This window comes from Cuculus canorus, chromosome 3 (assembly GCF_017976375.1).
Source record: "Cuculus canorus isolate bCucCan1 chromosome 3, bCucCan1.pri, whole genome shotgun sequence".
NCBI classification, from domain to species: Eukaryota; Metazoa; Chordata; class Aves; order Cuculiformes; family Cuculidae; genus Cuculus; species Cuculus canorus.
Genome location: NC_071403.1, coordinates 63109264 through 63253442, shown reverse-complemented (window position 1 = coordinate 63253442; position 144179 = coordinate 63109264). Strand labels below are relative to the sequence as shown.

General features: G+C 40.6%; 3 protein-coding genes across 6 annotated transcripts in view; 2 read left to right on the top strand and 1 right to left on the bottom strand.

The window, feature by feature from the left end:
* The window catches only part of ERO1B (endoplasmic reticulum oxidoreductase 1 beta), a 32515-nt gene extending 21660 nt beyond the window's left edge, over window positions 1-10855 (top strand). The window contains exons 9-16 of one of the 2 annotated variants that reach the window (XM_054062731.1): window positions 215-226; window positions 1048-1074; window positions 2512-2604; window positions 2763-3009; window positions 3436-3505; window positions 4372-4458; window positions 5976-6109; window positions 7002-10855. In XM_054062731.1, the coding sequence (XP_053918706.1) occupies window positions 215-226; window positions 1048-1074; window positions 2512-2604; window positions 2763-3009; window positions 3436-3505; window positions 4372-4458; window positions 5976-6109; window positions 7002-7062 (731 nt within the window). In that variant the 3' untranslated portion in view covers window positions 7063-10855. The remainder of the gene's footprint in view (window positions 1-214; window positions 227-1047; window positions 1075-2511; window positions 2605-2762; window positions 3010-3435; window positions 3506-4371; window positions 4459-5975; window positions 6110-7001) is intronic. The other variant, XM_054062732.1, reaches the window with a different exon arrangement.
* A 2940-nt stretch (window positions 10856-13795) lies between these two features.
* On the bottom strand, window positions 13796-40840 carry GPR137B (G protein-coupled receptor 137B). Of its 2 annotated transcripts, XM_054063431.1 has the most exons (7): window positions 40326-40837; window positions 30717-30766; window positions 24929-25151; window positions 21299-21452; window positions 19135-19259; window positions 16177-16301; window positions 13800-14653 (listed from the first exon to the last, which is right to left on the bottom strand). In XM_054063431.1, the coding sequence occupies exons 1-7, from the start codon at window positions 40692-40694 to the stop codon at window positions 14542-14544; spliced, it is 1158 nt and encodes a 385-aa protein (XP_053919406.1). In that variant the 5' UTR covers window positions 40695-40837; the 3' UTR covers window positions 13800-14541. The 2 variants fall into 2 exon arrangements, with proteins under 2 accessions (XP_053919407.1, XP_053919406.1); XM_054063432.1 differs by lacking the exon at window positions 16177-16301 and having other exon boundaries at window positions 13796-14653; window positions 40326-40840.
* A 24114-nt stretch (window positions 40841-64954) lies between these two features.
* Window positions 64955-143628, top strand: NID1 (nidogen 1). Of its 2 annotated transcripts, XR_008448973.1 has the most exons (22): window positions 64955-65187; window positions 72677-72976; window positions 73780-74009; window positions 74638-75065; window positions 76181-76330; window positions 77649-77900; window positions 79017-79217; window positions 81075-81320; window positions 82255-82398; window positions 83259-83387; window positions 86207-86350; window positions 87073-87195; window positions 94493-94708; window positions 95334-95506; window positions 97482-97614; window positions 102329-102500; window positions 104416-104573; window positions 105908-106031; window positions 107190-107302; window positions 108726-111207; window positions 131373-139803; window positions 143486-143628. XR_008448973.1 is itself a non-coding variant. In XM_009562162.2 (20 exons), the coding sequence occupies exons 1-20, from the start codon at window positions 64984-64986 to the stop codon at window positions 108845-108847; spliced, it is 3756 nt and encodes a 1251-aa protein (XP_009560457.2). In that variant the 5' UTR covers window positions 64955-64983; the 3' UTR covers window positions 108848-110517. The 2 variants fall into 2 exon arrangements, 1 of the variants encoding a protein (XP_009560457.2); XM_009562162.2 differs by lacking the exons at window positions 131373-139803; window positions 143486-143628 and having other exon boundaries at window positions 97488-97614; window positions 108726-110517.
* Window positions 143629-144179: the final 551 nt, after the last annotated feature.

Below are 144179 nucleotides of genomic sequence, written 5' to 3'. Positions count from 1 at the left end.
CTACTGACATTTCAAATTCTTAGTGACTCTCATTATAACAATGTGGTTAGTCTTGAGGAGGAAGAGGAAGATGGAAAGTAAACTTTTTTTGTAGATTAAATAAGGTTTGTTCCGCTTTTTCAGTGTTAGTAGTAAAGCCTGTGTTTGATTACTGCTTTGCTGTGGAAATGGTCTTCTTAATGCTTATGGACTTTTTTTTTTTTCCCCACCTAAGGAGGAGATGATGGTAAGTCATCTTATTTGCTTGACCTGCAGAAATGAAGTAAGCATTAAAGTTTTGGATATTGGGTTTATTCACGTCATTGCTGTTGCATTAGGGCAGGAAATTTTTGTTTTCATGCAGAGGGTTGATCAGAAAATGTTTTTATTTGGATAATACTTTCATTTGGGGTAAGGAGAAGGCGTAGATAAGAGGAAAATGCGGTTCTGTTTTTGGTTCTTGTCTTAGTAACAGAATATGTATTGTGATAATGCTATTGGTGAGATAACTAGAGATGCATAAATTTAAGGATTAGTGATCTTCCAGAGCCCCACTGATACTGATGTCAAATCCCTTAAAAGAAGAGAGGCAGATTTTTTGTGTACTTTCTTGAATGGACTCCTTGATTTTAGGAAGGTGGAGGGAAAGAGTGTTTGGTCTGTCTACAGTGAGAAAGAGTTTTAGATCTTTCAGTCAACTGAAAGCTCTTAGGCAAAAGACCTAAGCCTATAGGAAACCATACAGCAGTCAAGGTAAAGGCCATCGGATCCAATGACACTCTTCAGTCACATCTTTCACCACTGGTGCATATAATCAGGCTCATTTTCATATGCTTCTGAATGCTCTGACCTGTAGCTTAGTCATGCTTATTCTTGTATTTCTTCTATTCTGACCCAAACAGATTTAAACTAACCTCAAGATTCAGCCACTCCAGTGCCATGTCCTCACCAAATTATTTAGCTTTATGTACAGATAACAGCTAGTGTTAGTATGTATAGGAATATGATGATATCTTAATGTTGAAAATGAATACTCTTCATTTAATTAGATATACTTTGTATTTACAGGAGAATCTTTCTACACGTGGCTAGAAGGTAAAATCTCTTGGATGGATTAATATAGTGCTAAATTCACTAGAGGAAATACTTCAGTATTTTCTTTCTCTCCTTAAATATTTTTCATAGTGTAGGTATTTTTTAATAAATTGTGCGGAGTGCTGCTCAATGAATATTTTTTTTTTCTTTGGAAAAGGGTCTTTGGAAATCTGTTCATTTGTTTAGATGGTATAGTCCTCAAACCTTTCAGTGTTTCCTCTTTTATCAAGGGGGAGTTCACTTCAATACCAGTTACTTTGAATTTTCTGCACATCTTAGACATTTAAGCAGGGACGTGGTTACTAGTAATATTAAGGTTTTTATTTGAAAACAGGTTTCAAAAACATTTAAAAAGTTTTACTGGTTCTGTTCCCAGTATATAGACTAACATTAAGTGTAGTGTGTGTTCAGAAGGTGAAGCAATTTTCTGTTTGTTCACATTTAAATGGAAATTATTATTACAGTAAGAATCAAAATCACTTTTTGGAGGTGTGCAAAAAAGTAAATGAGTTAAATGTACTAAATTTTAAACTTAGTTTATTCTGCCTTTCATAAGCCTTTACATATCTAATTGGAAATCTCAAACTGGTGCTACTGTAGGGAAGCATACAAATTTACATGCTTTTAAAAACATTTTTAGAGACATTAAATGAGGCCATATCTCAACCTCACTGTTAGGCTTCACCATCAGCTCTTCCTGCTTCCATCTGGGGAGACTGGAGTGACAGGCAAGTCACCCAAACATAGCTTTGAGAAGGGAACAAACTCCTAGACTCCAAGTGTAGTCTCTGTCTCTGGACGTAAGTGGTATTATAAATAATTTTTGCATTGAAATGGTGTTTTGGCCACCCAGTGCCATTATGTTTCTGTATATGCTGTAAGAGTCTGTATCCATCAAAATAATATTTGTCAAGGTTTCACTCTGCATTTAAATCTTCAGTGAATGTAGAGTAGGGCTGGGAAGAAATATTCCTACTCTTTTCCAGTGCCATAAGTTTTTTCTGTGTTTTTCTGATGTTCTTCTGTAAGGTCACTACTCTAATCCAGTGACAGCTTTAGTTCTAATTAGGATAGGTGGTGGTACATTTCTGTTTCCGAGACTGTCAAAATTCAAGACTGTTTTGACTTAATTGCTCAGGCAACGTAAGCGTTTTATTTTTGTATGGCAGTTTATCTGTACTAATTGACCAGATACTTATTTGGCTGTATTTATTAGAACACTAACATACGAAGCAAGAAATTCTTTGTAGTTCTTTATATAAAAAATAAGGGGTAAACTTCTCCTATGATGGCTATAAGGGCATATTAACAACGCAGAAGTACTTGTAACTCTTGAAGGTTAAATGATAGACTTGCATCACTGCAGTGTCAAGTTATATTCATTTTAATACATTATTTCCAGTATTTAGTTCAGTGTTTGTCTTTTTTTCTGGACAGGTCTTTGCCTTGAGAAAAGAGTGTTCTATAAACTCATTTCTGGACTTCATGCTAGCATCAACTTGCATCTGTGTGCAAATTATCTTCTTGAAGGTAATTTGAGTCTCAGTAAAATTGCTGAACGAAATGCTACAATTTCTGTAGCATACGTTTGGTTTTTTTTCTGAAAACTTTTTATATATACTTAGTTGCTTTCTTTTTCTAAATATCCATGTTTTACTCCCCCTACCCTTTTTTTCCCCTCTATGTAGAAACCTGGGGGAAGCCTCGCTGGGGACCAAATGTGAAAGAGTTCACTCGACGCTTTGACCCTATTGAAACAAAAGGAGAAGGACCAAGGAGGCTCAAAAACTTGTATTTCTTGTATTTGATAGAGCTGCGTGCTTTGTCAAAGGTTGCACCGTACTTTGAACGTTCAGTTGTTGACCTTTACACTGGAAACGGCCATGAGGATGCTGAATCTAAAGCTCTCTTACTGGATATCTTCAGGGATACAAAGTAAGGCATAAGGGATTTCTTTTTAATCAGTCGTTTGAAATTCTCAGTTCTGTTTGCAAGTGAGCATAGATGACTCCTTGATAGGATAGGACACAGAGGAGAGTGGAATGAGGCAAGAGATGTGGTTAGACAGCTATCAACTGAAAGGCAAGCATCAGGACAAGTTCACTGTATATTAGAAAGGAGTCTTGATCATTGGAAATGGAGTGAAGAAAACCCTCAGCAAAACTGTAAATAACAAGTTTCAGGTTACAGTGATTGAATACTAAAACTGATACCATTCAGTAAATTTTTAAAGAGCTATTCTCCAAAGACTGGTAACTCTGAAAAGTGTTTTACACCGATGGCATCAGCTGCTTGCCAAGCTTGATGGAACACTGTAGTTTACGCCAGCATTTGGTTTTTTTTGCATTTTGTCTTTATTAGGTCCTTCCATATGCACTTTGATGAAAAGTCCATGTTTGCTGGAGATAAAAAAGGAGCCAAATCATTAAAGGTAAAGCTAGTTTTCTGAATGACATCCAAAATATCCATTTGTAAATTAAGTTGTGTTATTTTAGAGAACCTCTCTACCTACCAGAAGCACACTGCTGAGAATAGGAAAGGCAGGGAGAAAAAAATTACAGAATTATAACTGATGCCTCGTAATCTGCTTTGTAATAAATAAATGCAAAGCGTTGTCCTGAGCCAAGCAGACTGTTTTAGTCCTTTGGGTCTGCCATCAGGACTGTGGTGCGGCAAAGGAGTTGAAATGGTATTACCAGTAGATGCAATGCTGTTTTTCAAATAGAGTATTTGTTTCACATAAGCATTCAAAAACCCACAATGATGTTTGCTTAAAAAGAAAAAAATCTTATATAGTGTAACATGATATAATACTAAACAAGTAAAGCTATGCTTGGTTCTGCTCTGACTGAAGCAGCAAAGCAACAATCTACCCATAGCCTTGGACTGGAAAATATCTTGTGAATTTTAATTTGTTTGCCTGTTTATCAGAAATGTAAGTGGATTTGAAAAGGTTTGAATAATGGAAGAAAAATTGGGCAGGGACACAGATACAGTGCTTGGAGCTCAGAAAATTGTGAGCAAGTTGTTGGAAACTCAGTGTACAGAATACAAGTGTTATCCTGCATGGTCCTGTATTTTTTTTTTTTTTTTTCAAGGCACTATCTACTAGCAGTGGCTTGCATCAAGATGCTGGGTTTACATGGCCTTCCTTATGGCCTGACTGCATTATGATAGTGGTTTTGTTCAGTTTTAGTAGCAGAGAATTGATATGCTAGTGGTACTAAGTCAGTTAACCTTCTGTTTTTGTGAAGTTAAGAGGTACTTTAACTTGACTTTTTTGTTTTTAACTGATAGGAAGAATTCAGATTGCATTTCAAGAACATATCCCGCATAATGGATTGTGTTGGATGTGATAAATGCAGGCTATGGGGCAAACTGCAGGTATAGTTTCTTGCATGTGTGTGTGTGTTCGGGGGTGGGTTAGGAAATGAGCATCTGTTTCAGTTTGGCAGGATGCCTGTTACCTTAGTATTTAGACTTTCTACACATGGTTGGTCTATGCCCTTACCTATATATTAAAACCAGACATATTTAGTTCACTGTGAAGCTTTTTTAAAAATAATTTTGTTAAAAGTGATTTATTTAGCTTAGTCAACAGCTGCCTCATTTACTAAGAGGTACAGTTTGTATCATCTGAAAAGAATTTCTTTAGAACAGATGCTTCAGGACAGATTCGCTGGTAGTCATTATCTTATCTGTAGTCAGCGATCATATGAGCTTTGTAGGATTCTCCTGTGGGATACTTTCTGGGAAATACAGCCCTTGTTTAATTGTTAGAAATTTCAGCATGAGATTTAGCTCCATAAATTGTGGCATAAGAAAAAAGTAATTCAGATGGCAGGCCACAAATAAATAACGTATTTTCTTTAGATTTAGAAACTTCACTGGAACCTGAAGGATTGGGAACCCTTTTTGTTAAAAGGAAGTAAAGATGTTACTGCCTAGAAATGTGATCTTAAGATAACTATAGAATACTGCAAGACACCCGATAAAGCTGAGAACTGAAAAACAGAATGTCGGTTTCTGGAGATCTGTTATTTTGTGGAGAAAAAGAGTTTAACCCTCAAGGCTAATGTTAAGTCCAGGCTGAGTATAGTTGTTACTTTGAGGTGCCCTGTGGGGTGCTGAACTGCTCTGTAGCATTAAGCTCGTCAGAGTTCAGTTTTCAAAGAAATTCGTAACATGAAATTTTGGTGGTCTCTGCTGAATATTTCTAGAGTTCTGCCTGCATTCTGATCTGTTATCATTTTTCCTTCTTGTGCAAAAGGAAATAGGGGCAGATTTCCTGACCTAAAATTGTCTTGCAGCCAGCTTCAACCACTTTGTGTCAAAATCTAGTGGTTTCTGCTGCCCAATTAAAAGGGGAAATAAGAATAGCTTCTTCTGTTATATTTCTGTATAGGAAATAGTGGTTGAAACTTAAAGTGCAATGTCTGTCACTGGGACTGGGGGTCAAAAAAGCAAAAGCATTGTGATATCTCAGAATAAAAACCTAGTTCAACTTGGAAGGGGGGAGAAAAGGAGAGATCTGATCCAATAGCTTCTCCAGTGGGGAGGCATCTCTACTGTAAGGGGGGAGAAGAAGCTGGAAGTGTTATAACAGGCTTGTTTTCATATGCATCCAGTGTGCCTGAGAAGAAAGATTAAAAACCTGAGGGTGAAGAGCAGGTGTACCTGAGGAAACAAGTATTCTTAAGTGACTTAACGTGGTACACAACTGATGGCATCCGTTTGCATTAGTGTTCTGGTTTGTTTCTGCAATTTTTTGAGTTGGAGGAGTCTCAATATATAAGAATTGGTACCACAGTTTGTGTGGAATAGTAATTTTTTAACTTTTCTGCTGTTTTCTGAAAATTCAAAGGGAGTGATCGTATCAATGTTAAAATATTTTCTAATAGACCCAAGGCTTAGGAACTGCTTTGAAGATCTTATTTTCTGAGAAAGAAATAAAGAGCCTTCCTGAGAATAGCCCGTCAAAAGGTTTTCAACTCACACGTCAAGAAATAGTTGCTCTTGTAAATGCCTTCGGAAGGTAAGTTTACATAATTTGTATAGTAGAAAAAGAGTAAAACTTTGATGTCAGCACGCAGGGTCTGTGGAAAGGTTGTATTGTACACATAACTGTAGCTTTTAAAGGCTGAATTACTTGTAGTGATATCGATGAACACTGACATCAAACTGAGTATGTGGAGTGCTGTTTACTTATTAGCCCTGGCCATCACTGTGTGTTGGGATGCAATTAATCTCTGTGTCAGACCTCAAAGTCCATCTTGTGAAAGCTGGATTTAAGTCTTAAACAGTCTTAAGCATTAGACTTCGAGTTTGTCTCCTCAGTTTTGGACACTGAGTAGAGATGTTCTTTTTTTTTAATAATTTTTGTTTCAAATGTGTGTGTTGAAAGTAGTGAAAAGGAAGAAAAATACTTGGAGATTTTTTAACGCTGTCATTTAGTCCTTACACTTTTCTCTTTTTGTGTATGATGGGATTATTTTTGTTAAACTTTAGTTTTTATTAGTTTTTTGAAAACAGCAAATTATTTACCCCATTCAAGTCATGAAATAAAATGTTTTAACAGCTTTAAAAGATGCGTAGAACTTGCTTTATTTGTTTATCATGCTGGTTCCTCAGATCTTGAATATAACAATTTGGTCTGTTTAAAGAATGTAATTTATGTTTATTACCTCTGATAATAGATTTTGAGGTTTAATGACGATGGAAAACATAAAATATCACTAAACTCTAATCCCTGTAACAGATTATGTAAATATCACAGAGAGTCAGATCTTTTTAGGGAAAGTAGTATTTTGGTTAATCTTCCAAATTATATTCAAAAAAACCAAACAAGCAGGCCCTGTGGAAAGTGATGATTTGTACTTCTCTTTCACAGTTGACCTACTAACACTTCAGGAGTTTTTGTTTTACAGGCTTTCCACAAGTATAAGGGAATTGCAGAATTTTAAAGTTTTATTACGACAAACTAGGTAATGAAGGCCTTTGTACAACCTGTTAGTGAAGACCATTTATGTGACTGCATTGAGCAGAAGGAACTGATCCTTACAGGACTCACATGAACTGATAAAACGTAAAATTGAATACCAACATGAATATTTATGTTTTAACTAGGAATGGCTATTAATGAGAAGATATTTATGAATGAAATATATAGTTTTTAAATGTGTAAATTATGCTGATCTGTTTATTTTTTAAGTTTTCTGCTCACAGTTCTGTTGTACTGAAACTTCATAAATTTTCTTTATTTCGTTGTCTTTTTGAGACATCTCTTTTAGATGAAAACATGTGTACCTGCACCTTGACTTGGCCTGTCCTGAGAGAGGTGGTTCACCTCTCCCCAGTACTGAGCTTCAGCATATTCTGAGGGTTGTGTGTGCTGGTTCTGGCTTTCTACAAGAAAAAAACAAAAACCAAACCCAAACAAACAGAAAAAAGAAATAAGGCTCTTGTCGAGTCCTTGCTTCTTACTGTAATAATGAAACTTACTTAAAAGTGGGGAATTTACTGAGCAGAAAATTTTATTTCATACTGAGCTCCTTTGCCAATATCAACATTTTTTTTTTTCCTTGTGTGCTGCTTTTCAGAATTCCCTTTTTTTTCTTTAAAATAACTACCATCTCTCTGATGCAGCATAGTTGGAAGTGACTTTTCTGCTGCCCCTTGGCTACCTGCATTTGCCTGGGGGTGGGAGGAATGTCTAGGGGGGATAGCTAGCAGAGTGCTGCTGGCTGAAAAGCCTCAGTCAGTTGAATCTGCATCTACCCTGTTTATTTTCTGGATTGTAATCACAAGTTCCATTTCCAGAAGTTGTCTTTTTAATGTCTGAAATGTTGAAATGGCGCACTCAAATCTTTGAGCCGTGGAAACAGATTTGCTCTTTGTGGGCTATGTTTTAGTGCTACGTGAAAAGGTCAGTGCAAAAAGTAAGAACTTGTTTTTGTAGTCACTTTTAAAAAAAATGCTTTTTAAAATTCATAATCATACTGACATTTAATACTGCGAACTCTTATCTATGCAATCCATGACTATCTTCTTCAAAAGAATATTCAGCGTAATAAAACGGGTATGTTAATAACATCACTTTCATAAAATAAGAAATTACTCATGTATCATTGTCCACAAGTGTCAATGATAACTTGCCATTGTCCAAAACAGAATTCAGAGATGGCACGACTGATTAGTAGCAACCAAATATGGGTTTAAATTTAAAATGAAGTAATTTTTTTGTTTTTTAAACCAGCGTGTTTTGAAGTGAAGTTAGGAGTTATGAATGTAGGCAGTGCTGGGACAGTGTAGATAGATCTCTTGTTTATAAAAATAAGTCTTCACAAGATAAAGTGCTCTTAAACATTTTTCACCTTACCAGATATTTAGTGACCTGTTTCTATAATTGATTGTAATTGTATTGGCTTCCATAATGTGGTCTCTTTACAGCCAAGATTTTCTGAAAGCTGGAGTATGTTCTATGTCCTTTGTTTCCAGACTATCCTCAAATTTCTAACTGACTGGAAATGAGACAGACTATCCTGATGCCACTTCCTATTATAAAAAATACTGTTTCTCAAGCAATTGAAGCCCCTTGAATCAAACTGGGATCAGCCAGATGGAAGGGAGGGGGGAAAAAAAAAAGAAACCAAACCACACCACCCCCATGAAGTATTTGTGGTAGTTGCACAAAATGGTGATTGACCAGTATCCAGGTGGAAGTTTCTGTTTAAGCCAGTAGGTAATTCAGTGTGGAGTTGGAGAAAGCCAATGCCAGTCTCGAGTGTTATGTTCTTACCCAGCAGCCTCTCTTGCCTGTGAGCACCCGTGGCTGAGTAAGTCACCGCAGGCTTCCTTGTTCTAGTTAATGGAGAAGAGCAGCTGATTTCTAGGTGGATTTATCTGGCCTGTTCCAACGAGCTCTGATACACCTTAGGAAGCCGTGATTTGCACCCTAGACTTTTTCTCTGTTAAACTGAAGCATGACTCTAACTCACTCAGATGTGAATGGCTGTGTTTGGTAAATCAGTTACATGCTGAGTATCTAACTCTTCTGAGTAATTTATATATTGAAAGTGTGTGGGTTTCGGTGGCTATGAATTCCTTGCCTGCAAGGATTGACCTGCAAAGGCTACAACCTGTAAGCTCACTTGTGTGAAGAATACTCTGTAGCTGGGATTTGTGTATTATTATAGTGCCTAAAGATTTAGGCAGGCTTTTCTAGTTGCAAACAAATGGTGGTGTCTGTGCAGCCCCAGGGAAGTACCTGAGTCTCAGAATTGTTTCTTCCCTTTTTCCCCGAGACAAGGGGAAAGCAAATTGCTTCCAAACTTCTGGGGATGCAACTTGCTATTTTTCGTTTTTTACACCTGTGCCTGGCTAAAATCTATGGCCACTGAAGCGGTATCGCATATTAGCATCATGCACTTGCTTATGGGACAGGTGAGAGATTCACGCACGCAGATCCTGGACACCTGTTCCTTGCAGACTTCATAGGCACAATGCAGGCATAGTTAATACCCTTTGGTAAAGACAAAGAGATGGGAAGCTTTTCTTCTTTTCCTCTGTGTCATGGAAACACAGGAATGCAACAGCAGCAATTGCTTTGTATGAGGAAGTTCTGTTGCATTTCAGGGTGTATCTGGCTTGGTGATCAAATACGGAAGGCTTTTCACTTCACTATTATTGTAGAAATAGGACATAAGATTTTTCCTGCTACAGATCCAGTTGAAACAATTTTCCTGTCATCTTTTTTACTGTATTTGATGTACATTTTGTGAATATGCTGCCTACGAAGTTTTGCCGTGAGTTCTTTATATGCTAAATTACATTTTAGAAATCTACAGATCTGTTTTTATACTAAAAAATAAGGATAGTGACATTGTCTGTGACCTATAAACTATTCTAGCTCATTGTTGGAAATCGGCTTGTCAACATAGTCTGCCATTCATGTCAAAGTAAAAGTACATTTCCCAGTACAAATGACACGATGATTGTATTCCCAGAGGTAGTGAGAAGGCAGAGACCAAAATACTTCATTTTTCCCAAGTCATGAAAAGTTAAGGTGAAATAAGACTTGGTGCAATCTGCATAGGTAAAATGTAAGACACTGTTGCTGAACAACTTGCTCTTCAGTGCCTGAGGAGGAAGGTGAGAATATAGGTTTAAAACAGTGAAGTATAGAGACTTGTGTAAGCTGGAATAACGAAAGTGTTTTCCTCCTTCAGCTGATGATTTGTGCTGTATGTCATTGTATGTGCATGAAATACACTGTGCCACACTTTCTCGGGTTGTATCTTGATGATTGGGTCACCTTTATCTGACCTTGCTTTGTGCTTTCCTGGGAAATAACCTGTAATATGTTGTAAATAATCTAGATGCTTATGTTTATAAAGCAGCAATCGGCAATTCATCACTTCACAATTCCTCCACATGGCCAACCTCTTAAAGTGTAATATTTATTAAAATCAAAATCCATGGTGGAACTGCTTACTGAGGTCTAAACACTTCTGAATCTTTATTATGTTTGAATCTATAAAATGCGAATTAAAGTATTTTCTGCTACAACTTTGTTTTGTGACTGTAATTTTGGGGGTTTCATCTGAATTATTATTTACTTTTCATTTACCTTTCAACTCTACTTGGTAGAAATTACATAACAAATTGTTTACACATCAATTGTGTAGGCTGAGGATGATGAGCAGGCTTTCATTCTCATTTTAATTCTGTTCAAAAGGTGAATGTAACCCAAATTTCTGTTGCTGTTTACAGTGCACTGTAGTGTGTCAGCACATCAGAATTGCATGTGGCAGAATTACAATAGGTTCTGTATGTATATGGCCAAATGTAGTTTCTCCTTAGGTCAGTTGTTTCTTAACGGCACAAAGGCTTATTTTGAAATGAAGTTTGGTCCATTCTGTCCTTTTCTCAGAATAACTTGTAAAATAAATTTTGTAAGTTTTTATGTTGGTTCACCCACTGGGGCTCTTCATGTAAAATTATTCGCCCTTAAGGGTTTCTGCAGCTGTTTCATTCCATGTACATATCTTTGACAAGCAGACTTTTACTAAGGTAATTTGTTAATACACACACATTTCATCCCTGGTTTGGGTGGGTAAGTACCTGTTATTACACAGGTGATGAGATGAGAATTGCTATGGTTTAAATTTAAGATCTTTCTTTTCACAGTATTGTTTAAATCTCCTGTGTTCAGGAGTATTTAATTATTACTAGGCTTGGTTATAGTCACTTGCCGTTCCACTTTTTACATGCGTGCTGTGGTATGGGCATTAAGCACGTTTTAAGCACAGAATTCTCATAATTAATTTTTTTTTGCTGTGCAGCTGTAACTGCTGTGGAAAAAATGCAATTCCTGCAGACTTTTCTTGCAGTTGATCTTCAGGCAGTTTTGTACAAATATGATGGTAGAACTCCTAAGAGTTTAATAAGACTTCTGTTCTTCTCCCAGTCCTGTGGCACCCTTTTTAAGCTGTGGCTGACAATTTAATTGGCTTTTTTTGTCAATGAACATTTCAGAAGAAGTGAAGAAACTACTGGAACCTCTGGAGGGCAGTTGGCAGGGAGCTTCTGGCAGAAGCAGGGCTTGTGCTTTGATTTGACCATAAAGGTCCAAAGATCTGGGGAAGACCTGGGATATGAGTGTGCTGTCACAATGCTTTAGGCTTCCAAGTGGACCTGATCAGATGGAATTACCATTCCTTCTGAAACTGGATATGAGACAAACATCCAGCCTATCCCCCGTTTAGGGATCATAGAATCGACAGTTTGGAAAAGAGCTCTTGGATCATCGAGTCCAACCATTCCTATCTGCCACTAAACCATGTCCCTGAGCACCTCGTCCACCTATCTTTTAAACACCTCCAGGGATGGCGACTCAACCACCTCCCTGGGCAGCCTCTGCCAGTGCCCAGTGACCCTCTCCGTGAAAAATTTCTTCCTGATCTCCAGTCTGAACCTCCTCTGGTGGAGTTTGAGGCCATTCCCCTTGTCCTGTCCCCTGTCACTTGGGAGAAGAGGACAGCACCCTCCTCTCTACAGCCTCCTTTCAGTTAGTTGTAGAGAGCGATAAAGTCTCCCCTCAGCCTCCTCCAGGCTAAACAACCCCAGTTCCCTCAGCCAGTCCTCGTAAGACTTGTTCTCCAGCCACTTCACTAATTTCGTTGTTGTTCTCTGGACACGCTCCAGAGCCTCAACATCCTTCTTGTAGTGAGGGGCCCAGAACTGAACACAATATTCGAGGTGCGGTCTCACCAGTGCCGAGTACAGAGGGAGAATAACCTCCTTGGTCCTGCTGGCCATGCTGTTTCTGATACAAGCCAAGATGCCATTGGCCTTCTTGGCCACCTGGGCACATTGCTGGCTCATGTTCAGTCAGCTGGCAACCATGACGCCCAGGTCCTTCTCCAGGCAGCTTTCTAGCCGGTCTTCCCCTAGTCTGTATTGCTGCACAGGGTTGTTGTGCCGCAAGTGCAGGACCCGGCATTTGGCCTTGTTAAACCTCACACCATTGGTCTCAGCCCATGGTTCCAGCCTGTTCAGATCCCTCTGTAGAGCCTCCCTACCCTCCAGCAGATCAACATTTCCTCCCAGCTTAGTGTCATCCGTAAACTTACTTAGGGTACATTCAATCTCTTCATCCAGGTCATTGATAAAGATATTGAACAGGACTGGACTCAGCACTGAGCCCTGGGGACACCACTTGTGACCTGCTTCCAGCTGCAGTTAACTCCATTTACCACAACTCTTTGGGCATGCTGCAGTACACCTCAACATGAACTACTGGTATAGAAGTAAAGATCACCATAAGAAATATGTTTTTTCTCATAGGGAAAGGTGGATTGAATTACAGTATTTGTTTCCTGTGGGGAAGGAGACCAAAACAGTGGGGATGCAGAGTTCTTTGCAGGGGAGCGTACTGGTCAGCATTGGGCACAATAGAAAGACCTGAAGTAGAGTTAGTGTTCCTGCTTGCCTTACATTTGTATTTTTTCAGGTTTACTATGTGTATGTGTCACATGTTAGGATGTTTTATATCCACCATTTCCACCATAACCAACCACATTTATTTCAGAACTTACAAGGCTCCATCTTTGCTGACCTTCTGTTAGTTATGCAGAGCTTACCCTTTAGGTCCACTTGAGAGTTTTCTACTTTACATGTGCCTGGCTCTTGCTGTATTCCCAGACTGCTCTTCCTAGGTTTTTAATAAATGAGTAAGAACTGTTATATAGAATCATAGAATGCTTTGGGTTGGAAGGGACCTTAAAGATCATCCAGTTCTACCCCCTTTGCCATGGGCAGGGACATCTCACTGGATCAGGCTGCCCAAGGCCCCATCCAAGCTGGCCTTGAACACCTCCAGGGGTGGGGCATCCACAGCTTCCCTGGGCAACCTGGGCCTCACCACCCTCACAGGAAAAAAATTCTTCCTAATAGATAATCTAAATTTCCCATCTTTTAGCTTAACACCATTACCTCTTGTCCTGTCACTGCAGTCCTTTATAATAACCCCCTCCCCAGCTTTCCTGTAGCCCCCTTTAAGTACTGGAAGGCTGCTATAAGGCCTCCCTGGAGCCTTTTCTTCTCTAGGCTGAACACCACCAACTCTCTCAGCCTGTGTATCCATCTTTCTGGCCAGGTATGTGATGTACACTTATACACCTAGAACTGATAGACAGAGATAATCACATAGCTTTAATTTTTCAAACTTACACGTTTTCAGCCTTTTTTGTGGTTCACAATGCTCCAGCCAGAGTGGACTTCTGTCTCTGCTGTTCTGAGACTGTCCCTGTCGCTGCTGAGAAGACGCATTTTTCTTATTTTTAGAAGTATGCAGTGTGTTTTGAGATCATAACTGAGGCATAGATGACTTTTAGCCTCCAACCATCCTTCCATATTGAGTAAGCAGTGATCATCCAAAGAATAAATTGTGCTCTGAGGTTGTAGCAATAACTTGAAAAGACAGTATTTAATTGGGTTGATGTTTTTCCCTTACAGGCTTTTATGCACACATAAGAATCGCTACTGTCATGCACTTGAACAATCCATTTGTGTGTTTACAGTATGTTCTTCATAGTCGTGTATTCCTAATCTAATACACAGTGTAAAAATAAAAATACTTAGAAAATAATTATGCCATTTCACTTCATGAGATTTGCTCTTTTAAAATGAGCATAAAGTGATTAAATTATACCCTCTAACAACTCTATTCAAAGCCAAAAATGCCATGGCTTAGAACAAGGTATTAATTAGAACAGTCTTCAAAGTTTAAATCATTAGCTTACACTTCTTGAACTATGAAAAGCTTGTGGCAAAGGCAAGTTCTTCATTTATCTGTGCATAGGAACACTTCTAAAACCCAAAAGGTGAAGAAAAATTGCTAAGCTTTGTTCTTGAGAACACTTCTTTTAATATTGGAATGTCCTAGAATGCTGTAGTTGACTGAAGTTATATAGGGCTTGGCCGGTCTGTGTCCAGTGTTGGATCTTGTTGGAGGGATCCTATGTAAGCCATGAAGCTGTTGTTCTGATGACCCCAGTCGTAGTAGTCCGGAGAGAAGCTTAAAAACAAAGCAGAAGAATTAGTGACTGGAAGGTTGGTTCTGTAGATACCTGGTTAGCGAATGTGTGCAAAATGCAATCACAGAGATGTTCTCACGCTGAAGTGCAAAAATAAAATAACCTCCCAACCAGTGGTTCAGGCAGCTATTTATTTTTCTGATCTATAAGTTATGTTGGCCCAAGTGTTCTCAACTCACTGATTCTTCCAGTGCACTAAGGACGGTCTCCTTTCTGCTTGGCTAATACAGGTGGTGTTTGAAAAGCCTAGAAGCCACGCCAGGTCCTAGCACTGCAAAGGCCTGTCAGTGGTGGCTCTAAACCTCCTGTGTCTGCGTATAAAAGACCGGCACTTGGTCAGCCGCTCTGGCATACTGCCTTTTTCTTCACAAGTGTTGTCTTTCAGACAACACTTGGCTGGTTTGGTTTCCACAGGGAACTGCCTGTGTTACTGATGTGTCTGGTTCCTTCATGCCTCTGTGTGGAAGGGAGGGTGCCTCTAACCATAGGCTGGATACGAGCTTGGAGCGCATCCCCCTCCAGCATCCTCAATGGGTTTAGTTACTAGGGGAGAAACAAACACAGGGGTAGGATGGCAGATAAGTGTAAATAGGGACTGTCCAACTTTACTGAATCAATCTGAGCTCAGAGACAGTGACTACACAGTCTTAGCTAAATGAGAGATCTGGGTTTGTCAGCTACAGTTAGCAAGTCAGCCTTCCTTTTAAGATGACTGATTGCACTCTGGTACTGCTGGCGTACTGCAGACACAGGAACAGCAAATGAGTAACACATAACAGCCTTCTTTCACGGTAGCACAATGTCCTGGCAGTGCCTTTCCTTCTCCAAACTGCATGCTGTCACGCTTGCTGTGAACTGCTCCTTCCTTCCTGGAGGGAGGGGAATCCTTCCCTAAAGCTCACAGTTACACAGAGAAAACAGGGGTTTTGCGCCAGTTCTGGGTTGTGTGGAATGTCAGCAGTTAGGTGGATTTGCCTTAGCTTTCAGCAAGTGGGAAAGCAAATGCCTACTTCATTTCAAGTAAACCCCAAGACATTTAGCCATCTTACAGGGAGACCTAAGTTGAGAGCCTTCTTGCCACCACCATCGCAAACTGCTGCCTGTGCTGTCCAGCTTTTCCCTGCTCTCCCTGACGGTAAGGAGACAGTTGTTCTGGGTTGCCTTGTTCATGCACCTTAACTAGTAAATGGCACTTCTTAGGCTACTCTTGGAAGAAATGGAGGGTGAAACACCCAAAGATCTGACTGAGTTTGTTAAGGAGCAGCAAACTGATAGAATTCTTAAATTATGTAACCTTTTTCATTCTGCTGTCCTCTTCTCTGTGGGGCCCTTGTTTCTCTTAGTGCTGCCTTTCCACTTCAGCTTACATCTTTGCTTCCCCTCACCTTCTGGAATTTATGCAACAATTCAAGCTGGACAATTTATATTCATCTTCTGCAGCATGTGAGTTCTTCCTCCTCCAATTTCTGTTACAGGAAACAACGGGTTCCCTCTTTTATCTCACCTGCCCTGTGTCCCCTGTGGTGCAATATTCCATGCCAGATCGTCATCGCTGTCATATCTGCGAGGGTTGTCAAAGAAATAAGATCTGGGGCTGAAGCCATGGCTTGGGACCATGCCTGCGTTGGCCTGAGGGAAGGGAAACCTCAGTCAGCATTTGCAAGAGATGAACTGCTTGATGCCTGACTTGCTTCCTGCCTTCCAATATAAAACACTCTACGCTTTATTGTGGACAATAGAAAGCTTTTTTGCATTTTCTGTTCTTCTCACACAGTGTAGTAACAGTTTAAAGATGTTAATAGTTTTTCCTTTTCTTCCCTTCTAGCTAACAGGTAAGACCCATTTCTGAAGCCACTCTCCTACATTCATTTAACCTGTCTGCTGAATTTCTGTCCATCCTGGGCATATGGTACTTTAAGCCAGATGACTTGAAGTGAGCAGTTGGGAAGCAGCTGAGGAGCTGAAGGATATGAAACACCTAAAAATTTGGGGGTTTTCCTCCCACATTTGTAACTCTCCCTCCAGGTGCATTACCTCCCTTGCCCCAGGAACTGATCGTGCTGAACCCTGGCATTCTGCTTAATGAAACCACAGCTGAAAAGCACCGTAGGACCTTTCTGAGCAGTTTTAGTATCTATCCTACAGTGTTGTAAGGGTCAAATCTGAAGGAAAGGTCCTTTGATAAAACAGGGAAAGGGGTGTACGTGGAACTCCTTCACTTTCAAAGCATTTTGCTTTTATTTACCTGTGAATCAAAACAGAAAATGTACAGGATTCGAAAGGTTGGTTTGATTCTGGAAAGAGTACAGAGGGATATCTAGGACCCTGCTGAGCCTCTTCCACTGATCCACTGCTTCCAGCCCCAGGAAACTGGGTTCCCTGCTCCCGTGGATAAGCCAGCATGACATCTTCTTGGCCTTAAGCAGGAGAGCAGTTGAGACTTTCTCTCTTTTTTAGGTCTTAAATAACTTTGACAAAGATAAACAAAAAATAGCTCCATATCTTTTGTCTCCCCATTTCCAACATTTGTCTGGCTAGTAGTAAGGCAAGGCAAAGGGCCATGCACTGCAGCCACCCTGTGGAAGCACCAAAGCAGGCAGAAAGCTTGTTCAAGGCTACCATCATCTGCGGAATGGAGCTTTACGTTTGAACAGTGCTGAACACAGGCTGCCTCTACTCCTCTACTCAAACTTTTTGTTTCTGGAGTCCTAAAGGAAATGTAAAACAGAAGAATGACTATTTCCTGCAACTGCTCCTTATTACAAATAAAGAACATATGGGATTTTCACTGGTTCCGAGTTTCTAAGACTTTTTTTAACCAAAAGGTGTTTTGTTTTCATTCTAACCCCATGCTTCCTGACCAACTTTCTGGCTAAATTTCTACCATTGGACCATTCGATACTCAACTGCCCTAAGCCTACTTAACGCATTAGACTGAAGTCCTGTGGCCCTTGGTCTCCCTCTTGTGGCATGCTTGCACTGCAGTTCAGTTTTGCCTTGCTTCAGTGTCTTCATTTTTTTGTTTCTTTCTAACGTTGTTTCCAGTTTTCCTCTTACCATGATATTGTTTAGCATAGATATTCATCTTGTGTAGAAAAAATCCATATATGACCTATTCGGTATGACAGATATAGTCTGGCCTAAAAAAGGTACCCATAAAAGAAGTAATACCACTGGTTAGCTCTTCTGAACTGTAACGTTATGAAACTGGAGATTTAAGGCTTCCTGCAAATCACAGTGCAAAAATATAACTTTAAATATGTTACCATAGTGCTCTTTGACTTGTGAGCAAATACTGCCAGTTTGATTCCATTTGAATAGCATTCCAAGTCTTTAGGTGATAAGCTTTTTGAAAGGAGAGATTAGACCTCATCCTTTAATTCCATTTTCTTGTGAAGCTCTCCCACACTATCCAAACTTGACCACCCTACTAAACTGACATTAAATAAAGTGAGATTGCTCTGTGTTCACTTTTTAGAAGAGCAGCACCAGTGGACTGTACTTTATAACTTTTATAACTGTCCTTCTCTTTGCTGTTGTCCTGGCTAACACCTAAGCAGGACTGAGGCTGAGACTTTTTAATATATTTCTTAATGCAATGTCAAGTATCACAGTAAGAACAATTTTATAGAGGTGAGGATTTGTTACTTCCTTGTTAAGCTTGGCTTTATTATTATCTCTGAAATCTGCATATGAGAATAAAAAACATTGCCTTCTCCAAAAAGTTATTCTGTTAATTGTTTCTCTCATTTGTGAATTTACCATTCACATTCTTCTTGGGAAACACTGGCTTACAGAAACAGAGACCTTACCTCAGTAATCCTAGTGCAGAGCTGATATTCCTCATGTGCCTGTCAACCAGCATATCCTATATTAACCTGGAGATGTTGCCTACAGCTATAAAAAAATGCTTGTCTTAACTACCTAGATACTAAGGATACTTGTAGGGAATTATCCTCACACCTCACACCTTAATCTCTGGTCTGCTGGAACAAAAATATCAGCAAGAGCTTATTATGGCTATTGGTTTTTGACGTGGAAACAAGTCAATGGGTATAAGACTGAAAAAATTCAATTTATTGTTGAACAGTTCGCACACAACCATTTTCACTGCTATATGATGAAAGATCCCAGTTTTGGGTGACGAACTCTTTTTCCACTGACTTTGGTAAAGTACTGTATTAACCCAAAGGGAAGATGTCCCTAAATTTAAGAAGGTTCCTCATTTTTAAAGTAAACTGCCTGAGCAACACCTTGTCTTCCTTCTGGGTAAATATAATAAGTTTCTCTTACAAGGCCTCAGTATAAAGAAGTGGGAAGTTTGCATTGCTTTTATTCTGCCAAGGACATATTGAAAAAGAGAAGTCAAAACCTAAAGGAACAAACCTCCCTCAGAAGCTGAGCCCTCTAGACTTGCCTGAACATTACACTAACAAATCATACACTAATACATTCCACTTACTAGATCTTTTGTAGGATTTCGGACACGGAAGAAATACACAACCAAGGAAGTAGGCAAGAGTTCCCAGACAAAAAGGATCACACCGAACACTATGTAACCTGCGTCTCCCAGCTGACATTTCAGATCTGCCTGTTGAAAAGTCAAAGAGAAAAGTGTTCAAAATAAAGTTGACAGCTCATTTACACGTTCTTATGAAGACTTATATTTAAGTGGCCGAAATGCTTGGCAACATGTCCAGAAATTCCATCCAGTAAAGCTAGATTAACCTAGCTAATGATTAAAGGCATACTAAGAAAACAATCAATATTCTGTCTTGTTGGGTAAATGTCTTTGTTTTTACTTTTCTTCCTCCTTCTCCTCCTATCTTTCCTTCAGCAAAATCAAAGTTTAATGCAGAGATCTTCCCAGTCTAAGAGCCTGGCAAGCAACCATGTGATCAAGTGATCAGGTTGAGGTAAAGAGAAATTAATTTTCTAGTCCTTTTCCAGCTGGGAATAATATGTGAACAAAAAATCAATGCCCAGGTCTTCAAGAGCATTGCTGGCAATCTGCCTTCTAAAACTAAGGCTTGGATCCTTTCAAATTGGTGCAAGTCATTAGCTTGAATAACGATGCTGCTACTCTAGCATTAGCTTTGAGCTCCTCTTTAGATTTCCCTCTACCAATTACCAGAGTTGCAGAGGGCAAATTCTGTCCCTTTGCATGTTTTGTACAGAAGAGAAATGGGCAATGTTTCTGACAGGTGACCTGAGGCAGTACCACAGCACAAACATTGGGCTGTAGATTTAGAAGTGACTCTTGATTCTGGTACATCCTGCCTAGTTCCAAGGCCTTTTACCTATGGCTCAAATAATTTAACCCCGAAACGCAGGCAACTGTAATGTCACAAGTTAGATCAGATGTTCAAAAATCAGTAGTAGTGGTCTAACCCTAAAGCATTCCAATGAGCTCCGTATGAACAGCCTCTGTCTCCTGGGGAAACGGGGCCAAATATAGTGGCCATAAAATCCCAGCACCTGTTACTCCAGACTGTAGTTAGGAGTCAGTGCAAGAAGTGCTCCCTGCAAGAGGGCAGCAGCAGCAACACTCCAAGCTCCAACAACAGGAGGGAAAATATTTGATTCAGGAGATGAAACACAACCTAGAGCCCTGCTGCCTAAACCTGTGTGTTCCAATTGCATGGAGTGGCACTGCCTAGCTGTGCTCCTTCACACTGCAGCAAGGTTGATTAGTGGTCCCCTGACAGATCCTACCCAACTAACTCTTAATGAGGTCCTCTGGGCAATCCTGCCCTACAGTTTACCTACTTATTTACAGTTTTATCTACGCCTCAGCAGAAAATTGTTAAAGGCTCCAGGTTTGCTTGGCCACTCTGGCACTACAAGGCCTTCGTGTCGCTGGGAACACTGCTTTGGTTCTGCAGGTGCTTGCTGAGAGGGTGGGGAGATGTCACATGTCTGGGATTTTGAGGCCAAACAAAATGTATTCATGGTCCAACCCCCAGCCTGATGTTTTGTCTCGCCTTGACACAGCTGGAAAAATACCGGGACTTAAATAGAGCAGAGAAAGGAGTGGGGTGCCCAAATTTCGTAAAATTCAACAACAAATCCCCAGCTATTGCCTTTATCACTGTTAGCTTCCAATTTGAATTGTCACTTGCCATAAAAAGTTGGCAAAATCATAGTCTTATTCTCAAACTACAGAAGTTATTACTCTAAAGACAGAATTAAGGCAAATAACTCCACATCCCAGAATGGCAATTGGAGATTTGATGATGACTTCAGAACTGAGCATTCCAGTAGAATCAAGTACTGTTATTCTGCTTCTTTTTTTCTATTCAGTACCTTCTTTCTAATGAAAAAAAATCTGCCTTTTTTAATTAAAGGACTTTTTATAACAATAAAATAAAGGTAAGTAAAAGATTGATAATTTTTTTAATTATTTGGCCAGTGGTTACTTCTTTCTTTTAGCACTGGGTTGGTTTTTTTCCTCCTTATGCTAAAATTAACAGTAATTTGTATTCCTGGAGGAAAACAATCCTAGTGTATTTAGTAAAAGAAAAAAATCCCATCATTTTAACATACTAATTCCTCTTATGACAACATGTAAGAAATCAGCCATCACATACAGAATAAGTTCTATTCATTAGAAAATATTTTCATACTTGCCTGATCTGAAACGTTGTACCAATCATAATCAAAAGAATTGACTTTCTTGGTTTGGGAAAATGATAAGATGAACAAGTTGTAACAGGCTCGAGACGTATAAAGTAGTATAACAGTCACTCCTATACTTGTCACCTGACAGACAGATGAGCCCTGGAAGAGATTTAAACACAGGTTATTATTCGTGAGGGAAGTTGACAATAACTTTGCTTTGCATGGGATTCAGGGGTTGTCACGCTACTCTGTCTAATGTGATTGACTTTTTCTCTTTCCTTCTTTGGCCAGGATATCCTATACTGTGTATATTCCTGTATTTTATCAGTAGAGTGGTTTCCAGGCAAACATACCAGTTCCAGCCCTTACCAAAATGGGCTACACCTAATTTCTACAACTTATTGTACAAGTTCTATTTTCAGAGCAATGAAAACAGATAAGAACTACACTTGGTATGAGCTGGAGCAAGAAAACAGCCTTCAGCCGTGCCATTAGCTATACAGCATCCCGTATCAGATGCTGGCTAGACACTCATCATGCTGGCATGATGCAACCTTGCATCTTTTTACAACTGCTTGCTGTGCAGCTATTTCCTAAGTATAGAGCAGAACATAACAGTCAGCACTTAAACTCAGCACAATCAGGAACAGAACATCTTGCCTTACCTAATGTCAACACAGAGGAGACAAAGTGGAAGCCCAGCCTATGGGCAGAGCAACCACAGCAGTGCAGTCCATAAGTGTGAGTGTGGGCACAAGGGCAGGAAGGAGACTGCCAAGTGTGAAATCACAACAGCTCCTAGGCCCTAGAAAGAAAAATGGACAGAACAGGGGAAAGAGCCTAATCCAGCATAAGGAATAAGTAAGGCGCCTAACTACTGTGTCAGGTGGTGAGGGGGTCACTGTGGCTGGCTGAGACATCAACATGGGAGGTGTAGCAGCAAGAAAGGAAGTAATCCGGGAGCCATGGCTACAGGGTTCAGCATGAGCCTGATCACAGGGGCTGGCAGATGTACAAAAATGAGGCTGGCTTTGAAGGAAGCTCAAAGTAAATTCTATGTAGTTGGCTCTGGAATAGTGCTTTGCACAGCCAAAAGAGGAAAGATGGCTTAAAGCTCTGTGTGCTTTGAGAGGAGTAAGATACCTTGCAGTCATTTACTTCACTAGCCGTGCCCTTTCCCTCTCCTGGCAGAGAACCACACCACAAGGATGTGCTCCTTTCATCCATGTGAGAAGGGAGAGAGGCCAAGGGGGAAGTTGCTTCTCCACTCACATGACCTTCTATACCAGTGCAAGAGAAAGGAAGGTCTGCACCTTATTCCTTCCACTCACACGCTCTGCTTCCAGGTTTGCAGCCAAGGAGCAGAGGTCCAAAGTGCGGTGGCATTTAGGGCACAGACATAACAAGACGGCTACTGAAGTCTGCAGTGCTATAACCTGCAGCCACATCAGCAGTGAGCCAAGAGCCTGCTCCTACATGGAAGCCGAAGGCAGGTAAGTATCAGACAGTGGTGAAAGCTGTGGCAAGACCAGCAAGCAGGAAATGCCACAAAGAGGAAATGTTTGCTAGTCACTTCTTCAATACTAGCAAGTCGGTGACACTGTCATGGAAACCAAGGATGAGAGAGTGCAACCATATACCAGTTCAGTGGCATTTACAGACTGGGGCCAGCAGAAGTGAAGAACAGAACGGGGTCAGCTTTTCCCTATACAACTTTCCCTATATAGCTGTCATTCTTTAATAGTTAAATACGCTTGAGATCTAATAAACTTCAATCCCACCAAATACAAAAAAAGGAGGTAAATGTCTCCTGGTTTTGCTGCCAGTCAAATACAGTTAGTGGCTTGGGGAAGGGAGAGCACAGCAGTAAAAGTAAAGCTAGAGGAATCATATTTTTAGTCACAGGTCTCTACAGAAAAGAGGGGGAGCCCCAAGTTTGTAGCATGACCCATCTCGTGATGCTTCTGGCCATCACAGGATTGGCCCAAGTTGGCACCTAAGGGCAGCGCTGTGCACTTCCTTGGTGCTGTCGTAGCCCTGGCACAGAGAACCAGGCCAGACCGCTATGCTAGTTCTTGGAGGTGAATGCATTTTCACATGGGCTCAGAAGATACACACCAGTAGACAGGAAATGCAAATAAAAGGCTGCCAGTACTGATGCCTATCTACATGCACTGCAGAGCATGCATTATTTCCAACGCTACTTCTATCATATCACTGTAGAGAATGGATTTTTCTTCTCTAGCTAACTCTTTCGGCACAATACTAGCAGATTAAACCAGGATGTTTTTTCACTGCCAGCTCTAAACATCTGTACCCCTAAGTATGGGCAGTCAAATCCTAGTGAAAGTCCCCAGAGGAACTCCCATTTCAGGTCAGCAGAAAGGAGAAAAGCACTCTTTAATTCTCATTTCCAGATTCAAACTTTCACCAGCTGAGTGTCTTTCCCTTCCTGTCTGCAATAATGTTAGACTTTGTTTGGGTTTTGTGAAACAACTTGAAGTAAAGATGGTCAGGTTTCCTGCAGGAGGCGAAAATGGAAGAAAATAATCTACAAAAGCCTCCCTTAGGTTAACACTGCTTTGTTATGGAGGTTTATGCTTCCGCAACTCGCAGCAGAAGAAAAACTTTTCTTACTAGTAAAAATAATCCCATGCCCATGCCCTTTGGTCAGCAGTGACAGGCTTGAAAGAAACAAAACAAAGTAAGTTGTGTTTTTAATCTTCTATTCAGCTCTGAACTTTCAGTTGTTGTGCAGTAGGACCAGATTTGATTAAACAGGAAAAGTACTCCCTCCATCTGATTAAGTAAATGGAGAGAGGAATTCTGTTAAAAGATTTTCCAGATATTAACTGAAACTTACTTACATTTTGGAAAGGTTTTTTGTGGTGATATAGGTTAAACTAATAATTTATTTTAAGATTTAACTATCTACTGCAAACACAAGGACCTTTGAAAGCCCTGTTTCATTATTTATAAACTCAAAACACCTTCACAGATTTTATAATAAACACTGCAGGCTATGTGATGCCATCCAGCACCTTGACTGCCAAATGTATCCAAAGCGGTAAACCTAACAATATTTCTTTAAAGAACATTTTGTAAAGTAACACAAGAGACTTTTTTCCCCCTTCTCCCCATTTGGCTGAATTTATAATGCATGAAGTCTTTTAAAACACATTCGCATTATCTATAGGGCAGTATGCAAATGTATAAAGATTCATATTCCTCGTCTGACTTATCTTCAGCATGCTGCTACCGTAAACACTTAATTTATCAATAATTTGACAAGCTGAAGGATCCCAAAGTACAGACCACTTCCAGGTAGCAGTACTGAAATGAAGTGATCTTCAGATGGGGGATTTGGAGAAATCAGTAACCACTTGAAAAATGTCAGCCAGTAAGTTCTGCAAACTGCCTCAAAAAGATATTTTAGGGTCACTGGTGTCAGCCAAAAGCACCCATGCTGGCACTTAGTATTTAATTCATATATTGAGCAGGATGGCCAGCTAAGCACAGGCTGTGACGTTTAAGGTCTCCAGCTGTCAGGGTAAAACTGTAACACTGTGTGGCTCTGCTTCGCACTGCCCTTGTCTCTCAGAAGGTACTTGAAAAGAACTGAAAATGTACCTTACCTTGGACTCCAAGTAAATGTTGGCTAAAGACATCTTGGAAATCTTATACAGGCAGATGGAGAGTGAAACAGCGCACAGCACAAACAACGTGTCATTAATTGCCACCCGGACAGAGACAATGACTTTTCTCTCTGAATTCTGTGTCCTCACCAATACTGCACATGTTAAATTCACCAAGAGGAAGAGGAGACTTATGAAAAGAGAAGCCAGGTAGAGGGGCAACCTGGGAGAGTGAGGAGAAAACAGGTTTAGCGACATTGTTCAGCAAGTGTCAGTCATGAGATGGAAGTTGCACTCCGAGCAATGAAACCTGTATGTTTCTGCTGCCACGGCTGACAGCATGACCAGCTGCCCAAACCCAATCAAAGTGCTCCAGATTGCTGGAGAGATTAACTTAGCTTATTTCAAACCTGTTTTTACAGCTACACAATAAGCTGTAAGTAAAGAAACTAATGCCAAGCAGCAAACTGTGGAAGACTGTTTGCAGCAGAAATACAACTGCGCAATTCTTAAAAATGTCTTAAAATACACATATACTTTCTCAGAATATGCACTTTACAAACAGCACCAACCCTCTAACTACTCATAGACAGGAGAAACCTTGCAAAAGGTTGCCTGCAATGGATTGGTTTTCATCCTGGTTTTATTACATCGCCACTGTCATGAGAAGCATCACTGTCTGCAGATGTCTACCATTAGATTTTATATTCAATTGGAGAAGTATCTAAAAGCAGGAAAAATCTCAGAGTTATTGGTTCCCCAGCATCTTTCTCTGTCCCTCTCCCTAAGTAGCTTCATCATGGGCAACCTCTTGAAAGAATGCATACTGATTCTGGGTTGGCATTTTGCCATCTCTGCCAGGCTAAAGGTTCATTGGCAAAACCACAGGATCAGAGCTGGAACAGAAATGTGACAGACAGAATCCCAGAAGCTGGACTGTTTTTCTTCATCTGTTTTTTTCCCCACTTAGCACTGATACCTGCAATACAAGTATACCACATACTCAAGGAAAACTGTGGAGACTTTTTTTTTTTTTGTACCAAGGCACGTTTCCATTTCAGGTGTTTGCTTACTTCATTACCATTGCTGACCAAGGCAATTACTGATAAAGGTCATAATCTGCAGTCACTGACAAAGAGGTTTTTGCCACAGCTTTTCATGTATGCTGGGAATTTAGAATCTGGCTTGCAACAAACATCCAGACTGTCCCTGAGGAATCAAATTACAATTGTTTAAAAACACTTTACCTAATGGTGATCTTCTTGTTTCACACAGTCTTATCCTTTTGGGATAGCATCAACCCAGCTACAAAGCTGAAGCATAGCTGGCTTCTTTTCAGAGGGCAAGAAGGAAGGGGTATTCCTTTGAGACTTCTAAAATGTGTAACAAGGAGAACTGAAAGCTTAAATGTCCTTGCTTGTGAGTCACAGAATCACGGGCTGGTAGGGGTTGGAAGGGACCTCTGGAGATCATCCAGTCCAGCCGCCCTGGGTAAAGCAGGTTCCCCTAGAGCTGGCTGCACAGGAACATGCCCAGATGGGTTTTGAATATCTCCAGAGGAGGAGACTCCTCTATTGACTGGTCAAGCATGATTCTCTCTTGGTGAATCCATGTTGACTACTCCCAATAGCCTTCTTTTCTTCCAGATGCTTAGAGATGACATCCAGGATGAGCTCTTCCATCACCTTTCTGGGGATGGACTTGAGCCTGACTGGCCTGTAGTTTCCTGGGTCCTTCTCCTTGCCTTTATGAAAACTGGGTTTTTTTCAGTCCCCGGGCACCTCTCCTGTTTTCCATAATCTTTCAAAGATGGAGGAGAGTGGCTTAGCAATAATGTCTGCCAGCTCCCTCAGCACTTGTGGATGCATCCCATAAGGGCCCATGGATTTGTGTGTGTCCGTTTTGCCTAAATGATCTCTAACGCAATCCTCCTCAACCAAAGGGAAGTCTTCCTTTCTCCAGACTTTCTGTCTTACCTCCGGGGCTAGCCTTAGCAGTAAAGACCGAAGCAGTGTCCTTCTTTCCAGTTATATCTGGCATTGAGCAATGATGCTGCCTTTTCCTTGCCAGTGGTGGAAATTCCCTCTTAGGAGGAAGATTGTGCTCATTCTTAACCTTCCAGGGCAGGGCTCTGATTTCAGGATAAGCAGCTAGCAGTAGTTCCTTTAAACCTCATAGTCATATGCTGGAAGCACTGCAGTCCTGAAACTCCTCTTTCACATATCTTCCTCTGGAGAATGCAGTTCCCAGTTGCAGTGCTGGGACATTTACAGCTTTTATTAGTATCTCTAAAGTGGTTAAGTGACAGCCATGGTCTTCCTTTCCTTCCCCTGTCAAAGCCTACTTAATAAGTTCATCTCTGATCCTTCACTGCAGAGCAGGTAAAATATTTTTATGCAGTTCGGGCTTACAAGGAAATGTATGCTCCTACATGCTGCCTGTTGGCAGGACAGTAAATACATGCTCTCCTTTTGCTCAGCTTAGTCAGAGGGACCTTCTGCTTCAGCACAGCCTGCGTGCCCTTAATGCTGGCTTGCAACCAGCAAGGCTCAGAGAGGCTTCCAGGTCAGGCTCCTCCTTGACAACTGTTTAGCAAAAAAAAACCAACAAAAAAAAGCACTATCACGCTCCCATGCCCCCACACTCCTGTACGTGCCAGGGTGAGTTGTCATGTGTAGCTCTTCACATAATGATCTTCCATACCCCTTATTAACACGATGTGACTGAGGAAACGGCTGTGTGCTTTGACAATAGAAGCATTGTTGCTGAATTTCTGAATAAGCACTGATGGAGACGCAGGCTGTGTCTCTCAGGGCAGTTTTAGAGTCTCTGCAGCTGCAGAAAGCATTCCTAACTCACTTGAAGGCTGAAAGTAACCTAACAGCTCAACTACAAGGGCACCTATAAAGCATGAATAAGCATATAGGGTTTTTTAGAAAGCAGAGAGGCAGGGCAGGAGAGGTGCTTCCAGATCGCACCAGTGACTGTTCAAAATCCTGTTGTGCCTAATCCCCAGTTTGGGGCTAGTTGCTTAAAATGAGCTGTGCATAATCTGGCTTGACTAGGGAACGCACATGCCAGGCAGGGTGTTCTGTTCTTTCTTTGTAAGGCTGTATGCATCCCTAAGTTTTCCTTTGAGTTTAAAATCAAATTTCAGATGAATGCAGTGAGTTTTGCCTTGTTTAACAGGAAAATCTGTTTGAAACTACTGCATTTCATCTGTGGCTTCCTCAGAAACCAAACTGCATCTGAGGCTTGCGTGTAACAAGGGATGCACACACAGTACAGCAAGACTCATCCAAACCCAGTGACTATAAGAAATCCCCAAGCCCAGAGAGACGTGCAGAAGGACTGTTTAAATATGAAGCCAGGCTGGCACAGCCTTTGCCATGAGATTTTTTGCCACAGTGACTAATATGGAGGCTGTGTTGTGTAAAGTTTGCTTAAGATTCTGGATCTCTCATTGGATTTTATAATTTTTTCTGTATCTTAAATTATATACACATCACAGTCCTACTTTTCTATTGCCCTGTTTATGTTGCCCTTATCTATTGCAGAAATGCCGATACCAGGCGATAAGGTCCGACACTTATTAAAGAAAATGGGGGGAAAAAGATCAAAAAGTGAACATTCAGCAATGAAGAAAAATCAAATTCAGTAAGTGCAGACTCCACCCCCTGTCTGTAGACCATCCATCTTTCTATCATCCATCATCATCTTTCCACCAGGATTTGAACAACCTGATTACAAGAAAGATGTCTCTGCCCAGGCTACAGGTGTTGGACTAGATGATCTTTAGAGGTTCCTTCCAACCCAAACTATTCTGTGATTCTATGACTTTTTGCTAGCCTGTTACAATTAAGATTCAGGACCTCAGCTGTGGGAATGCACACATTTGCACCACTTCGATTATCCTGTATAAGAAAGGAAACTAGGTGAGCTTTTTCTTATATGGCTCTTTTACGCAGGCTAACCACATTCATACTAAGGGTTCTAGGTATTAAAACAAAATACTACTGAAGTCCTTTGCCAATAGAGCTGAATAAATGAGACAAGGCTAGACCAGGTCCAAGAGCAGTCTGCGCTAGAAACACTAAGCAAGACTCGGGGTGGACATGCAGCTCTTGAGGAGAGGGTAGTCTGTGCATGAGTAATTCCAGTCACAATATATAAGTGTTTGATAACAGAAAGACTGTAAGACCTACATCAGCAGGATACTGATGTAGTCATGTCATAGGCATTGACTAAATATCACAAGCTCCCTTTACTTGAGGAAAGACAGTTATGAGGAATAAAGCCTTGCCACAAATATCAGTAACAGATGAGGTTCAAAGATTCTATCTCTCACTTCTAAAGGCAGCCAGGAACATGTTCACAAGCCTGCCCTACACCACTCTGACCTGCAGCCCAGGCTTTGTGCAAAGCCATCCTGTTTGTTCCTCTTGCTTATGCTTACCATCAGGGGCAGGCATGCTTGTATTTGGGGCTGGCTGGGGACCTGGCTGGTGTCTGCTGTGCCCGTCTGCCAGCCCATACTCCTGGATTTCCTTCCCACAAAAACCAGAGTGCAAAGGGGGATGAATTTATTTGTATGCCACAGTGTTTATGAGGGAGCATCCAGCTCTTGCCCCTTGTGGTTTGGGCTGCGGCCAAGGTATGCACACAGACCCACTAACTTGAAAGCATTCCTGAGGCCACCAAAATAGATGCAGATTCTCTGTTCCCATCCTGACAATTTCTGCATCAGCTGTGGTTCAGAATCGAGTCCACATCCCCCAGTCAGCCTCCATACCATCTGTCCCCCACACCCTCCCCAGCCCAAGCCCAGCTCACCCCAACCTTGCTCTCATTGTACTGCGTTTCTGCCAGACATGGTTTCTGAAGCACTTGCTCCAGATGATTACCTCTCTAGATGTGTCAAAATCTAATTGGATAACAAAGTTCCCAGGGTAAAGATGATGTTAATATATGACCCGTTGATACAGTACTGTAACAGTCAGCAAATAAAAGATTTCAGTTTCAAATTACTCTGATTTCAGATCATAGTTTTTTTCTTTGTAATGGAGACAACCTCTGCCTCTTCCCCTGTCTAAACAATATTGCCCTTGATTAAGGGTTTTAGGCATTACCACAATAAATATTAATTTATTAAGCTCTTTCTCAGTTTTCTGGACATCACTGGCATCTGGGGAGCTTTTAAGTAGTTCCTGAGAATTCCTTCTCCTCAACAAGATTCCAAACAGATCTCTCTACCTAAATGCAAAGCTACCTTAAACTCAACTCTGTGGAGTCAGGGGCGGTTATCTGTGAGCTCCCAAACACATCACAAAACTGAAAGCGTTCTTTCTACCTCTTTATTTTCACAACTGTCCTCTCTTCACAAAACTTTTGAGTCTGACCTCATGGATTAACACATAACCAGTCCCACTCATTCCTGTCGTAATAAATACATCTTTTTTGCTACTATTACCAAAGCACTAGATCAGAATTCACCAAGCAATACAACTGTTAAGAACCTGTAAACAAATCACTGGGGTGAGTGTTTTCTGCTTGCATTTTAAATATTTACCTTTGAAATACACCATGTCTAAAAACAGTGTTTCTGTTGGGAAATAACACAGACTTCTAAATTTCATAGGAAGAAGCTGGCCCCAGAACCATCACAAAGAAACAGTGGTATATAAATATGAATAGCTGAGCTATAAGCACCATATTATCAAATGTGTAGTGTTTCTCAAAGAATATGGCTACTCTTCTTTATCACATTAAATGTTTGCTTAGTTCTTACCTGTATTTCAATAGCTCTGGGGAATATTTTGACTTAGCTTTGAAAATCACCTGCAAAACAGAAAAATATTGCATCAAATATAGGATATATGTAAGTAAAGAAAGGTGCTGTGATCCGCAAGAATCCTGTCTCACAGGTCACAAGAAATGTGATGATGGGTTTCATTACATAACAGATTTGCATTTATTGCCTAACAAAGTCAGGCAGGCCCTAAGCAAAATATTAAAAACACTCAGCGGGTGATCACAAGGTACTTGTATACAAATTGTCTATACCATTATTTTCACTTACTCAGCTTGTGAATAAGGTCCTTGGTTCCAGTATTCACAAGAGGATCAACACTAGTATAATCATAATTATTAGGCTCTTACATGACCTAACAGTACATGTCTCTCACATAGGCCAGGTTATACTGGCATATTGGGTCAGAGGCTCTGTTCATGTGAAGAGGCTGTCATAGTACCCTCGCCTGAAATTGAACATATATGTTTATATCCATGCCACATTGCGAAAAGGATGCCACTGAAAACCAAGCTCACTGTTTTACTCTCAGGTATATTTGGCTTCTGCTGACTGGCTGCTCACTATGCAACAATATTTTACAGAGAGAGGGCTCGTGCCCGTTAGTAACCCTGCCGCAACAGAAAAGACAAAATACTGACCTATTTTCTGCAATGTAGCTAGGTAATATCAGTCACAGGTGTTTAACCACCACCAGAAGTTATACAGAAATATATTAGCACATTTTTTAACTTATTTATTAAAAAAATTACAGGGAACCTGTTTCATAAGCTAACAGTTACCAAACACACTAAGTTTACAGATGTTCATTTAAACCAGCACCAAAACACAGCGATTGTTAGTACTGCAAAATAACCCCATGCTGTATGACTTATTCTGTGTTGTTTCCTAATTGATTTCTCCTCCGATTATCCTGCCTTATCTATTTCACTTGGTTTTGCATGCCCTCTAGTATAGCTTGCATAATATTTACTATGTTCATCATGCTTTCCCAAGGAAACAGGACTTACATGATCGCTAAATATGTGCAGGCGTGTGCCTGTTTATCAACGAGTCCTCTCACTAGTCTCAAAATACTCCATCAGAGAACTGATGAAAAATCTTTGAAGCATCAAAGACATGATTCTTTATCACCCTCTTAAAAATTAGTGACCCAAGAGAAGTAAGGAACCCTATGAATGCATCTGACACATGACCTCTGTGAGGAGAATCCTGCATAATAACCTTACACATCACCCAATGTGCATAGCAAAGTATCACAAGAAATGCCTCAGTTATGGAAACAGCTTAAAGTCAAGCATGAGATCTTGAGAAAATCAGACTTCGCTTGTTCCAGAGCTCCTGGAACAACTTGTCATTTAGCTCCTATTCACCAGAAATAGCTGCCGTGACATGGAAATTATTTTTGTGACACATCAGCCTGTTTAGCACTAGCTGAACCAGCAGAGAACATGGAGCTTTTCAGCAGGCCCTAGAGAAATAATAGCTGAGAATAAATCTGAAAAGTTGGAGGAAAAAGAAATCTCTAAAAATATTCTGCAATCATTGATACTGTTTTCAAATAGTTAACAGCTCTGTTGGTATCCCTTACAGAAGATTTTTGTAATTCATTCTCCAAATCCCTGGATCACAAATTCTCACAGGAGTTCAGGAAGAAGCTGATTGTTGCTTTACTTGCTACTGAAAGAAGAGGTACAAGAGGCTTGTGAATGTTCTGCATTTCCGTAGTGCAAAAAAGAAGCGCTGCCAGCTTATAGAGAAGAGACTGTGTTCAAAATACTTCCCTTATGCTTTTTGTACCAGACTTGTTGCCTACCCTGCTTATTCTGGAAGATACTGGGGCAAGCAGGAGGGAACAGATTCCTGATCTCAATGAAACTGAACAAGTAAAACTCGTCTCTGAGGCCATTCCACAATCCTCACCTGTTCTGAGTAGCACTTACTCACCCCTATTGTACCGCTAATTTTGACAGCTTTCAGGACTAGCGCTGAACAGAAGTGTTCAGAGTCTGTAAAGAACTGCACAAGACAAACAATTTGTGGTGAGCGATGAGTTGTGCTGGGTCTACAAAACCTAGACAATTCACACGTTCCTGAATTCTCCTGTGGTCCCCCAGAAATTATTCACTCATCCCTATAATGTCATAGAGCAGTCCTGACAAATGTATCAGTCCAAGGCTGCCCTACCTAGCAAAAGCTCTATGGATATCTTAACTAAAGCCAAACATGATGTTCCTGCTGCAGATCCAGCAGGATCTCCAGATAAAAAAAAATCAGTAAACCAGCTGTTACTGTGATTGTACATTTAGTGGACCTGTCCCAGCCGGTAAATGCTTCTCAGCATTTTGCTATCAGAGCAAAATGACTGTTCCGAAACAAAATGAACACTGCACAGAAAATGGTTGCTACGCAGCATAAAAGTTACAGTGCAAGTCATGGACACTCTTACAAATTCACTGCTAGACAGAAACACAGGTGGCCAAGTTCTGCCACCTTTGCTTAAACACTGGTGAGGCTTTATTTCACGAGTAACCTCGCTGGAAGCAAGGTGATTGTCACAGAATAAAGGGCCATTCAATGGGAATAAGGATGTCAGAAGCAGATCTCAATATACCTTTACATGTGTGGGTGCAGCTTTTTGCTTTTAGCAGTCATTTAGCTCAAGAGATGTTGCTCAATGGCCCCTCCCGCAACAGTGTTGAGAAAGCTTCCAGTCAATATCTGAGTCATCTAAGCAAGTCTTCCAGCAAATCAGAGCAAATCAGGCTATTCCTAAGAATAGACTAAACAGCAAGCAGAAGGCAGACTTTTAAAAAAAGACCTTTCAGAGAGTCCCAAGGTGAAAAGCAACACAGAAAAATCAGTGAAATTCCTCACGAATTTCCTAATGTCTAAGGTTTACGTTTTCTTCTTAAAAGTGTTTCCTTTTTCGCTTGCTCTTTAAAGGAGAAATATCCTGTTTTGACCTCTTGTTTTTGCCAAAGGACTGGAAGTCTCAAATGAGATTCTCACACTCCCTCCTCCACTCCTCCAAGGTATATGTCTGGCTTAGAAAACTGCAGCCGTACAAATGGAGTCCAAAAGCCCTTCATAGAGCCAGGGAAAATTTCTGTTGCAGGAACTGATCTCAACGACCTTAAAGACGTTTCACCAGGCCCCAGCAGAGGAGCTGTGAGGATGGCATAGCAGTCTGTTGGCAGCTCAGCTGCAGAGAGCTCTGCAGAGCTGCTGGGCAGCAAAGAAGGCAGAGAGGACCAGGCTGTAGTAGCTTAGGGGGGTTCCAGCTATGGTTATCAAAGTTAAATCAGGAGCCAGTCTGGCCTTGTAAGGATCAATGAAACAGGTGTCAAAGCCAAGTCACACATTCCCAGGGAAAAAAAAAAAAAAACAAAACCTCAGAAAATCTCACCAGAACAATTTTCAGCCCATTTCCTAGGTTAGCCAAACTGACATGACAGATGGCACAAGCCTACACTGTACCTCTAGTACAGTGATCAATTCACTTTTACAGGAGTCACAGCTCAGCTTACCAAAATGTCTCAGGCGTGTGTTGAGTACTTGCTCAATCTGGCCCTTTGCACAGGAATGAAGTTCGGCTTTATTCACCAGTTCTCATCTCAAAAACTCTATAAGGACTATAGAGTGTACTCTTCCCTCCTAGCTGGTTTCAACACGGCCTCTCTCTTCCTCTGTCACTCTCCATGCAAACCCCTTTCCGCACCCTGAAAGCATGCCACAATTTCATGTAGGCCCAGAGACCCTCACTATCAGCACATAGTCCTTTCTTCTTCTGTGTATCTTCCAGTCCAAGGCCCAACTTCCTCTTTTTCTCCATCTCCTATGCTCATTCTTTAATTTGGATGAGATTCCCCAAAATATACAAGTTTTCCCTTTGGTTTTAAGGCTTAAAGACATGGGCAACATGACTCACTACCATACTCAGCCTTGTGTAAAATGGTAAAATTAGTCCTGACAGAACAGGGACTATTGTGAGGTTGGCAATCACGGTAAACTTGCATGCATAGCTTTCCCATCAAATTAATTTCTAAGTCAAATGACCTCATTCTTCATGTCAGATGCTGACAGCCAGCCAGTCTGCAGTTGCAATTTGTCTCCTATAGATCCAATTCCGAGGGCAACATTTTATGCCAAACATATTAATATGTTCATCAATGGCATAGACAGTGGGATCAAGTGCACCATCAGCAAGTCTGGAGATCACACCAAGCTAAGTGCTGCGGCTGACACGTCCAAGAGACATGATGCTATCCAGAGGGACCTGAAAAGTTCAAGAAGTTCAACAAGACCAAGTCCAAGGTCCTGCATCTGGGCCAGGGCAACCCCTGGTATCAATGGAGGCTGGTAGAAGAAGGGATTGAGAGCAGCCCTGCAGGGAAGGACTTGGGGGTACTGGCGAATGAAAAGCTGGACACAAGCCAGCAATGTGCAGCCCAGAAGACCAACCATATCCCGTACAGCATCAAAAGAAAGGTGGCCAGCAGGTCAACAGAGATGATTCTGCCCCTCTACTGTGCTCTGGTGAGGCCTCCCCTGGGTACTGCATCCAGGTCTGGAGCTCTCAGCACAAGAAGGACATGGACCTTTACGAGCAGACCATGAAAACAATCAGAAGGCTGGAGCACCTCTTCTGTGAAGAAAGGTCAAGAGAGCTGGGGTTGTTCAGCCTGGAGAAGCAAAGACTCTGGGGAGACCTTGTTACAGCTTTTCAGTATGTAAAGGAGGCCTATAAGAAAGATGGGGACAAACTTTTTAGCAGGGCCTGTTGCGATAGGACAAGGAGTAATGATATTAAACTACAAGAGGGTAGATTTAGACTAGGTATAAGGTAGAAATTTCTTACAATGAGGATGGTGAAACACTGGAACAGGTTGCCCAGAGAGGTAGATGCCTCATCCCTGGAAACATTCAGGGTCAGGTTGGACGTGGCTCTGAGGAATCTAAAATAGTTGAAGATGTCCCTGCTCACTGCAGGGGAGTTGGACTAGATGACCTTTAAGGTCCCTTCCAACCCAAACTATGACTGTCTATTTTCTGATGCTTTACCATCCGCAGTTAGAGTCCTGTGTAGTTCTATATACATCTAAGGCATGTTTTAAATTAATAATAAGATTTATAACATATAGTGTGTTCATTTCTACTAAAAATATATTTATTCTAAATAAAAAGCCCTCTCTGTTCTGTCACTGGTGGTGTTACTTTTGAAATGCTATCCCCAGTAATTAGGGGATGAGAAGTTCTCTCAATTTTTTTCCCAGAGCTAACACATACCCTAGTTCCACTGAGACACATGTAACCTGTCCGAAAACCTTGTGTTGGTTTTACCCCGCCCTGCCAGGCACTTCCAGCATGGCCAGTTCCCCTCTAAACTGTCTTAGTCTGCAAAATTTTTCTTCATTTGAAAGTCCTTGATTTTATCAGCCCTGCCTGGGAGGCAGGGTAAGCTTCTCAATCTGTATGCCAGAGAAAAGGGAAGATGGTTACGGAGGAGGAAGGAGCGGTAAATCTGCCTAGCAGTCCTCCTCCACCCATACAGCCTCACGGTTCTTCAGCTCAGCACCATGTTCCCTAGGTCCTGGAGAAGTTCCCAACCTGATGATTTAACCTACAGCACACCAAATGTTTTTCTGTGCCTGGCCACAGGGGATGCCTGGGATTTCCAGCATCCCCTACAGCTCACGGTCTTTGGCCCTGACCTTGTTTTTTGAGTGTGTAACCCTGCATCCTAGCCTCCCTCCTGCTTCATTTGTATCCTGTTTCCCAGGGAAATGTAAAGTCTGAAGCAAACAGGGCAAAGCGAAGCAAGGTCTTCTCTGCCCACTCCTCACACACACACTAAAAAAGGCAACTTCTTGTATTTCCCAGAGCCTCTTTACACTTTTGCCCACTGCATTAACTGTTAAAACTGAGGACTTGCTCATCTCAGTTTCTCTTTGTCAGGGGCAAGGAAAATTTGGCTAGACAGGACACAAATAAAAGAGTGCATGAGTCCTGGGATCCTCCCTGGCTGAAGTCACTTAAAGTGGAAAATATGCTATTTGCCAATTTGCAGTCTTTGCTTTATCAAGCAGCAAAATAAAAGGAGCTGCAGGAGAGAGGCAACAAAGTTATAGGCTTTTTGGTCTCTGTAGGTGGAAATGCATAGTTGAAGTCCCTGTCTGTTGGATCAGGCTGAGCTGATCTGGTTTGGTACAATGCAGTTACTGGCTGGTGTTGGGCTACTCTTTTATGAAAGTGCCAATGGATCTCATCTTTACTCAAGATGTATTTTAATAATTTCTAAATAGGTAAAGATTTATCCTGAGAGAGTTAGGTCACTTTTTTTCCCCCTTAGAAAATAATTAATACAGATATAATATTAATACATTCTAATAAATTCAGGGCTCTCACTATAAATCATATGCATTTTCTGCAGTGCAATTTCTGAGAGGAGTTACTATTACAGAAGCTTATCTTCAGCAACCTTACCTTCCATTCTGCCATAAGTAGGGCATCAAGAGCATAGCAAAGAACCCTGAATTTGACTCTTAACCCAAAGATCCCTCAGGAATTGCCCTGAGTCAAAACTATTTTGATGGTAACTTCTCTTTCACCCACAGGTCTCCCACTACAGCAACCTGCCCCTAAGCATTACAGCTCCTTCTGCTGCATCTGCTGATGGTAATGCTCAGGTCTGGGAACAACCCTTCCTGTTCTGATGCCATCATGGCTTATTTCTCTTGCCACACATAAAATACAGTCTAAGTTTGCATCTCCATTGCTTTGGGATACTTATTAAAAAGAGAATAGTTGTGGCTAACTTTCTGCCAAGTTCAAAGGTGCTTATTATAAGGGAAAAATGCCCTCAGACACTTGCCAAATAAGTTTTGTTTGACCAGGAGGATTTGCAATATTTTTTTAAATTACTTTTTCATCTCAAACCTATGCCTTAAAAGTTTTCCTCGCAGTGATACATGTCTGGGTGCTGTGCAGCAGATAAAAACCTGCAAATTCCAGGGACCCATAATGCTTCTTCCATTCCTCTGTCCCTATACTATACATAGATCCCTTCTTTCCCTCTAGCTAAGGACCAGTTAAATAGTATGGTTTCATGCAACGAGACACAGCTGTAGACCCTTCTTGCCTGCTTTCTAGAGAAAGAAAGGATAAAAGCTGTTACTGAACAAGTCTGTGAAGTTGTAAGACATTACTGAAAACAAAATTCTCTCTCCCCACCCCTTTCACACTAGTTCTTGCTTGCCTACTGTGGAAAGTTAGATGCACATTAAATATACAGTCTCAAGAAGATGCTGAATTTCAAGACAAACCACCTTTTAATGGTTAGAAGTAAAAAATTAATAACAGTGAATTAAAAATATGTGCACTTATTCTGTGTCTTACGTTATATTCATACAATGGCTGTGCTTGTATTTCTTAAGGCTTTGTCTTGGCTGGGGAGATATTTGAAATGAGATTTCACTGGGAGCAACCAGCTCTAAAGCAAACAAAAGTACTAATAATATGCCTGTCTACAGTGGCCCAAGATCTTTAAAGATTATGACGCACATCACAAACTGAGAGTCCCTTGCAAATATTGTTGCCAACAGCTCTTGAAGACAGGTAACTATGGCAGGCTTTTACAGAGGGGCTCAGAGGAAGATCGTGAGGAGCCATGGTGACAAAGCAGAAATCATGTCAAAGGCAGAACCAATAGCCTTAGCACTTTTTTTTCTGTTTCCAATGACTGACTTCTACTTCCTGAATGATATCAGACAGAGATGCCAAAAGGGCATATGTGTGCATTCTGTTTGCTCTCTTTTTAGATCTTCCTTAGATGAGAGGAATCAGTTACCCACAACGCTAAGCCCCTGAGTGCTGGCACTCTGATGCACAGAGTGCAGGCTGCTGTGCCCCCTCTGTGCCCATGCCAGCCCCAGATTCTCTTGGCAAAGAGCCAGGATGGTGCATTCTGCCTCCAGAATTCCACAGCATCTGTATCTGAGAGAAGACTCTGACCTAGGGCTATGACTTAGTCCCAGCCGTTGTGATGGGGATGGACTGTGTGATGATAGACGTTTGCCCCTGGGGAACTGCAACATTATCAAATGATTCTCACAATAGCTCTGGGATAAAGCATAGGTCGCCACATGCCTGAGCTGGATTTGAGTAGCATGGAGATGAAAGCTTCCTGTAATCTCTTAATATATCTAAAGTCTCAGGGAGTGCAGTGGGGTGAGTTAGCAGGTGTTTCAGACACTAAATACAGAAAAATAAACCTAAGCACAAAACTCTGTATGTGGTTCTAAGTATTTAATACCCTCTACAACTCAAGTGATCCTCTTATAGCTGTCATGCTTACCATTGTTGCTTTTTCAGCTTTAGGATGGCAGCTCTCACAAGCAGCCTGATATCTTCAGCCAGCCTATTCACAATTGACTGGCCTGTAATCATTACAGAGAACTGTCAAACAGCGTAGGCACTACCAAAGCACCTAGACCCCCACAGGGACATGGTTCCAAGTGGGGCACACAGCAACACCCAAAGCATCCTGAATACTGCTGGGGTGCTCCAGAGGTGGCTGGTGCTCTGCTGCCCAGCTACTCCTGCACTGGGAAAGCAGTCTTTGACAAGGGTCATCCGAGTGCAGGCTCGGTGTTCTGCCTCAGGCAACACAGTGGGATTGAAGAAACTGAGAATCCAGCCTCTGCCTTCCCACAAGCTTCCTGTGAGATCTTAGGAAAGCCCAGCACCCTTTCTTTGCCTCAGCATGCCATTATCCCAGGATATCTAGGCTCACCGTAAATACTTCCAAGCAAGTCTAACTGCAGCAATGTGGAACACTGTGCAGCATAACTCCTCTGGCTTCTTATCTGTCCGTAACACAGATACTCTCTCAAGACCTTTTTATGAAATGCAGGTACCTTCACCTTACTATACAGCTGATTTACCTTTACATCAGACCATCCTTGGTATAGAGAGTGTATCTCTGTACAGCACTTAGCACTTACTGGGGTCTGGAATTACTGCCATTTGTAACACAGATCATTAGAGTAATTTGGGTCTGCAGCAGGACTTGATCAACAGTTTTGATTGTGATACACAGAATAGAAATCTCACTCAGAAACGTGTCGGCCAGCTTATGGAAAACTTGGGGGGGGTGTTTGCTAGCAAAATTAGATATGTGACAGTTCTGACTGTACACAGAGATAAGGTCTGCTAAATTAGGGGGTATATGAAGCCTAGTAACAAAAACAACAACAATGACAAATAATAATAATAGAACAACATTTCTGATGTGTAACTTTCAAGCTCTCCGATACATTTCCCCCCAACATTTAAATTAAACTAAACCCATTTAATAGACATTACAAATATTATTTGCCGTTCCTGAAATAATCACTTCAGGCTCCGGTTTCATTGTAACATTGATGACTTGCATGTACATCAAAAGTTAAAGCTCCCAACTAAATAACTGAAATTTGCTTTTTGCACTGCAAAAGTACATTAGGAAATTACATTTTTCTCATGATTCTTACAAAACAATACTTTACCATTCTATCAGATTTAATCAACCAAATATCTGTTGCTTACCTGTGTGAAGTAAAGATTCATCAGGGTCAGGGTGAAAAACTGGAGGCAGACTGGGAAGCAATAGAGAAGCCAGAAGATGAAGGGGCTGAAAGAATTCGCTGTGACAAAGTCTTTGAAGTAAAATGAAAAGAGCACAGTCCTAAGAGAGGCCCAAAACAAGCACAGAAACAGAAAGACAGTCTGGTAACTGAACCTCTTGTGCCTGTAGTGAAGGACCAGCCAGAGCTGTATGTAGATGAACACAAAAAGCAGTGAATAAAAAACAGTATATACAATGGTCAGGCCCAACTTCACATACGGAGGGACAGCTGGCGTCAGGGTCGGTGGCAAGGTGTCATTTTTCAGTGAGTCCCACTCAGGAGCCTCCATTTGATATCAGGAATCGTCAGAATTATTTATTAAGTTTGGCTGCCGCTGTTGCCTCCTCCTCCGTCTCCTTTCATCTTCCTACAGCATAGGAATCAAGAAAATGAAAGAAAACAAGCTGCACTTCCTCTTTGGCAGCTCACTGTGGGCTGGTAGCACATGATCACAATTCAGAATGATTCATTAGGACTGCCTTTGTCAGCAACTGGCAGGGAACAGCTCAGAAAGCTGCCCTCAGCTGATGTTTGTGCATGAATCTTTACCATCCTTAAGAAACAAAGAAATCCACCATGCCCTTAGTGGTTTACTGCTGATTTTTTTTCCTGAGGAAAATTATCTGGGTTTTAAATTAGTTAGGTAATGTTCTATTTTCTACAAGAAGCAGGTACCTGACATTTTCCCAGCAGCAGCTACATCGTATCTTTGTAGGATTTTTTTTGTCCTGTTTCCCATTTAGCAAGTACTTTATTTAGCTGTATTTCATTAGCAATAATTTTAAGCACCTTAAAGTACTCATGAAATTCAAACCACTGAAATAAGCTGTAACAGTTGTGCTCTGCATTGCAGAAATCTTTGTGTTTATAAGGAAATACACAATTTGCACTGCAAATCTAACACATTCTGTATCTTCTTTTGCTTCTAACATAACACATTTCATTAGAATGGGAGAAAAGGCACACCAAGGCTTCCAAATGTGGTGTATATAGGGACAAATATACCCTCCCTAAATACCCAAATTCACCAAAGCATACATGCAGGTACAGGTTCGTTACTTCTTGGTTGTTGTCTATTTGTACCATCACTGTAGCAACAGCTGACCAGACACGCCTTCTCACAAGTGTGCAGATGTGCCCTTGGGATTAAATCTATAATTTAATAGGTGCTATGGCAGGCGGCTGGGTTTGACTCATGGGGGTGAGAAGTGAGGACTGAAACCGAGTGGTTCAAACGTTCGTAGCACAGAGGTAGTGCTTCATATATTTCTAGGTCATGTATAGCGTCATGTACCATCAAATAACAAAATGTTTTAAAGATAACTTGGTTATGGCTGGAGCACTGCCATGTTTTGTTCTATTGCTTTTAGTAAGCTGATTATGAGAAGCGTTTTTTACCTGGAATAATCCCCAAGGAGGACCCCCCCATGTCTGGTGAACAGCGAAAAAAGATTCCTTTAGTGAAAGAGTTCATGTAGTTGACTAACACAGCATTCCATGAATGCAGATACGGACACTGACACTGCGCACCAACTAAGATAACTATTTCCATTATTAATGTCTCATCCCAAGAGAAGTTAAGAACTATTATTTTGTTAAAGAAGATAATAAGCACAATTACAGTTAATATAAATACAGCATAAGTAACTTTGGATGCTTCTTTAAAAGATCTCTAAGTGAGGCCCATTCAGCCTCACTGAAAAGTATCCACACTGAATACTTAAAATTATGTTCCAAAATCCATGTTTAGGTACTGAAACACAAGATGTTTGATTTTAAATGTGCTAAGCAAACTCAGCTTACAATGATCAGAAAGGGATCTGTGGGTTCTCAATGCTTCTGTAAGTCAAGTCACTTGTATTAAGGTGTTTAGATGTGATTTAAAGACTCTTACCAGAAGCAACCAGCTTTGGAAATCCTGGACAAACAGCTCACAGAAGCAGAGTGGCTGGATTGATTTGACTAGATATAGAAATACAGGGAACACACAGTGAATGATGGGAAAGAGGACAGATGATAAGAAATGTCCAAGCACTAAAAATCATGTACACGATCACAGCTTCAACATAAATAAACTTGGACTTAGTTTTAAATTAGCACCCGCTCCTAGACTGTGCGTATAGAAAAGTAAAATTCACCAGATAGCAGGGTAGAAGAGGGAAAACTGAGAAGTTAACTGAAGCAAGTTTGTCAGAGAACCTGTCTATACTCAGGCCATCAGGTTCATTGAGTAAAGATGGGGAAGTTAAAGGGTCTGGACAAGAGTTTAGACAACAGGTACAGCAAATAAAAAAATACAAGATACATTTCAACACATACTACAGAAATCTCCACCTCCCAGATCAGGAGAACATCTCCCCTAAATTGATACATACTTCTTTCTAGCAGACAAGGAAATCCTCTTCCTAGCCTCTCTCAGTTCCATTAACAGGCTCGCTTTACACATCCCTCAGTCTCCACAAGCCCGGTGCAGACAGGCACTATCTAGAGGCCAGAGTGCAGTGATAATAAATGCAGTGGGTCACACACCACCTCTCTTCTCTCAGCACAAACTTTATGATTATGCTTGAGGCTCACATTAACCCATGGTGGCCACAAGCACTTTATTGCTTTTTATCAGCCACCTATAACAACTCTTCACAGCTTGTGTTATAAGACTTCAACCCACTAAATTAGTGTATGGGGTTCCATGATATGCCTTCAGCAAAACCATTAGAATTTTAAGACTGCTACATGCCTGAAGTACACTATAAAATGTATAGAGAAGCATGAATCCATTTCCACATAACAAAGTGCTGGCTTGCCTTAATGCCCCTGTGTACGCAATTGCCAACTCCAGTTTCGTGAGCAGCATGTTGCAAACAGCCAAAGAAAGCTGCTGCTCCCTTGGTCGAGTGTTGCCAACAGACAGTAAAAAACAGTGGTCGCACAGACTGCGTCAGAGAAGTGTATCCTTGCCAGTAGGTGAGCCACGGCTGGCTGGGAAACTCTGCATTGCAGCATTGTAAGAAACTTCTTAATAGACTAAATTTCCCATGCAGCTCTCCAGCACTTAAGAAGTTCAGCTACTGCTTCGTCTTTAGCACACTCCTACTGCTGTCTAGGGATGTTAGGCAGTCCCAGGAGATCTGTTTGTGTTACTGCTTTCTAAAGGTCATTGTCCAAAGAAATAAACTTGAGTGGAGCTTGAGGGTTCAAAAAGTTAGCTAGGCTGTCCCACTGTTATTTAACTGGAAATGAACTAAAGTAGATAACATAAAGTGTCTGGATTCTGCAAGTTGAACTGCTGCCCTGCTCCTGAGCAGAGAGGTCCAGAGTTCTCATCTTTGATGTCACTCACAGTTAATGAATTTGCTGGCAAGACTTCTAGTGAATCACTGTGCGTTAAAACACTCTGCACCTAATGACCCTCACTATCTAGTGTGTAGTTCAAAAAGTCTTTTAGGAAAGGTTTTGCAGAAAGGAACACTTATAGGGAGTGAAGAAAATGTATTTAAAGATTTTGTTAGATACTGAGCCACCTTTATATTTGATTTTATACTACGGTAGTCCAGAGAGTCTGTCCCCAGTTACACTAGCACATTTTTCATTCTTTTGAGGTTTAATGATTTCTCAGATTGTGTTTCTTAAGAATACCTGGCTCTCATGGTTTAAACCTTGAGTACTGAGTAAGGTATCATAGCTGGACCTTAAAGCCTGTCCTTCAAAAGCTGCTTTTCCCTAGAGTTGTCTGAGAAATTGTGAGAGGTTGTTCCATCCAGTACCACCCCAAGTGAGACATACCAGGAGAGGCTGCCAGGCAGGCCTCTTGCCAAACCAAAGCAAAACAAAATGGTATTCTGGTTCAACATTTTCTTTTGGTCTGTACTCCATGAGGCCTACAATTACAAAACTCAACAACATTTTGAAGGAAACAATTCTTGCTATTTCTACCAAAAACCCAAGCGAGACAGAAATCTGCTGTTGAACAAAATCCGTCAACCAGCTTGTGGAGAGTGGGAGTACTAAGACTCTTTGAATTAGAAAAAGGTAGAGATGCTGTAGAATTCATGGTGATTTAATTCGCCCAAATCTGTCACAACACTTACACCTCCTCTTTCTTCATTTTGTGTCCTGCAGAAGTACCAGCTCACATCCTTGCAATCCATTTATTTCAATTTAAATAATTTTTTTTGAAAGGCAAATTCCTCTGAAGTCTTTAGTAATATGGCTGTTAGAGCAGAGAAATTTAGCTACATGATGTCAGCACACACCTTCTGTATCTAATATGTAGGCCACTGCAATGTGAAGTCTTAGATGACAAGATGTCAGGTTTCTTGACGAGAGATGGTGCCTGAGAAGCTGAAAAAAAAATGGATATTTCCTTGCAACAAGTTCAGAAATCTTCTTTAACTGAAGGGCAGATACTAGTTAAACTAAACCTAAACTACTGCCTGCTCATTATGATGGATGAATCAGCCAGTAAATCCTGAAAGTGTAATGTCTCTTTTGTCTTTGGATTCTGAAATCCTTATATATGAATCTTTTTCAATGCAGCTGCATTGCATGGCATGAGTACTTAGGCTTGGAAGATACTGCTCATGGGATACTTCTGTACTTCACTTGGTGTGGGTTCACCTCCAAGTCATGGACTACGTCACCACCTTTGGGATCCAGCGTCTCTGTGCCATACAACGTTAAGCAATCTGGCAAAAGCCAAACAGAGGGCTGGGAACCAGTTTTCTCAAGGGAAAAAGTGTCCTTTCATTGCTGGGCTTTCTCTTTGCCTGGGCATGTTAGATTTCACTATTAATCCTGACACAGACCTCATACTCAAAACGTGTCTAAATAAAGCCTTCATAATAAATCAGGATTTATTATTCTAATCTCATTTAGGTCATAGAGTGGCATACAACAGTACAAACGTAAGGCCTTAACCCATAATCCTTAAAGCAGCCAAAGCTTCCATTGGCTTCAAATAAAGTAAGGCCTGTGCATCAAAGGCAGAAACTCACCCACACAAACTAATCAGAGTAATGCAAGTAGCTTTAAAGCAAGAAAACAGTGGTTTCATAATTTCAGCCAATGTTTGACCAGAAGAAATTTTTCCAGAAGAATTTAATATGTTACTCAGTGAATAGAAGATGGAGATTCAGTGAAACAGAAGCATCAGAACATCAGTGCCTTTGTTTCATTTTGGAGTTTCATCATTATTAGGGTGGTTATACATAGATTTCATGATCTCCTGCAGACTTCCTCAATATGTAACAAGAGCAGACTCAAGCTTGGAGATGCAGTCTGCATTCCAGACTGGTAAGAAAGTCTTGAACACCTTGAAATTTCCATCCATGCTCCATGTTCCTTGGGGTTTAAACAAGACTTAGCAATCTGCAGATCTAAGATTAAAAAGCACTGAAAAGGATTTGTTGCTTTTTTTTACTGTTTACATAATTCTTTGCAGCCTTCAGTTTCCCAGATGCCTTCATAACCTCTTATGTGGTACTTTAAATCCACATTAGCTCAAGTAGAATATATTCTCTCCTTTGCTGGCCTCCTCTGCTTTCTATTATGTAAGGTTTACCTCTTTCTTTGCACCCTTCCCCCCTCTGCTGGAAAAAAAAACATAAAAAAAGGAACTAAAACAGTGAGGTATTCCCCTTCAGTGGGGATTCCCTTAGATATATCAGTCAGCTGGTCATGAGCTGACCAGAAAAGGGAGGTGAACTAGATGGAGACTGACAATACAGGGATTTGAGTGCTAATCACTTCACCCAGTGTCTGGGGTTTCATATCATCTGAGACACATCCTGGCACGGAACATGTATTCTCTTCACAAGAACCTTGATGAGTAAATAAAATAAATGTAATAAATAAAGTAATAGTAAAAAGAAATAATAAATAATTTTTAAAGCCCATTTAAATAGGGATAATTTCAGCCCCATCCAGTAAAGAGAGTTAATTTATTTTCTTCCATTGGCTTGTGATAGTTAGATGATACAAAGCATCTGGGTCTCAACAAAGGCCCATACGAGAAATCATCTGCTTCAGCCCAAATTAGCTGCTCATTCAAGTAGCTGAGAACTCAGCTGTGGAAGCAAGAAGTCATGAACGTTGATGAAACCTTCTCAGGTTAAGGCCTGGAGAGGGTTTTTAACTCTAGTATCCTAAATCTGCTCCAGCTGGTGCTGATACCTTACTAGCTGACAGGACTGTGCAACATTGGGAAGTGGGCTCAAAGGCAGCCTGAGCAGCTTCGTGTTTCCCCAGTTTCTTGAATATGCATTTGCAAGCCTGCTTTCAGAATGGTTGCAACTTTTCAGGTGTAGGGATGTCCTTGGAGTAGTGATGAAGGCTTATTTTATTGGTGAGTAACCTACAGAACTCCAGTCTAGCCTTTCAGGGTTATAAAAACAGGGTGGAAAGCTGTAACATGTGTAGTTGGAAGCAAGGGATTGTGTCTAGGACTGCGAGGTGGTGTAGCTGTGCAGAGGGAGAGAGAATTCCTGAGCTACATGTCAAACCTACAGCTCAGAGATTATTTCCTACAGGATGAGGTTTCTTTGATCATTCGTGAATCTGTACTTAAGATGTCTGCAAAGACCCGAGAGACAAATGTAACCCCTGGGCTAAAAACAAACACTAAAGATGTCTTTACAGCAAATTCGTGTTCAACAATTGACATGCAAGATTCAGCCGACAGCACCCTTCCTTGCCCTACACATGTGGATTATTTGTAGACTGGATCCTATGTTTGTACATATGTATTTTCTCTATTATGTGTATTTTTGCTGTTACTGTGGCTTTTACAAGCTGTTTGCCTCTACCTGAGAGCAGAGGATTCTGAGAGCTCCTCCAGGTTCAAGCAGAGGAACAGGAGAGAGCTGGCACCTTACCTGGCCGGGCAAGAGGGTGTCATGCACAGCTTCCCCGAAACCAACCTCCAAGCTCACTGCCTCCAAGGTGCATGTCTGTCAGCAGAAAGGAGATGAAGACAGTCTGGGACCTCTCGCTTCAAGCCATAGTCCCTCCAGTTAGGGGCAGGAAAGGCTCACTCACAGCCTCCCCTCCTCCAAGACCCCACTCTCCTCTCGCCCTGAGGCACAGGGCCATGGGGACAGAGCTGAGCCTTGAGAAAGACTGGAGGGGTGAGAGAGGGAGCGGTGAGAGGGGCTCTGCGTGGCCGTGGCCATAACCCTCACCCAATGTGTGCGGAGCCACCTGCGCCCATCCCTGTCCCCTCATGCCTTCCCGCGCCTGCAGGGATGGGCTGGAGGGCACAGCTCTGCGACAAAAAAAAATGAGAAATGGGAAAGGTTTTACCAGCTGCTTGTTGACCGGTTTCAATTCCGATTGCCTGTGCAATCCCAAGCACCAAAACAAGCTGGATTGAGAGCAGCCCTGTGGAGAAGGACTTGGGGGCGCTGGTTGATGAGAAGCTTGACATGAGCCGGCAATGTGCGCTTGCAGCCCAGAAGCCAACCGTATACTGGGCTGCATCAAAAGAAGTGTGGCCAGCAGGGCGAGGGAAGTGATTCTGACCCTCTGTTTTGCTCTCCTCTGGAGTATTGTGTCCAGTTCCGGAATCCTCAGCACAGGAAGGACATGCAGCTGCTAGACCAAGTCCAGAAGAGGGCCACGAAGATGATCAGAGACACCTCCCATATGAGGACAGGCTAAGAGAGTTGGGGCTGTTCAGCCTAGAGAAGAGAAGGCTCCTCTATCATTATAGAGGCCTTCCAAGTACTTAAAAGAGGCCTGTGGGAAGATTGGGGTGGGGCTCGTTATCAGGGGGTGCAGTAAGAAGACAAAAGGTAATATTTTTAAGCTGAAAGAGGGGAGATTCAGGTTAGAAATTATGAAGATTCTTTTTCCTGTGAGGGTGGTGAGGCACTGGCACAGGTCGCCTAGAGAAGTTGTGGATGCCCCATCCCTGGAGGTGTTCAAGGCCAGGATGGATGTGGCTTTGAGTTATTTGATTTAATGGAAGGCATCCCTACCCATAGCAAGGGGGGTGGCACTGGATGATATTTACAGACCCTTCCAAGCCAAGCTGTTCTATGATTCTGTCCTACTATTATTATTATGACTTGCAGAGCTCACACAACCTCTACTTGCAAACCTTAGGGCAGAAGTGGAGCTGGTCTGGGTACAGGAGTTTACGCAGCGTACAGTGAGGTCCAGTAGGTTCCCAAGCATGTGGGGTCAGTGCCAGTGCCACGCCATAACCCCAGCGTGTGCTACCTCTGGAGGGTCCAAGGGAACCCAGCGTGCTGGGTGTCATTTATTTTGTTTTTTGTTCAGGCCGCCATGTGTGTATGTATAGCGCTCAGAGATGTGTAGGATCTGGGGGGGCAGGCAGGCATTGCCTCCTTTCTTTTCATCATCTGGGAATCATAGAATGGTTTGGGTCAGAAGGGTCATTAAACATCATCCAGTGCCACCCCCTTTGCCATGGGCAGGGACACCTTCCGCTAGATCAAGTTGCTCAAAGCCTCATCCAACCTGGCCTTGAACACCTCCAGGGATGGGGCATCCACAGCTTCTCCAGGCAACCTGTGCCAGTGCCTCACCATCCTCATGGTCAAAAATTTCTTCCTAATACCTAATCTAAATCTCCCCTCTTTCAGCTTAAAACTATTACCCCTCCAGCTACCACGGCATTTCCTGGTAAAGAGCCCCTCTCTGGTCTTCCTGTAGCTCCCCTTTAAGTATTGGAAGGCTACTATAAGGCTGTAAGAGCCTTCTTTTCTCTAGGCTGAACAGCCCCAACTCTCTCAGCCTGTGCTTGCAGGAGAGGTTTCCCAGCCCTCTGGTCATCTTCATGGCCCTCCTCTGGACTCAGTGTAACAGATGCATATCCTTCCTGTGCTCAGGCCTCCAGAAATGGACACAGGACTCCAGATGGGATTTCATGGGAGCAGAGTAGAGGGACAGAATCGCCTCCCTCCACCTGCTGCTCACACTTTTTTTTGATGTGGCCCATGATAAGAGACTGCAGCTACTTTCTTTCCCCTCCAGCTCTGTGTGTTCTGAGCGCATCCGCTTTTCTGCAATGCCTGCCTGTGAAGATGCCCATTTTCTTCATAGAATTCCCCTGGAAGAGAAACAAACATTGTTGCATATGTTCCTGTCCCTTATCCAGCTGCATTTGGCCAGGCAGTTTCCTGTCCCAGCCAGCAGCTCTTCCGGATTTATCCCTGCTGCGAAGCAGTAGCCAGCATCCTCCCGCTCTTTGTTCTGATTGCTTCTGCAGGATTTCATTTGTTTGTGAACTGTAGCTCAGTGGCAGAAATCAACCGAGCTTTATCTCCTCCTCCTTAATGTCATTAAAATACATTTATGTAAAACATAAACTTACCGGTAGCTGGCTTAACAAAATGTTGGGTTTACTGGGGGAAGAATGCCAAGAATATATTGCATGTTTGTAAATGGAACTGCTTTTGCTTCTAACACAGTAAAATAAAAGATGACAATTTAATGATCCTGCCAACTATTTATGTTTGTTTATACCATGACAGAACATTAAATGCATTAGACTTCAAATGGCCCAGCTGAATAAATTGCCCTAGCGGAGGGGAGCCGAGAACTGTAAAAGTATGAAAAAAGAAAACAGTGAAAAAAGAAGAAATTTGGAAGAAGCAGAGCTGCAGTTGTTATTACAGGAACTACATTAAAGAGAAACTGCTTGGAGTAAGGAAGTAAGTACTATGCAGATCTCTTAACCTTTGGGGGATTTTTGTAAAGTTCTCACAAGCAAGTTGTTTGATGATATCATTGTCTCCATAGCAAAAACTTTGTCTTTCTTATTTCTTTTCATAAACTTGTACCTATGTAAGTTTATTATATTAAATGTGCATCTTGGCTATAATTCCTTAACAATCTTATTTCATAATATGTTTGTAATAAATAATAATAGAAATAAATGGAAATATTATGTGGCTACACTGATATTATACATCAATATATTATTAAATATAGAATCATAGAATGGTTTGGAGTTGAAAGGGACTTTAAAGATCATCTAATTCCAAGCCCCCTGGAATGGGCAGGGTCACCTTCCACTATACTAGGCTGCCCAAGGCCCCATCCAACCTTGCCTTGAACACCTCCAGGTATGGGGCAGCCACAGCTTTCCTGGGCAACCTGTTCCAGTGCCTCACCACCCTCATCGTGAAGAAATTCCTCATGTCTAGTCTAAATCTGTACCACTCCAATTTATAACCATTCCCCCTAGTCCTATCACTACACGCCTTTGTAAAAAGTCCCTTCTCAGCTTTCTTGTAGCCCCTTTCAGGTACTGGAAGGTTGCTATAAAGTCTCCTCAGAGCCTTCTCTGAAACAACCCCAACTGTCTTGGCCTGTCCTTGTTTGGGAGGTGCTGCAGCCCTCTGATTGTCCTTGTAGCACTCCTCTAGACCGGTTCCAACAATATAAATATATTTAAAATAATAGCTAGATAATAAATTAGAATGTATACTTATTAAGTAACAAGTTATTAAGTATTTAAAGATTAGGAAGTGGTGGAATTAAGGTCATCAGTGCAAGTTTTTTTTAACCCCTTTGCAAGTGCTTTTTTGTGTTACATTTTGTGATCTCTTTTCCTCCAGGATCCTTGATTCATTCAGAGGACAGAGTGGTAGTGCAATAAGTGTTCTAAGAGGAACCAGAGTTGTTAGAAAGTGACACAGTGGTTTGTAGGATGTAAGACGTACGTGAATTGGGGTTTGGTAAAATAAGGGCTTGTGTAAGGGCATATCAGGTCTTTGTAACTACAGGATAAGGACAGCTGACGAGCTTTGTGGAGAGAAGAGGGTAGAAACTATCCAGTGTTACATGCTGTGAAAGGAAAAGGGACAGAGTAATTTCACAGCTGGGATGGAGGGCAGGGAGTAGATATTTGTCCTGGAAATACTTCTATCACTTCCAGCTGTGCTGGCTGTAGTTTATTTTGGAGCAAAGTCTAGTATAATACAATGGCAAATTTCCAATCCTCTTGTAGTACAGACAACATTCAGTACAAGGACTTCAATCATTTTTGCTATTGAAATGTTTTAAGAGGTGTGTTCCTGTGTGCAGCTGTACTTGCTTTGTCTTAACTATGCCACTGCAGAGACTGTTTCATCAGAAACTGCCATCTTTGGTTTGGTTTTCTCCACATTTTGTTGGCCCAGATTTTTTAGAAAAGTAATGAATATCTAAATCTCAGCTAGGCAGATGTGGTACCACCATTTGATTAATGAATAGAAAAAATATACAGAATTTCAAACTATCTTGTTGAAAGAAACTGAGCAGGTGAATTTGAGTCTGATTAATCAGTGTGAAACATTTTGAGATATGCAAAACCTAAATTGTCAGCTTAAATGTGATAGGTGTGCTGAAGAGACCTCAGTCAGTGGCACCAATGACAAAACTGAAATTGAAAGTGATTTTAACTAATTGACAATGCTTTTTGGGACCATCATGTGCTGGGACTGCTTGTCCAAATTATTTCTCAGGGTGGTGACCTCAGGTGTCCATTACATATGTCATGCTAAGTATTGGGGTTTTTGAGAACGCAAATTGTAGAGAACCACTGTATAAAATTGTAGTCCTACAAGGCTTACAGTGATAGACCATTTATTGCACCTTGCTAAAAGTGTGTCCTGTGTTCAAACATATGGCAAAAGAGTGTAAAGATATTAAAAGATAAGAAAAAGAATTTCCAGAACTATCTTCAAAGGTAGGAGGATGTGTAAGCCTCTGTCTGCATCTTCAGACAGCTTTGTTTATAATTTAGTTAGGATCTTATCAAATCAAGTGGATCACCTTGTCATAGTAAGAGAACAGGTCAGTCAGGCAGGACCTGCTGTTCCTAGACCTGTGCTGACTGAGCCTGATCACCTGGTTATCCTGTAACTGCCTGTTGCATGATGGCACTCAAGATGATCTGCTCCATACCCTTCCCCAGCACCAGGTCAGGCTGACAGACCTGTAGTTCTCTGCATCCTCCTTTCAGCCCACCGTGTTTCAGTAATGGCAACTCCATCATAGATTTCCTGCTGCACAATGGCTTCCGGCTCCTGCTGTTTGGTGCCCATGCTGCGTGTGTTGGTGTCGAGGCACTTCAATTGGGCTGTCAGTCGTGTCACCTGCTTAGAAGAATACCCTTTAATACTTTGAGGTGTTCCACTGGTGTTTCCTTCTTGGCTCTTGTTACCTGAGTAGCCTCTGACTCATCTCTGTACAGCTTCAACTGTGCTCCGGTGTACCTAGCACATCTCTGAGACGCAGACTGAGGGCTTTCACTTGCATCCTGTCCCTCTAACCTTATTATGTCATCCCTCCACTTGTCTTGGGCAAGCCTGATATTATCCTTCCCCTTCAAGTCTAGTTTAAGGCCCTGTCAATGAGCCCTGCAAGCTCCTGACCAAAGCTCCTCTTTTCCCTTTGAAAAGGCTCTTGGAATCACTGCTACTCTGCAGAAGCAGACACCAGAATAAAAATAAACTATGTAACCTGCATGAATGCACATATGCTAAAAAGAAAGATAATATCCCCCCCCAAAATAAATACGTCATCAGATCATGAACTGATTTAGGTAGACCATTATTTTCAGTATGAACCTTTGTGGTTTTGTTATTGGATACATCAATACGGCCAAAGAGTTTCTATAACTAAACAAAATAAAGATTTGCAGCTCAATAATTTACAGATGATCTTCAAAGAAAAAAACAAGTTAAAATATACCAAATGTAATTAATCACAGTGAGTCACTCCACGTCTTCTGGATCAAACGAAAGATATTTTTTGCAAGCTCTCGTGCACACAGACACTCCATCTTCCTCTTGTGCAGTGGCTTAGGTTGTCTTTTTTTTTGTTTGAATTTTACATATATCCAATGGCCAGTAATCTTGGAGGAAAAGATGTGATGATCATAGAATGGTTTGATTCGGAAGGGACTTTAAAGATCAAGATTCTATTTCCAACCCCTGTGCCATAGGCAGGGACACCTGCCACTAGATCAGGCTGCCCAGGGCCCCATCCAACCTGGCCTTGAACACCTCCAGGTATGGGGCAACCTGTTCCAGTGTCTCACCACTCTCATGGTGAAGAAATTCCTCCTTATGTCTAGTCTAAATCTGCCCCTCTCCAGTTTATAACCACCCCCCCTAACCTTATCACTACGTACCTTTTAAATAAAAGTCCCTCCCCAGCTGTCTTGTACACCCAATGATGATAATGCCCAGTTTAACTTTTCATTACAGGCTCCCACGTAAGGTTGATACCGTAACTAAAGGTCTAAATAATATGGATCTGTCGGGGAAATATATATTTTCATATATGGCAACATCATTTATGAATCTTGTTATTAACACTAAAATTAAGTGCTCTTTCAGTGCATGAGCTTTGTAGTCACTGCCTCTGCTTTTAAGATATATGTGTGTGTAGTGACTGGAGGCAGCTAGACGCCACTTACAGAGAACACGACCCATTAGTATGTTTGGTAGAAAGAAGTATCTCTTTAGATTTAAGGTAACAGATCTAGCAGCAGCTCCAGTCAGTCCCTCAGCGCAGGTGTCTTCATGGCAGAGGCCAGCAGAGGATGCTGTTGTCACTTTTCTGTAGCGGAGCATATGGCAGTTGAGCTTTGAGGAGTGCAATTGCCATCGTGGGGTCCTGTGGTTCCCCTCTCAGCGTCGACTGTGCAAACTCCCACCCCCCGCAGCCTCGAAAATTTGCAATTTAGTTATAAACGGTTGACAGGGAGCACCATCTCCAGCCTGAAAGACCTCCTTTAGCAGAAGCTTTGACTGCACAGATACATCCCTGGCCGTGAGCTTTTGCTTCCCTTGTGATACTATAGCTTCTCGGCTGTTTTCAAGTGATTGTGATGTCAACTTAGAAAAGTCACCTTTCAGAGGCTGCAAAAAGTGTTGTGTATTGCAGACCATGCATGTTGAATAGCATTGTCTTGGATCTTTCACAGGTATGGAACCTCTGACAAGGGAAAACCTGCTGGACCCCTCAGCTACTGCTTTGTTACAGCTGTAGTTTGCCAGATATCCTAAAAAGAAAGCCTGCAGCCCTAAGAATTCTTTAATATTCACCGAACTGAGTCTGAAGGCAGAAATAAACTATTAGATATACGAAGCAGGAATCAGTCTCAACAACAAATAACTTCTATATACACAGTTTAAGCCCCTTTGTGCCTCCCTGTGCTGCTCTGTCTTTTTTGTTGGCAGTAACTTCACCCAGTTTCTGCTTTTTGGACTGGTACCAGTGCCTTTCTTGTTCCTAATGAGTCAGGTGTGCTTATTCCTTTCCTTTCTCTAAACATCCTTCCTTATTACTGAGTGGCAGCATTTCTCCTTTACTCAAACATGGCAGGCGCTTCTCTAGAGGTTTCACTCGTCTTAGCTGAGTATTACTTAAGATAAGAGAGATCTTCCGTTCAAAGAAGAGATCAATTTTTTTCATGCAGAGTGCCAGGACTAGCAGAATCAGCAGACCTTGGGTTTCACTTGGTAGGGCACAAGGAAAGCAGCAATCCACCTCTTGCTTCTTTGCCTGCAGGGTTGGATAGCCCAAGTTGTTCTCTTCTAGCTGCCATTGCTATGTGATCAGCCCCTTAAAGTCAATGGGACAATTCGCCTGCACAAATGATGGCAATGTCAGGGCATATATTTATAATCTCTGATATAAAAGACTCAGGTTCTCTTTTCCACCATCCTTCTCTCATCTGACTCCTTTTTGAAATCTACTTTTCCCCTCCGTGATTTATTCCTCTTCAACTGAAAAAGGCATTCTCAGAGTAAGGAATGAGGTTATGGAGGCCAGTGGAAGTCCAGCAGGCTTCCTCTTCTTAGTTCTGGGTCTGGATCTGCCACAGCCAGGAGCAGCTGAACCCAGCTGCTCCAGCTACTGGAACAGTAACTGGCTCGTTACTCTGCTGAAGCTACACATGCAACAAATGTTTATATCTGCTACCAAGAGAGATAAAGCATGTTTGGTGAATATGGGCTCTTCAGCAGTTACAGAAGTGTTGTCCTGAGGCAAGGCTGAGCAATTTGAGGGGATTTCTTTCTAAGTCACTCTGAAAAGCCTGCAAAAACTGAGGTCCACTGTACGGAATGTTCAGACATTGTATAAACTAGAAAAAATTATCAGAGTTAGTAGCAGAGAAATTATAAAGGTAAAGTACTTTATAAGTTCTTCTGTATGTATAATATATGTGATACTAAATGTAAGCCCCAAGGTTGCAAATGCTCAGGCAAGTTTTGGAGAACACTTAGATGCATGAAACATGCAGGGCATGCTGATGAATATGTGGAAATGTGCATTGGCAAACAAGAAAATGAAGTTAGTCCTGGTGTGTAAAATGGATGCGATGCTGTGCAAACTTTAAGGTATTTAAGGTATTAAGGCAAGAATCATTGCAAGCAGAAGTTGCTCTTGAATTTTTCTTTGTACTTTGCTGTCTTTGGATAGAGGTTTATTTGAAAAATACTGCACTGTCAGGGGTGATTTGCTGCTGCTGCTCTTGTGTTAAATGAATCTGTTTGTTTTACTTTACTCTGAAGCATACATCCTGTATTCAAAGTGACGGCACAATTTATGGAGATCAGAAACAGCTTGCAGGTATTTAAGACCAACTTTTCAATTCCTCCACCACAGAGAATGGAAATTTTTGCAAAAGTTTTTTTATCTTTTTCTGCTTACTGAATTGGAATTTGTCAGTCATATGCACCCCATGACCCCCAACAAGGCTGAATTTGGCAGTGAGCCACAGAATTCTTTGTTACGTACTCACCTTAAAAAAAAGCCCAACTCTTAATTTTCCCTTGTGATTTTCTTTTTATTAATCTCTGCCATGTGGTAGCCCCCTGAATATCTGAAGTTGGTGAGCTTTCCTGAGGCTTGTGAGCATTAACAAAAACCACACGGCTTCACACTCTGGATACCCCCAGTGACAGCTGTTAATTGAAACTGGCATTTGTCTCGGGAAGAAACATGATACGCTCCACACCAGAAAGCTACTTCTGGTTGTCAGGGAATCTCTGCTGAGTTTCCTATGTTTCTTCTGACTTGCCAGGCAGACTAGCTGCATTGCTTTGGTGCTTTAATTTTTCCATTTGTGAAGTGGAATAATAATAAATGTTTCTTAAATCAGCAGGAAAGGTTTTGAGATTTAACAAGGTAGCAACAGAAAGTACTGTTGAGACTATCATACCATGATTGCTATTTGAAAATCTGCTTTATGCTTTAGCACTGCTGCAGGGCACAAGCTGCAGAAATAATTACATTTATTACATTTTTGATGAGGCAAAGTCCTGTGCTAGGAACTTAAATAACTGAATTTTATTTACTAATATGGAAGAAGCAGAGGGTGGTAGATTTCCCTCAAGAAGAACACAGTGCTCTCATTTGTCCGAAGGCTGTGGCTCATGATTCAGAAGTGAGATTCCCTCCTCAGATGATAAAAATGCAAATATCAGTACATCCAAAAAACTAATCATTTTGTAAAATTAGTTCAAATTTAATACACATTTTTCCCCATTGTTTGTTTTCAATAATTGCATCTCCAAATATTTTCAGACTCTGTAAGCTGATTGGTGAATAGCGGTCTCTAAGTGGCAATTTTGTATTGTATTTAATAGCTCTATATATGGGCGAGATATTGAAGCGGATCATTGTTTTAAGGGACAAATGCATTAAAAACATAAAATACTTAAATAAGAATTATTATATAATATTTAAAAAACACATAATTGTAGACCACGTTTAGGTGGTATTATTTTGGATAACACTTTTCCTTTCTTAAGCCATTTCCTTAAGTTTAGTGGCCTTATTTGTAAATAAGAATAACCCATGCTGGCAGAACTGTGCCTTGAAAGATCTGTGCTGCTGGAAAACATTCAAACGTTTTTTCATGCAGGAAGTTTGAGAGAATCATAAAAGATCTGCTGTTAAAGGAAAACAGACATGAGTTTCTCTGAGAAAGAACTCAAGGAATGAGAACTGGTCAATGAACCATAAAGTGGGTCAGCCTTAAGTTCCCAAAAGGTTAATAAAGAGCCTCCTCTGGAAAAAGACACGGAAGGAAACTAGGAAGAACACAGCCACATAGCATGGACACAGCCAGTGAGATGTAGGGGTTAGCAGTTTGGATGCAATCCAGTCCTTGCTACTTGGCCTAAGGGATCACACCCTGTCCCTCTTTTAATTGGGAGCATAGACACACAGAGCTTGTTCTCAGCAACCTCTTTCAGAAAAAAAGAGAGTACCTGCTTTTCTTGCTCCCACCCTGTCACTTCTCTAATGAATAAGTTACTGCATCAGTCCTAGTGGTTGCAAAGAGTGCCCCTTTTCCCCAGGGACAACGATTGCTTCTGTGCAGAGTTGCTTTAGTGCAGATCCTCAGGTTTTATTGTTGCTCTATGACAAAACTGCAGTGTTACATCCTAGGCTAAAACACTAAGCTGTGTTTGGGGAGAAATGAGTGGGCCACTGTTTAGATTAGTCTGCAGATTCCAAGTGAAGTGAACAGCAATGTAACTACTTGGGTCAGGAAAAATAAATAGTTGTAATTCATGGAATTACTCCTGGTTTTTTGGATCTGGACTGTTTCAGGGCAGGGGAAAGTTCACAGTCTTTACACAGTTATTAAAAAAAAACAGGAGGAAAAAATCTTCCTTCAGCATTATAGATGCAGAGTGTGTTACAGCCAACTATATGCATTATGTCTAACTAATTTTAAACATAATTTATCTCCAAGCATACAAATTAGGCCTTCATATTAGAAATGTACAACAGATTTTTGAACTTAGCATGTACAATCTAAGAATAAATGATTATATTTATAGAGCCTACAATTTCAACTCAAGTTATTAAAAATCTTACAAAGAAAGAGAAAATAAAAAGAATTTGTAAAATGGTGAAAATAGTGGATTGTTACCCGCCAGTTTTCACTAGCATTTTGTGTGGAATGATCAGCAGAATTGTCACTCAAAAATTTTACCTGTCAACAATGTTTTTGGAGTCTGAGGTTATGATTCAACCATCCTCCAGCAAGCTTTTGAGTAGAAACATTTTAGCCTTTGACCGCACACTACACCTCAGTCAGCAAATTATCTTAAACTCACAAAAAAAAAATTCGGTAACTTGTAGGAAACTTTAGGGTGTGTTGAGTGGATTCCTGGAGGCAGAAAGCCTTTGCTGTAGCTGACTGAGCAGCTGATCAGGAGAGGTCAGGAAACGCATCTTCCACTTGTCCAACAAGTAAAACGTTTACAAGCAAACTCATTAAACAAAATATTAATGCCTTGTGTCCAGTCTGACCAAGCATGCACTTACATGGCAAATATTGTCCTCCCTCTATGCAGGGCTTTCAGCGCTATCTCTACATGTAAAGATGAACTGCAATTTAATTTCGAGAACATACAGTAAGACACAAGACACAAGAATAGGTGTCACCTTCATCAAATATTTCTTCCCTTATCCAGTCACATTGTAAAAAGCAGTAGTTATAATTGTTGGCCTTTGCTGCACCACAGCATCATCTATGCTGAATGAAAATCAGTTTCCCTGTTTTACTTACAGCTGCTCAAGGTAATGATATATTCTCCAGTGCTAACGTCACCAACTTAGACAACGGATTCTACTTCAGAAAATCAGTTTCAGAAATAAGTCTTTTTCCTTGTAAAAGAGATCATCCAATCATGATGGTGGAAAATGAGTTAAATATCTTCTCTAAATTGGTGGTATTATTCAGACTTATCTGAGAAATCATGCACTCTTTTCTTAAATGACAATTGTTGCAAGTTGTATTATTCTAGAAAGAAGGGAATTTAGGCAGGGCCAAGTTTCACAAGGCTGGGTGCTCCACAGGCACAAGAAGCAGATGTCAGTAGCTTGGCTGTCACAGTAGAGACTGTGCCAGTGTTTCACACTTCATTAGTCTGTTGAATGTTTGTAGAAAAGTTGAGGCTGAAATTCTCTCCTAATTTGTTCGTTACTGAATTTCTAGCTGTGTTTAGCATCAGACCAGTGCTTGGCCTCTATTTTCTTATCGATTGTCATCTAGAAGCTTTGCAGCAGGGACTAAATGCAACATCTTTTTTGTGTTTCATGTACAACTGAAATTCACAGTCTTTGCAGTCCAAGCCTGGATCCCAAGTAAAACAGAATATAAAATCTAGTAGTGCTTTTGGTTGGATGCACTTTCAATCTGAAGTGATGGTTTAACTTGAGTTGCATTAGATAACATCTCATCACCACACTACAAGGAGATGTTTTTCCCTGCATGTATTATCACTGTTCTGATATCTGACACAGTAAGATATCAATGGATTATAGTAGTAAGTTCTTTAGTCTTGGAGCAGATAGAGTGCAAAGGATAGCTTTTCCATATCTGTCTTCCTGTCCCATTCAAATTGCTTTGCCACATGCCATTCCCATTGTTTAAAAAACAATGTTCCTTCATATTGTAATTGTTTGTTGCATATATGAGAAACTGGTCAGAGATTTTGTCTTCCTGTCTCCTGTGTGTTTTTTAAAAGTCTGGAGTCAGTTATTGTCTGTTTGTAGCCTTTTGTTGCACAAAGCTAAAACTTTTAGATAATAACAAAACAGCAAGACTTGGAGTAGGTGTAGTAGTTGACTTGGTGTAGGTATAGTACTTAGTGCTGTGCTGAATATTTGAATAGAAGACTAGTTATAGGCCTTCTTGCCCTGTTACAACTCTCTCTTACTACAGAGAAGTCCTACTATTGTTACTGGGTTAGAGAATCCATTCTTGAAAGGAATGACCAAGTCATTGCCCAGGTGTTAACACATCCCCATTCTTGTCCACCTGTTCTCAAGATCAGGATATTAGTTCCTAAGGAGCTTGTCCTTTTGTTGCCCTGTAAGCATGAAAGAAAAAGAAGAGATACTGCAGTCTTCTGTACCCTGCACAGATGGAGAGGGTGAGATACAGTATGGCCCTTCATACATAACAGAATTATTCTCTTTGTGTAGAGAGTTCTAATGCAAAATACGTTTTTTTAAAAGTTGTTACCCAGTCTTGTGACCTCTGTAGTGATACAGGGCTCGTTTAGAGTTACAAAGGGAATCACGTTCCACGCTAATGAACAATGAATGTGAAGTTCCAAGACAGAGTGATTTAAATTTATGATGCTTGCTCTATGATCTTCCTGCAAGCCTTGCCTTTGTTTGTGACCCTCTGATTTCCATGACCTTGTCTCCAAAAAAAATTCTTCTTCTCGGCAGATCTCAGTCCTATTCTTTCCTGTCATTATCCCAAATGTTCAGTTCTCCCCAGTTTATGACCACATGGTTACTCTGTCCTTTAATGATCCATCCACTAGAATGCTTTGTCATCTTTGGACAGCAGCAGATCATCATGAGGGGCTCAGGGCATTACTTTCCTTCCTCCAGTCATGCCAGCAAAGGGGACAATAACTCCCTTTTCTCTGTTAGTAGAACCTGGGGAGGAGTTTGAGAAGGTCAAGAGAGTCACAGTATCTGCAATCCCCTTTTCCAGATCTCCTCACATGTGGGCAGCGGAAGTTTTCTATTACACTTGCATGCATACCTTTGAACTATTTTAGTACTGTATTAGCAGAAACGGAGGCCAAAATTTGTTGGGCTGTCTTGTCCCATGATCAAATACACAATTTTTCCATAAGGCCTGTTGTATGGTAATCTGACCCATTTAGTGCTGGATTACTCAAAGCTTGCTGTCATTCTGCTTCCACTGTGCCTAATCTATGATTTTTCTGGAAATAGATCCCATGATAAGGAAGCATTTTCTGATACTGGTACTTGGTTTCATGCCTCCTTTAAGTCATTTTGCTCTCTTAGTTACCTGTACTCCTCAAAATCATCTGTATGATTCCTCCTATGTTTGAATTTAAGACACTCCATATCTTTGACAGATGATTCTAATCAAACCTCCTCCTCGCTATCGTTTGGCCAAGTACACATGTTTGGTTCTTTACAATTCCTTGTATGTCATTCCCTCTGGTCATCTGATCTTTTTTATTGTTTCACTCTGAATTTTCTCCAGTGGTGAATTTTCTATGAGACCTCTGATCTCACAAGCAACCTCTGGAAAAGCAGTGTCATTATATTCCTTTAGAAAATGTCATTTACCTCCCTGTAACATGATAAAACCTGCTCATTTGTTGTACAGGATCTCAGCAGTTGCTCTGGGGATGCTGTTGCTTTGTAAAGTGCTGTCATATCTGATTTATGACCCATTGAAAATTTTATGCTCTTCTTGGTATTTACTAGCTATGTCCTGGAAGATTTTTTCTTGGTAGTGTGTTAGCTGGTGATATTCCAGTTTGCATCTGAATACATTTCTTTTCTTCTTAAATCTCACTAAAGTGTTTTACATTCTCCATTCTGGTTCCTGTTAGCAATCAAATACCCCCCAGTTAATTATATTGTATGTCAGCATGCTTTTCCATCACTTTTTCAGGTCATTATTGACGATGCAAGAAAGGACAACTGAAAATACTTTTTCAGACTTAGAACTAGCCATTATTGCTTCTCACCATGGGAGGTGCATGCAATGTAAATTTATTCAGCTACAACAGAAACACTGAAATCCTCTTAAGGTAAAAAAAGACTAAACCATCACAACATATTGAGTAATGGACAAAGGATTTACGATAACATGGCTATCACTCTATGTTTTAAACATGCAGATGTATAGGCCTCATCCTCCAAATTCTGGACATAATACTAGGAAATCATGTGGATCTGGCAGAAAAAAGTTATTCTCTCAGAGTTTTCTTCTTGTTATATCTTCCTTCATTGAAGTTGACTTTCATACTGAGGGAATATGTGGCTATGGAAAATGTCAAGCCTAACAGAAATAACATTTTACATTGTGAATGTGGTTATGGGGTTCTGGAAGTGTTATGGGATATAATTAGGGCTTTCTCTTTGCTGTGGAGCTGCATTGCACAAGCACATCTTGGCTTTAGGTTCTGCAGGTTTGGAAATAGGTGTATGCTGGAGAGGGGAGGTTGTAATGGAAGGATCATCTGGTGGTGAAGGCAGTTGGTAGTATTCCAGTATGTTGGTAGTATTCCATTTAATGTGGGTAAGAAGTTAGAGTTTGCTTAACTGCATGTAGTTTACGCATCCATTTTTCAAATGTGGAGAGGAATACTTCAGCTGCGCATCTTGAGGTGTCTTTGTGGATATGACTATGCTCAGATATGGTGATGATCCAGCCCAGAGATTACTTTATTAGCAGTGCTTAGACAAATATCCTGGAACCCTCCAGTTACTGTCTTACAGGCTCTGAAACTATGGAAGGGAACCACAGGTGAGAGTACAGCAAGTACTGGATTTTGCAGAGAAAACTTATCTACTTCCTAGACCACTGCACTCCTTGTCTCAGTGGCTGTTACCACTGCAATATGGGAACCAGTTGTAAATAGATCTTAGTGATGATAAAAGTGACTAAATATATGAATGTGTTTCTCTCTTACAGCTCTGCCCTGGAATGCCCGTACTCTTGCAATCCAACTAATGCAAAATTATGTTTTCTTACAAAAAAAAAAATGAATAGATGTTTAAAGAGAAGTAAAAAGCCATGTAAAGAGCATGTGGGTAGTATTCCAACTGCCTTCCTTCAGGTGACTTTTCTGCTATAAACATTTGGTGGAAATATCACAGGATACACTTTACTGGACAAGATGTAATCCTTAAACACTGCTGTCTTCACTTAGAAGCTTTAGGAAAAATGTATTAAATATATCCATACTTGCTTCTGAGTGTTTCTTGGGAGCAGGACTAGGCTATAAAACAAAAAGACACAATCAGAAAAAAATGTGTTTGGATATCTCTTATTTCTTTTCTGTATATCGTGTAGAATCAGTGAGTTTCCATTTACAGATGTTTTTAGTTGTATTTACAATCAAATGCAGCTTTGACACTGATGGAGTTGATTTATTAAACAGCTTCCAGTGTAGAAATCGTTGTGTTCATGTAGAAACACAGTCCAGTGAAGAAGTCTTCATTTCACACACACACACACACACACACACACACACACACACGATAATAATCACTCGGTGCCAAAATGATTTCAGAAGGCAGCATAGGGACTCATGCTTTCGTTTCACGTTGATTTTGGTACTTTGCTTTGTTGGGATGATGCTGCGGCCGCTGTAAAATCTTCTATTCCGCATTCCCCAAAGTTAGGCAAGAAACCCCACCGGTCCTGGGAGAAAGACACGGCTTTGGAAGCATCTGCCGGATGCCTGCAGCCCCGCTCCGCTCCAGCTTTGCTGGCTCCTCTCTCATCAGAACGAAGCGCCGCGTCCCTCCCGGCAGCCCCAGAGCGCTCCGAGATCGCCCCGAGCGCCGCTCGGCTGCGGGACACCCCGAGCCGGCAAGACCCTGCAGGAGAAGGACCTGGTGGCGTTGGTTGCCAGACGGCTAAACATGAGCCAGCGGTGCCCAGGTGGCCAAGGAGGCCAATGGCATCTTGGCTTGTATCAGAAACAGCGTGGCCAGCAGGTCCAGGGAGGTGATTCTCCCTCTGTACTCAGCACTGGTGAGACCGCACCTCGAATCCTGTGTTTGGTTCTGGGCCCCTCACCACAAGAAGGATGTTGAGGCTCTGGAGCGTGTCCAGAGAAGAGCAGTGAAGCTGGGAAGGGGCTGGAGAACAAGTCTTACAAGGAGCGGCTGAGAGAGCTGGGGTTGTTTAGCCTTGAGAAGAGGAGGTTGAGGGGAGACCTTATTGCTCTCTACAACTACCTGAAAGGAGGTTGTGGAGAGGAGGGAGCTGGCCTCTTCTCCCAAGTGACAGGACAAGGGGAATGGCCTCAAACTCCACCAGGGAAAGTTCAGGGTGGATATCAGAAAAAAATTTTCATAGAAAGGGTTATTGGGCACTGGCAGAGGCTGCCCAGGGAGGTGGTTGAGTCACTATCCCTGGAGGTGTTTAAAAGATGGGTGTATGAGGTGCTTGGGGACATGGTTTAGTGGCAGATAGCAATGGTTGGACCTGATGATCCTAGAGGTCTTTTCCAACCTGGTGATTCTATGATCATCCAATTCCAATCCCCCTGCCATAGGCAGGGACACCTCCCACTAGACCATGCTGTCCAAGGCCCCATCCAACCTGGCCTTGAACACCTGCAGGAATGGGGCATCCATGACTTCCCTGGGCAACCTGGGCCAGTGCCTCACCATCCTCACGGTCAAAAATTTGTTCCTAATATCTAATCCAAATCTCCCCTCTTTCAGCTTAAAACCATTACCCCTTGAGCGATCCCTGCACTCCCTGATAAAGAGCCACTCCCCGATCTTCCTGTAACCCCCATTTGGGTATTGGAAGGCTGCTCTAAGGCTATAAGAGCCTTCTCTTCTCTAGGCTGAGCAACCCCAGCTCTCTCATGGTTTAGTGGCAGACAGGCATGGTTGGAATCAGTGATCCAAGAGGTCTTTTCCAACCTGCTGCTTCTACGATTCTATGACCCGTCCCGGGGGCGCTGGGTCCCGCCCGTTCCCCCCCGCCCCGCGCCGCCATTGGCCGCCTCCCGCCCTTATAGCTCCGGGCCGGGGCCGGGGCGCCCGGAGCTGTCGGGATGTATGTGGCGGGCGCGTGTCCGCGCTGGGCGCTGCTGGCGCTGGCGCTGCCGCTGGCGCTGCCCGCGGAGCGGCTGGAGCTGCTGCCGCACGGAGAGGAGCGGGGCGACGCCGCGCTGGCTGCGGGAGACGACGCGCACTCGGCGGCGCTGGAGCTGAGCACCGCGCTGCGCTTCTACGGGGCGGCCGTGCGCTCCCTCTACGTGAGTGCGGGGCCCCGCGGGAATTGCCGTCTGGCTTTGGGAAGGTTGGGTTTCGCCTTGGCCGAGTGAGGGCTGCGGACTGAGCTCGGGCCAGAGGGCTCAGCGCTGATTCCCTTCTCCTGCTGTGCCTGCTGCTGGTTCCTTGAGATGCGCACAGTCCGTGGAGGCAATGCAGCGGGATGCAGGAGAGCAAGGAGAAGGGAATCCGTTATGCAGCCTGAGCACCATCCCTTGACGCTCTGTCTCCGTACTGAGGGAACTGGGGTTGCTTAGCTGGTCTGGGGAGGTTTAAGAAGGCCAAATGCCGGGTCCTGCACTTGGGGCACAACAACCCTGTACAGCGGTACAGACTGGGGGAAGAGTGGCTGGAAAGCTGCATGGAGGAGGAGGACCTGGGGGTGTTGGTTGATGCCTGGACTGAACATGAGCCAGCAGTGTGCCCAGGTGGCCAAGAAGGCCAACGGCATCTTGGCTTATATCAGAAACAGCATGGCCAGCAGGACCAGGGAGGTGATTCTGCCTCTGTACTCGGCGCTGCTGAGGCTGCAGCTTGAATCCTGTGTTCAGTTCTGGGCCTCTCACCACGAGAAGGATGTTGAGGCTCTGGAGCGTGTCCAGAGAAGAGCAATGAAGTTGGTGAAGGGGCTGGAGAACAAGTCTTATGAGGAGCGGCTGAGAGAGCTGAGGTTGTTTAGCCTGGAGAAGAGAAGGCTGACGGGAGACCTTATTGATCTCTGAAACCGCCTGAAAGGAGGTTGCGGAGAGCTGGGTCTTGGTCTCTTCTCCCAAGTGACAGGAGCAGAGGGAATGGCTTTAAGCTGTATCAGGGGAAGTTTAGATTGGATATTTGGAAAAATTTCTTCACAGAAAGGGTTATTGGGCACTGGCAGAGGCTGCCCAGGGAAGTGATTGAATTGCCATACCTGGAGTTGTTTAAAAGACGGGTAGATGAGGTGCCTGGGGACATGATTTAGTAGTGGACAAGTATGGTTGGAGTTGATGATCTCCAAGGTCTTTTCCAACCTAATGATTCTATGATTTTCTGTGCTCCCTCATAGCATGTATGTCCAGCTAAGAAACATCCTTGCGGTCTATGTTTTGTGTGCTCCAGCATGCCAAAGCCGTGGAACGGGAACTATGAATGTCTGGCTAGCAGCCTAGTATGTCCAAGACTTGCACCTATTAGCCCTGAGAGTGCTGTTCTGCCCCTTAATGTCTCAGGCATTCTCAGATGTTCGTAGCTCAAGAGTTTCTTGGGAACACACATCCAGAGCAGTTGTGGGCTTTGGGCTGCAGCCAGACCCCAGACATGTGTGCGTGCCTCATAGCAGAGTCTGCATCCCAGAGTTGTGTATGCATGTTTATAGCCAGCAGTGAACATTTGGTATATGAAGGTGGGATTGAAAACAGATTGTCTGGAGCAAAGCTGTTCAAAAGTAGGCAGAAAAAAAATGTTTAAAATGACAGCATATCTTCAGAACACTCTGCAAGCGTACTGGCTGTTTTGTCATTGCCTCTTTTCCCCTCAGGCCTCATCTAGACTGGCAGCCGAAGATGCTAACTAGCATATTTAGAAAGGTCTTAGTAAGGAAGGTCCAGTGTATGTAGTGCATTAATCTGATCAAGTTAAAACCCTCCTCTTTGTCCAGATAAACCAACATGCTTTAGTACCATGGGTCTGAGATTCAACTTTGGTGACTGATCTATGTGGAGACACTTGGGAAACTAGACTTCCGTATGGCTGCAGTCATTCAAAATTTCATGTAGTTCCCCTTTACTTGAGTCAGTTTTATGGGTATTCATTGAACGTTTGACATGCTTAGATTACACTGAATTATATTAGTGCTGCCACTTAAGTTGTGCTCTTTTTCGTTGGCCACACTGCCCCTGCCAGGATAAATCCTGAAATCTCATCTGAAATCCAAAATTTTGAGGGATTTAAGCTATGCCTGTGTGGAAAATGGATTTTGTTAATTGAGGCTGGCAGTAAAGACAAAGTAATTCACAAGTATGAAGTGGAGTTCAGACTTCAGTTTGACCCTTACTTCATTGTCTTGTCCTCCATACTCTTAAGTTTGGTCACTGATTAGCCATCTCAAGTGAAAAATACTCTCTTTGAAGCACAGACATATTCTTGAAAGATAGCAGGCTATGTGTCCATTCTCTGAGAAGGAAAGATAACAAGCAACAAATCAGATAAGTAACAGAAAGGGGACAGAGTGTTCAAAGAGCAGTAAATTGGTTAACAACACTAAGTTTCTTTAGTTTAATGGTCCTGTTACATGCCGATGCCATAAACCAGGAACAATTCTAGTTAGTTTCTGTCTGGAAGAATACCCGTATAGAGGCTGTTCCAGAATCACTGTGCTCAGCACTAAGGATGCACAATTTTAACATAGGCAAAATCTGATAATGAATGGATCAGGTTTTGAGCTATTGTGATGAAATACATTTTTCTGCATGGTTCATCAGAAAAATGGTTACCTTATCTTGATAATCAAATGCTTGACTTAGGCAAGTTTTACCTTCATTCAGTTGAAAATATACTTGGATTCTCTATTTTTTTCCAACAGCTGAGAAGCTGAGTTATTTGAGTTAGTCCTACAAATGAATAAAAAGGCAAGAAGCTCTGAGGAATGATTGTTTAGTATCAACTTTTTGTAAATACCCTGATGGCAAAATTTTTTTCTTTTCGTAGGCACGAGAGAGAACTTTTACTTGCTGTAAGTGGAAACAGACTTTCACATACTGTAAACTTCAACATGGTGTTTTCCTATGCAAGATTTGTAATATTGAATCTTATCACTAACCCATACTCATCTGTTTGTTCTAATAACACACTTCTATTTAGTTCTTTTTCATTTTTTTTAGGACTCAGTGATGTGGAAAAGCTAAACAATTACAGATGAGTTCCTTTTAGGGAAGGATCAGAGTCCTTTCAGGCAAGCTTGGATCAATTTTTTTAATCATTATTTTTATTAACTTCCTAAGTTAATGTTTATATTTAGAAAATTTGGTGGCTTTAAGTCAACTGGCACTGCATTATACCAATAAATATAATTTTTCTGAACTCTCTACTCAAAAATATCCAAGTCCCCAAAATGCCTAGGAGGTGAACAGGGGAAAATACATCAATTGTTTGAAATTTTAGTTTTTATTAATTGTATATTATACACACAGGGATGCACTTTTTCTTTCATTAGAAGTACTTTGTTACTTTATATTTCCTTCTCTCTTGCTTTTTTCAGGGTAGAACCGTAACAGAGCATGTGATTTGTTCTGCTGCAAACCATGAACGTATGTTACCTATGTGTGTAATCCAGAAGTTTAACATGCTAAAAATACATCTGTGTTAGTTTCTGTCAAGTTAAACAGTGTTATACCCTAAAAGGAAAGATGTACAGTACAGCTGGTCTTTAGACAACGCCTACATCAGCCCATCAGCCCGCTTTTTTCTTTTCCCTTTTGACAGGAACGGTACTTTAATGAAACCCAATACTTACCCTGAGCTATTTCTCTTTATTATCTGTTTAACCTATCTGTGTGACCTTAAAAAGAACACGATAAACTTAAATCAGACTATTCACCATCTTAGTCACATTTTAGTTACATCTGAAAACTGAAAACATTTTTTTTAGTAATGATGAAAGTTCTTTCTCTACACTAAAAATCCCTTCACAAAATGAGCAGTTTGTGTATTTGCTTTCATTTAATGGCTTCCAAATGTTTTCTGGGTGATAGAATACTTACAAACAAACATTCCCTTAACAATTAAAACTGAACTGTCTCATTTGTAAACTACAAACAAATGAAAATGAGGTTGGCATTTTTGCATCTCCTTGATAAATTTCTTTTTAGCAAGATAGGAAATGAATAGTCAGAAGCATGCCCCTGATAGATAAAAAGAGGAAGGTCAAATGTTACGTAATTTCTTCTGGTCTCTACTTTGTTCTGTAGTATTGACTAGTCCTGATTGTATTTTCTCTTAATGTTATTATAATCTCTGCCATAAATGGGAGACCACACAGCCACTAAGTCTGCACACACCAAATCTGATTAAGAACATGGAATTTGTTTAAAATATTTTAAACACCAGTCATCTCTCATGAAAGGATTTAGTATGGGAGTAGGGGTGCTTGTGTACAAGAAGTGTAAGCAACGGGAAGGAAAGAAAAACTATTAATTTACTTGAATTTTGTTACTTCAATGGTGGAGTGCATCTCCTTGCTAAAATGTCTTGATGCCCACCGTCTTTCCTACTGTAAGCCACTGGTATAATATAATTGGTGGGTTTTAATCTTTAGGGTAAGTTTTAGCTTTGCTTTAGGGATATGAGGCATTTTCTAGTGTGCAGATGTTACAGAAGTTGTGGGAACCTTTCTGGACTAGTTATCTTCATGTCTGCCTGCAATGCAGGGTCTAGACTGGGGTAACCCATGCTGTCTTTTTAGTTCTGTATTCCTAAAATTCATAGTTCATCTTAGGATCTGTGGCCATTGTTAAGTCACAAATGATTAGAGGAAAAATGATCACAGTATTTAGCTTCTCCTCCCCCTCTCTTAACGACCTGCATTCCCATCATGCTTGTGCAGATTATATACTACTTACATGTCTTAGATATACTGTTCATGCACAAAACTTCCCATTTTTTACAGGCTCTTAACTTTTTTATAGTGGCATTTTTCACTGTAGCAGCTAATGAAATAACACATCTGCTCAAGCCATTTTTTAAAGTAAATTTTGCTGTACCATGGGAACTACTTGCTAAGTTTAGCTAATGGTTTGTGCTAACCATTATCCAGTTATATACCAAGCTGATTGACCACCAGTAGCCTGTGGCAAGGACGTGCTATGACACTGTGGGCAGCCAAAGAAGGGTTCAAAGTATAGATATGTGCTGTCCACAAAGAGGTGATTTGTAGCAAGAGTTCCCAGGCTGCACATTTTCAGATTTGCTACAGGTAGCGGTAATAATGGTGGTCCAGATTTTAAAGGATGGCACATAGACGTATGTACCCAACATCCCTGACAGGCTTGCATGTCCCACAATTTCTGTGTCTTGAAGAATAAATGTATTACTGGCCTCCTTGTTTCCAAGTGTGTATGGTAGAAAAGAGGGAGAAAAATTTGGAGACCATGAGAATTTTTAGACAGAGGAGACAGCTCTTACACAAGAAGTGTGTGAATAGGCTGGAGCTTTTCATTCTGGAGAAGAAATTACACAGGAGGAGGGACCAGGCAGAATTTGACTGTATGTCCCAATAAAAAAAAACCAAACAGGGTATATCAAATGAAGCTGCAAGCCAAACTGGAAACAAACAAAAGTGAGAGAGACCTTAAAGTATGAGCCAGAGATCTGTGGATTTCCTTTTTAAGCGATTTTGTGGATGCATGAAGTTTATATTTGGTGAAGGGAAGACTTAACAAATACGTGAGGGATATGAACTGATGATGAATAAACAGTCAAACCACAGGGAATCCCTTGAAATGAATGTTGTCGAAGGCTGGTTGGAGGAGGAGTACTTGCATGTCCTTCTCTTGTTCTGCTGAATCACGTACGGCTGGGGACAGGCACTTGGACTAGATGGCCGTGTGGTCTGAGTGACAGTGGCCATTCTGATGTTATTCCAGGCATTCATAAAGATTATGTAATGTTGTGAACAACTTGACCAGGTGAAAAGATCCACCAGCAGTTTGTTCTTGAAGTCACAAGAATCCCTGTGAGTGAGATAAATGTGTGAGAGATTGTTGTAGTTCTATAGCTTGTGCTGCCACTTTGAGGACCTCCATCCCTTTCTGAGCATGTGTAGCAGCAGCTCTGGAGTGGTGAGTGCCTGGCTGCCTGCAGGTAGTCAGATGCGTCCTTTTGTGAGGTAGTGAGACACTTGGAAATAGAATACATTTGTGTGTGTCTGAGTCATACAATGCCATACACAACTGGAAGAAGGTCCGGGACAAAAAGCTTTGTGTGAGCAGTTTATGCACTGCCTCAAGGCTTGACACCTGTAGTCTTGCTTGCTTCTTCTGTGTGTGTGACAGTCGACTCTAGTTTGCCAAGAGAGTTTGGCTATCGCACTTGTATATGTCATAACATCTACCTGTATGTGTGTACGTATGTATTTATTGATTTCAATTTTAGTCAGAGGTGGTTGGCTGTGGGTCAACGTCTCGCTAACCAGTTGAATCTCACTGAGCCAGTATGGATTTTCAGACCAAGGTTTTCACTTACGTTTGTTAATACTTTTTGTGTCTTTGTTTGTTTGTTTGTTTCCAAGTAATAGAGCCAGTTTTCCATATGACTGTGTCAGGGCACTCAGCTGTAAGGGAATTTACAGGGTGGTCTGTATCTGCCAAAGAAATTCCTTTTCTCTATAGCCTCTGGTATAGAAGCTGTTCTCTTGTTGCAGTCAACCTTGCACAGTAACAGGGAGGTTCCTAGGGGGGTGGTGGAAGTGGAGAGAAAATTAGAGCAGTCATGGCCAGGCAAAGAAATCTGTGCATCTTCCCAGAAGACTTTAACCCAATCTATTACAATATTTAAGCGTGGAGCAGGTTTTTTTGGGTGGCCATCTATGTGTAGATTAGTTCTTTGCTCGGAAATTCTATCAGCTTCTGAGGCAGCACTGTCGTAGCAAGGCAAGCCCAAGTGACTCAATTGCATCCCGAGTTCCTAAGCAGGTTTATAGTGAATGACAAAGCCTGTTTTGTCATGACTTATGGGGACACACAAACACAAGACAGAACTGTTCCTTTCCTTCTTTTCCGCCCTCCCCTCCATAATTCTCCCCTCCTTTTTTTCCCCATTGACAACCAGTCTGTTTTAGGAATAGGCAGCTTTCTAAACTGTCCAAATTAAGTTCCTTCCTCTGACTTCATGGTAGAAGTCCTCATTCCCAGGGCGTATGCTGTGACGTTGATACAGTTTCTCTGTAGTCCACTCTGCTTTACATCAGGTAAGAATCTAGCTTGCTAGTTAACCAAAAACCAACTATTGCAAATACTTGCTTCATTCTTAGTGTACCCGGCCACGCTGTGGTAAAACTGCTTTTTGTGAGAGTAACAGATGAAAGTGAGAAGAGCTTTTGGTCATCTGGGAGGGTCTGTATACAAGTCTTGACAGATTCATGGAAGGGTTGCTCTGAGAAAGACTTGGAAACTTGAGAGATGTGGTGGTTATGTATATCTTTGTTAGAAAATGAAATAAGTGTCTGGAATTTAAATAGCTAAAATCTTTAGTATCTAAGAGGAAAAAGATTAGTCTATCTGTAAAGTAGACATTCTGGTTTGGGGCAATTGAAATCCCAGGAATCCTGACGTGGGGCATAAAACAAAAACTTGTAAAAAAAACCAGTTACTTTACAAACACAAGACTGACTTTTTACTCAGTTTATTTTGGAGATTGAATGAAAATATTGTCATCTACTGCACACAGGTATGGGAGGCAATCATATGAACAGTATCTATCTTAAAATTTCCACATTTTTTTTAGGTTGCCACTAACGGGATTATTGCAGTCAATGAACCTTCAAGTGAAGAAAAGTATCTTGGTCAGTTCCCAGTCAGTTTTGGGGCTATTGCTCCTTTTATGGCTGACCTCGACACAACAGATGGACGTGGAAATGTGTATTACAGAGAAGATTCATCCTCAGATGTCTTGCAGCTTGCATCAGACTATATCAAAAGAGGTTTTCCTGAGACTACTTTTGATCCCAGTAGTGTTGTCATTGTTACCTGGAAGCTCGTGGCTCCTTACCAGGCACCTGGAGAAGATCATGCTTTGGAAGAAAGGGTGAATATCAGTCGGAGCTTTAAGACACGTTGGACACGTGTTCAGCTGAAGTGTAACACTCTTACCTGTTGTTTGGAAGGCCTGAATTCCTTCGTCTTTGAATTAATCCTATACAGTTAAGAATGTATTTTGTTGTTGAAAAGTCTGTAGCAAAATAAGAGTTTCCAGAGTTTTTACTTGATTTTTACTTTACAACATTTTATTCATTCAAAAGAAAATGCTTGAATCTACATAGCTGATTTCTTTGTGGAGAACAAGTTGAGAACATTACCACAACTTACCAAATCTTATTCTGTCAAAGATTAATTCCTTGTGCCTAACTTGACACCACCATTGTGTTCACAGTAATGATTCTGCACTCTGTCAGCAATGAATAGCTGGTGTCCGAGGTACTGTCTGGATGGGTCCTACAGTATGTAGGAGTATTCTTACCGGAAAAGGCACTTTTATCAACATGAAAATTGAACTCTTCTATTTTTCTATTTAATCTAGCATATCACTCTTTTAAGGAGATGATATAGCACCCTATGCATGTTACAGAACTTAGAATTGTGGTTTAGCCTATTTCCTAACAGATTGACTTACCTTTGATAGTGCTTTCTTTTTAGTATTTATGCATGTTAAAGCTAGAACTGCCTTAGCAAAACCTAAGCTTGTGTAAGATTGATTTCTCTTACGAAGTACCTGACATGTTATGTATGATGGAAATTCTGATTTTGACTTTGTGTTTTAAAGAAATATTTTTCTGTCGTCTGTCTTGATTATTTTTCCATGAGTAAAGGGATATTATTTTTTGTCCACAGAGAAACACATTCCAGGCAGTTTTAGCCTCTTCTGACTCCAGTTCCTATGCTATTTTCCTTTACCCAGAAGATAGTTTGCAGTTCTATAGTACATACTCCAAGAATGATAAAGGAAAGATTCCTGCTATGGTTGGTTTTAGTGAAGCCTCCACAAACTACTACTTTTGGGAAAAGCCAGGATCCTACAATGTTGTTGCTGATGATGAAGATGGCATTAGAAATCTGCACAAGTATGATTTTTTTGTTTTTCTTCTTTTTAAAACTTGTGAGGAAAACATCAAGGAGTTCCATGTTTTTCTTAATTGTAGCATGAGTCAATGAGAAATAATAAGGTCCCGTTAGCCATTACAGGCAAAATAGCAAAGTCTGCCACTGATAAATATCCACCCCCTTGAGGAATACAAGGACTTCAGTCTAATTTGTTAGAAGTCTATAGATCCATTGTCACTGGTAGGAGCTACTGTATACTTAGCCCTTCTAAAAACATAACCACTTAAGGCTTTAACTTTTTATACTCTGTCCCGGGCAGTCTTCTTTTTAAAGAAGAAGTGAACAAGAAAGAAAGGGAATGAGTTAGTGTTAGCGAGATCTTTGTGGCCCAAGTATCTCCTTCTGCTCTCATCACTCTGGAGACAAGAAGGCAAAAAACTCTCAAGGAGAGAGCTCTGGGTGTGGAGAAAAGACTTCAGCACTGTTTTATAGATGAATAAACTGTACCTGTAGATAAGTATGTAGATAAGATAATTCAACAGTTTCTTCCTGATATTTCTCAGTGAAGGATAACATTTTTTGTAGGCTAGAAATACCACACAACTTGTGCTTGATCATTTTGATTTGGTGTGTACTTCTCTTTGATAGAAGCAGCAATTCTGGGAAACAAGGTGTCTGGGTGTTCGAGATTGGTAGCTCATCTGACAGTATTGTGCCTGCGAAGATCAGCAATGTTTTGGAGACCCTAGAATCCAATGAACAAGACCAGGAGATGACTTCAAAACCTTTTATGTCAGAGTATGGCTCCACTGAAATAAGACAGCAGTATGTCACCAGTACTACAGACAGCACAGAAGACGATCAGTACCATGTTACGTATAGTGTTCCTCAGCTATCTGCAGAAGAATTTCTGACTTCGTACCAAGATGTGACAGGAGCACCTTCAACTGAGTCTTTTTATAGTCATCAAGATTTCCCAACAGCAAAAGCTCCACCTCGTCAGTTCCACATCCAGCAGTTCCCCCCACAGCAACCACAAATCATAGATGTGGAAGAATTTGATGAAACTGGTATAGGTAAGGTCTTTTCTACAGCTTGGGTAGTTCCAAGGTGGTTAGGCTGCAAAAAAAAGGAGGTATGAAAGCAATTGAACTATTAAAGGAATAATCTGTTTCCTTCTCACCACCTTCATATCTGAAAATCTGGACAGATTTGATGTGTTTGTGTTATTTATCAAGGCAATTAACTTGGTTGTCACCTCAGATTCAGATCTTGCCAGTCTAGTAAACTACTGCCCCAGTCAGGCTCACAGGAGAGGACATTTACGGTGTGTCTGTGGAGCCCGAATCTCTCCTAAGGAAAACTTCCTATAGCATAATTGTATTCTGAAGGCTGATGCAGTCTTGGTGGCAACTGATTTCCTGTTCTCTTCTGTCCAGGACTGTTCTTAAAGGTATGATCTTAAGTTTGATAGCTGCATTAAGTGTCTGTTCCTGGTAAGGATTTTAAGATCGGTTCTACTGAAACCTAGCTTATTTCCTTTCCTAGATGTATTATTGAATACATGTGATGTAGCAAAGGTTGAGAATAGTAGTGATTGTAAAAAGGGTTTCATGGCCTTAAGTTTTACAAGGGTGGGATTAGCGATTCTAACTTCTGAGGAAGTGTTTGTAGAACATTCAGAGTAGTGTGACTGACTGCCCAGTTGTTAGTCGTTTCTTGAAGCAGATGTGAGAATTGCCATCGCCATGAAATAACAGGGTGAAACAATTAGAATTACAGGGTGCATCAGCTGGTGCACAGTCCTGGGTAACGTACTGATGTGTTAGTGTACTCAGGCTGGAAAGGTTACTTTTTGCTTTGATTTGGAAACAATGACAGGTTAAAATTTTTGTGCATTTAGTTTTGCGAGACAGTTGAACTGATCTGTTTTAATATATATCTGCTGAAGTTAATAGGAATAAGCAGTTTTCTGACACCTGAAGCCCTAATGTTTTCTGCAAAATAGTAGACTGTTACTTGCATGTTGCAAGGTCAGCAAAAAACAATTGCAATCGTTGGTTTTCCTTAGAGTGAAAATGAAAAAAAACCACTAATACTTTGTCTTAGAGATACCTTTAAACTAAACCAGGGATATATGAACACAGTAGTAATTACACGAAATGTAAGCATCTGGTCTTATTTTCTACAGTGTTCCGCTACCACACAGATGTCCAGCAGACCTGTGCTAACAACCGCCACCAGTGCTCTATACACGCTATTTGCAAAGACTATCCCAATGGATTTTGTTGCAGTTGTATTGCTGGTTACAAAGGAAATGGCAGACAATGTGTGGCAGAAGGTAACTCTTTTGAAAATTAGGTACATATAGAGCAATTGCACGTGGCATTCTTAAATGAGGCGACCTGTTTTCAATACTAAAACCAACCTGGTTAAATACTTCTTTGAAGAGACTTATGACTGAGATGTGTTGAAAAGTATTTTAAGAAGTGAGCGACGCTTCCTAAAATGGTGTAGGTTTTTTGAATAAAGTAAATTATTTGAAGTGGTCAGTTATATGCATTAAAGATTTTAAAGTGACTTTCTAGAAAAAATAAACTCTTACATAACTGACATGATTTAATAGTTAGCATGACCTATCAATAGGTAGCATAACCTCCGGTGTTCATTGCTAAAATTAGTCGTGAAGTTCCAACATGTTATAATCCGATTTGGTCCCCACTTTAGAAATGGGCAGCTCAAAGAGGATGAAAAAATTAACTTTGATCATCAAGGTAGAGAGCATGGCTCCTCTTTGTCTGACTGTTAAGCCTCTTCGCTAAAGGGCTAATCTGCAAGTTTTTTGTTAGATACCCATTTAAACTTTGTTCCTGTGTAAAATCCATAAAGGAATTTCTTATATATACACTTGTAATCCTCAGAGTGACTTGACTCAAGAGTATAGATGCCTTTCAACAACTAAAATAGCTGATTGCAGACGTTGTGTTTTGTGAGACAGGAAAGCAAAATCTACTACTTATTTTCAGTTCATAAAATTGAGTATTCCAGAGGAAGAAAAGAAGGATGTGATAATAATTCAATTTGAATTCACAACATAGGAAATTATACACAGAAGACAATTAGCAATCCAAAGCAGCTGCTTCTGTGAAACACAGTCTTAAAATGGTCAATACTTTTGAGTCAAGAAGTAGAATAGGTTAGAATAATAGGTCAATTATTCTAACACCTCATGGTGTTAGCCTTCTAATGGAGAATGAACAAATTTGCATTCAGTAGGTGTTGATATGAAGTGTGATCTTCAAAAGAAGTTTCTGTTTGCCACTTACTGTCACAGAGACTAACAGCTTAGTCTGTTTATGGAGTTATCCTTGCAGACATGTTTATCGGGATAAAAGGCATCCCTTCAGGCAATTTTGGCCACTTAGTCATTTGTATAATGACAACACACACACAGAGGCACACACCTATGTGCAGCAAATTAATTAAGCAAATTAACCCACTGTTTGTGTGCAATTTCCTTCCTGTTGAATTCTGTGACCATTTGCTTGCCATTGATTTCAACACTAATATTTTCGAACATAGTGAAGACTCTGAACACATTCCTTGGAGAGTGCGTGAGAACTGTCATTTTGTTCTGATGTGTTGTATTGATTTGCCAGGTTCTCCTCAGAGAGTCAATGGGAAGGTCAAAGGAAGAATCTTTGTGGGAAATAACCCTGTTCCAGTTATATTTGAGAACACTGATCTCCACTCCTATGTTGTGATGAACCAAGGGCGTGCCTACACTGCTATCAGCACAATCCCAGAGACTCTGGGCTATTCATTACTGCCTCTTGCCTCTATTGGAGGTATCATAGGATGGATGTTTGCTGTGGAACAGCAAGGATACAAAAATGGATTCAGTGTTACCGGTAATTTCTAAATTAAAATAATGTTTAACAAACTGTACTCTGTCTTGAGAGAAAAGAAATATGCATTTAGAAGCAAAGTAACATGTGAAAACATGTTTATTCTGAACTGCAAATGGATTACTTTGTGATCAAACTCCTCACCGTTTTTCTTGTTTACAGTGTATAGATATTGGGCTTTTTAATTTACTCTTGGTGCAAAAGCACATAAATCTGTTAGAAAGAAGAATGGCTTGGCCAGTTCCTGTGCAAAAAAGACGTTTTGAAAAAGATCTGATTTTTGGTACTGAAGTGTATAGAGCCTCTGGAAAAAAGCTGTCCCTACATCTACAAGAACTCTAAAATTTTGATTGCCTGATTGTACTGACAGAGCAAAAGGGGAATGAAAATATGACCTCATAAAGGTCTGAAATTCTTGACAGAAGCAATTCCTGCATGAGATGCAAATGATTCTAATAACTTATTTGAGTTTACGATTACAGCTTTTCATGAGAGTCTGAGGCCAAATCTGGTTGGTTGTACATGTGTATTTAAGTTATTAATCCAATGTGTTCTAGGAGAACATGTGTTTCTTTTTCAAATTTTATCCTTTACAGCCCTGTACTATAAATTTAGTTGAAGGTAACTTAGTTTTGGGGTTTTCTTGGATTTGGTGTGTTTGAAGTTTGTTCTGTAATTTGCAACATACGTTTCACTTGGTTTTGATTTGGAAACAGATGTACTGGAATTTTTTTCATTTTTATTTTAACTCACTGTATTCCTAATGGTGGTTTTCTCTAAAATGTGCAACTCCTTGGCCATTTTAACCGGTAGGATAAGGCCTGCTATTATTAACTCTGTTGGGACTTTTCTTTTTTTATTAAAAACCTCACTTCTACAGGCTTACTTACAGTTTAGCACGCTTAGTGTTTAAGAAAATATTGTTTCTGTGCAGTATCCAGGGGTGTTATCAGTATTCCTCTGAAAGTTTTTTTCTGTAGAAGCCCCAAACATTAGCAATTATGCTACATTGAGGCTTTCAGAAAACAGTAATTTCTATTGTATCTAGTAGAAGCAATACTTTGAATAGAAGGATTCAGAAATGACTGTTAAATGGTTGAACTAATACTGTTTCTTTAGGTGGTGAGTTTACACGGCAAACTGAAGTAACTTTTCTTGGCAACAATGAGAAGCTGGTTATAAAGCAGAAATTCAGTGGAATTGATGAGCATGGTCACCTCACCATCAGCACAGAAATGGAGGGCAAAATACCTGAGATCCCATCTGGCTCATCAGTCCACATAGAACCATACACTGAACTCTATCACACTTCTAGTTCTGGTAAGGTTCCCTAAGAATGAAATGATAAAGTGCACATTTCTCATAGCAGAAAGTAATACAATCTGAAAAATATTATTTTATTCTCTTCTTAGCAAGTGTACTTAGGACCCTTTGATTTCTAGAAAGTTGCTCTTGCCTTCTAGGAACATGTCCCAAAAGAAGATGGATTTTGAGTGGGACAATGCAAATATTTCTAATCTTCTTATTGGAAAAAAAAAAAAAAAGAGTTCAACTGTCTCTGAACTGATGTTTGCAAAACACTCGATTTCCCTTTCTGTTGGCCTTACTTTCGCCCTGCTGATGGCAGCTGTACAGATTGCAAAGCTTTTTGTAGGGTCCACAGCTCTTCGGTAGGAGCCGTACTGGTGTGTTCTTCTTTTGTGGTAGTGTCAATAAGTGAGCTTTGGTCTTGTCCGATGAAATTGTGCAAACCCGTTATTTGTCAGCATGTGTCATGTAAGCTTCACTGCAGTGACTGTGCCTTGTGTTAGTAACAAGCATTTGTCAGTACTATTTCAGCTGAATTTGGGCAGTTGACCAGAGCCTCTTAATTCCCTTATCAGTTTCCTCTGTTGTCTCTTCAGTACTTTTCTCCTAGTCTCTTTCTTTTCTGTATCTCAGACTGTGAAATTTGGTAAGAGAGCCCTTCTGCGTTCCACTATTTACAGGAGAATCTCCCTTCTTTGGCTTTTCTCTTCCTGGATGAAGTTACGGGTGTTTCAACAGAAAAAAAACAAAGTGAGGTTGGAATGTTGCTGTTGGCCAGCCAGCCTAGCTGTCGAACACCAGTAAAGAGAAAGGATCCTGTGGTGCACCCAGGTGCACATGAATACTGAAGAGAGTACGCTTTGCTCCAAGGGCACACTTTGATTGCTAGAGATAGCTGAAAAGAATGCAGTTGCATCATCACTGCCTTATATCCAATGATCTCAGGATTTGGTAGTCAGTCAAGACCTCCTCTTGCTGCTTTGCCTTTTGTTATGGACTGTGAGGAGAAGGAGCTGGAGGCAGCAGGAAGCTTCTACTTTGTGCTGAACAACTTCAGAGTTTTGGAGGAGTTGTTTGGGCAGCGTGTGCTCTGTAGAACAGCTGTCTTCTTGGCAGAAATGCTGCCCCTGTGGAGAAAAACTCAGGGGCTGGAAGAAGGCATCCTTCAGGCTGGATTTTATTTATCAGTATGCAAATAGTTATTATTCTGCTGTATTATGACATATCTGATAGACCGTCAGCTTAAACGCAGCTTTTGCCAGCTGTTGCAAGTGGATTGATATGGGTGCGTTCTGGTGCCCCTATGAAGAATAGAGGAGTTCTGAGGAGCTTTTTGTTGGTGGGAGGATTGGCAAGCCCAGATCTGCCTTGAAGAGTTTTGGTCAGTTTTTCCCAACAGATAAGTGTTGTGAAGCATACTAGAGCTCTCAGATGTGCATCTTCCTCAGGACTGTCAAAATGCAAGGCCAATAGACCACAATGAACTAAAACTGGCTGTAGTTTGATGCTGATGAGGTGGCTCTTATTCTTCTTAGCGTATAGATCCATTATGTCAATTCACCTAAAGGAACCTCTGAGTTTCCTGAGTTGAATTTTCCTTTCTTTATCTGGTAACCCACAAAGTAAAATAAAATTTTTAAAATATGTCAAGATAATTTATAAGGTTCATTCCTCAAGGCTGTGATATCTGAGAAAAGAGTAAGCCTGGTCAAGCGCCTATTCCTTTGCAGGGAAATATATTCACTTTCATAGCTTTTTGCCTTTGAAATTTCTGTCTACCCTACTCAGCCTGTATCCCAAGTCTAAAGATAGCATTGGGCAGTGTTTTTGCTCTGTGTTCTGATCAGTGTGTTTGTTCCTGTGTTGCAGTGATCACTTCATCGTCCACCAGGGAGTACACAGTGACAGAGCCAGAAAGGGACGGGGTTGCTTCCACATACATGGGTGCCTATCAGTGGCGACAGACCATCTCGTTTGATGAATGCATTCATGATGACTCTCACCATGCTGCTTCTGCTACTCAGCAGCTCTCAGTGGACAGTGTGTTTGTCCTGTATAACAGAGATGAGCAAATTTTGCGATATGCTATGAGTAATTCCATTGGCCCAATCAGTGGTATGTATGAATTGGAAATCTCTCCTCTTCTGTAAGTAACTAAGAGCAGGCTTCTATATTTTTTTTAGCCTGCCTTAGCTGGATTAAATTAACGTGTTATATTAAGTCATTGCATTAGTCAGTAGAAATCTAGGTCCATCAGTAAAGAAGACAGATGGGACTGTTGAAAGTTTGTGAAATATTTTTGCTTGGGGAGGATTATTTAAGTGATTAACTGCTCATAAAATTCAGTGGGATTACTGTCTAATTTTTTTAAATACTCTTAATATCCCACCATGATCTATTGCTGCTCAGATATATGGAGTGTATTGTTTATCTGTACCTATTTTATAGTTCCTCTATAAAAAAAATTATTAATTTTTAATTATCAGAGCGAAGGGCAAAAGAGGGGAATGAGACTTGCCATTGAACCAGCTAGTTTCTTGAAAAGTGGCATTTTATCTCTGGAAGGTAGGCAGCCTATGACGTGCCGGCTTTTATGGATGAGCTGTCCCAGCTTGTCCGTTTGCACTAAAATCAGAAAAAAACACAGGAGTAATTTGAAAGCACGCAGAAGATGACTACAAGAAAAGATTGTGCTCACTTCTGTTTGTTACAAAGATAAAGTGGTACTAATTAAAATGAATAAACCACGCTGTTAAGAGTCACATTTTGAGTTTCATGTCAGTGACTGAAAGATGCGTTATCTTTGTCAGTCTTGTTCTTTAGAGAGGCTTGTGGCCTTTCTCTTTTTCAGCTCAGCAGTCCTTTGCACAAGTGACAAGGAATACGGGTGCTATTGCCATGACTAAGACTCTTGTCCTGCCTTCTTCCCATGCAAGAAGTGTCCTCTTTCCTTGTTTCATGTGCAGTACAAGCAGTCTCCTTCTGGGCCTTATCTGAGTGCTTTTACTTGGATAGAGTTGTCATGCTTAAATATGGTCTCTCTTGTCAGATGGTTCTGCTGATATTAACAGGAATCCTTGCTACACCGGTACCCATAACTGTGACACCAATGCAGTATGTCGTCCAGGAACTGGAAATAGTTTCTTCTGCGAATGTTCCATTGGCTTCCGTGGAGATGGAAATGTTTGTTATGGTATCAGAAAACTTTTGTTAAATGACAGCTAATGTAGCTTTTGTCTTGCTTAGAATGTGTTGACCCCCAGGACTAGCTGTTCCAGCAAAATGAACTGTCCTGAGAGGTTGGGTTTGGGAAAGGTAGGTTAGAGGGGTGCTAAGGTAGCTGATATGTCTCAATAATCAAAGTAAGCAAGTATGGCTGTCTTGAAGGGTCAAACTTTGCTTTGCTAGCTTACAAAGCAGTTTTCCTACCCAGTTCATCTTTTCATAAAACCTATGGGAACATAGCTGTCAGAAATTTATTCTAATGCAAGTTCTGGTTAACATGAGTCAACTGTGTTAAAAGTTCTTGAGGGAGATGAGGAATGGCATGTGTACTTGTGTACAGACCACAGATATGTGAAACCCATTGAAACAATCTTTTTCAAGATATGCTGTGGAAATCCCTTCTGCTCTAGGAGCCTTATTTCCCAGCTCTGTACTCTTAACATATTTGGGCACAAATACTTATTTTCAAGAGGTGAAACTGTGTATTGATGAAATATGCATTATCCCTATTAGTTAATGGAGTTGTTTAACACTGCTTCTGATTATCATTTTCTGTCTCAGTGGCTCCTCTTCCTTCCTCTCTAATACCTTGTCCTCTCCCCTTATTACTCCGCTATAGAACGTCTTTTGGGGTTTTTGGTGCAAATCCGCTGAGGATACAGTTGCCTGAAGACTTATTTTCAAGCTACTAATATCTCTTAAGAGACTATCCAAGATGTAGCTTAAATACGTGAGCCTCCTATAGTTAAACAGCTGCACAGTTTCTGTTTTTCTGGCATCAGTATTAAATGTATCTTTTTAATGCCTGGAATCCTTATAATATTCTAGATATTGATGAATGTTCAGAGCAACCAGATCTATGTGGCAGCAATGCAGACTGCAATAATCAGCCGGGAACCTACCGCTGTGAGTGTGTCGAAGGATACCAGTTTGCAGCAGACGGGCGGACTTGTGTTGGTGAGTTTCTCATCTCTCAAAAGTATTGCTCATCATCTTTCAGGCTATGATTCATCTCACAAAGACAGAAAACAGAGCTTGTAGGATCTGCACTGCCTTCTAATGTGAGTTGGATTTAAGAGTTTGTGCTGAAGTTAGTGATTACAATCCATTACGTAACCGAATAAGGTGCCTGAAGTAGTTTGGTTTTGTCTCAAAAATTTCCCATTCAGAATGTGTCCAAACAGAAAGTGGAGATGATTATAGAACACTTCTGTCCTTCCTGTACCATTATTTAGCTGTAGATTTCACATGGAAGTAAAATTCAAATTTGTAAAAGAAGAAAAATTAAAGTGGGCAGTCATTAATTTGTTGTTATTTCACAGCATCTTACTTTCAAGATGAAGTAGGACTTTTTCTGCATTTTGTGTGTCTTGCAGGTTTATCCTGAAGTGACAGCTAAACATGCTGAAAAGGAACTCTGACTGCAAATTTTCACTGTTAAAATCTTTGCGATTGGGAGGAAATCTAGCTGGTTTGTTAGAGGACCATTAAAATTTCAAAACTGAAAGCAACTTCAAAAGTTGTCACTGAGTTAGTTATTTTAATTTAATTTAAAAACTTTTTTTCTGGAGGGAGCCTGAGTTAATCTGTACTTGCTGGACTAAGGTTGCCCTGCTGAGGGTTAGTTTTTCCTGTTTGCTCTGTTTTGTCACTAAAGTTTTAGAAATTCCATTTGCTAGCTAGAATAATTGTATGGGATGTATATCGAAAACGAATTTTCCATACAGAAAGAAAAGCCATGAGCTTTACCCTTATGAGGATATCAATTAGATTTTTTTTTTCCAGTTAACATTTTTGTCTTCGTTCGCAACCTGACCGTAGTTCTGTACTGACAAAACCTGTACATGCTCTTTCAGTATGATTGAGCCAATTCTTGTTTGTTTTGGAAATAATTGATAACAGCTGAGGATTATATTTGTGTCTGTCGTGGCTGCTTTGTGGTGGAAGCTTAGTTCCACTTTGATCAGCTAATGCATCCAGATATTTTCTCACTGTAGCAGTTCTTGAGCTAAGACTAAGGAGTCTTCATCTTGCAGCAGAAAGTTGCATTGCTTTCCTTTAAGTGTGTGACACTGCATGCTGCGTATTACATTCCATCATGAGCCTCGTTCCTCTGCTCCAGTAAGAGTTACCATTCCTGTCTGCTTGCAGTGCACAAAGTCTCCCCTATGCAGAAAAGTTGGAAAAGCATCTTCTTCCAGGAGATTGAAAGGTGTAGGATGAGAAGTGGAGGAGTGACTTTGTCTTCTTTATGTCCACCACTGCCCTTTTGTCACTTGGACCTGAAAGGGAGCATTCTTGCCTCCAGCCACAACCTCACTGGCTTCACTCTACTGCTTTTCCATGAAGCTGATGTGTCACACTTCTAACAAGTGCTAAGTAATTCCTGGCTCAGCTTGAGGAACTTCACTTTGATCCCTTCCTTCAGTCACAAACAGACTTTGCATCCTTAAGACTGAAGAGAGGAAAGATGAACTTGAGTTTCCCATCAGATGGAAATAAATGCCATGGTAATCTTGTTCCCCTTTCCACAAGGGAAGGTTTTATGACCCGCAGACCACTTGAACAGCTACCGTCTTTGTACTTTTGTGGCTTGCTCTGGGATACCAGCTCTGACTCAGCTTTTCTGGAACTGCATTTTTTTCATACCAGCTGTGTGACTCGCTGAATAGCTTTAGAAGAGAGCTGTAAATAAATACTGTTCTCCTGTATCTCCCTTTGAGGTCCAATGCCAAATCTTATGCATTTTTAATGGAGTTCTAGATAGATTCTTTTGTAATCTAAAACTTACTTCGTCAAACAGAAAAGACATAAATGATGCTAACAATGATACCGTGTTCTCCAGAGAAATGGAAAAAATTACTATTTTCAGATGTGGCTCTGATGGCAGATTTATGTTATTTCCCTGCTGATGCTGTGGTAGTCTCCATCTGTGTACTGTGATGAAAGGAGCACTGTAGAGTGTCTCTCTCTCTCTCTCTTCTCTCTGTCAACTCCTCGTAAGAACTGCATAAAGAGAAATCCCTGTTACAGCAGATGGAGGTCTGTTCCTAGATGTACACAGTGCAGATTCATCTATTTCCATGCCCAAAATTTTTGTAGCATTTTGCTCTTCCTATTTTAAAAATACCACGGTTTTCTCTTCTCTGACATAACATAACCAGGGCTCCAGCAATGACCTGAAATAACTTGTGTGTGAAGCCTTCAGATTCATTGCTGTCAGTAGTGAGAAAGTTATGAAAAGCTACAGAACTGGTCTCAGCTTCCACAGTTTGTCAAAATTCTCTCCAATAGTTGACGAATGTGTTTATCTTCTGTTGAGTGAGTTGCCAAGTGACAACAGCCCTGGGTCAGTGCTAGGTTAGTGTAGCAGAATATCTAGTAATTCCCAGTGCAGTGAGCTGGCCACTTAGCTAAGATGTGAGATGCCTTACATTTCATCATCCAGGACTGTTTTTTATAAACAAAACTGTGATAGGATCTGTTCCTGTGGTAGCTTTTCTGCCCTGTTCTCTATTAACATATATCTATGAGGTCCTGAGGCCAATGAGTTCCTTGTAAAACATTAATAAGAAGATTTAACACCAGTGAAAGGAGAGATCTGGGAAAAAAATACCCCAAAACCTAACCCCTAAACAAAAAGCTCAGTTTCCTTGTTTCCTTTCTCTTCTATGTGCTTTCACAGCTGTTCTCTCCCTATAAACTTGTTATGAGCTTCAGACTTTGTGAAGGAAACCCCAAATTTTCATCTCCTCTCTTGTACATCTAACCTGCAGCTGTTGAATATGCCATAAACCATTGCCAGACAGGCACACACAATTGTGACATTCCTCAGCGCGCTCAATGTGTGTACACTGGAGGGTCTGCCTACATCTGCACATGCCTCCCTGGCTTCTCTGGAGATGGGCGTGCCTGTGAGGGTGAGTAATACCATTTGTTCTGGGTTTTTTATACTCTTTATTGCACAACTTGCCTGGCCATTGCAATGTCTTACAGTTTCTTGTGATTTAAAGCAGGATATTTTGTAGTTAAATCCTTCAAGCAGGCATTGCCTTAAGGTTTTGTCCTTTCCTCCCTTCACTTTTGAATTTACTCTTCAATATTTGAGCTACAGAAGGCCCAAGACGGGGTAAATGCGAAAATTGCAGTAGCTGCACTTAGAAGTCTGCTGGGATTGTTTGCACTGTATTATTATTGCACTGACTACATTAAAAAGTTATATTGCTTCATGTCAGTTGGAGTGCAGTGGGGGAACACCTTTACCTAAGTACATGTTAGAAACCTTACCAGCCAAAACCTACTTCTCTTGCTCTGTTAAATCTTTTCCTTGAGAAACATGGGTATGTACTTCTAAAAGACTTGTGTGAGTTAACAATGCTAGTGACCCATTGGAATAGCAGAATGCAGGGATTTGGTGAAAGCCAGATCCTAAATACAGGTATGCTTCCCCTTTCCCTCCCCTGCCCCCCCCCCCCGCCCCCTTTGCACTTGTATATAGATATTCTTCCAAAGGTTTATAATTCTAGTTAGATATCCTGAAATAGGAGCCTGAAAGTAATATGGCAGGTTTGCACTGTAATTCATCACTCAAATTTGTCCATCAGGAGGAACAGTTCTCTGAGACTGAGCTTTTCTTTTACAGATGTAGATGAATGTCAACAAGGCCATTGTCATGCAGATGCTTTCTGCTACAACACTCCTGGGTCCTTCAGCTGCCAGTGTAAGGCAGGTTATCGTGGGGATGGTTTCCGGTGTGTGTTAGGAGGTAAAATTTTATAGTTCTTGAAAGTTGGACCATAAGAATAATTTGGGAATTGAAGGTTTAATCCTAGCCAACAATTATGCACCTAATACAGCTTCCTGCTTGTTCCCCCGACTCCATGGATGGGGAGAGAATTGGAGGAGTAAAAGTAAGAATACTCATGGGTTGAGATAAAGACAATTTAATAAGTAAAGCAAAAGCTGTGCATGCAAGCAAAGCAAAATAAGAAATTCATTCTCTACTTCCCATTCGCAAACAGGTGTTCAGCCATCCCCAGGAAAGCAGAGCTTCAGCAGACCTAATCGTTATTTGGGAAGACAAAACACCATAAATCTAAACATCCCCATTTCCTTCCTCCCCCAGACTTTTTAGTGCTGAGCATGACATAATATGGTACGGAACATCCCTCTGTTCGGTTGGAGTCATCTGTCCCAGCTGTGTCCCCTCCTGACTTCTTGTGCACCCCCAGCATACTCACTGGTGGGGTGGGGTGAGAAGCACAAAAGGCTTTGACTCTATGTAAGCACTGCTCAGCAATAACTAAAACATCCCTGTATTATCAACACTGTTACCAGCACAAATTGGAAACATAACCTCATATCAGGTACTATGAAGCATGTTAATTCTATCCCAGCCAAAGCCAGCACACACATGTAGTGGTTAGTGTGGCTACTAAACTGCTAAGCACACTGTGCTATTTTGTAGTAGCTTTGTGTTACTTTTTGATGCTTATCCTGTACACTCCTTGACTTTCCATACTCATCACAATTGTATCTTGAATGGAGATCTTTCCATGTCACGGCTTTAAAGGCAGTAACAAAATATTTTGGAGAGTTTTGTCGTCTCTGCTGTTTTAGTGTGTGGGGATCTGCCAGGTTTTGTTAGTCTTCATATATGCCTCTCTGTTTTTTATTTTTTTATGTTGTTTTGTACTACCAGTAGAGGACATGGCTTGGAAACACTGTATCAATTATGTCTGCTCATGAAATGCTCTGAGCAGAAAAAAATCTGCGTAGATAAAAAGTCTCCCTTTTGCTGACTCTCGACTGAACTATCTGTAATGCTCTGCTGGTCTGCAGCAATGGGAGTCTTTACAATAAGCTTAGCAACTCCTCCCTCTTAGAGGGTTAATGGAACAATAGCTGCCCTTGGATTGTCATATGTTGCTAAAGCTTTAGTACTTTTAAAATTGATGTATCCAACAGTTAATCATTGCCAGGAGACAGAATTGAGGTATACTTTCTGAAGCCTAGCAGAAAGCAACTTGCTTTACTTTAGCACCCAGTTTGTAAAGTGGCTTCAGAATGGAGATTCCAGATGAGGCTGTATTGTATTCAGCTGTAATTAGAGACCCTTTCTTTTCCTTTTTACCCACTAAGGTTTTGATCTAATTAGCCTCAGTGAAGTCACTGAAGTCTCTCCTGGTTTTTAATAGCATGGAAAGTTTCATTCATCTGAATACTCATTTCTTTTTGCTGTACCCTTTTCCAATCCATGTGTACAACTGCTTATTTGTTTGATGTCTTTATTATTATATGAAACGTATATGTCTTTATTATTGTATGAATCTTATCACTGCTGAATGGCAACTCTTGAATCAAGTAGACTAACAAGTAAGATGGATTTGAGTCACACGCAAGGGAATGTCCGTAGGAGTGAATGAACCAGTTAATGAAAGAGTTAATAGTGCTGGAATGTCTCACAGCTATTAAGAAAGCCTGTACTTCATTATTTCCTCACGCTTCATTTTTCTATTTCAAAAACCAGATGTCTGAGTGTTCCTACCCCTGCAGACCCCAGACAGTGTTTACTAAACAGAAACAAATCTAGATTCTTGGAACTAGGGGTCTGACTGTTAAGAGCCATTCGCTGATCCTCAGTATGCAATCTGTTTCACATGAGAAATGCACTTAGCAGGGCAACACTGTAAGTGAAGGATTACAAAGGAAAATGAAGGGACAAAGGGGAATGTGTTATTTTGGTATGGATTTTTTCCTCTTCTGTTTCTTTGTCAGTGTCTGAGAACAGCAAATGAAAATATCAGTAAAGCTCCTTGTTATATGTGGGGAATAAAGTGATCCACATAGAAAGTTAAAAAGTACTCTGATTACATACTGATTCTGGACACAGTTTTAAATATTTCTGTCTTTAGCTTGTGAATGAAAACCTGATTGAGTAGTTGTATCAGATCTATAAAATTTTTTTAATGCCATCACAGAACTAATTGAATTTGGTTTAGAGTGTGAGACTGTAGTCCTCCCTGTGAAATGGAAGGGAAGAAGTCCCTGTTCCTCATCCTGTTTTCTCAGCCTCCATCTTTTTTTGGAAAAGTCCATAAATAATCTTCTGCAGTACTGCTGCAAGAGCTTTCCTTTATGACCAAAAAAGACTTTGAATTTTGTGTATGGCTTTAGAGGTTTTTTTTTTCCCCTTTCTGTTTGTTTCTTGGCTCTGCATGGGAAGTGTGTACATGTATGTTTTTCATGTCCTGCTTTCCATATCCATCCTATTTCCATTTCGTTTTTTTTTTCAAATTCCATTATATATTTCAGTGACTTTTAAATTCCAAATTGCTACTGGTAGTTTATGAAACAACTGAAAAAAAAAGCCTTAAATCCAGATTTGTTTTTCTGAGGAAGCATATACATTTACCTTGAGATTGGGATGCATCATTCTACGTATCTAGTCTGACTTGTGGTACTGTGGTCCATGGAGCATAACTTCTTCATCAGACTCTTGATCTCTGTTCTGCAATACAGCTTCTCTCTTAGGAGCTTGTTTTCGTATACCACTTCCATTTTTCACTATCCTTTTGAACTGTGGTTACCAGAGTTGGATGCAGTATTCCTTGAATCATCTCCCAAGTCCCACATTGCTTTTGTATACCTGTGTGTTGTTCCCTGTGTATATTCCAAATTCTTATTTATACCCCCTCAAAATCCCTACAGCACTGAGCTGAGTTCGGGCAGCTTATCTCCTCGCAGTTGTCTGCTGATAACTGTGAGCTGCTGATCACTCTTTTTGGTTGTGGTTTCTAAGGTAAGACTGTCTTTAGAGACTGGTCTACACAGTATATTCCAAGAAGTGGAACTTCTCATTTTACTATGTGAATTTACTTGATGATTTTAATGAGCTCAGTTTACCTGCTGATGAGGTCTTGTCTTTTTCATGTTTTGTGATTTATTTCTCTTCCACAAATGAGCCAACTATGATTGTATATTCCTCTGGAATCCTAATGAAGAAATTAAATGTCTTAAAGTCTTAGTTTTAGGTTTCCTTATTAAAACCGGGTAGTGTATGTACTTACTAGAAATACTATGACTTCGCAACATTTGTCCACTGACTTAGGTAATTTTTCAGTTTTTAATCATTTATCAAATTAAGGTAGCCGACGGTATGGTGCTTTGTCTTGAAAACGATGCTGTTCTGTGGGCAGTGCCATAGGGAAATGTAAACATATTAGGTCAGTGTGTTATCTGACAAACATCAACTGCATCAAAGAGCAGTGAGAATGGATTTTTACTCAATTTTATACCAAATGCTAATCAGTGATGTTTAAACATAGATACTGCAAAACACTGAAACTTGATTCTGTTAATAAAACACTGTTGCCACCCCTGTTTTCCTGTATCACTGAAGATTGCTCAGATCTTGTTCTTATACAATTTGTTTTATCTCTGGCAATAACACTAGTATATACCGTTTTTCTCATCATTGACGTGATCATTTGGCTTGACACTCAAATGTGGTTATTAAGAAAGGTAAGAACCTCTAAAAATTGGATATGGTGCCTTTAAATAGGCATGACTAGTTTCCCATTTGCTGCAGTCAGGTATAGTAGTAGATGTAACAGCACTGTTACTCCAGGTAAGCATTATTTGCTCTTAGCTCTAGCTGTTGTAGTTAATGGAAGTTTTCTTTGTACCAATCAAGAGATCAGAGAACCCTCCTAATCTTAATTGTTCTGTATCTTTGAAGTGTCTTGACTGGGTGGAATATTACTGTATTAACATTAAAAGAGGAGCACTGAGAAACCTCATTTAGGCAGCTATACTGACGGAAAGGAAAGTTACTAGACATAATATTTGTGTCTGGAAGCTGGTTTACCAAGTAACTCTTGTGCAAACTAAATTTGTGCCAATTCTTGTTATACGTATTGTCTAACTCATACTATTAGCTCAACAGGATAGGGAATGTGCTTTATTTCCTGTGTCAGTCTCATCTTTCAAACTTGGTCATAGTTAGCCTTATTTCAGACAGTTAATCAACACAATTTAAATCTTGCAAAATCAGAGCATCTCCTCTAAAGCACATTGAGTAAAATAGGAGGCTATATAAGCAGATTGTTTATTCTAGCCAGCTGTCAATGTGCCTTCATTGATGCATAGGCTACAACACTGGACTGGGATTCGGCTCAGTTTCTTTTAGGTGTCTCTAAACTGACTGTTGTGGCTGGTTTTATACCGATTGGATATCTAATCAACAAGTAGTTTAGGGCTTGATTCAGCTGACCAGATGTTGACATCGTCTTCAGGATAACACAAATGATAGAATAACATGAATACCCAGGATAATACTCTGCGTTGGCCAGATTTCTCTGCACCTCAAGGAGACTACGTGGCCATGTTAGCATAGAGCTGTGTAAATCTAGGTGCTCGGTCTGACTTCTCGCTCCTAGCTGGGGAGCCTTAACTTTTAGTCCAAGGAACACTTTCTTGTGTTCAGCAGCCCATGGATATCTGATGAATGCATGTCCTAGGGAATGCCTGCAGCTGGAGAGGGTAGAACAGTCACACCACATAGTACCTAGAGTTGCAGGAAAGGTGCTTTTTCAGAAAGCATGAAATCTTCTTAAGGCATTTGCCTGATAAAGAAATTGTATATCCTCTCACTGCTGATCTCTGTGGTAAAAGATGCTTAAACAGGACTAATGACTTATGAATGAGTTTTGAGTGCAGAGCAGCAAAGATGCCTACCTGCCAGCTGCAAGGGTTCATGAGCTGTGGTATGGAGCATAGTAATCCTGCCCATAAAACAGAGATAAGAAGAGACAAAATACAGTACAGATCCCAAGTGCATGGTTTGGATTGCCCTAACTAGTTTAGGGGCTTGTTTCAGTTCATAAATATTAATATTCACATTAGTGAGTTGAAGTGACTTTAATGTTGAAAGGTTAAAATGATTGAGTTGGCAAAAATTAATATGGTAACACTGGTTTTATTTCTTTTCAGAATGTTTCTTTAACATAGATTACTTATTGCACTTGATACTCTTAAAAATGTTTATAATAAATATGAGAGACTTTCAGGAGCACAGAAGCAGTAAAATACATAGTTATTCCTAAAGTGTATATATATATTTTATGTATATGTAACAGCTGGGTCCTGTCTGGGAGTGAATACACACTTATTTGTATAATTCACATTTGTTAACTCATTTTCATAACACTGATCTAGTCTATTGATTAAAAAATTATAAGCTGCTGGATATTCTCTAATTCTGGGAATTTCAGATGGGAAGGAAAAACAACCAACTTCTACATTTGTTTTTCTGTCCCACTGAGGAGGAGCTGATAGTGTCTCTCAAAGACAGTGTGAATGCAGTGAAGATTTTGTTTTGCAGAGAACAAAAGCAGGGTGGGTCAGTTTACCAATACTCTGTATTTCCCCTGCTTTCTCTCAGGAGTGGTGCATGTAATTAGAGGTTTAAAAAGAAGAAAAAGTGTGACAAAATATCCAGCTGCTGGAATCAGCATTTCTTTTACCTGCATGCTGCATAGTGCTTTGAATACATGCAGGCAAATTTTGAGATAGATAACAGAGGCTTTCCTTCAGGATCTGATTTTCTAGGTTGATTCAAGGCTTTCCACCACCCACATCAAAACCAATGCCAAATATTTCAGTTGTTTCGAGTGAGCTGTTCTCCAGACATTTGTATTTCTCTAGTCTAATTGTGTCCAGGTGCATGAAATTTGTCCAAAGCTTTTGCTTGCACAACTATATTAAATAATAATAATAAAAAAACTACCTTTACTTTTTGTATTTGTGTGATTTACACCACAGTAGTCTGTGGGTGCATGAGGTTAGCTTTTTGCTCAGCTGGGCTGCATCTAGTATGAGCCACATGTAGCTAATGCTGTTCACCAGGCAACATAAAAACAAGGAAGGAATAAAAGGAAGTGAATGTTCAAGCCCCTTCAGCAGGCAGTTTATGGTATTTCCAACTGTAAAAATCATTGACAGGAAAAAGATACTCCGCTATAATTAGAGCTCTTTCTCTCCCAATGCACAGAATCCTTCAGTGGTCTCAAGTCAAAGGTGAAACTAAACCAGATTTCTTTGTCTGAAGAAGGAAAAAGATGCTTTTTACTGTATTCTTTTAATGTCATTATTTTATTTGACATCCGGAAGAATACATTGATCCAGATAACATTCCCTGTTGCGTGACATAATACCATAAGATGTATATTTTTAGTCCAGTTTTGTAAAATTGAAACCAGAAGAACCAAATCCCTGAATCTCCTGATAGTCTGGGAAGTTAGTCTTTCTTCTGTAGTCTCTACAATAGAACAAATGCATGTAGTGTAGCTATTGTGTATCACGTTTCTCTGCATACATAGCAGTATTCCTGTTTTCTGTATAGCCTTACTTACGGCCTTTACCAGGACAAGTTGTCCCTGCAATTCCTTTCTTGGGTTCAGAAGTATCAAATGAGTGCTTAAACTTGGTAACTGAACTCTAAAACCCTAACACACGTCAAAACAATGAGTTGTTTCGCTTCCTACGTTCTATAGACAACTCGGCATCTGCCTCGTGTTGCGGGTTTGTCTTGTGGCTCTGATGGGAAACTTAACTTTTAGCATGACAAAAAACCTTTATCCACTCTGTGGCATGACTAATTAGTCACATTTTAAGGCCCGTGGTTGATTGCCAAGTGAGTAGACATCAGTTTCCAAGTAGGACAGAATGTTCTTAACAATGTCCCTCAAGGAGAAGACATGGTTTCCAGCTTCTGTTTATGACCCTTCTGTGTAGGAAGCTGCAGGGGGGCTATTCTGTTATAATCTAGACAAGGAAAGATAAAATGATGTAAATTTAAGGCAAATGTGTGACATTTGCATGGGTCAGACTGTTCCTGAAAGTGCACCAAGGGCCTGTGCTTTCAGGGTTTGTAAGAGTGCCGTGCTTCTCTAGCGGTAAGAGTACTTGCGTTATAAGTGGTCAGCAGATATTAACTGTTAATGGGACATCGTAACTGGTTAAAACAGAATTACTTGCTGCTCTGTTTTTTTTTTTCACAGAAGTAGGAAAGACCAAATGCCAGCATGAACGAGAAGCAGCTCTTGGAAGTGGAGGCGCTTTCTTCTCAAGAGTTGGTCACTTCATTCCCCAGTGTGATGAGCATGGGAATTACCTACCCACGCAGTGCCATTCTAGCAGTGGATATTGCTGGTGTGTGGATAGGGATGGCAATGAGATTGATGGTACTAGAAGTGGCCCAGGAGTTCGACCACCATGTAAGTGCCTGAAGCACTTGTTTCTTGTGGGTGTCTCCACCCAAATGCACTCCCAGATGTGGGGCTTAGTAATGCCCCTGAAATTCTACAGCATTGACTTGGAGCAATGCAGGCCATTGCTGTCCCAGGGATGATGTGTCTTGTGCTGCAGCCTATTGGTAACTCCAGCATCTGCTTGTCCTTCAGCCAGGACATCTGGACAACTGTGGTGAGCCTCTGAATACAAAGTTGGTTCTCTAACATGAGGGGCCTCTCTAGTTTCTGCCCTCTGGAAACTGTGGCAAATCTGAATGTGTGGTAACTGACCTGCCTCAGGAAGTGAAGGATGTTCCTTCCTACTTTTTCCTCACTTCAGCATCAAAATAAGTTTCAATTTTTCTAAACATTTGAAGGAAAGAGCAGTTATGGGGCTGGACATGAAAAGACCTATTATGTCAATTGCTCCTTCTCTGTCAGCCATGGGGAAATATTTGGAAGCTTTCTGCATCTGATTATAGTTATTAGTGTCTGCTTATAGGGCTTTTTCCTCTGAGAAGTCTGACTGTAACTGTGCTTCTGCAAATAACAAGGAGCCTTGTTACGCTGTACAAGCTAATTTTTTTCTTCTGTTTCCTTCTCTGTTAAGGTCTGAGCACAGCTGCTCCTCCTGTTGTTATTGGGCCCTCTGTTCGACCAGATACAGTACCTCTGCCTCCAGGAACACATTTGCTCTTTGCCCAGAGTGGTAAAATTGAACATGTTCCACTAGAGGGAAACAGTATGAAGAAGAATGGTGCAAAAGCACTGTTGCATATTCCAGTAAGTAACTACTATACTAAATCCATTTGTTTTTGAAGACTTGCGACAAAGATGAAAGTAAGAGTGCTTGTCTGTGTAATTAGATCATTTAAGTCCCAAAATCAATTTTTATCTTGATTAAAATTTCAGTGTCCCATCACTGTGTCACTGAAAATTCCTCACCTGACTGGTCAAAAAGCCTAAAACTAGGTTACAGGAAAAAAATGTTTCCCTTTAAAGAATAGCTCATAAGACAAAAATCTTATATATGTGCTGTCACATGCCTCCAACAACTTGTCATATAAGCAGTCCCACATTCAGACTTCCATTGGCTTTCCGACTCTGGTATAAAAGTCTAGGAGACCTACAAGAGCAGTATGTGGAAAGGCCCTTTTTTTCCTCTCTTACTCCCTCCATTTTTTTACTAAGTCTTAATCTCTTCCTGTTTTCAGTCAATTTTCTGGACTTCTTGGCTACAGATATATGTAGATAATTTTTATTTTCTACTTTTTTTCTTTCTTTTCCATGTGCAGGCCCAGTGGGTGGTGAATCTTTTTCCCACACCAATTACTACTGTTTTGAGAATCTATTTTCCTCGAAAATTAATCCCTGATGCTGAGAACCTCTATTTTCCATCACCTGTGACACACGCTAACTCTTCTCACTTCCAACTTCATCACATTCATTTGTTTTGCCCAAAGCCTGGGATTTCTCTTTTCATTCCGGTGTATTTATAATAGATAGCAAACCAGATAGCATGCTGGCCTCATTTTTACATTACTGTGAATATTCAGTGGGCCAAATACTGACTGAATTACAGATTCAGTTCACAAACTGTGCTGGGATGTAAGGGTAAAATCAAACTTTTGTCTCTAGTTGTCCGAAGTGCTGCTGAAATAATGTAAAAATAAAGTACACTGTGTAACATAGTGTAGTTAGGCAGATATAGACATTTGATTCTCAGTCCTTCTCAGCTAGTCTCATTATTTCCTTGTTCTAGCTTATATGAGTTAATTATGAGTATCTTCAGAACAGAGCTCCCATGAGTTAAGATGCCTCTCTTCATTAAAACTTCCCATTAAACTGAAACTTGCAGTCTCTGCTAACAATGTCGTCTCTGCTTTTGTTGTCTCAGTGTTGTGTATTTGTGAAGTGGTAGTGTTTAGCAGTGTAGAGCTGTTCAGATTGTACAGCATTACTGTGCACTGATGAATAAATGCATCTGTTTCAATGCATGTTTCTAAGACTGTGTTTCTAAGTTGCATCTTACAAAAGCAGCAAAGACGATGGATCTGGGAATCCATGTGAAACACTGAAAGTCTCTTTTCGCTTAATTGGAGAAATGAATTTCAACTCAAAACTCAATCTCTAGTCCTATCTTCTCCTGCCTGAAAAAAATTGCATGTATGTGTTCCTTGTTCCCGAGCATATTTTTTCCAACAGAATGATTTATGGAATATTTGTTTAAGTTGTTTAAGCTGTGTTTTATTTTAAAAACTTACTTTGCTAGAACTTTTTTGAGTCCAATGATTCTACATAGGTGGCACCACTGAAGTGTGGCCATGTTGCATGGGTTGATGAATATGCAGAAGTCAGGTTTGATAGAAGTCATTGTTTCTCCTTGAAGAGAAAGTGTGAAAGCAAAAAGTAGATGAGGAATAACACAGTAAAACAACAACATGAACTTTTTTTAAATGGATATGCAGGTGAAATTGTAAAAGTGAGACCGACTATTCAGTACTAATATCTACAGTGCTTCTTTGAAATAAGATAATTGTAAATTGGGTCTGCTAGTTAAAAGGGACATAAAATTGGAAGTATTTTTTTCTAAGCTATTCTATGGTGACTGCCACCCTAGTATCTTCTCTGCCCAACTCCCCATCTCCTGCCTTTCTGCAAGAATTTTTTTAGGAGGGCTTGAGACTTAGGTCCATAAGCTAGTACTGCTGGCAAATAATTTTTGTTTAGCATAAGCTGATGTAGTTTTCTTGTTGAGCAACAGGACAAAGTTGTTATTGGAGTTGCTTATGATTGCACGGACAAGATGGTTTATTGGACAGACATCAGTGGCCCTTCGATCAGCAGAGCTAGCCTACATGGTGGGGAGCCAACAACCATCATCAAAACAGGTAACACCACAAAATTCTTCCCCTTGCTACCCTAGGAATGGCATTAGGGACTTGAATTTACTATTTTACACTTCCCAGGTGTTGTCTCAGCTTTAGCATTACAAATTGGTGGGTTTTTTGGATAAACAATAACCAAAAAGTCTGGATAGCATAAAATGGAAAAAGATCTGTTCCTTATGTAAGAGCTTTTCACTACTTTTCCACTGCTGAGATAGACAAGAAATCAGTTCTCTTTAAATAAATAGCATGTCAGTGAGATATTTCTGTTCTTCCTTGCAGTTGCAGGATACTGTATCTGTCTGACCATTGTGTCTTGTGAACATTACTGGGGACATTTTAAATGAAAGATGATGGTTTTAAAAGGTGAATCAAGCTGCTCGTGAATGAAGTGTATCTCAAGGCACTAATGGATGTAGCGTTTAGAGCCTTACAAGTCTGGGCTTTAGACAGCGTCTCAGCTCCTTATACAGATATTTAGAGGGTTTCTGTACCCACTTACACTTGTAGCCTGAGCTTATATTCTTGCTGTGTTTAACAAATTAAAAAAAATCCTTCTTTGGATGCTTTGATCATTCTGAGAAGGAATCTTGAGGTAGGCTAGAGGCCTTTACTGCTTCCTACCTCCGGTGCCAACCCTAGGGCTGTCGCTGTAGTGGGGCAGCACAGCTAGTACTCTCAGGGCAAATCCTCAGGTCATGACATCCCAGATTTTTCAAATGCACTCAAGACCTCACTTCCCTTTGTAGAGGATTGTTGGTGCTATGTTGTACCCAGAGGACAGCCTTCGTGTAGCCCACCTGTTTTTATAGTCATGTCTTGTCAACCATGCTGATCAGGAAGGGTAGTCCAGCATCCTTCCTGAAAAGGTCCTGTGTCTCTGGCTATGGGAATTGGAACACATTAGGCTAAGCTCAGACTACCTGCCACAGGCAGATATTAGAGCCATAGAATCACCACCAGGTTGGAAAGGACCCACTGGATCATCGAGTCCAACCATTCCTATTTATTATCTGAAAAGGGGATGATGGATTTTCAGTTTGCTGTTGAATGGATCAATCAAAACTCAGGCTGACTAAGGGGTTGCATTGATATGTTCACATGAAATATCATCTGTGTGTGTTGCTGTTTGTTTTTTCTTCTGACAAGCAATGCAGGTAATACACAGGCTAGCTGAGATTTGGGGGGGTGTGGTCTTTCTCTCCTGTTCTCTGCCTCTCATCTGTCCACTCTGCTGGGGAAGGACTGGTGAACAGGAAGGTTGAAAATGAGAACCCCTGCTCTCTGTTCCTGGGCTTGGGGATCAAACAGCTGAGAGGCAATTAGAATCTGTTTCAGCTGTGATTTTTCCATGCTTCCCACTCCAGCTGTAAAATAGAAGTGAGGAAGGCCTCCTTGTTTGGTTCTCACCTTTAGAGTTGCTCTAGGATTCCAGAATCAGACTAGAGGGTATTGTAGCATTAGTGCTATTACAGTTTATATCCAGTTCTTATACTCTTTCCCTCAAGCTTCTGCTGCTTACTGCAGTCCATGTTCATTTGCATTCAAAGGGCAAGCATAAACCCATGCATCTTAAATATGAAAATCTGTTTTAAATGTAAAGGGTAAGGGGGAAGGACAGATTTGGGGAACACAGTGAATGTGGGGGCATTAAAAAAACAACAGAAATAGCTCAAGGCACTGTTTGAATAGTCATGTCCTCAGTATCATAGAGTACCTATGAACAAGGTACTAGAAGAGGTCATCCTTGCTTTAGATCCTTTGCAGCTGTTGTCACAAAAATTTATGAAATTACTTCAGCAAAACAATCAACCAGTTTTAAAACTCAACTATAAATTTGCTGGAGTTTGTGCTTCAGAACAGACACTTTGCTGGGACTCCATTCAAGCTCTTAAGGGTAGCAGTGAGATGGGAGCAACTTGGATCCTACCATTCCCTTAGGAGGGGAGAACTTAAGGCCATCCCAAACCACTACAGCAACTACAGAGCTTGATATTTCTGTACAACTTGATGACTGGAATATTTGTAAGACTTCTTTTTCACCATATCATATTTAATCTAAGAGGGACTCTAACCTATGGTGCAAGCATGTGCCTATACAAGTACAAATTCTATGGGGAAAAGATTTCCAATTTTGACCATTAAAAAATTTTCTCAGATTCTGCACTTCAAAAAGTGATGGACTAAAAGTTATATAGATACAAGTTAGTCTGTGAGTGTGTCTGCATTAGAAATCTTGGAGCATATAAAATATTTAGAAGTATTAGTGAAGGATTTCAACTAAATTTTGTTATTTTAGGTAATTCAAAGTACTTCAGTGCCACATGGGAGCCTCGTGAGTTTTGTCTGCTATAAAAAAACATTGTATGCATAAAGACGTTCCATAATGTCTGTTGTCCTGTTGTTTGGAAGTGAACGCTGTTCCTGAAGAGATGTTGAACGATGTTGCTTTTTACTTTCTTTATGTTAGCTGGTTCTTTAATAAGGAGTCAGAACAAGATAAGGTTGAGTATTCAGTACTTGAATAGATGTCTTCTATGCTGCCAAAACTGAAACTTTAAAATTTCAGGAAATAGGAAAATGCCTCCCTCTCAGAAGACTCATGAGAATTCTTTGTTTTGTTTTGATCTTTGCTTTTTCCTCATTTAAGCAACAGCTGCTGTCTTCAGTTCACATGTATTTTAATGGAATGCACTACTTCTGTTTGTTAAAGCTTTTGTGATCCAAGTTGGGTTGCTTTGCAGAAACATGTTTTATTGTGGAGCCCCATCCAGTTCTCATCTATCCCTGCAGCTGTGTAGCCTGTCAAGGCTTTCTGAGCTCTGCAGCTGTGGACGCAGGTCAGGAAGGAGAGCTTTCCTCTTTGTTGCAGAGGCTTAAGTCGTATCAGCCGTACATGTTTGTACAAGCCTTTTCCCTAGGGACAGGGTCTGTGACTGTATCAGGCCTAATGACAATACAGCAGGAACACATTTGTGCCTCTGGAAAGACTGAAGCCTATATATTTTCTTATCCCTCCATGGGGGATAGTTTTTTTCTGGCTCCTTGTCAAACAGACAGAGAAGAGACTTCTTTAAATCTCCCGGCATATAGCTGAAGCAAGGAAACTGGTCAAGGAGCAGGGACTCCTGGGAATCAGTAGCAGCAGATCTTTTGCAGCCTACTTTCTTCTCTTTCCTAGAAGAAACTGGGAGCTCTTCTGCCACCATTTAGTCAGTGATCCTCTCATTCCAGAGACTGTCTAGAGATTGTCACCACCATCACCTCAAAATGAGGCCACTCTCAGCAGCCTTTGCCATTAGCAAGAAAAGAAGCAGCAACATTTGAGGGTCTGAAGTATATGTGAGGTGGTTTCTTGCAGATGACAGATTTAGTTCCACAGAAGTATTTGGAGAAATACAAGTAGTAATAGGAAGTTAGCGTAAATAAGTTTAAAGCATGCCCAAGTGCCTTTGGAAGGAGTGAAGAGCTAACTGATTCACATTTACTTCCTTGGGCTCTCCTGTGTAGCAGCTGTGAGTCAGAAGCAGTGAGATACATCTTATATGTTCTTTCCTGCCTCTTCAGAAATAAACATCCACCCAAAATGTCATGTGTCCATGTTAAGTGTGGTAAGTGTAATCCACCCGTGAGAGAGCAGAGGCAGAGGCTATTGTGCAACTGTTATTCATGGCAAAGTCACAGCAGCAAATTTTAGACAGCTCTATCCAGTGTTCTGGACCAAATGCCCTTTCTCCAGAAAAGTTGTTTGTGTCACATATTGTTTGTTTTATGGCTGTCAGTAAATAAACTTGAGAATTAATAGAAGGCCTAATGGACCACATTCTGTGAAGTCAGGAATCACTTCACCTCTTTTTAGGAGTGACCACATACAGCTCTTTCTATTTCTTTTGGAACTGAAATTGGACTAAAATTGATTTGTATCCATCTTTAGCTCCATTACATCCCACGCAGCCTGCCTGCTCTTTTTCAATGGATATATGACCCTTGAAAAGTATAGAGTAGTTTTTTGCAGTGGCTGAATTAAACCTTGGAATGATATATATTTATTCTGCATCCTTCATCTGAATTAGAAATTACTAATGCTAAAGCAGTAAGGTCATTATCTGCTATTTCCTGTTGCTTTTGGAACAACTAACTGCCCCAAAAAAACTATGCACATCCAGTACTAAAACATATTCCAAAAAGGATTGCTCTGTAAAAACAAAGAATTGGACCTAAATTCAGTTAGCTAATACCTTTATCTCTAGTGCTTTGGAGCTTGGTTGTCTTTTTAAGTATTGCATACTTAGAATAAATTCAGTTTTCAGAAGGAATGACACATATGCCAGTACCAAAGAAAGGGAAATATTAAGGATTATAAAATGCATTCTAGATCCTGCTAAGGATGGCAGAATAAGATTCTGATAACCTCTATTGTTTATTTCTCTGCTGTTAACTCCTTTTCTGTGTCTGGCTCCCAAGGAAAGCGTACATGCCTGATGATTTGGTTCCTCATAGAATTTGTCATTCTATGTATTTATGAAAGTTCCATGTGTTTAAACTTCGTAAGAAAAAAATGTGTATTTGTCCTCCAACTGCCATGAAGTAGCTTTTGTTGGACCACAGCCAGAAAACTGAAGAAAACTTATCTCAATTAAGACATGCTTGTGAGTCTGACATTGTGTATTGGGAATAAATATAATGCCTAGCTATGTTTTTCTTTGTGCTCCTGCAGACCTGGGAAGCCCTGAGGGGATAGCTGTAGATCATCTGGGTCGCAACATCTTCTGGACTGACTCTCAACTGGATAGAATAGAAGTGGCTAGGCTGGATGGGCGCCAGCGTCGCATCCTTTTTGACACCGACCTGGTGAACCCCAGAGCAATTGTTGCAGATCCTATGAGAGGGTATGGATATGTTGTCAAGAGATGTGCTAAGCTTGATTTTACTTATTTGTTGTATTTAACATGAGCTTATAGTCTTGAGTCTGTGTTTTTAGGCGGTCTGTAGACAATGATAGAACTATGTTTTCCTGAAACAACTAACAGTCAGGAATAGAACAATCTGCTTGTGTCGTGCATCTGAGTGGTACACATGAAATAAAACAATGAAAATGCCTGCTAGGTAATACTGTGATGTTTGGTTGAGAGGTTTCTCAAATACTTGTTTGTACCTCACTTCCAGGATGTTGTTTGCAGGATGGCAAGTGTTGCCCTTACCTAAAATTTTTTTTTCTGCAAGATTACTGGTCTAAAATACTAGATTAAGTAATCTTATATTTTCATTTTTGTCATTATAGCCCTTCCTGTACAGTATTCCTTCTTTGAAAACTCCCATGGTGTCTCTTATGTCATTATTTTCACTTCTGTCATTCAGCTGCTTGAAAAGGTCCTTTTAGACTTCTGTTTGAAGATGCAGATAACGACATACTTTAAAAATCAAGCCTGTAAACTGCAGTCACAGAAAGAGCCTGACAGTGTCAGTAGCAAAGTGTAAATATTTTCAAGTTATGGTTCCAGGCTGCAAAAATGGAAGTATATACATACTTTTATGTGGTCTTTGATCTGTTGACATTTGTTTCTCTCTGAATATTGGAAGAAATACAGGGAAAGTTAAAACTACAACAGAGTCCCTGGTAGTACTGCATGTCTGTGCATTAATGTCTGAACTTGCCTGCTGTTGTCCTGGTGCAACTTTCTGTAGTATGGCCACTGCTGAGAAGAGACATTTCAGTTAAAATACTCAGAAACGCAGAAGCAAAAAGGCTTTCTTTTCAGTCTTGAATTGCTTGGAAGCTCTACTGAAAGATTGCTTGATTGATATAATAGACATTGGGGTGCTTTTAGGTGAGAATTCTTTTATGAACAAAAGTACTATATTCCTCAGGGAGAGTTTTCTTGAAGATGCATCTTTATTCCAGATGTTTTCAAACGGGGCTTGTAGTGGGGAAAGAATGCATGTGATCCATGAAAATTTGAGTGATACAGAGTTAAATGAAAAAGTGATGGTATTGATTTCTCTCATTCTTTTAACACAAACTTTTACATAACAGTCACATAATAGTGGGGTGGAAACATCTGTGGATGTACATAAAGTGACAGAATAATAAGGAAAAATGCACGTACTTCATGGTGTGAGAGAAAGGGAAAGGCACAAATGTAGTCAGACTGAGGAGAGGTCTCTGTTCTGTGCAGAACCCCATTGAGCGAGCAGGGCTTTGGGTTCAGGTCAAGCAGCATGGGCTTCCGTCTCATAGTAAATACTTCTTGGGGGTGGGTGGGTGTGGGAATACACTGCTAACAAATGGCTGGTAGTGATAAAGCATCAGTGAATTAGTGGCCTTTTTGGTTCTCCCCTGACCATAAACTACTCTGACTTCATTGTATGTTGCTTACTTGGTGCTATGAAAATAAAAATGTAGTTCTGAATGAATCCCAAAAATGTATGCCAAATGTTCCTGATTCTTAGCCTGAGCAGGCATCGTGGGTGGTGGTGAGGAGTGTAGACATACATTTTGAATGGTCCTCAGTACTGTTGAAACAGAGGTCTTTTTGACTGGCAACTTGCACATAATATAAAAAATGAGGAAGCATTTTTTTCTCTCGTGTGTTTGCTCTTTGTTTTGAATGGAAGTATAGCATTTGTTACATCTGTAGTATGCTTTTGTTACTTTTATATCAAAGTGCAATGCGATCCTTCTTATTTATTTCAATTGTTTAGTGTATGTGCATGTTACTTTTGTGTCCTTAGAATTTTCCTTAATTACAACTTTCTTTTGAGATCAGTCACTGTCTTAATTCTTGCCTTCTGTTTCTTCTTAAGAAACTTGTACTGGACTGACTGGAACAGAGAAGCTCCTAAAATTGAAACCTCATATATGGATGGCACAAACAGAAGAATTCTTGTTAAAGATGATCTTGGGTTACCAAATGGGCTGACGTTTGATCCTTATTCCTCAATGCTTTGCTGGGTAGATGCAGGTAAGGTGCTAAAATCTTTCTTCGTAATAGTAGTAAAATAAGTATGTCCAATCGCAAAATTATGCACAGCCAATGAATGTTTATAGCTCTTTGGGTTGCATCTTGGACTTCTTGCCTTTCTTCTTGGCTTTAATAATCTCTTGGTTTATTCATTTGAACTGTCCCTGTAGCATTCAGATGAGACTGTGTGGAGCCAGAAACATTTCAATTCTGATCGCAAAATTGTCTAGGAATGCAACAGGTTTATATCTGTGTGTCTTGTATGAGGTTATCTCTTTAGGTAGTGCTTATGCCTTTGTAGAAAAAGTTGTGACTTTAAGACAAGGAAGAAACAGTTTCATCTAATCTGTTGCTTTGGCACTATTGCTGTAAGACCTGTAAATTCAGGCAAAGTCTGGCTTATATTTGTCTACAGCAAGTCTTGAAAAAGCAATTTGCCCTAAATTTAAGGGTTAAGAGATGAAGGTTCTGCCACTGACCTATTGTTAGTTTTGTATGAGTAAAAGAGTGCATTTCTAGTTCTCATTGAACTTTTTACTTTTTATCTTCTTGTCTTTCTCCCTATAGACTCTGATCTCCTCCGGTGGAGATGCTTTTACACTTCAAGTCACCTTTCAAGTTTTTGATAAATTTAAAAGATTGAGCTTTCTTTTTCACTGTAAGATATGTTCTGCAACCTTCAAATATATCTCCTTGTGTTATCTTTCTTTTCCTTTTCTTTTTTCCTCTCCTGTTCTTGTATTTGTCTCTCTTCCTTATCCCTAATTTTGAAAACTGCTACTTAAGAGAAACCTATAGATATTTACATTCACTAGCAGTGTTCCCAACATGTGTAGATCCTTTATACATAGACTTTTTTGACACCCTATTTGCATCTACGAGTTAGATGTTCTTACTGCAGTCTTGCCTTCCTGGCCCAACCCGGCAAACATTTTGGGAACATGCTCACCAAACTAACTTTGCAATAATGCCTTCCAGAGGAAGTGGTTAATGATTGAAGTATCCCTCCAGAATGGAGGAGGCCTTCTGTTGGGCTCCATACCAGCCTGAGGATGCTGGTATCTGCAGCAGGAATCTCATCTTGTGAGCAATGGCTGTGGTAGCACTAGACATCTGTGTTCCTGTAAGATAAGTGGTGTGCCAATTAGCATTAGCACCTTAGTACTTTTCAATCCAGTCCCTGGCACATGCAGAAATGTGTCATGGTAATGGTTTGGGCTAAGCAGCATACTGAAAAGAAGTTTTACTCTGTTCATGCTTGCATGCTTGTTCTTAGTCCCTGAAGAGAGCAGTCTTGCTCAGGTTCAAAGGCTTAATTGTTTCACTACACCCAGGTACAAAAAGACTGGAATGCATGAATCCTAATCAGCTTGGTCGACGAAAGGTTGTTGAAGGAATTCAGTATCCTTTTAGTGTTACAAGCTATGGGAAGAATTTATACTACACAGACTGGAGAAGGTATGTTATCTGCTAAAGAAATTACAGAGTGCTTTAGTCTGTTCTTCTCACTGGAAGAAACTGGAGTATATACTGCAATTCTCACGTCTATCCTTTCACGCATTCGTGGTTTTTTTTGCTTTCCTGGCAATGGCTAATGCAGGGGGGAGTGGATCTGTAGAGTTGACCTGTTGATGTTGCCAGTTAACTGAGTTTTCCTTTTCAGCATGGTGATTTGTCTTCTAAGAAAATGCTTTTAATGCTGAATGTTCTTGGGAAAGGAGTGGGAGCTAACACATTTCCTTTATGGCTGTGCTTGCTGTGTTGTAGACGGCAGAAATTAGTCATTTGTAGCTTTCTATGCTCTGTATTATATAAAAGCTCAACCAGAAACAAGAGAAAAAAAATTTTTACTGTCTTGATGGCAATATCATTGTTGCAAAAGATCTAAAACATTGACATATGACCAAGACTTTAGAGTTTACTGTATTTTCCAGAAAAAAAATCCAGTCTATGAATTTTAAAATATTTATTTTTCCGTGACATAAATGGTTGTGTGGGCTCTATCTGCAAACTTTTACACAAATAACTCTACCAATTGCAGCAGGGAGAACTATCAATATGCGTAAGGATTTCTAATTGAGAACCTAACAGCTGCGAAATGCTGTTCTGGAATAGGCTTGTATAAATGGGAAGCTGTGTTACAGGTCTGTCAGTTGACTTTCATTTTTAAGAAGAAAAGATGCATATGTTTGGCTGTATTCCTTCCGGATATGAGGCCCCACCTGAGATACAACATTGTACTTAATCTTTATACATAATACCTGTCGCATTGGCAATAACACATAGAATGTCAGAGAGGCAGAATATGAAGGATACTAACAGACAATTCCCATAGAGGGATGTGGTCCTGTATTGGAAGTGTCTTCAAAATTAGTGATGTGCTCCCTGCTAAATTTCTTAGCTGCCTAGAATGAAGGTTATGACATACTTGAGTTGTTCAGGAAAGATCAGGTTTTGGAGGATTTTTCTCCTGACATCTCTCCCTAACTGTAAAACAGAAATGACTTCATTTTTTTCCCTTGTTTTTGTTTGTTTGTTTGTTTTGTTTTGTTTTGTTTTTTCCCCTTTACTTCCACCTTCATCTCACTTCTGTATATTCTCTTCTGCAATTGGCAGGGATGCTGTCGTAGCAGTGGATCGCACTATTTCAATAGAAAATGATAACTTCCAGCCTCACAAACGCTCCCGTCTCTATGGAATCACTACAGCCTTTGCTCAGTGCCCAGGAGGTAATCCAGACGATTCTCAAGTTTTTACAACTGTGTCACAACTTAGCCTATAAATGAACTTGGTAACAGCTCCCATTGGCAGGCTGCCAACTGATTTAAGTAGTTAGTGAAGAACTAGTTAATGCTCAGATTTCCTTTTATTAAGAAATTAGAAGCCACTTAAGTTTTTTTTCCATAAAAGTAGTTGCTGTGGTTGCCATATGGAACCAAAACAGGGAGGGAAGAAGTATCCTGTTCTGTCCTTTATGATCAAGATGAACACCTAACCTGGCAAAAGCTGCTATGTTGTCATCGTCCAAGTTGAATCCTATATTTATGGCTGGGGATTTATTTACTTTTTAAGTTTAAAAGACAGAAATATCATGGTCTTCCAGATATCCTTAATGTGATCCAGTGGTTTTAAAAAGGAAATATTCAGAAAACAGCAGGTGAAAAGAGAAGCTTAGAGAGGAAGTTGATACCCTTGACATAACAATCCATTCTTTGGGAAGCAATATCACTGGTCAGTTTTGCTGTTCTTAGCCAGTCACAGTTAGGAGAAGAGTTGGGTGTTTTATTATTGCAACGTGGCTGTAATTATAGGAGTTGTGGGGTTTTTTACTTTAGGCCTAAAAAACCCACTAGGATAGTTTCTCTTCAAATTATTATATATAGTATATATAATAGAAAACATAATTTGGTTTAACACAAAGCTTGGTTCAGAGGTTAAAAATGCATATAGATGTTATAAGTAAGAAGTTGGCTATGTTGTTATAGTTCACAGTTTCATTTTGGTAGGCAGCGTAAAACAAAACAACATTGTGTACTCTGAATAAATGCTTATGTTTATAATATTCAGAACCTTGGTATCATTTCTTTCTCTTTTTTGTTTCAAATGTTTTGGGATTTCTTTTCTGGGTTGGATGCCTTTCCGCTCACATCCATTACTTCTAGCACTGTCTTCTCTCATTTTACCCTTCAACATTAATGCACTTCTCCCCACTCACCCAATTTTTTTTGTTTTCATGGGTCGTTTCTCTGTGGTTTTGCAGTGCATGGTATCCAGGAAAGATGTCCTGTAGCATTTTGGACTTTGTCCCCGTGTATTGCACTCTATTTCCTCACTCACTGTCTCTTCATTCTAATGTCTGTGACCACTTGGCCGATTCATGAAGGTCACTTCAGGCACAGCCTAATTTTTTCATGTTGCCTCTCCTGCTCTGTCCTGATAATTTGATCTTTCTTTGAGGTGAGTATCAGAAGCTAACACAGGGTAACTCTCATCTCCCCAAAGCAGAGTTTTATTTTGCATTCAGTCTCATTATGGCTTGATTCTCTAGTGTAGTCATGAAATCTGCACTTCTTTTGTATGTATGTGTTTTGGATTTTATTGTGGTTTTGCTTTTGTTGTTCTTTAACATTTTACGTCTCCATTCTTTTCCAGGGCATAACTACTGTACAGTGAATAATGGTGGTTGTACTCATCTCTGCTTGGCTACCCCAGGAGGCCGTTCTTGCCGCTGCCCTGACAACACAGTTGGAGTGGATTGTATAGAAAGAAACTGAGCATTAAAATAAGCTTTAGAGCAGCAGACACCTTTTGGAAATGTGCTGTAAACCGTTCACTCCTATGAACACAATCAGGCCCTAAAGATAAGTGCTCCATGCTGCTGACAGCAAGCCACAATGCACATATGCAGACACACACACAGGCGATGACTGTTTTGTAGCAGCTAGGCAAGGCATAGCTACCCAGATTGGCTCCAACTGCGTCTGGTTCCTTGTAATATTATGTCCTTACTTTTAAAGGTAAATGTGGAGGCCTTAGTTGCACCTGTGCTGAGCTAGAAGGTCTCTTGAAAAATTAAAAGTAACAAATACCAAACAGAGTAATGAGGATGGCACAACTTAAATCCTGAGACTGGTTTGTACCTTGGAGTATGCAACAGTTATCTGCACAGTGGCATTCTTAGTGCGTCATATATGTCGCTGGGTTATAATCTCTGGCCAAGAGGCAACCAGGGCGTCCAAGGATGAATAGCTGTGAATGGGAAGACCCAGTAATATCACAGATTTAATGCCTAACTGCATTACTTCCCACTACCAGTCCTTCCACTTTCAAAACTTGAATCTCAACTTTTGATGCTTACATTATGAAAATACTTTATCCATGTGCTCTGAGGGTAGTTCTCACCCTAGCTCATGTGATTCTTTCCCACAGTATGTGATTCTTTATAGATAATCAACACTGCTTGGTGGACATATTTGAAGTTTTTGTTGGATTTTAAGAGCTTTATTTTTCTTCCGTCTGAGCTGGATTCCTGAGCAGTTTCCTAAAATTCACTAAACAAACTTTAGCTATAGATCTCAATTGCTGATAGTTCATCAAAGAATGGGTATTGATTCATTTGGAGGCATTTGGTTTTAAATAGACACACAGTCCCATTTGTTTCCTGAGAGCTTTTAAGGTAATTTTATGTTTGGTTCTGTAAGCCTGAAAGTGATCTTTGAGTTCTATCCTAGCAATCTTTCTTCTTTAGCAAACTGTGCTGTGCCATGCCTTTTTGTGAAGCATGAGAAATCGTGGCAGTTAGAAATCTGATTTCCAGGAAGGAAACCTGTGTCTTGATGCTTAGAAGAAAAAAGATAATGATGCCCCCTTTGTGTGCCAGTGTTCAGTGAACAGCAAAAAGTTGTCCTGAAAATCAAAGCAAAAGTTGGTGTTTTCGTCATCACCAATGAGTTTGGAGCAGGGAGGGAACATCAAAATGCATATTTGTGTGTCATATTAGCAGTACAAATCTGGGAGTGAAGTTTGGCTCTTACACTGTGTGTTGGGAAGGAGGCTTACCTGCAAGCCAGCAGAACAAAACAGGACTTGTGAGGCTTCTACCGGACCACATATCACAATGTAGTGACCAGAGCAGTAAAGTAACATTCCCATTCCCTCAATCCCTCTTATGACACTACAATAACAGTTTTAAACAGAGCCAATTCTGAGTCTTAACTGTGTGACATGTTCTTCTTTAATTGTGTATTTATCATAAAATAACAAAGCATATAAACATTTTAAATTTTTTATAACTTTTTTATAACTTTTAATTCATTTTATTCACACACTTAATCAGGTATGTCTTACTGTAAATATAAAAAATGTGCTGAAATGAAGGTGCTTAATAACTCTTTCTCCAGAATTGTTCACACATCTGGTGAAATATTAAAGTTTACACTCTGTACAGGTGTCTACAGTACAGTGAATAAAATTTTCTGGGTTTTATTTTCTATAAAGAAGAAAGTCATACCTGGAGAAAGAAGTGGTACATGGTGTCTGAAATCTCTTTTCCTGTTGAGTTCTGGGTTTTAGCCAACTCTTAATATCTAGTGATGATACTCCTTTTTGAAGATGCAACACCATAGGGTGGAAACTGCTGTTGGGGCTTTTGTGTTCTGAAACCAGTGGCACAGTTTTATTCAAAACAAATATGTGAGAGCACTAAAAGAACATATAGCTTCCTCTGTTTTCACAGACTTACTGGTTGTTAACTATTGCTGACTTTGTCAAGTAAGCTTAATTCAGTTACAACATACTTCAGACTTCTACATTACTGGAAATATGGGGCAAGAACTGGGTTCAGTGGGGGACAGAATTTGTATCTCTGCTCAAAGATGTGCTTGTGCCACTTCCTAGGTGACTTTGCTGCCTGGTGCCAAAGCGTGGCTCTGTGTGGCTGCAGGTGTGCTGTGGCTGCAGGGCAAGTTGCAAGCTAAGTGAAGTGTGGTCTGCTGGAGGTGATGATGCTGAGATCTAAACTCCAATTTATGGCTACAGCATGTCAGTGCCTTGGGGGAGAATAGCAAAAGGCTGTGTGGTACTGTTTGGTGTACAGCTGGAGAACACTGTGCCTGTCAAGTGAGCCATTGGAAAGGTGGGGCAGCAAGGAAAGCTACTTGAGTCTAAAGGATGGTGTGTGGAGTTACAGGAGGAGATTGGTGTTCATCCATCCTGAGGACTACACATAGAATTGGAGGGAACTGGTCCTTTAATTTGTTCTTACTGTATGCCTTGTTTTTTTTAATTCTGATCCTTAAAATTTATGTTTGTCTGCTTTGTATTTGGACCAACACAATATTTCTCTTAGCATTCTCTTAGTCTCAGCTTTAAAGTAGCCTTGAAGGAAGAAAAGGTTGTCCTCACTGAGGCTTCCCAACAGATCTATTTGAGGATGGACCTCTGCTGAAGTTCCTTCAAGTTTTCTTCATACTTTCTGTCAACCGGCTGGCCTTGAACAGCCGGCACAGATGCTAGTGGTGGGAGTGTGCTGTGGGTCCTGACACTGTGGAGTTTAATACTCCTATACATATTTGCTTCCTCACTGGATCTGGCTAACTCTTTGGCTTCTAAAATGATCTGTTGTTTGAGTTCCTTATTTTAATCACAGTCTGGACAGGAATCTCATCCTTTTGTAAGATTTGGTATTAGCCATTCCAGGGTGTCTGTCTTGGGCCTATCACATTTTTTTCAGTTAAATGATCACTAGTATTTTGAATAATAAAAATGTGAGTTTTCTATTCCCTTATTTTAACCCTAGAGAGTTAATGGCATCTTTTATAACACAGGATTTACTTATGCTGTCCTGGTTCTAGTTCATCAAAGGCCCGATCCTTTACCTGACTGTTGCTTATAAGCGTCTGACTGTTGTAGTTTTGTTCAGGAGCAAGTAAATTTACGATATTTGCACACTATGTTTTGGTGTTAAAAGGTAATGGAAAATTGAATATATTTTATTTCATTATTAACATTAATTTTTATTATTATAATAGGCTTGGGCTGGTAATCATGCCAGTCTCTGGTGCTGTGGTAGTTGAGAAAAAGATTCAGTGTAACCGCAATTCACCTTTTTTTTTTTGCTACAAAAAACAGTAGATTCCCAGGTTTTCCAGGAAAAAAGAACAACAATAGCTTCAATGATTAAGCAAAAGACAAAATACCACTTAGATGTATTCAGAGGTAAGTTAAATGTTTTCTTGAATATTCCCATTCACATCTTCCAGCATAGAGAGAAATATTTAGGGGTAACACCACTAGTGATTTTTATCAATGAGGTAATAAGTTACAAAAAAAATGAAATCTACTGAAAGTAGTACTGGCTTCCTGATGACTTAGTGGGGTGGTGCAGCCATCTTTCCATCAAAAGAGTGTTTGAAAACCCTGGCTTTACTCAGTTTTTAACCCGTGAAGAACTCTCTCCTCATGGTGAAAATCCAGTGGGGCTTTCTGAAGCCCAGCATCCTGTCCAGTGTTGTTCCAAGCTGGCAAACTGCTTACTCCACAGTTCTCCAATTGCACAGTTTTGTCACAACATATTAGATTTTTAACTTGCAGGCCTATAATTAAGTATGACAGATGACTACTAGAGGATAATGGCCCCTCAATGGCAGTGTCACAATGCATCAGCTTAACCTATGGTTAAATGCAAACTGATTTTTGTGTAGTATCTCACACTGTATTGCTTGGAGATATTGTTGGGGAAAAGAAAAACGCAAGTTGTGAAATACATATGGCTGTAGGGACCACGGCGGTGAGAACATTGCTGCTTGGCCTGTCTCTAAGAACTAAGTATTACCTCCAGAATCCAAGTCCTCAGCTGGGAATCTGGCAGCAGTTTATTCATTAAGTGATTGAATCACTCCTTTTTTGAACTTCTACTCCACTTGAAATCTGTCCTTTATCTTATAAGTAATTTTAGGACAGCATGTCAGTAAAATAGGTAAAAGAACAGTGTATTATGTCCTGCACATGTACATATTGATGACTCTGGAGCTTTTTTTGACTAACAAAAGACTCCCAAACAGTGGAATGCAGTGAGTGGGCTTCCCTGCTGTTTTTTCGCAAAGCAGACTGAGCTGCAGTAACTTTATGCTCTTCTTTTGTTTCCAGATGGATTCTGGAGTTGGTGAATGGGGATAGAGTGCTATTCCCACAAGTACCCAGTATGAGATATTTCAGGCTTTGTCTTAAGTATTCTCCAGAGTCCATTCTGTTTGTGGTGGTGTTGCTTGCTCTGGACAGGCAGTGTTTCCTACCTGATGGGGCATCTAGAACATGCAGGAAGCAGACAGAGGAACTGTGTAGTGCAGGGCCTTCAAGATGAGGAAAATGGCCAGCTGCACAGACGTTGGTGGGGCATTCCAAGTGGCGGCTGTGGATCTGATCCGGTAACTTGTACAGCAGCATTGGGGTTGACAGTGGAAATCTTCCCAGGAGCTGTTTAGGGTTATGGAGAAAGTGAAATTGTGGTGGAAGGCAAGTGAAGAGGAAGAAGATGTCAGTGGATAGACATGCGTGTGAAGTTTGGGAGGTGGAGGGAGCAATTGGCGTGATGGTTTTAGCACTGTGTTTTGTGGTCAGTACACTGCTGGGGACAGAGTGAGGGAGACAAAGATGCAGAGTTGCAGTATTATAGTGGATTCTGGAAACCAGTCCAGTGCCTTACTTTCCCACTAGAACTAGAATATCCCACTGACTACAGCACTTTCTTCAGGCACTGTGGGATGAACCATAGGATCCCAGATCCAGTTCTGTTTAGGACAAAACCCAAGGACAAGGTTGCTGTCATGCTGCCAAGCATGACTTCCTTCAGTCCTCAGGCAGCCCCAGACACCCAGGTGAGCCACCGCTGGCCTTTCATGGTACAGCTGCTCTCCCAGTTTGGTAATCCCCAAACAGTTTCTATTTCCCACCTGCACTGCCTCTTCCAGGATTGAGATCTTGCTATGACTTGCTGTGCTCATTAACTGCACACCAAGTCTGTCACATGGGTCTCTTCAATAATAAATAACAACAAAGCATCAGTCTGCTAAAAAGCTGCTAAGCCTGTCCAGCAGCTTGCATCCAAAGGTCCCTGATGGCACATTTGTAAGCATGAGATTTTTTTCCTCTTGCATTATATTACACACCACCATATTGCTTATTAACCTTTAGACAGATGTATCTCATATATTTTTAAGTGATTGCACTGTAATTAATCATTTATCTCAGTGGCCTGTTGTCCTTTCAAACAGATACATATGGGGAAATGGCAAACCACACAGCTAATTTCATTCTCTTCCAGCTAATTTCATTCTTTCCAGGCAGAATGTCCTTCTAGGCTTTTGCCTCCCAAGTGACAGTGCAACTATGACACTGATTTCTTCAAAACAGTGGAAGATTGATGTGCTGCGATCAGTTTCTGTGCTTATATGCCTTGTAACTCCACTCTCGGGCTGACGTGCCACACCGACATTTTTAGCTGACCATAACCTACAGAACCAATGGGGTTTGCTTCACACCTGTTTTAGCCTAAACCCTGGCATGTCTGCTAGATCTTGTACTGTGTTACACCCAAGTAATAAGGAAGAGCATGAAGTCTGATATCGCCTCTGTATCAATTAAATAAAATGTGTTTGGTCCTGGGCCAAAAACTTTTGGCATGATGTATCTTCTCCAGATAGACGTGTCTGTGCTCTGTCATGGTAGGAGTAACTTTCAGCAATAACAGATGGCTGTGGTCTTGATGTGCTTTAGCCTAGCTGTCTGTGACTTACACTCTATCTGGTAGATTTTACTGATTAATTTTATGAACTTGAGGATCTGGACTTTGCCAGTAGAGATGTTTTTAATGTTAGCCGTTAATTAAGACAAAGAGGAAAAAATTGTACTGCCAGAGATTTATGTGCTCCCTGTGAAATCTCAGTCCTCACTAGGTGTTCTCTGGCATCGAAACTTTTCAAGTACAAGTTGGCAGTACTCATATTTGTCTGATTGTTTCTTAGTTTGTCTGCGAGGCTGGCTGCCTATGAGAAATGACATTAGGGTCTGAAAACCTCTGTAAATTATACTTTTGTTCTGATGCAGTATTTTATTACTGGTGGAGCAAGAGAATTTAGCTTCACTTTTTGTTCTCCAGTGCTGTGACAGATTTATGTTTCTGCAGTTATGCAATCTTTTTTGCAGTTTCAACTTGACTTTTACTTGAATGGAGAATCACAAAGGGAGGATGAGCATGTTCTTGTGTTGAAACTCCTTAAGACATTGTTTTAATGAGCAACAAATGTGCAACAGTTAAGGAACACACAATAAGAGTTTGTTCATTGATTTTTATCAAGGATGTATTCTAAAGCCTAGGCTCTTATACACATGACCCCAAAAGTCTCCAAAAGGCAAATAGAAAAAACAATACACATGATATTGTTTTTTCTCAAATTTATGTTTAACTATATGCCTTCTTAGAAAATTCATACAGAAATTTAAATTGGAAGGTTCCACTAGATTTTTTGAAGTCCAATGCCCTGCTCAAAGCTGGGACAAATTTCACGTAAGAGCAGATTGCTCAGTTGCTTGTCCAGTCAACTTCTGAAATCTCCAAAGATGAGATGCTACAGCCTCCCTGAATAACATCTCACTACTGAACCACTTTGTTGTTGAAATCCTCAGTTCCAATGGGAATTTCCTTCGATGCAACAAGTCACTATTGCTTCATGCCCTTTCACAGTGCGCCTACGTAAAGGGTTTGGCTCTAGGTCCTTGCTCCAGGTAGCAAAAGACAGCAGTTGTTTCACACTTTCCTCATATGCCATGCACTCCAGCCCTCTAACCGTCTTAGTGGTCTTTGGTGGATATTATCCAGTTTATGAATATCTCTTTTGCACTGAGAGCTCTGAATTACATGGATATGCTCCAGACATGGTCTTATGAGTCCTGAGTAGATGGATGTAATTATCTTGGTACCTGACCAGGGCTTTGACTTTAATGGTTGGAGTGGGCAATAGTGAATGCAGTTCTTAAGAACTGTTTATAGAGACTTTGGTTTCTTACACTAAGCTTACCTTTGGGGCAGTCAGGGCAGAATGTGTGTGGTGGGGAGGGTTCATGTCAATTTTCTTCTTGACATTCTGAAAGCACGTTATTCTTCGTGGCTTTGTATTTCCATCTTGTAGGACACCTATTCCAGCACAAAAAATGGTACTTATCCATCTGTTGGTCCTATTTTCAATTCTTACAGCTAACATGGAGGGGCTGCACCATTACCCCTCTCAATTCAAAGCCCTGGACTGACAGAAGTCTTGGAAATATGAGAACTGCATTCATTCTCTACATGCAAGAGGTATTAATCCACCAAACTGCAATTTTGCAAGGGCTGGCATGAACATGGGGAACTTCTCACTGTCAAAACACAGCTGAAAAGCTTTTGGATGCAGAAAGGTGGGAGTCCTTAGAGAGAGCTTTACTGGGGAAGGGTGGTGTGATGCAGACAAATATCTCAATTTTTGCTAGGGCCTAAGCATTGGGCAGGGTCATGCTATAGAGCTGCGTATGCACAAGCTGAAATTTGGACCTTGCAGTGGCTGAATGTGCAGAAGGGGATGTGAGGGTCTCAATGCCACATCTATGGTGAGTAGGAACCCTTCTGGGTCTGCTCCTCATTCCTTTCATGCGATTCGCTGAGCAATGATGGCTACTGATGTCATTCAGTGTCAAGGGATGCTCTGTGCCAAATTGCTACCCGCTTATAGATATTTGGCATAAAGCGACATAGGCTTAAAACTAGAGGCTAGTGGGATGTGAAAATTTGCAAGCTTTAGGTGGTTAAAAGCAAGGTTATTAACATAGGAATCAGATCAAATAGCTCCACTACCTGTCAGGATGTAGTTTTAAACTGTGAGGTTCAGGAGCAATGCCCTCAGACTTTTCTTTGAAGGTGCATGCGCTGCAGATGGGAGAGAGTAGGGCAAAGCATTTTCTTAAAAGATCAGTAGGGCAAGAACAGCCTGCATCTAACGGGTTTATGTTATATTGAAGTGCAGTCAGGATTGATGCTGTCACAGGAAAGGCAGGTTTGTGAAACGCATTTAAATTAAAGATGCTGTCACTTCAGTTGCTAACGAGGCAAAATGCAAACAAGATAGTGTTTCTAATATAACAATCCAAAATATAATAATGCGTTTGGAGAGTGTGGAACTAGTCATATGTCACAGAAGGCTATTTTGGAGATGAGATACCTTATTTTATGTATCTGTCTGTATTTCAGATTCTGCATTTGTTCCACTCTGAGTTGCCATTGATCTCATGAGCTCATGAGATGTTTAAAAGGCAGTCCAGTTCCAAGATATCGAAACATTCAGCAGCAAAATACAGCTGAGTGCAATGTACCTTCAGGCAAGTCGCAGAATTTAATTCTTAATGTCAAGGTATAACGTCGAGTTGCATAACACAAATGATGTTTTAAACTTTCAGTCCTGAATAATGTCATTAGTTAATTAGCCACCTAGGTACACAGTTTATCATCCTGAAGTTAGCCATAGTGTTGTATATGGACCAGATATAATTTTCTTAATGCAAAGTGCCCAAAATTACTTAAATTACAGTAATTTCTGATTGAGCATTTCAGGTAGATAAGTAAATAATGAATTCCAAAGGGAAAGGCTTCAAGTAAAGTTTCATTAGGCGCTTGTCCTTTTTCATGGTTTGAGAGGCTTCCCAGAGCTGTGCAAGAGAACAATCTTTTGTTCTTTCTATCTTGGATCACTGTGCTGCCTGGAGCTCCAAGATGCATCCAGCTGCAGCCGCCTCAAATGGAAAATAGATCGGGACTGAGAGAGAAGGTTGGGGGTTTTCTTAGGCTGCTTTTAGTTGTCTGGTTCCCACAGCTCTGTTATTTTGCTGTGCAGTCCACATAGAACAACTCAAATGGCCATATTTCTAGTATTTTATTTAATGAATAAGTAAATAAAATAGAGGTAATTGTGTAGAAAATGTGAGTTACTCTGAATTAATGTGATTATCAGGCATCTATTGAATGGTTTGGAGTATGTGGGCAGTTACAAGGCTCAGGTCTGTAGAAGAAAGACTACATGTAACCTGACTGACATCAATGAAATCTGGTTGTGATGAGCGCACTGATTTGTGATACTCTTACAGAATAAGAGTATAATTTGTTCTGTGTGCAGTTATCACTGAGGAAAAGCTGAAGGAGAGAACTCTTGAATTACAGGTAAACAGCCCTAAAGTCATGAGTTTTGCCACTGACTTGACTTCCATTATAAACAGCATAGGTAGCTCTAAACACCTCTCATTATTGATCACTAGATCTGATCAAAATGTCTCAAATTCTTTTTCTCATTCAGTTTTAAATCACTCCATCTCCCATTGTTATGCTGGTAAGTAAGGGGATTTTGGTTTTTTTTCCACTGTGAAATCATGCTTTTAGAGGCTTGCCATGCAAATAGAAAAACTGAGTTTGAGTCACATTTTCTAGTCATTTTACCACAAATTTCTGCATAGATGACCTTTAATGCTCCTTTTCTATTGCTCCTTCTGCTTTTGCCTTGCAGACATTGTTTTTGCTCTTGCTAAATGAAGACTTCGAAGTGTATTGATTCGGCAAGCAAAGAGTTAACATGCCCTGTTTTCCTTGCTGGTGAATGTCTGAGGCCCCCTGGTGCCTTATTTATTAGCAGAGCGGGGAACAGAGTGAAGCATTGCAGTAACTGAGATTTGTTTGTCCTTGTGTTTAATTACACGGGTAACAGAGGGGTAAAGACAAAGGAGAAAATGCTCTTTTCCAGTACACATTCCTGTCTGCATCCCACATTTCTTTTGTGCTCTTGTACCCTTTCTTTTTCTTGCTGTTTTTCTCACAACAGGATGACTCTACAGTAGCACTCAAATGAGAGATAAAAGACCTCCTGCCCAGCTCCACAAGACACAGGAAGGGTTTCATTTTTTTCAGACTGGTTTTTATAATCTTTGTTGCTTGCTTGGTTGTTCAGTGGTGGGGGTGTTTGCTCTCTGGACTCCACTTTGCACTTCTTTCTGTTTCCCTCTGCTTCTAGAAAGGATATTTTGCATTACTTCAGCCTTGGCTCACATTTTCTTGGTTGCAGTTAGGTGCTCTGTAGTTCTTTGCTTCTGTTTATGCAAGAATCCACATCAAAGACTTCATCATTCCCTGTTTAAATGATCATACAGAGATCAAAAGTAAGACTTGAAAAGCCAGAGCTCCCTGGAAAATAGCTAAACTAAAATATCAGCAAAAGCTGTAAGAGTGAGCATTCAGCAATTCTGAATGTTGTTTTTTGATTAAAGCAGGTGTGGTTACAGCTCATGTAACTGGACACCACCTAATGGCAGAGGGTCAAAAATTATCTGATTACAATCATGTGTTGATCCATTTTCTGGAGTTTATTCAAATGCTTATGGCAGGCAATGTATTTCATCTTCTCGCTGAAGATAGCTCTGTGATCGCAGACCAAAAATTTAGTGGTTGCTGTGATCCACAAACTAAGGAAATTCAAAGTTAGCTTCTTGTCAAATCATCTATTAATAGTTTGTAACCATCACCAGTGCATTTATCATTTGAAATTATTTTTCCAATGAGTATGATCAATTGTATCTTCTTTAGGCATAGTCTGATGTGTAGAATTAACTAATGCATTTGAAACCTGTTAGCTCTTATGTGTGCATGTTTTTTTTTTTCATTTGAGTTGTGAGCTGGGGATTGGTTTGTCTGCTTTGATTTAGAAGTATGAACTATTTGAGTGCCATACTTAAGAAAAACTTTGCAAGGAAAGCACTGCTTACTATTTGCAACACGTGTTCTGCCTAATACTTAAAACTTCATGCATGCAGCTATTCTGAGATTAGTGGAGAGTGGAGTGTCTAAAAAATGCAAATGAGTTTAGTGTTTTGTTTGCATATATTTCTATGCAAACAAACATTTGCTAAGGCCTCTGTGCCATTTGCCCACTTTTTTGGTAAATAAGGGTTCACTTTTTTTTGTACTTCTTACTTGTATGCTGCAAACAGGATGTTGAGTAACTAATTTTGTATTGGCTAGCACAGCATGCTGGATTAATTTTGGGGTCTCTCAGTTTATAGTATGGATTCCTTGTGCTGCTCTCTTCTTAGGACAATAAAGTCAAATGTAAACATAAAAAACCCCAAATCTCAATCTTAATTATACAGAGTTGTTAAATATTGTTAATAGGTACTGGGTACTTTCTTTTCCTGAAGTCTGCAAGGCCTGTTAGTCAGGAATTAATATTTGTCAAAAGAGAGTAAAACTGAAGAATAGTAAATGTGCAAATCATCCCCTTCTTTAAACTGATTTCTTTAAAGTCCAGGAAGCTGATACAGAGTTTACATCTTGCTCACTGGAGCTGTTTCCCAACACAAATAGATGTCACCTCTTAGCAGTGTATTTAAATCCCTGTACTTTATTTTATGACAATCCTCCACTCTTCAATACTTAAATGAAAGGCAAGGTCAATGTTTTGAAGCCCGAAGGTCTTAAATAGGCATCTGATTTCAGAGTTGCTGAGAACAAAAAGGAGCTGTCTCAAAGAACAGACCACCTGTTAATTTATAGCATCCAAATGGGAAAGTAGAGCTTAGGAACTGTGAACTCCAGTCTGAACTCGAAGTTAGAAAGGGCTGAAATTCAAAACTTCACAGCTGGATCTCATTCTCTTTTATGAAAAGACCCTTATACTTTACCACAGCTTTAGGCAATGTAAGGAAAACTGGAGAGATGAACCTCTTTCTTGAAGCAACTGTGTTTAAACAGGCAGATGGTATACATAAAGACAGAAGAAATGAGAAGTGAGTCATATATATGAGAAAACCCAGTAGATGTTGTCCTGCTTATCCGATGTTTCTAATGAACCATGTGAAAAGTTGAGATCCATGTAACTTGTGGAGTAAATTTAAAATATTATTTTGCATAGCTCAAGCACATCTTTGCTAAAAAGGCTCTCAAAATATAGCCTCAACATTCCTTGATATGGGAAACACTAATAGGTTATCTTCAATCCTGCTATTCATCAGTACCATTACCACTAGGGAAAAAAATATCTGAAGTATCAAGTCGCAAAGAGTCCAAAGCTGATATCATTGTCCCTTACTTTTTCCTGAGAGGCATCCATGATGGCCCATTCTCAGCCAGTCCTTGTGGGACCACCCAGCAGCCACTTCAGCACTGCACCCAGACTTACTGCTAGCATTTTGAATTAGCTTTTCTACCTTCTTAGGAAATGAACATAAATACACCATCGGCCTTACAGAGCCCCAACAGCTGTAAGGTTTTGCCCACCCAGCAATGACCACCTCTCCCTTCACAGTCTCACTGGCAGCTGCCTGGTTTTGCATGGCTCCAGCAAGTTGTCTTTGATGCTGGTTTTGGTCGAGGAGCTTGATGGACAGACTGATATGATACAGATACGAAATTGCTATCCCTGTTGTTTGAAAGAAGCCAGATTAGTGGGAAGCTGTGATTTATTAGAGCAAACGGCTGGGGGGAAATAGTTTTAAAACACAGGTGTGAAATACAAGTAACGTATTTCAACTACAGATTAGAAGCAGCTGCTCTGGATTTAAGAATATTTTGCATTTAGTGATCCGATGTTGCTAGAGGGGAGGCAAGTGGCAGTTTTAGTGGATAGTGTCTGTTAGAGTGAGAGGGCCAGGGATCATTGGTTTGGTTGAAGTTTTGTAGCATTTCCTGGGGATTGGCATAGGGTTCTGTCTGATTTCTCTGCCGTGGTCTTCTCTGAGGACATGTTCTGCTTGAATAGCGTGCAGAGCTGCAAACTGTGTGTGGTAGAACTTTTACAGGCCTGAGAAGAAAAAATTGGCAATATCAGAAATATCACATGTCCTAGTTCTTGTGTAAGTCAAGTGTGGGAGAAAGCACTGAACATCCCACGTTAGAAGCTTGAACACAAGGCTTTGCCTTCAGACCTTTTCTGTTGGCAGTTTTGTGAGAGGTTAGTATGATTTGTTCAGTTCTTTTGCTTTAAAATTTGGGGAGATAATAGCTTCTTGCCCCATGGTTTTGTTGTTGAGATCAACATTGGGCCATGAATATGAGAAGGTTTACAGAATTGCAGTTCGACAGAACCAGGGCAGATGTAGCCTTAGCCTTATGTGGGGAGGTGGATGAGGACAAAGTCTGCAAAGGTCTGACCACATTTGCTGCTCCATTGACAGTGACAGTAGTGGGCCAGAGGTCTGCTGCCCACTCAGTAACTGTCTGTTCCTCACAGCACAGTCCAAGACCTTTACTCCTGTGCATGAGCTGTTTACTAAGATATCTTAGGTGGAGTGTTAAGGACAGATTCATGGAGATGAAGGAGGGGCAGAAAATGGAAATTTGGGGCTATTTTGCATTTTTAAACAAGTGGGGATTTTCACAACCCTTCTCTAAAGTGTAAAGATTGGAAAAATGCTTTGTCAGTATAACTTTCCAGCCTATGAAAAGGGTTATCAAACTTAAGGCAATGAGGAGCTTTTTCTGATTTGATTTGATATAAATTCCACTCAGTGTGTATATGCATGCAGGAGAAAACAAGTGCATTGTGACAATGGCAGTCCCACACATGAAACATTACAGGCCAAAACAAGTTGTGTGCTACGTAGGTGAGCCCAAAGATTGGGCTGGATCTGGGGCAAATGAACAGAAACAACTGGGTAAAAATTGTGTCCATAGGCTTCACTGCTTACCTCTGTTATTTAGTTTGGAGTTACCTGGATGCATTTGGGAAGGGTGTGCTTTTGAAGAGGAACTCAGTAACGTACCTTTGGTGGGTTTAGTGATTTGCAAGAGGAAGGTTTTTCTGCGGTAACATGGAAGGCAGCGTGAAAGTGCAGGAAGAGATGTAGGAAATCAGCCTTTTGCTAGGGTAAAGCTAGACTGTGAAAGTTTTCAATGAAAGGTCAAGGAATTGGCACCAGAGACAACAGGGAAGTGTTAAAGTTGAGGGTGATAAGAGCAAAAATCAAGAACTACCCATGACAGTTTGGATGGCCCAGAAGAGGAGTCATATGGATCAGCAAGGAGTAGGTGAGTTGCCAAAGCAGGGCGCTAACAGATTTGGATGAGAAATTTATTAGCACTAGTTATTGACTCAAATGGTGATGTGTCTGGCTGGCAGGAGTGTTTGACTGGGCAGAAAAAAAGGGAGGTTTCAGAAGGGAGGCTGGGTGTTGTGTCCTGACCCTGTAAGATGCAGTGAAAGAGCTTAACAACACTTCCATGTAACTAATGTTTTGCGTTTTGTGTGAAGATCTGCAAACATGCAAACATGGTTTTCATAGCAGGCAAGGCTAAGCTTTGTTTGATTACCTGAGTGCGACTTAAGCATCACTAAAGGAAGTTAATGGAAGGGTTGTACAAGAGGAGGAACATAAGACCTAAAAGATAACATAAGCAGTGACTGTGGGAGAAAGACATAAATAGTAGGTTCAATATATAATTTTAAGTAATTTGTTTGACATAATCCAGTATAAGTGACAGAGAAAGCTATCTTTTAATGTGTTTAGAATGCTTTGTGATTAAGGTCAGTACAGCATTTCCAATGTGAACTGCTTTCCTTTTCTCTCCTGATCCTTTACGATCAATCTCTGGGAATTTGAAAAGGATTCATCTTTGTGAAAGCTTCCACTTCCTACACAGAGTGTGCAAAAGGCAGTCTGTCAGTTTTAGAAATACTTTACATAAAGAACTGCAAAACAATAATTGTCCCATATTTCACTACAGCCCCCAAGTAGTGGACTGTGATCTTTGGATGAAGGATGAAGAAGAATTGTGAAGTTGCAAAATCAGCTGAAACAAATGTGAAGAGCTTTTGCAAAGAATTCCCTACTTTCCTTCCAAGGAATGCTGAGATTAGAGTTCTGCATTATTGCACATTTCACCATGTATTTTAGCTGGTGGGAGAGTTAAATCTTCTTTTGCACTTTTAAAATCTGCTAACTAGCAAATAAAAAAGCAGAGGGTGAATTTTAGTCAGAGGAGAAATATCTAAGGCTAGTACTTGCATGCCTCACCTCAGTAGCAAATGTGAGTGCTCTGCAACTGTGGATTCATACTTACAAATCAATGGAGCAGAATCTGATCTAATATTTTGTCCTACTGCAATACTTGTTTCTTTCTGTGTCTTCATTTCTGTATTTTGGGGGACCATTTTCATGCATCCTCCATTCTCTGGTTTGTCAGGGCTTGGATAACATTCTCCAAATTTCAAAAAATTGTAATTGTTACAGTAGCCTTATCTTAATGTTTCCCACACCTTCTGGAGCAAGGCGGGAAAAGAAGCGTAGAGGTAGAACTGCTTCTGAGTACTGTGTTAGATAGTGAGCCCTTCTTCATCTGAAGGTGTTTCCCAGTGTCTGCTTTTGCTTGTTGCAGCTGGATGGTGTTGTGTTGGTTTCGCAGCCAGTGGCTGAAGGGTCCTCTTCCTGAGGGCAAGAACAGGGTGTCTGCCTGGGAACCCTGTGGCCACACAGCTGGAGTTTGCCCAGAAGAACCAGAGTCACTTTGAAAGGTTGGATCCATCTTGCAGATCGACAGCTCAGCTGCCTACGTAACCCTGGGAGGGGGGAGCTGAGCTCTGGACAGCAGTAGTTTCTTCTGAGGCAACACTAAAGGACCTCTGCTCAAACACAGATTTAGCCCTTTCTGCTGCAGGGATGTAATGGAAAGACTGATGGTTTGCACAGAGCTCTCTGCGGGGAGGGCAGTAAGTTTGCAGAAAAAGTGATGCTGAGAATCAGTGCTGTTGTTCACGGTGGCCCCGTGGAAGAGCAGTGTTGTCAGGAAAGCAGCAGCCTGAGGCTGCCGCATGAGCAATGGTATTGCTCGGGAGTTCACTCTGAAACCATGAGATAAAATTCAGGAATCTGGGAACGGACATGCTGTAGGGAATTGTCCTGCTGAAGTCGGGGGGGTGGGCAGCAGTACTTACCACTAGGTGGTAGTATATCAACACAGCATGTCTTTCCCCCAGCTGTGAGCTTGTCGCGGTTGGAGCAGGGGAAGTCGGGGTGGACTTGGGGCACGGAGAGGCTGAGCAGGGTTTGCACCTGCAGAACTTTTGCTATGATGCTTAGCCTGCAAAGGAATGTAAGCGTGCATGTTCCCTGCAGTGGTGACTGGGGATTCGAACGGTAGCACCAGGAAGTACAGAAGGTTCAGAAAGTAAAATGTTAGAAGATGGAACAAAAAAAAAAGATGAGCGGCCCTCTCTGGGAGTGGTGGAACCCTTTTCCTCCCATTAAAAATAAAAGAGCAGAACAAACAGAGATGAGCCATAATCTGGACAAACATGGTGAGGTATCCCCATTGGGATGGCAGTGTTCCAAACAGAGTGTTTGGGTTACTATTCTCAGGAAGCTGCTATCATTTTATTAAATTTCTCAGAGCTCAGCTGCTGTCATGAAAGCGTGATGGCTCTGCATTGAGACACCTAGGCCCTCTGCAATCTTTAATTCATGGGTCTCTGGATAGTACTATGCTTCACAGCAAGTCTCCCAAAAAGCTGTACTGAAATAGAGTTTTCATTTCTATCAGTAATATATGTCACAGCAATTGCTGTCATTTTTCTTGAACAAAAGCATTATGAATGCCAATATTAAGATTTTATTTGAGAGACTCAAGCAGTGTAGACAGAGAGAAGCTCAAACCTGTGAAATAACCTTAGTTCTGCTCTGTACCGACAACAGCCCAGCAGTAATATTTTCATTAAATAGCTCCCTATGGAAACAAAGTTCCAACAACTGTTAATGTCAGTAAAACATGAAACAAACCCTTACAGGTTGAATTTTTTCTTCTAGCACACCCTTGGGCCAGGCAGACCATCTGCTTGCCGGCCTGAGGCCAGCGGCCAGGCCAGGTAGTCACTGTTCTGGATTACCAGGATGCCCCATGGTCTTGGTCAAGCAGGGAGCACCTGGCCACTGGCCACCCCAGTGGAACCATTGGAACAGATAGTGGGAGAAGGTCCAGATCTATGACTCATCTGACAATGGATCTTTGCAAAAGATATTTTTCACATGCTAAACATCTTAACTCCACTTGTTTGTTCTAGTTCTGGGAAAAAAAAAAAATCATCCTTAGGAGAGGAATCGTGGTGCCTGTTCAGGACTGAACAATGTGCTTGTCAGGAAGCTGTTGTGATGAATACTGTTCTACCTTAGGTCACTCGGCTTTTCGAGTCTCCCAAGATTTTCAGCCACCTTCCTCCATCAGTCAGAGATTGTAAGGCTATTGAAGTAGCTAAGCCAACTGAATGGGAATGTAGATTTAAAAAAAAAATAAAAATAAAAACTTGAAAATGTCTCATTTTTCTGGAGGGTCAGAGCCCAGTTCTTGAGCCAGGGGCTAAACAAGACCGAGATACCTGGTCTAACCGTTTTTCCACTGCAGTGTTTCAGGGTGAGATTCCAAATTCAGAGTGCAGTACTCTATCCCTGATCTAATAGATCTCTCATATGGAGTTAATCTGGGCATTATAGCATACTGTATTCATTAATGGATAAAGTGACCCCTTTGTAGAAAAGATTTTAAATGTTTTGTATTAAAGCCACAAAATAATGAGGGCAGTTACTAGCACCTCACAAAATAATAATGGGAGGATAAACTACAATAATAGGATCATATAAGTATCTGAAAATAAGGGGCGGTACAGATGGAGAAAATCTGGGATAATTCTTTCTCAACACTAATGTACCATTCAATTTTCTTCTCTTTGCAAAAGGCCTTTTATATCTGGCACTTTGAAACAGCAATGTTTTTAAGCCAAGACCTGAATTAAGTATTCATTTCTAGGCCAAATACTGCACAGAGTTTAGTGGACTCAGTATACTGTTCAGCAAGAATTCATAGCATGAGAAATTATTGCCATGTTTGTCTGTGAGTTTAGTGCTTGGAGGGATCTTCTAAAACAGGGAGTCCAGTTGTCTGCTGTTGCGGGCAACCTTGTCCTATTATCCCTTTATCAAATTTATCAAGCTCCATTTTAAAACTGATTAGGCCTCATTTAGCCACTGGGCCTGCCTGGAAGTCTGTTCTGGTAATTACTTTATCGATGGTTAGAAAGCATTGTCTGAATTTTTATGTGGCTGATTCACAGCCATGTGTTCTTGTGCCAACATCACCCCGTTGCTTAACCTGCTCTTTTCCTTTCTTTGTGATACTTTCCAGTGTTTTTACAAAAAGTGATCATGTGCCCTCCCAGACTCTGTTAGACGAAACAAGCTTAGTCATTTTAGCCTCCCCTTATAAGATAGTTTTAGATTCCCAACATCTTTCTCTGTGTCCTTTTCAACAGGAATTAATTTCTGCTGAACATAGTGGGCCACTGTGCTGTGGGGTTTTTTTTCTGGAAAAGCCTCATCCAGGCAATGCCTCACACTGTGGCATTTGTACACAGAGCTTTTCTGCCAGACTGCTGCTGTGCATGCAACCTTTTGGCAACTAATCCCATCATCCATCATCCCAAGCATGCCCAACCCAGCTCAGCTGAGTGTCTCATGTCATTACAGCCCTTCTGCTGAGGAAGCAAGCTGGAGGTTAAAAAAAAAATAATAATAAATTGAAAGAACTGGAACCGGGGGAAAATTCAGCTCCAGGCATCTTTCCTTAGACAGGCCACGTCAGACAATCCTTAGAGCAGTGTGAGTATAGACTCTATAATTTCTGAATTGGTCAAGACATAATAAGAGGGTGTTTCTTCCTTTATTAAATGTTTCCATATCCCTATTCTATAAATACAGTCACAAAATACTAGGTGCGGCTGGTACTATATGTTGGATTTGGAGTTCTTCCAGTTTGGCCAGATTAATATCTGATGCCAGTGCTTTCCCAGGTAATTTTGAGGCATGTGGATTGGGTAAGCAGTAACAAATAGAACAAAGGGTCTCAGATCCTGGCTACTCAGTGCAGGGTAAGACTTTCATTTTGGAATATTTTTAAGTTGGGACCTTTTAGGCTGACTAATGTTATTTAAAGGAGAAAGCCAGATCTGAATTTTACCCTAACCTGCTCTAACCAGCAGGTTTCCTGGAACTGGAGAAATGCTTTTCTGCATTCGCTGGGTACTGAGTCTGTGACTAATTGGAAGCCATCTATAGTGTTTAAAAGAATTTAGGTTCCTGTGTTAGGGATGCTCTAAGAGTATATACAGCTACTGCTTTTTTGAACTTAATTCTTGTTTTGCACATTCCAGTTAACATCATCAATTTCTTTGGAGTAACTTCTCATTTATACCAATACACAGTCAGAATATAGGAATATGCAAAAGAGTCCAAAGAGAGTTTGGACACACTGAAAAGTAAATAGTGTATGTTGTTCAATCCAATGTTTTTTCAAGCTAATGTGGCTCAGTCTAAAGCAACCATCAGTAAAAGGTGGTATCCACAACCGTTCTAGTTCTTGACTGCGTGACTTTTTTATTTTCTGTACCAAGTTCCAGTTCTGCTGCATTTCTTTCTTGAATTGTTTCGATATGTTGTTGATGAAGGGTCAAAAAGATAAAATTGCCCAGATGTTGATGCTCATGACAGCTAAATAGATCAACTTGTTTTTTTTTAAAAAATAGGTATTAAGTTAGTCCGTCTGTTCTGTTGCCTTGCTCTGCTGAATGATGACCGCTTTGCATGTGTGAGCCTATACTGCCTAAAAAGCAAGCTGTACCGGGGACTACGATGTAAGTGCATCTTCCTCTGACACATTTTGACATAAGTGTGTGAAAGGAGAGTGCACAGAACAGCTGATGGACTCACAGAAACAGAAACATCATCAGCCTGGGAAAAAAATCACAATTCGCGTTCCCTTTTTTTTTTTCATATTTATTATTAGTATTTAGTGATGTTAGGTTTGTGGTTGGACTTTTTTATCTTAAAGGCCTTTTCCAACCTATAGATTTTGTAATTCTGTGATTTATTCCCCTGTCGTCTCATACAAGATAATGCAGATGAGTGCAAATATTTATCACAACTGTATTTCAGTAGGCTGTACCTAGCAAGAGGTGTGATTACCTCAATATGTTGTAGACCATATGAAGATAAGCGGTTTCACACGACACCTTCTCACTTGCCCAAGGAAAGTCCCTCAGGAGAAGGGATTTTCTGAGTATGTGGTACATAACCAGCATCCTAGTCAAATTCCAATGCCGATCACACATTTTTCTTTTGGAATTAAGTGTTCTGCTTGAGATTTCCCTCTTGTTTTCGTCTCCCTGATTTCTGAAGCCCTTTTCCTTTTGCCTCCCTCTGTCCTCAATCTTTCTGCTGGAATAAGAAAGTAAGGACAATTTTTTTGTGTCTATTCTGTCTGCTTCACAGGAGGAGAAAGTACAAAGCAAGAGAAGAATTGGTGCCCTTCACTGTAGTGCTCCTCCTTTCTGTTCTGCTGGCTTTCAAATTTCATGTTTCTCACCTGACACAGTTCTGCTGAACCATCAGCACTGGCAGAGTGGTTTGTTTTATGCAAGTCCAAAAGTGAAATCAGACATCTGGTGACCTTTTGGTTTTCCCTGCTTCTTGTCAAGAAAGTGAGAGAAGAAGCCCTAACTACTGTGTATTCCTGTGGGGGTTTGGAGATTAAATTAGCATACTTTTAAAAATACACATTTTACCTGAAAACAGCTTTGAAACCAAAGGTGTTGTCAGAGCTTACTCTTCACTTCTTTTTTTTCAGAATTAGTAGAAAATACAGAACTGTGTCATTTAGGCTGACAGTTGTTCTGTTTCCTGAATTGGAGATAATGAATCAGTGGCAGGTGTTTATTAAACCTCTTCTGCGAGCTTGTTATGATATATGCAATAATTAGCTCCCCTGAGGATGTATTTCCCAGCAGTCTGCACAAGTGACTCATGCTGAGTCCCTTTATATAATCATGGCAGGGGTGGGGGTGGGAAGGGGGGGGAAGTGCTGTCACCTTTACTTATGGAAGGCAACTGGAATCCATAGATATAGGTAGCTATTTTTATATCATCCTCCCATTTTACTCGCTGCCATTGAATTCTGCCTACTCATAATGTTCTTTCAGAGATTTTTTTCCTCCCACCTCTCCAGTGGTGCGTGATTTCTTCTGGCATCATGGCCTATGTTTTTCCTTTTAGGCGCATCATCTCCACTGATGGTATTATAGTATCACCCCAGAGATATGAAAGCGGAACTGGTTCCTTTCGCTCCGAGAGTCCTCTTGTCTCCTAAAGTCATTCTAGTAATAGGTATCAGCTCAGAGTTGTCCCCCTCTCTTGCCTGCTCCTGCTTTGCATTACTGCAGCTGTGATAGTTTCCCCAGATCGAATCCTGGCATATGTTGGTGTGAGAGAGATGACTGCTGCTGTGTTTTGTTTAAGCCCTAGCTGTCATGCTTGCACAGTGCAGTTTGCAAGCCTGACATTTTGTGCATTGTATAAGCTACAGATGAGTCATGGAGTCAAAGATTCATGGGAATCTTTCCAGTAATTACAATGGGCTTTGACTCAAGCCTCCAGCACCCTTGAATGAAACAGATGGTGTATCTGCAGGAAAGCAGGCAGCTGGATGGCCTTCATGTATGGCTGTATGATGTCATTCACATTGATTTACACCAGTTGTTAGTGAAACAATGCTTTACACATGTGCAAAGCCTTTCCTGAAAGTTGCCTTACCTGACCAGTCCTGTCACCCCTTTATTCCATAGTTCCATCACTGACAGTGGGGGCTGTAAGTGGTGAAATAGTGACGGATTGGAGTATCTGATTTCTGTTACAATCTTCTCTCTTATGCATTGGGAACTGGGATTTGTGCAGTCTCTAAAGCATGGGACTTCTTGTTTTCACATTTTAGCATATATTTTTAAAACATTCAGCTTGGAGGGGCTGAAGTCCTTTACTAGAAATTGGTTATCTGGGAGTGTTAACATTGACTTAATAGGTAGTACAATAAAAACCTGTTTTTCCTCAATACAACTTTTCTGAAGCCATTTATAGTAGAGGGCAGTAGCCTAAAATATATCCTTTGGGGTACTGAAAAACCTTTTAACGGTTGTGGAAGTGTCACCAGGTATTTCCTGTCTGTATGGAAGTAAAACATCCTAAGACCTGACAGAAGGTAAATCACACAGCAATCTCTTTTGTATTTAGGAAGCACTAAGGAAGGGTGCATCCTGGAAAGACTTATATCTCTAGGCAGTCTAGAGATACGGTTGCTGATTTTCTTTGAAGAGGCTTGCCATGATTGTTTCCTTTTTGCTGTCTTATTCTAATTGTTTCTTTTCCACTAAGGTTCTGGAAAGGGTGATAAATTTCAGCACTTCCTAGTCTGGATAGTAAAGGGTTCCCCTTTTTCTGACTTTGTCTGCTGGACCTACTGACCTCCAAGCCAATGTGGTAATAAATTCTCAGGAAGAAAAACTCAGAACATCTTTATTCCTACAACCTGGCAAGGATAAGAAAGCTCTCCTATTCTGCCTTCTAAACTGTGGTATGGATAATTTATTGAGCTTATAATTTTCAGTGAGAATGAAACTGGGGAGCTTTTGGTCCAAAATATACAAGCAGCTGTTGGTCAAGATGTGGAATGCAAGAGTGGAAATCTAAATCCCTGTGCGTTTTAAAGTGAATGGAGGTATGAAATTGAAACCGGCTGTGATACTGAGCACTGAAAAGCAAATTCTAGTTTAACAAAATGTTCATTGGCGATCAACCACTTTCACACAGTTTCTTTTCTTCTTAAAACAATTGCTTGCATGAGGAACTTTCTCACTGCTCAAACTCAGTCAGGCTTATGTTTTAGTTCTTCTCCTAGAAAAAAGAATGAGGGGAAGGTCTTCTTGTCAAGAGTATAAACTTAATTTCCAAATCAACAAAGACTCCATAACTCATGAGCTTTCTCCTCTGGTCAAGTCAGCCACTGCCAAGAGCTTCTTCTCTGTTTACAGCCTGCTCCACTGTAGCTGCGAGCATGGACTGTTCATGTTGCAGCCTGTTGTCATGCTAATGAGAGAAGAAGAGGGAAAACTGTTTGTAGGTCTCTAATGAACTGTGAGATGTGATGAAAAAAATCTGGATTTAAGTCACCACCAGCTTTAAAAAGAAATGTATTCAGAGATTCTGATGTGCTTCTAACATCTAAAAGAAATCAGATAATTTTTACCTTGTACTCTCCAAATATTAATAGGTTGCTTATTATTTTTAAGGTGGAAAAGAGTTAATGGTTTTTGTTTGCATTAGACAATTTTTACTAACTAGAGCTATTTAGAATTGGAGTTTACAAGTATCACATTTTTTTAAATTTGCTTTTCTTAGGGAAAGCAAGGAAATTGAACAGTAAAGGCTGGTTTTGAACAACATATGTAACATGTCTATCTTCATATATGCTGTCAGATATGTATACGAAAATGATGTACTGAATTGCGTTAGGTTCTTCCCTTCATCCGTGTGCATTAGAAATTTGGCTTGGTATTTTATGGTATACCTTGTTTGTTCTTGAGTAGTGGTGTGTTTTTCCAGTTACTGAAGTTTTTGTGATCTCTCACACATTGTTTCAAATCTGGTTTATTGCTTCTGATCTAAAACAAATTCCTATGATATTCATCTGAAACTTCAATTTAAAAAGTGCTGTGCGTGAAAATCTACTTGCAGATAGTCAGGAAATGTCAGTGGTGTATACACAGTTCTGGGACAAACAGAGAGAGGAAGAAGGGTTACACTTTGTGAACTCACACGTCCTCATTTCAAAAATGGTCTTGGGGTATTTCTTCAGAAATACACTCTTATCTCAAGGCACAGTTTGTTTATAGAGGGTGATAAAGATTGATATGTATGTTCCCTGTTCCTGCTTTAGAATGTAAGACGTTTTCTTGTGCTTCCTCATGCAGTTGAAAACAAGCTGGCTTACTGATAGTCCAACTCCACATTCCCTTTAGGAGAGATAAAGAGTGAAAAAGAAGAGGGTTGTTAGCCATTTCTTGCAGTTTAACGACACAAAACAAGTTAGTGGTTAATGTACAGATGTGTGTACTTCAGAAACTATGGCCAGAAGAATATTGCACAATAAACTCAACTGAGCTGTTGGAGGCTTGTCACTTGCCAGCAGAGCAGCCCTTGAGGGCATTCCTCTCTGCAGGAGACACCACACTGCTCATCCTTTCTCTTGGTGTCTTTTGATTCTGCATTTGTAGGAGGACTTCAAGTATCCAACTTCATCCTGGATAGCTGGGCCAACCTCTGTATGAAAAAAACACAGAAGTGACTTTTCTTTTCCTTGCTGAAATTTATTCTATTCAACACCTAAGCAGTATCTAAGGTATGAGAACCTCCAGCTGCCAAATGCTTAAGTCCCATGGCTCTTGCAGAGGACTCACAAGTGCAGCCGAGACCTTTGCAGCCCACCTGCTTCTGCACACATCTGTCTCATAGGTAACTGGAAATAGTCTCACTGCCTTGATCTTCACTTCAGCCATGGCCCCTGTGTACTTTCACTAGAAACACTGATTTCTAATGGCCTGACATTTATCTGGTTGAAAAGAGACAGAAAGCAACTCTAATGAACTGTGGTGGATTTCGTGTATATTGAGATTTTCTGCATGATGATTTCTAGTGCTGTTCACACACAAGTCACGTGTAGAAGCTATTCATTTTTGATGCAGGTCATGTTCTCCTAATATATGACAAGTTATAATATGTGGTGCCATAGGTCGTGTATCATGGTGCTTTCCTATTTTGCAACAATATGTATAACAATTTTAGTTGTAGTGCATCTGTCAAAGAGTACTTTTGTAAAGCAGGAGTATAGAACTGGAGCCATTTCATACATAATGGAATAATAGCAGAACTGGGTTATTATTCTACTTCCTTAAATGTTGTAACAAGTTACTCCATTTGTAGTGATCGGTCCATGTCCAATAGCTTAATAGCATTAGCCATGGGGTTTTTTCTGATGTCTTTGTAATTTGGTTTAACAGTGCTCGGGTCGCTATCATATCACTTCTAATATATCATCTGTTGTGCAATAAATAAAACTTGAAGAGTTAGTAGCCCACAGTAAATAAAAATTGAGTCCAAACCTTGTTGATAAAACAAATACTTTACATGGAATACAGGAAGAGAAAAGAGGAGTCTTAAGCTTTAATAAAATATGTGTACTCCTCATAGTGTACTTGGTGCTCAAGAATGAAAGCTCATTGATACCACTGGAGTGCTTGCTTTCATTCCAGCAACAATTCAAATAAACTGCTCTCCAAGTGAATTCATCTTGAGTTAGCTTGTCAGATGTGTCAGCACAATAAAAGACTAGAGTTGCACAGAGTTACGCTGCCGCTGCAGAGTAGCTAAGATTGTACCCTTATGTTACAAACATGTAATGACAAATCTGCCTTAAAATATTCCTCTCTCTTCCTGCTGCAGCTGACTTAACTGTTTGTGTGATTGGATTCTAAACAGTGTCTCAGAGGACCTGTACTGGTGGCATGGCTTCACCTTCTACAGAAGAGTCAGAGATCACTGTCTGAGTATAGGAACCTCTTCAGCTGGATATTCTGGTGACGGAGTAGTACCATGAAACCACTGTCTGGTGGGTCAGTGAGGGAAGCCTGGGAGCTCACAGAAAACTGCAAAATGAACCTCTTACTTTGTGTTGTCAGTCTGCCCTTGCTCTGGTGGGAAGACCATTACCAGCCCATTGGTACCTTTGCCTCTCACTGATCCCTTAGGAGTATACTCCCTCTCTTCCTCTATCTTCTGTGAAATCCCAGGATCAACTCTCTTGTGTCTCTACGGTTCAACATTTTTTACCAACCATGCCTCTTCAGAAGCTCCATGTGGTTGCATATCTATGAAACATTCCTTCTGGGGCTGACAGCAGCAGGTGAACACAGTGATTTACATTTCATTAACCCCTGCTCTCTGCAGAGGTGGTCTAAATCAGTCAAGTGAAATGGAGTAGCTTCCTGTTTAGCTGGTGCACAGAAAAGCAGAATTGTGCCCATTACTCATGCTGGGCTTAAAGGAACAATTCACAGTCAGAAGTCTTCATATTTCACCAACAATCTTCTAGAAAGTCTGGCTGATGACATATTTTTCTCACTCTTTCTCCTTGCTTTCTTTTTTCCTTTATAAGAACATAGCAGTCTCCAGGAGCGATTGCACCATTACAGGCTTGCAGCTCTTGAGCAAGTGTTTATTAATTGCTTCATTCGTTGAAAACTGCTCTGTGATTGTCTTTAATTTTACTAAAATACTATTATTTTTATTCCTCCCAGTGAGAGGGTGTATCAAAATGTTCTGTAGTGAAGGATTAAAGAACAGAAAACTTTGCATTTCCAAATGGCTTTCCTATTGCCTAGATTTCCTCAGTATCTTCGCAGGGTGATTGCCTTCAGTTCTGCATTATTTTTCCTCCTAGGGACCTCAGTCAGGAGTAAACTCCAAGTTGCTCTGGCCAGCTCTGGATTCAGACTCTGGGGTTTTTTTAACTTAGCAATCTTGGCAAGATTAACTGCCCGCCTGAGCAAATTTTGTGGTCTTGCTGGCTGTGGTGGTCTCAGATGACAGAGGTAAAATTCACATATTATTGACCTGATAAGCAGTGAAAGTTCAGTCTAACACATTAAAGTACAGCATGACTTATCGGTGTATCTGCTTGTGTATTTACATTTGACAGTCCTAAGGCACCTCCACTGGCAATAAATTACTGGGCACAATCAGGAGCAGGTCTTCTTGACAAAATAATATGTCTGATTTCTTCTTTTCACCGTCCCAAACAATTTTAAACTGTCTTGTGAATAGATATTTTTTACTTTGAACAATTAATTGATTTTTGAATGTCAAAGTTTCTCACACTAGTTAATGCATACTGGGTTTTTTGGTAGGAAAATGCTATCTTTTTTTGGTTTCTTTTTTTCTCTCTGTTTTATTTTGTTTTAAGTTGCACTTGCAGAATATTCTATTTCAAGAAACAGGCTAGCAATTGGAAGCAAATGTGTTTGTAGAACAAACCCTAAAATCTGCTGCATTTGTGACAGAAGCACAGTACCAACATAAACAATTCTATCAGAGCACATGAACCAAGTGTAATAGCTTTGAGCTCTTCATGATAGAAAACAACAACACTTTATAAAACATTTTAGGTTAGTTTATCTGCCTTTTGAATGAAATGTAAGTTTCCTTCCTCTTCACTAAAACCAAAAAGTAATGGAACTGGAGATAAGGCAGTTCTAGATAGTCTCAGGACCAGGACAGTCATCTACAGAGGGCCAGTATGGGGGTTTTCCCCATACAGAATAGGTGTATCACAGGAAGTTTGACTTCAAGTAAATCAACAATTCAGAATCGAAAACTCCAAGCAAATATGAAAGGGAGCAAAATCCTAATAAGCTGCTTTCTGGTTTGCAAAAACAGATTTGCAGTTGTCATACAGTGCTGGTGAAGAAACCCAACATCGTTACTTGTAGAGCAACAGCAGGTAAAAAAGATATTGAAGCCATATATTTATTTGCATTATTAGGCAGGGATGCTAAATCTGTCAGGAACTGAAGTATAATAGTGCTTACAGCTATTTGTTCTTTCTTTGAAAAGAAACCGAATTGTATGCTCAGCTCTTATACTTTCATTCAAAAAATAATTAGGAAAATTTTTATGTTAAAAACTGCTACTTAAATATTCTTCAGCCTGTAGAATGGGTAATTTACAACCAAAAGTTTTAAAAAACTCTCACACATTGACAAACTCTCTGAGCCTTTGATGTTAGCATATAACAAATTAGATATCTTCAAACTCTTCCACAATCTTGCTTTCAAAACCTGGAGTTCCTAACTATGGGGCTAAAGCATGATTGTTTCTCTTTTCTCTGTAATGAATTAGGAAGGAGTCAGCATGTCTTCCCTGTGAAAGTTTTCACAGACGTTACATCAGTGGTTAGGGTTGTGATTTCGGAACTTATTTTACTTTCTAATATGTTTACTTTATTCCAGTCCTGCTAGTTAATTAGAGATGCTTGGAGTAAACATGGCTCGCCAGCTGTATGGTCTTGCATGAAGACCTGTGATTTCAGAATTTTTCCGTGGCTGATCTCCAGTTACTGCCCAGGGATGGCATTAAAAAGATTTCCTGGAAACTGTGATCATCTGAAGGAGGGGAAGGTAGCCTTGGATCTTATTATAGTGATTCATGTTCCCTCTGGAACAGACATGAAACAATCTATGAGGAACTGCCTTCTGCACCAGCTAAGACACAAACACTAGTATAGCATGAACAGACTTTTAAAATAATATTAAAAGCAGTATATATCAGCATTGTGTAATTTATGCTAGCTGGCTATTGGTTTTTGACTGATGTTATGACTCGACTTCAATGTACAAAGGAATTGAATTAGCCACTCTCTATTCAAGGGAAAATTAATGAAGTTCATTATCCTTCAATGGACCTTAGGTTTGAAACCTTCTTGGTTAAAAAGTACTCCCAACCTAAGCAGTAACACAGGACCTATAACAGTACCTGGTTCTCTGTCGAGGTAGTAGTGGCTTTCTTTAGACCAAAAGGGAAATTGCCATTAGTGTTATTAGTGGCCGTCTTCAATGAGAGCGGGAAGCAAAGAGTAGCTAAAGATGTGCTATTTTCCTGTACATTTAACTCTTAACTAAGTAAGTGGAGACTAAGGTAGCATGTTCTTGCATGTATGTACTCACTATGGATGGAAGAGCTGCCTGCACTTGCATCTCCTTAAAATCAATAACGTGGCTCCCATTGTCTTCAGGAGGAACAGAAGCCAAAGCTGCAAATCCTATCAGATAATTATAAATTAAACCAAGAGTTGCAGCATGCAGCAAAACCTCACGTGACTATGATTCAGGAAAGCACTCTGTGTTCTTCATCAAGGAAGTAAATCATGTAGCAGAGGAGGCATTTTCAGTGTTTTTAATGCTCCTCAGGAAAACTAAGTACAATTTTGACTGTGCAGGTTTATATCCTCCATACCTTCATGGAATTTTTCCACCTTTAAGGGCCTTTTTAATTCACAAAAAAGCTTTGCCTTCTGTTAATATGTTCCAATGTGCATTTATTTCCACAGCTGATCACTGAAACCCCAAGAAGGCAACAGCTGTTGTGAATGTATAACCAGATTTCCCAGCTAATTAGTGGTTTTAAATGGACTTGGTTTCTCCCCCCCTTGTGATTTCAGTATTGATGACACTGCTAATAAATTCTTAATGAGAAAGAATGTTATATAGATGTTGGGTAAACTAGATCTTCTTTTGTATTGGAAGCATAGCACACAATTAAAATGTACCATGGATAGAATCATAGCTTTGTTTAACTCACATCAACCTACTCACTCTGTGCTGAAATGTGTCCTGTTGTGTTAAATGTACCACACTGATCTAAAAGTGGTGAATTCTGTGGGTGCCCGGGGTTATTATCAGACCCAGACGCTGCATGCTTGCAAGACGTGCCTCCACACAGTTCCTCAAGTCTGAAGCAGAAGAAGTGTGTAAAATGATCCCACTTGTCCTTTACAAAACCGGTTTCTAATCCTTGCAAAGAAAGCATCGCAAACGTAATTTTCCCATTAAAGCTGACTGTCTATTACTTATCTTTTCCATAAGGTTTCTTGGTTTATTCATGGTGTGGTCACAGTGAATCAGGAGATAACTGTGCAGTCTGTAAGGAATTTTTACACTTAGTTGGAAATCATTGCTTTTTAAAGCTGTTATTTATGATCACTTCTCTACATTAATTTTGGAAGCATACTGATCATTTCAAGGGTTTTCGTTCAGAAGTTGGGCAGGTAAGAATGTGATTTTTAAAGAGAAAGTTTTATATTTAGGAAGCACTAACCAGAGGTTAAAATCTTTTGAAAGCCATCCTCTGGTCACCTCTGCCAAGCAAGTAGGGAGCGAGGAGTGGGGAATCCAAAATGAAAAAAATTGAAACCTTGCAGATTTTTAAAGCTCAATTAAATTTGAAGTGTAATTTAACCTGATTTCTTCAATAAAATGGAATTTTCCAAGAAATATATATTTGTGATAAAATTCTAATTTTTTTAGAAAATGGATATGTGTCATTAGCTGTGTTTCTGGTGGAGAAGTCCTGCTGGATTGTGTGTGATCCTAACAAGCTTTAGAATACTGAGGACAATTTGGCTCATGTTTACTGCTGGGGAAGGAAGGCTGTGTAAGCTTCTGTGTGTAATGCCAGTGCTGCATGAGCCATGAATCGATCTCCCTGTAGAAAATGATGACATTTGTTTTTTAGAATTCATGCTTCTGAGAATTCTAAGTATTAATTTAATTTTTAGCCTTCCGTTTTCTGAGACCTCAGCACTTTCATTTTCTATGCTTTGATCTGCAGCTCTGAGGATATGAGTAATTTTTAAAGGGGAAGTGGAGTTTCTGTGTTGACCACATAATTGCAAGAGCTGGGCTTTTGTGAAAGATAATCCAATATTGTGAAACTAGTGATGAACTCATCAGAATTGTTGTGGCTGAGAGGACGTTCTTAGAGCATGAGATACTATTGGTAATGAACAGAGTGAAGGGAAAGTAAATGATTTCCAGCTTTGGCGTTGCATCCTGTCAGCCGAGTACCTGCATCCAGAGTTCAGCTTAATTGTTCCTTTTCCTTGCAGGCATCAAGCAAATATTTTCTTATATGCACCTTTTTAAACATGATTCACTTGTCTATATTGCTGGGCAGAGATTTAGCTTATTTACCCAAGGTGAGTCTATCTGATAATTTCTATCCACTTACCACCTGTAACCTCCTCAAAACTTTCTTTTACAGTCTTTTAGATTAAGACTTGGTACTTATGTGTCCTAACTCTAAGGTAATATTTTCTTTAAATATGCTGTTGTCGTGAAAATGTGCTGAGTATATGTAGTACACACACTTCTGACATATGCACAGGGGTCAGAGTCATGGATCAGAAAAGGAAAGAGCTTTTGGAGGTGATATCCCAGCTGTTGTCATTGTAAATGGTGGAGTGATGCCTCTGTGACTCAGTAGGTAAGCCCTGCCAATCAATTAACTAAGTTCTTTAGCATGAACTTGGATTAACTTTCGTTCAAATTTAAATTTCTCTTGGAAAACCTATCTGGTTTCTGTTGTTGCTACAGTTGAGGCTAGTATCTTGAGATCTATGTTACAGAAATAGATAAATATATGATTGTATTGATGTGGATTTTTATTTTGGCATCAGCAAGCTGTATTTATGACTACCAACAGCTGAAGCAGACAGATGTGTGTGTACGTGCATGTTTTTTCAACCACGTGGGCATTTGCACAATAAATCCATTAGTGCTGATTGCTTCCCTTTTTCTAAAAGGCCCTGATTTTCACGTTGTTTTGCTATCTCTATCTCTAATTCAGCAAATAGCTTTTAGTAAAATCCTGAAGAATAGGACATTCGTGAATTATATAATTTAATGCATTAGTCACAAAATAGAGATGAACTTGTTAAGGATGAGTCATGACTTTATTGTCTGCATCTTCTAGATGCAAAATGGATCATTGTGGCTTTTTTTTTTGCCTCCAAGCTTCTTTATTCTGTTCTGAATGACAGATGCCTCATCTATTTTACAGCTAGGTAGACAATACTGTATGAAAAAACTACCTGCTTTTTTTCTGGGTTTAGACTGCATTTCTAATTGTACTTGCTCATTATTACCTCACCCTTTATATTTTTTCTGAGCAGGCTGTAAATATGACTTTAATATACATTGTGTTTAATACAAGGGGGAGCCTGGCTTGGAATTTTTCACAAGGTCTCAAAATAACTTGTGCTGCAAAGCAGGGAGAGCACCTCTGGACTCAGGCAGGGTCTGGCTGCTGCTGATGACACGTCAGAGCAGAGCCAGGGCTAGGAAATACATGTGATACGATTCCTCGGTGGCAGAAGGTCCTCTTCAGGGCATAATTTCCAAATTGCAAGTCATTTTATGGAGGTTTCTCACTCTGGGCTTGAAATGGAGCCTGCGGCTTAAAAGTCAACATTCTCTCGCAACAATTCACATCTTGCTTTGCCGTGTGGCAACCAAAGGCAGCTAGAGGAAGAAGTGATTTCCCCATGACCCCGACGATTTATTTTGTACATTTACCATTGTGTCTGTACACACCAAAGCTGCACAGTGTGACTAAGCTATTACAACACCTCTATGCGAGCAGGAGAGGTCTTCCTTCCTCTCCACGTCCCTTTCACTGCCTACTCCTCAGCTCTCACTTCTGCCTGCTGCTACGAGTGGGACCAGTCAGTTACCTGGGGCAGGCTGGTGATTTGACAGGACAGAGTCAGGAGACAAGGGAGGAGGGAAGGGAAAGCTGGGGCAGAGGAGAAGGTTCCATTCCCTTTTGATGGCTTTGAGATCACCTCATGCTAAAGCCATGAGGCACGTAGCTTGACTCAAAGTTTCGCTTTTCCAATCCCATAGCTGGTTAATGAATGAGCCTTTCACATTGCCACACAATACAGAAACATTTTTTTGAAGACTACGGAAATGCAACTGGATGATAATGAGATTTGAAGGCATGTGATATATTCCTCCTCAGGGAAAGCGTTGTCACAGGTTTTTCTCAAGATCTCAACCTTTCTGTCTCTCCAAATATACCGTAAAGCAAGAGATAATGTTCTTCATGAGGTAGGTCCAACAGGTCCCTCAAGACAAGGTCCGTGAGTCAAGCTCTTCCTGATTTTTCATGGACATGCCACGGAGTCTGTTTTTTAAGGCATGTACTTTCCACGCAAGTACTATCAGAAATAATTGTAGTGTTGCAGCTCTTTCTTCAAAACAAAACAGTGTTAGTTATTTCACTGGACATAGTTGGCAGCATCCTTTGATTAGATGATTGAGCCCAAATTCAGATTACATCTACAGATGCAGGAGTAGCCACGCAGCAGGCTTTGCTTTTCCCAGGAGACATCTAGCTGCTTTCTTTTACATTGTCTGTACATTGTCTTATATATGTGTCCTATACTACATCCTTTTAAAATTTTAATTACTGAAATTACTCCTCAGTTCTTGAGCCTTGTGATGGGTCTACCATGATCCTTTTCCCTCAGGAAAACAACCCATTCTCCTCTTGATAGACCATTTCATACCAGCCTGCCCTGCGTGCTGTTTGTGCATATTTTGCCCTCCCACAGTCAAGGCTGGTGATTAACTTTATTTTCACACCTCTCTCCTCTCCAGATTCACACAGAAAGCTGGAGAAGCACAAACATGGTTCATGAAACAGTACCCAAATCCCCTCATTCCTCACTGAGATTTTATGCAGAGATACAAGAGAGTGGCCCAAGGGCTCTCAGAGTTTTGCATAACATGATGAGTTAAATATTTCTAGTTCATATGTGAAAATCGAACAACATTTCAATAGTCTACAACTGATCACCCGCATCCTTGAAGACCAGAGCCTGGCGTGCTGAAGGGAAGAATGTCACTCCGTGTACTTGTATACAGTTTATAGACTTCGAGAGGACTTTGTTAAAAGGGTGATTCTGTTAATGGTTAACCAAGTAAATGACAAGACTGGTAGAACTGTTAATGATATATTCCCCTGAGAGTGTAACTAGAGCAATTTGTAAAATGATGCGTGATATCCACGTGCATACGTGGACATATCCCAAGGAGAAGTGGGCAGAGCATCACAAGTTTAGATTTCATCTTTGCTTGCCCAGAGCTGGGGTGAGAACAATAATTTGTGCCAGAAAGTCCTTGATTCGGAAACATCCTGGTCTCTGCATGTTGTTGTGTTGACTGGACACTTTTGTTGTGCAAGCTCTAAATCATATGGTGTACAGGCAAAGAAGAGAACTGGTTTGCACTGGGATGTGGCCCTGTGGTATGCAATCATTATCTCCATTTCAGCCCCACCTCTGAAGAAGATGGTTAGTTTGCTTATGGACACTGCCTAAATGCCAGTGGCTGTGTATTAATACACACTTTGTTCCCTGCCTTTGCATCAGAAAAGCTAGCCCTGCCACAGTCTGTTCATAGTGGCAGCAGTATTTGTACTAATTCTATCCTCATCTTTGCAGGGCATAGTTTTGAGAGACCTCTGAACCATCATGGGCAACCTATTCTGCAGGATGGGGAAGACCTCCCACTCCTGTCTTTTGCCACCTGTCCGTGGGCCTCACCAACAGCAGCTGACAGTCTGTTCAAAAGGAGCTTTCACATCTATCTGTAACCATAGTGATCAGCTCAATCACGGTGTTTTGGGTTTCCAAACCCAGCTAGAAATGCAAGTGCCTATGCAGTGTTTGTCTTCTGCAGCATCTGCTGCCTTTCCTGAAATTAGCTTTACATTTTCCTCATACAATAATCATGAAGTATGGCAGGCTTACAGAAAGTAGCTCCCACTGTTATTTTTTAAATACTACTAGAGCATCTTTTTTGTTTCCAAAGGACAATCACTTGGCTTCCAAACTATATTTTTAAAACAACATGGCTTCTGTGACCATCCTTCATCCACTGGATTTATATAAATAGATTAATCAAAAAACTACACAAAAGGATTACTAATACAGTGCAAATCATCATCTTAAAAGGTATCTATCTCTTCCTCACTCTGGTATTACAAATGGCAGATTTGCTGGGTAGTTTCCCCTTTGCATTGGGAAGACTCAATATTGCTGCTTGGCTTTCTACCACCTTTCCTTGCTTAACTCTGTTTGATAATTAGCTGCTCTTCTTTTTATTAGGTTTATATCAGTTTAATGAAGCATCTCCACTGGGCGCTGTTATATCTGCATTTTCTGAGCAGCACGCCTCATGCTTAGTGACATATTTCTTCTATCTCTGCAATTCCACTAAGTGAAATCCCAAGAATCTCATCCTGAAGAGTAGCACACAGTCAGTGCTACAACAAGCCATAGCGTAGGGAAGAGGATTGTCCTAATCAGAGGTTGGTCCCACAACCCATTACTTCCATATGAGTCCATATCCCACAGACTCACCTGTTCCAATGACTGTAAATGGTCATCCTATCTGCTGGAGTCTCTGCACACCTCTGGGGATCTGTGGGGCACAGCAGCACATGGGAGAGCCCTGGACTGTGAGAGAGATACTGACATAAGCCTTTTGAAGAGAAGCAACATAA

Bases quoted from the DNA above. Each gene is read 5' to 3' on its own strand.
- GPR137B (XM_054063431.1), bottom strand. From the start codon at position 40,694: ATGGAGGCTCCTGAGTGGGACTCACTGAAAAATGACACCTTGCCACCG. The intron at 30,767-40,325 runs GTAAGCAACAGA...TCTGTTTTGCAG, and splicing joins TGAATCTTTACTTCACACAG to GTGATTTTCAAAGCTAAGTC. The intron at 14,654-16,176 runs GTGAGATAAAAG...TTTGTTTTTAAG, and splicing joins CCACAGGGGACACAGGGCAG to CTTCTCTCCGGACTACTACG.
- NID1 (XM_009562162.2), top strand. From the start codon at position 64,984: ATGTATGTGGCGGGCGCGTGTCCGCGCTGGGCGCTGCTGGCGCTGGCG. The intron at 75,066-76,180 runs GTAAGGTCTTTT...TATTTTCTACAG, and splicing joins ATTTGATGAAACTGGTATAG to TGTTCCGCTACCACACAGAT. The intron at 86,351-87,072 runs GTGAGTAATACC...TTTCTTTTACAG, and splicing joins AGATGGGCGTGCCTGTGAGG to ATGTAGATGAATGTCAACAA.